The sequence below is a fragment of the Pteronotus mesoamericanus genome, unplaced genomic scaffold, assembly GCF_021234165.1.
Source record: "Pteronotus mesoamericanus isolate MK-2021 breed Mesoamerican mustached bat unplaced genomic scaffold, CSHL_Meso_final scaffold_651, whole genome shotgun sequence".
In the NCBI taxonomy this organism is placed as follows: Eukaryota; Metazoa; Chordata; class Mammalia; order Chiroptera; family Mormoopidae; genus Pteronotus; species Pteronotus mesoamericanus.
The window spans coordinates 27,710,101-27,840,224 of NW_026555325.1; the positions used below are offsets into that span (position 1 = coordinate 27,710,101).

The 130,124-nt window shown below is 36.6% G+C and overlaps 1 protein-coding gene across 1 annotated transcript; it reads right to left on the bottom strand.

The window, feature by feature from the left end:
• Positions 1-46,338: 46,338 nt before the first annotated feature.
• TTC21B (tetratricopeptide repeat domain 21B) lies at positions 46,339-121,189 on the bottom strand. The gene is made up of 29 exons (XM_054562785.1): positions 121,042-121,189; positions 117,977-118,106; positions 117,779-117,889; positions 114,409-114,575; positions 112,179-112,301; positions 107,992-108,149; positions 105,430-105,514; positions 104,282-104,380; positions 102,592-102,784; positions 102,070-102,167; positions 101,545-101,745; positions 97,085-97,214; positions 94,952-95,109; positions 93,343-93,567; positions 91,629-91,867; positions 89,307-89,379; positions 88,615-88,725; positions 87,773-87,911; positions 80,523-80,629; positions 71,974-72,162; positions 70,768-70,878; positions 69,681-69,762; positions 61,051-61,201; positions 60,704-60,865; positions 57,775-57,970; positions 55,331-55,555; positions 51,847-51,967; positions 47,948-48,015; positions 46,339-46,725 (listed from the first exon to the last, which is right to left on the bottom strand). The coding sequence occupies exons 1-29, from the start codon at positions 121,060-121,062 to the stop codon at positions 46,648-46,650; spliced, it is 3,951 nt and encodes a 1,316-aa protein (XP_054418760.1). The 5' UTR covers positions 121,063-121,189; the 3' UTR covers positions 46,339-46,647.
• Positions 121,190-130,124: the final 8,935 nt, after the last annotated feature.

The window sequence follows — 130,124 nt, forward strand, 5'->3', positions numbered from 1 at the left end:
ACAAGTATTGAAGTATTGAGTAGGCAAGCACCATGTGTGAGACATTCACTCAACCAATATTTTCAACTTCTACTATGTATCATGCATGAGAGACTCATTTCAAAAAAAAAAAGAAGAGGAGGAGGAAGACGGCAAAGAAGAAGAAATTATCCCTGCTCCCAAGGAACTTTACATATTCATGGGAAGAAGATATGTAAACATAATGACAATAAAATTCATAGGTTGCCTCCATGGACTGAGAGAGTGAGGGAGTAGATCCTTGAAGAAATAACAGTGTGCTGTTAATAAAAGGGGAAATGGATTCTGAGTGGGCAAAATTTTCTGTTGAAAAATACAAACGGAGACTTGAGTCGTGCCCTAGGGAGAGGTAGGACTTTTGTTTGCATTGAAGCATAGGCAGTGGAAAATATACGGCTTTGGGTTAAACATAATTTTGAACCTGCCTTTACCAATGAGCCGTTCGACCTTGAACAAGTTATTTTGCCACTCTGAATCCTGTCTCTGAATAGAAATTGCGGTGCCTATACCTAAGTAGTAATGTAAACATCTGCTCAAGCCTCTTGTCAGTCTGACATATTATGGGTCTCGCCAGGGTCCAATGTCAACACTTAGCTATTAAACTCTGGCAAGTTACTGAACCTATTGGTGCTTCAGTTTCTACATCTCAAAATGTGAATGATAATAATAACAAATCTACCTCACATGGTTGTGAGAATCCAATAAGTTAATTATGAAAAGTACTTTAAAAAGTGCCTACACCTGGTAAGCCCTGTAATTATTTGTTATTATTACCAAGTGTCTCATGATGCAATAATATAAGCCATCAAATAGTGTGCTGACTGGATAGCAGAGCCCAGTAAGTTTTTTTAAAATTAAAAAGAAGGTAAAATATAATGCAGTGTGCTAAACATAGTGAGAAATGTAAACCTATATTTTTAAGGAGGAAAATGAAAGAAATTATAGCCTAGTCATAAGTAATATTTAGAAGCAACCATAATAAAGACAGGAAGAAAGAACAGATATGTCCTATTGATAGTTCAGAAGAATAAGAAGTCAGGAAGAAAAATTAAAACTGTAATGAAGACATCCTTTACAGGCATGGGAGTCAAGGGGAAAGAGTAGGTGTATCCTTTCGAGTTCAAAGAAAAATAATGATCCCTGAGTCAGCAATGCAAAGATAAATAGGCTGTTGTTGGGCGGACCAATATAAGACATTCCCGGCAAATCCAACAATGTGATGTGTTCAAAGGCATAGAAACTTGAGAAGGCTATGTGTGTTGCAGAAGAAAGCAAATTATTCAGGGACATGGGTCACAAGGTGTGAACTTGGGGCCATCATGTAACTGATGGAGATACAAAGATGAGTAAGACATGTAAAAAACCTTTTTGGATGCTGATGCTGGAGGCTGTTTTTGTTCGTTTTTATTTCTTTGCCTTCCTCCCATCAGATTACTTCTCACATGGTATAACTTGATATAAAGGTTTTTCCAAGTTACAATGAAGCCCCCAAATAGGACTCGTTCATTAAATACCTTGTTTGTGCAGCTGTCTCCTCTCACTCCCATGTCCCTGGAGGGCATGGACAGTATAGAATTCTTTTCAGAGTCCATGTGGGCTTGGTTAAGGGCAGGTAGTCAGTAAATAATTGCAGAATTGGACTGAATTGCTTTGAGACCTTAAATGATCTAGAAGGGATTCTTTTCACAACTGGGTGGCAAATTCTTTCAGGAACTGAATGTTGGGTGCTTTTTTGTTTTGTTTTTGTTTTTAAGGGTGAATAAATTAGTTTGTGACTATCCTTTTTCTCTAGCTTAACGGCATCTCCATGCTAATTTTTTAGTCACTGAACATTCAAAAATTAGTGTTTTTTTAAACCTTAAATCAATGTCCATTTTTGTTTCTATTTTATATATATAACATTAAAAAATGAGTGCTTTTTTTTTACCTTAATCAATGCCCATTACTGTTTCTGTTACCTGGTTTTTCATATTCTCACTGTGGAACTATTCAGGTGAAAAGACAAAATTTTGTCAAATCTATTAAACAGGGAGATTTTAAAATGAGGTAGAGACTTTGACCTAGCAATTCTACTTCTAGAGCTTTGTCCCACTTACACATGTGTTCAAAGATATGTGTGTGTGTGTGTGTGTGTGTGTGTGTGTGTATGAATGAATGTTAATTGTTTACCGAAGCATTGTTTGTAGGGGGAAAAAAAGAAGCAGGTAACAACCCGGCTATCCTTCAATAGAGAATTGATTAAATAAATTATCATATACATCTAACTAAACATTATGCAGTCATTTGAAAGAATAACGTAGATATCTATGAGGTTATTTGAAATGTGTTCCAGGACATATTTTTAAATTAAAAAAATAGATTTAAAAAGAAAAAGAAAATCACAGAATAGGTATAAGAAAGAAATTCCCATTGATGAGATATATAAATATGTACCAGTGTGTGCATTTAATGTATTTATTCATTACATATGAATGCTGTTGAAGGGGTTCAGAACAGGCCTCTCCAAAATGTGCTGCTTTGGCATGTGGATTATGTTGAGTAACCAAGACTCAACAGACTCAAGGAAAAACTTTACCTCTCCCTTAATTACCTTAAAGAATTTAGTTAGCAGGCATGGCCCACATAAATTTTTATCTGAATGACCTGTCTGAATGGCAGGACAAACATCTAATTACTAAACATCTGCTCTTCTTATTGTCCTGTGGATTACCCTCCTCTTCTTTGAAGCCTCAGGCCCCTATCCCATTCCTTAGCTCTGGGTAGTTTGTGAGCCTCAACTGCCAACTTGTCCTTGGGTTTTATTGTCTCTGTGAGGCCTCCTATGAATGCAATTAAATTTGGTTTCCTCTTCTTTATTTTTCTTATGTTAAACTGAGTATTACACCAGCCAAAGAACCTAGAAGGGTAGAAGTAAAATTTTTCCTTCCCTACACCGTGTATGCACAAAAAACTTCTGAAAAGATAAGCAAGAAAGTATGTAGTGTTTACTTGTGAATGGGTTAAGCATACTTTCCATTGCATGTTTTTTGTAATCTGAGTTTTTTATTATGCTGAGGTATTTTTATTACAAATTCTTTAATTAAAGAAAGAAACCTAATGGAAAGAAGCCATTTTGGTCAATAGTGGCTTGTTGCAGACTAAGTAATACACAGTCTAAACATAAATGCTCATATTAATTAACCAATAGTTCCCAGCCCTGATTTGATTACAAGGGCATTTTCAAACAGTTCAAGTATGTATAAGATTGTTTTAAAGATCTAAAAAAAATGGTAATTCACTTTACTTGAAAAAAGAAATGTATTTTATGCGTTTTAGGAAAGAGAGAGGAATTGTTTTCAAAAAGCAAGCATTGCCTTAATGAACAATCCATTGCATTCCTGTGTATATTTAAACTGAACACAAACTAAGAAAAATTGTTCTTATGGACTACACAGTAAAATTGCTTTACTTTTCCTATACTCAAAGGTCAAAAGCACCAGAGAGCCTATTGCTCTTAACTTTAGGTCATTTGAGTAACATTTCTCTTTGCTCTGGAACACAGTTAGCTCTTAGGGGAAAGGGCCAACTTTTTAGTTTTTGCTTCTCATAGTTTTTGTCTTCCCCTGGGCTTCACTCAGGTCAGTCACACAGATAAGCATTATGCCCAGAATAAAACTGGCTTTGTCTATCTGGACTAACAAATGAATGGAACCAGTTATTTTCATTGGTTTGGTCTGGAAGGAAACCAATCTAACTTCCACAGGCCTTAAACTGGACCTATACCAAGCTCCTTGTCCTCATTAGTAATAAGAGTAATAACGATAACCTCAAGTATAAAAGTAAAAATTTTTACAGACGTAATACATGTTTACTTCTGGGAAAGGAAATCTGGCAGAAACTAGGAACTGACATTGGGGGCTCTGAAAGCTCTGAGACCTGCTTCATTTCCACTTCAGTTGGTTTGAGGTTTGCAGGTCAATGGAACCTTTCTTTATGTTCTAGAGGCTCCAGTTTCTCTGTGGGTCAATTATCCTAGTCAAGTTTTTCTGCTTTATGCTGATGAACAGAATACTTGTGTGGTATCATCAAAACTTTTGCATAAATTGGTTTTACTCTGGAAACTTTTACAACTCACAATTGGATTTCTAGGGTTCCTGACAAGTTAGCATATTTTATTTCTCAATTCATTAATGAAGCAGTGAAATTTTGACTTTCGTCGTTATACACAGGTAATAGATGTCTTTATCAGTGATCTTCACTCAGCTTAGGAAAGCAGTCACTGCTTCTGTTCAAAGGGCATTGTGTTCCTTATTCCAGATTCATGGTTAGCCTTTTAATTATATACCCAACACTGCCCCTAAATACATTCCCATGGAGAAGAGATAATAGTCTTTAACTTAATTGTTATCTTGCTCAAAGATAGGGACAAGGTTTTGGAGTTGCTTCAATGGCTATTGTTTTATGATTCAAAAGTAATTTAGCTATGTTCCAATAGTTAATTTGGATATTTATCAAGAACGAAATAAACTCTTTAGTGGAAGGAGGAAGGATTTGACTAAGAAGTTAAAGAGTAATTGTTCATAGTATGTATTTTTAAATGAAAATCTTTATGGTCTGTGGTTAAAAGTAATGGCCATTTGTGGAAATACAAAATCAGACAAACAATAAAATATAAAAAAGAAAAGAGGGAAGGAAGGAAGGAGGAAGAAAGGAAGGGGAAATCCACCCACATTCCTAAGCACTGAAAGAAAACCACTATGTTAACATTTTCATGTATGTCCTTCCAAACATGTATATGGATAGACATTAGGTACACACAAACATTTTTTAGGACAAAAAACGGGGTCATACCATACTCCTTCAATTAACAATACACCCCTGATCCCTTTAAAACATATAAAGATAAATAATTAGATAGTTATGAAGATAGATTAATCTCTACCTCACTGTTTATAATCCTGTGGGACTTCTGTTGTATGTCTTTCATCAGTCTACTCTTAATGAACATTTAAGCAATTTCAGTTCAATTTTAAATAATGGAAATATCCATGTGGGATTGTTTGATTATCTCTTTTGGCTTTTCTTCCTATAGATATTTACAATGTTTGAAATGTATTCTTAACTTACTCTCCACAGGATTGTTTTAATACCTGTAAAAGGTAGTTTCTACTTCACAGGAAAGTTGTTTGGAAAAGAGTCTTTGGGTGAAAGGAAGTGGTGAGGAGGAATGAAGGGCTAAGAGATGAAGACAATATTAGATGTAGTTCTTAAAGTAAGAAAAATCATCTGTGAGAAGGTAGAACAATGAGTATAGCTCAGAGATTTTAAAAAACAGTAATAATGGAAAAAGTTTGTGTTACATGAAGTCAGGCACCAATTCTGCGACGTTACTGAGAGACACTCCTGTGATCCAAGGAGTAACCCAAAAGTTTTAGCTTGAATGAGCTAGAATGTTACTGTTTTGCTCAAGAGACAAAGACAGCAAGAGAGCTTCCTTAAATCTATTTTCAAATATAATTTCAATGGGTTGTTAAAAGCAAGCCCTCCTTTTCCCACTACTGAAAAAAAAGTACTGTTTTCTTTTCCCTCACTCATCTTCAGTTTGGACCAGAACCTACTGGGTTAGATCTAGTTCGCAAACATCCTTCAGGACAAAATACATTTAGAAATAGAAGCTATTATTCTGAGAATATTCTAAAGTGAATTAAGATAATTCTTACACTTCTACAAATATTTACTATACTCTGTGTTTATTAAAAGGCTAAAATTACAGAGGTTATTAGTGTTGCAAAACAAGCTTTGGCAAACCTTTTAAATAGGAAAATGTACCCTCCTGGATATTATTGTTTAAATTTTTTTGCATTTTCTCAAGTGCCCAATCTCACCAATTGCCACCACTTCACCCCTGCAAGCCTTTCCTTCTCCAGTCCAGCTCTGTTCCTTCAAGCAGGACATTTAGGAAGGGCCCCAAAGGATCGTTATTTATCTGCTGCTACACTCAGGAACACTTCAGTCTTTGACTTCATTCATTTCCTCAGGGCATTCCTAAATGGTGCTCTCTTATCTGATGAACTCTTCCAAAAATTAATGACTAATGGTAGTTCAGTGTGTCACTACTCCAGGTAAGTAAGCATTTAAAAGTGGCTTTTAATGCCTCAGTGGAAAGAAATCTGTTTTTATATATAAAGGGAATTCAGGCTTTTTATAACAGGTTGTTTTAGGGAAATCCACAATCACACCAAGTAAGGCAACCGCTCTCAGTTTAGAGTCAATTATAGAAATGATAACGAGATACTGACATATATTATTCTAGTAGAGCTTTAATTGTGTTTAATTTTTAATTTTATCAAAGTAATAGGTATATGTATACTGTAAAAAAATAAAGTAGCACTTTAAAGCTTTTTTAAAAAAATTGCTTGTTCCTGCTCATCTTACCTCAAAAGCAAGACTTTCAACTCTAGAATTGTTTACAATATGTATCCCCAAATTTCTAAAGTACCTGCTCACTTATATTGAATTTTCAATATTAGGTATCATTATTGATTGATTTCTCTGTTTGAAAAGTGGAAGTTAAGAAATCTGACGCATGTTTCCCACCACACACACAAATACATGCCCTTCTACCTATCTTCCCGCTGTATTTATAGCAAGCTGTAGGGTTAAGTCAGTGTTTAATAGTTATACTCATAACTGAACCATATCTTGTTTTATAGCTTCCACATCTTTCCCTGTATTAATTTTGTTTTTTTCTGGGCTTTAAAATACCCCTGTGCTGTTTTGCCTCTTTTGTCTCCTATGTACCTATCATTCACACACCCTCAAATTTTCTGACACTGCTGTTAAACTCTTAGTAGCTGCGACACATTAGTTGAGCTATTCATACTACTTTTTTCACGGAGGCAGCCTGCCCAGGCTCTTTGCCCTTGGCACTCCAGGCCTGCCACACTGCTGTAGTCCTGGAAGTTTCCTCTGGCTTTGCCCTGATTATTCCCACTCTCTCTCATTTGAAATTTATCCCATTGTAGTTAGTATTTCCTGCTTTTCTTCTTTATTTACTCTCTCGTTTTGAAGAAGCAAATGATTCAGTGGCCTATTAAGAAAGAAGACTTTGGAGAGGAATTGGGAGGGGTGAGTGGGTGAAAAGGGTAAAAGGGATTAAGAAGTACAAATTGTCTGTTATAAAAATAGTCATGGAATGTTTACACAGTATAGCATAGCGAAAATAGTCAATATTGTAATAACTATGCATGGTATCAGCTGGGTACTAGAATTCTTGGCCAGATCACTTGGTAAAGTATATAAATGTCTAATCACTATGTTGTACAGCTAAAATTAATATAATATCCTATGTCAACTATAATTAGAAAATAGATTTTTGAAAAATAACAAAGCATCTTCCACAAAAAATAAAAATAAAATGGGGACTTGATAGGTGAATGTACTGAGGTATCACAAGTCAGAAAATATCTTTATTGTATCCTCAAGTTTGACAGTGGTTTGGCACAGCACAGAATTCAAGATTGGAAATCATTTTCCCTCAGAATGCTGAAGGCAATGCTCCAGCTGGAACAGGCCCCATCTTGGCTATTGGGAAGTTCAATGAAATCTGCTCTTGGTTCTAAATCCTTGTCACAAGAAATGATCTTTCTCTCAAGAAAACGTTTAAGGTCTTTTCTTGATCTCTGGCTTTCTGATGATGAACCTTGATGTTGGTCTTTCTTTATTCATTGAGCATCAGCCTTGCTAAATTTCTTTAATCTGCAAATGTGTCCTTCAGCTCCAAATATTTTTCTTCTGTTATTTCTTTGATAATGTTGTCACCTCTATTTTTTTCTCTTCCTTGTTTCTGGAACTCATTAATTGGATATGAACCCTCTGCTTTTCTTGTTTTTTTCTACCCTATTTTCTCTCTCTTTGTTTTTTCATTTGTTTCCGAACAATTAAAAAATTTTTTTGTTTCAATACCTCTGTTTTTTACTTGTACTGTTACATATTCTCTTTAATTGTGAAGAACTCTATTTTTTTAATATTCCTTTTAAATAGCATTCTTTTTGTTTGTTTGTTTTATGGGTGTAGAATCTACTTTGTCTTTGAAAATATTTTCCCAGCTCCATGATTGGTTTCTAATGTACAGTAAATAGGAGTTTAGAGTCTGCAGTCAGTTTGAATGCCAGTGCTGCCATTGAGTAAGGCAAATGAACTAGGGCACATTATCTCACCTGTGTTTACCAGTTTTCTTAGTAAAACAGAAATAGTAAGAGTACCCATGAATAGAATTGTTGGGAGATATAAGTGAGATTAATATGAATCAAGCACTTAGAACATAAATATCCTCTGGGTTCCTTTTTTTCTGTTTTGTTTTGCTTTAGTCTTAATTTTTTTGTATTAGATACTTCCCAATGCCTGGGGATCCTTGGCTGTGTGTTCATATTTAAGAATGAGGAATGAAATAGCTGATTTGGAAGCTCTTGGTGTGCCTTTCAACCCCTGAACTGCCAACCATGTTGGAAATCTAACTCCCTTAAGCAGTTGTACTGGAGATACCACATAATGATTGAGAGCAGGGCTTAAGGAGCGTCTGTTGTTGGCATCACTTGCAACCATGTGAGACACCCCAAGGGACAACCACCCTCACTGAGTCCAGTCAACCTCCCAAACCATCAAAAACCACGATAATAATGGACTGCTGTTGAGTTATGCCACTAAGTTGTGCAACAATATATAAATAACACAGAGGAGAACAGGCTCCAGAATAAGCAAAGTCCCCACTGACTATCGGATTTGGTGACTTGTGAGTCTCAACTAGTCATCCAGAAACACCCAATCTCTATTTCTTTAGGGTCTACTTGACAATGCCCTTGTTTGATTCTCTACAGACATTAAAAACATTTCTCTTTTCATTTCAAAATATGTCACAGAATCACAGCTGGGGATATAAGGGGAGATGCCCCTTGAGGCACAGTAATCACTTGTTTTCTAAGTATTAGTTGTTACCTGGATTGATAGCACTGTGTTTCCTCTCTGCCTCTCATCAGTTCTCTCACTCATCTAAATTATCTAAATTCATTCCTAGGCCAGAAATGGAATTTCAGGAAAGAGATTCCTCTGTAAAGCCAAAGGGTGCTTCAAATTAAGGGCAGGGCAGGGCAGGGGAGACTGTCAGAAGAAGCATCGTAGAAGCTGAAACAATCTTTTGAAAAGAAATTCCCACAAATATTGAGATTTGACTCTTGAAGCAGATAATTCAGCATTAAATGATTTGCAACATAATTGCAAAGAGTGTATTTGTTTAAACTGGGGAGCAGCTATTACACTGTGAGGGGGGATTTTGGACTTTGAACATCTTTACAGAGACCTTGTGTCTAAAACATTTCTATTTCATGTCAATAGACATTGCTTACATTTCACTGCTAATTTTATTTCCACCACTGAAGATGAGATTAGACTTCCCCTAAAGAAGTCATTGCTTCTTTAAAGCAGAAAGTAGTCAAGGCGCTCTCACAGGGGAGAAGCTAACTAAGCATCCAAATTGAAATGCTTAAATTGAAACAGCTGTAAACCATGAAATCAGCCATTTAAAACGTAACTGTCAAACTCAGCCACACTTACTGAAAAGTTTACTCTGAGTTTATTTGAAATATTTCAAAACTCTAAGATGAATATCATATTAAGTTAGCACTGGAAATTTTACCTCTTCTAATTTTATTCAGTTACGGTGAACTAGGGAGAGCTAGTGTGTAGGTTGCCGGGAAGATATTTGCTGAAACTACTGTCATCACCATTCAGAGGTTGAACCTGAACCCTACGCAATTAAGTGCTGTGTCTAAGAACATGCCGAGGATGAAAATCTATCCTATAAGTGATTTATGTTCAAAGAAGAAAAATGGATATCTTTCAAAATCTTACCAGCCTCAGAAATAATTCAGTCACTGTTTTAATAGAGCGCCTCTTTGTGAAGTGGGCCTCATGGTCTAGGCGGCTGTGCACAACGGTACAGAGCAGTGGTTTCAAACTTGAACGTGCACTAGAGTCACCTGCAGGGCTGGGTGAGCCGCAGATTTCCAAGCCCCATTCCCACAGCTTTTGATTCAGTAAGTCTGGAGTAGAGCCTGAGAATTTACATTTCAGACAAGTTCCCAGGTGATGCTGCTGCTTCTAGTCCTCAGACCACAGTTTGAGAACCACTGAAACAGAACAATCAGAATCATTGTGATGAGGACCCCTAAATGATGTGCATTTGCATATTATCAAACACACATTCACAGCAAAACCAGCAATTTTAGGAGGAACCACTTGCATTCGCTGATAGTTTACATGTTCCTGTGAAAAATAAGATAAAGCAAAATAAAATAAAAGTTAGCACAAGCTCACCCAGAGATAATAAAACCAAAAACTGGATTGGTGGTCTTGATAATAATCACCTTCATAGTAAGGTCAATTTTGTTAAGCATTCCATTTACGTTACCAACTTTGGACCTTATAATAGTATTGCAATTAATGTGTCTGCATCCCTCCCTTTACATATGAGAAAGCAAAACTGATCCTTAAAGAGATTAAGAAATAGGATGAACACCCCTCCTGGTTTGCCTTGAATGTCCCAGTTTGTGGGACATTCACCACTAAAGCCAGGAGGCTCCCTGGCAAATCAGGACAGTTGCTTGACCAAGGTGCCATTTAACTTGATTTCTATAAATCACCTTGAAAGTAAAAGGAATAGGTCATTTATCTTCTAAATTAGAAATCCTTAATACCTTAACTAGGTTCAAGGAGTAAACTGTCAAGAATATAAGATCACAGTTCTCTTTAGGGAAGAAAGAAATCGTATTTAAAATTGATGGTAATAAATTAAAAATACATAATCTATAATATATGTTTGCTATCTTGTTTTGTAACAATTAGGCTATAGAAGACAAGAACACAAGAGGATAGGTAAAATCCAGAAGATTTATTAAGCACAGGTTAAGTACATAGTAACCTATGTGACATGTTCAATATAGATAGGATAAGCAGAACATATATAAGTTCTGTGTGGAAAAAGTCCAGCCATTATTGTTAATATAAGAGAATGGTTTGCATGACATCGATGTAACCTGGCAGCCAAGGAGAGTGGAGAGGAATGTTCATCCATGAACAATGACAACTTCACTGTACTAGTCAGTGGACGGGGTAGACACTCATTGAGTGAGCATGTGTACGGCGTGGCCGTTGCATTCAAAATGACTTAGTGAGTAGAGCGATGAATCTGCACCAAATTTTTCATTAAATTTGAACATTCCTCATTGGAAATTATTCAGAAGATTCAGAAGGCTACAGCTATGGGCAGCTGGTGATTGGCAGCTTCATGAAAACAATGCATCTGCTCATGCATCATGTCTCGTGCAGAGCTTTCTGGTGAAACATCAAATCACCCAGGTGACACAGCCCCACTAAAGCCCAGATTTGGTGCCCTGCAACTTCCAGCTTTTCCCAAAACTAAAATCACCTTTCAAAGGTAACAGATTTCAGACCATCGATGAGATTCAGGAAAATACAATGGGGCAGCTGGTGACAATTAGGAGAACTGTGTGAGGTCCCAAGGTGCCTACTTTGAAAGGGACCGAGGTGTCATTGTCCTATGTACACTGTTTCTTGTATCTTCTTCAATAAATAACTCTATTTTTTTCATATTGCATGGCTGGAGACCTTGTGGACAGACCTTGTATGTGTGTGGATACAGATAGAAAGGGATAGAAAAACCAAGTGACATTAACTATTTATCACAAACTAAACAGACATGAATTGTATGAGATATCAAATAGTCATGTTACACAAAGCATACAATGTAATGTGGTAAGCACTCACAAGAGGAGCTCTTAAGCCAGATGTTAAAGAGTGGGTTCCTAGAAGGAGTGACACCTAAACTGAATTCTGAGGGCTCAGAGGAGGTAAGGGTGAGGTGAAGAGAGACATTCAGATAGGTTTGGTTTATAGACCCAGGGCAAGGAATCACTCTTCCTTAGTTGATTTTATGAAACTGGTCAATGTCAAGAAGAAAACACAGGCTAGACCAGTACTCAGGGTGGAACTCAAGGTGCTCACAAACTGGCTAAGGCAATAAGACAATATGTAATCTATGACTTGCTTGTATTGAAAGGATCTCAAAACATGTATGAATGTCATCAGTAATATTACATCCAGGCTGTGCCTTATAAATATGTAGAGATTTGGACTTATTAAAGCAAGTTAAAAGAAATTAAATTTCAAATATAATAGATGTCTGCTGAGGAATCTAACGGGTTCTCTTTTAATTCAAATAGAATGACCAAAAAGGGTAAAGTCTTGACTGGTATTTCTCAAAGAGAAAATGTTATCATAATTATTGCCATCGTAGTCATTATCATCTCTGTATTATTTAAATGAATCTGCATTGTGCTAAGTAATTAGCATACATTACCATTCTTAATATGCAGCATTGTAAAGGAGGTCTACTTAAACCCATTTTAACTGAAAATAAGGTTCTGAGAGTTGAGGTTATACAGCTAACAAGTAGCAGAGGTGGTATATGAACCTTAATGTTTCTGATTCTAAAACCTTATTGTGAAATGCATTCTGATAATGGATGTTTAAACAGACTTAATTTACATAATTCAAATCAGTAAAAAGTTCAACAAAATTTGATAGTACCAGGTGTTATTCCAAGTGATTTTCATGATTATATAACATCTTATATTCCTTACTAGCCATATGCAAGAGGCAAAAAATAAAGTCTTAGTGCTGATTCTTCTCACAGTGTTCAATAGGCAAATGTTTTCCTCCATTCTCCAAATTGCCTGTTACAGCCTTATCTACCACCAATGCCACATAAAGATTTATTTAGCATCTTCATGGTCTTTGCATTCTTCCCTATCAATATAAAGGCTAAGATGATAAGGTTAAATCTTCAACTTCTCTCCAGAGAAATCTATTTATCATTAAGTGATAACACATCATATCAAAGGAATATATGCCTCTGATGGTGGAATTTTAATCACTGACAAGTATTTTTAGGAGAGCTTTTGTGTTTTTCTCCTTTTTACAGCAGGGAAAGGAGCTACTGGATAGGATGGCAGATGTGTGGGAGAGAGTAGCTTGGACAAATGAAAATCCTCTCTTGCCATAAGCCCCTCACTTTACTTGTAATGATTCTACTTCTGGATCAAGAGTATTGCAAAAAAAAATTATTGAAGAGCATGGACTTTTGTGAATGATAAAATACAAAGTTATTCATCTTAGTCTTTACGCACCTACCACATCGTTATGTGTGTGTTATGAATTCACCACTGTAAACATTGTGCATGTTATAAATTTACCACTCAAACATTAAGCAGTGATGGAGGTGGTTATGTGTATCACGAGGTAAGATGGATCTGTCAAAGCAAAGGGCCCGGCGTGCTGCAAATTGGAGTGGGGTGGTTTCACGGCACACCAGAATGTGGGAACTCTCATGATCGATGAAGGACCTTAAGCTGAGTCACTTCCCATCACACAATCACATTTAACTAAAAGGTTAAAGCCTTCAAGTATGCCATCCAAAACTGAGCAGCTTTAAGGGTCAGTTCCACTTCGAATGCCAAGAAGAATGCCTCTATAGTTCCTGCACCTGCGCAAAGCCCGAGGGCCGCTCTCAATCAAAAGACACCTTTGTTTCCAACCTGAAAAGAGCCAGCTAAGAGTGAGCCAGTCATCCTCGCTACATTTTGTTTTCTCTCTTATTTCCTGATCAGAAGTAGTGGGAAAATTCCAGAAGCACTGAAGACGTTTTTTTCTCCTAGTCTCGGGATAAAATGATCTGCCATGGGGGAATGGTAATGACAATGAGGAAAGGCTTTAGAGTGAAACCCAACATGTGGAGCCATTGGAGCACCCCTGTGTCACACCAGCTGGCTATTCTTTCTGAGACTGACCAGAAATTAAATCAACCCTTGAAGAAAAAACTTTCATGTGATTTCCAGGATGAGAAACTCTGTGCTCATTCATTCATTCATTTTTTAACAAGTATTTCCTGACTGACTTAGAACATTCACGCATCTTCCTGTTGGATAGTAAAGCAGAAAATGAGAGCCTACCTCTGACAATCCGATGCCCAACACTGAGAAACGAGAAAGTTGAAAGGAAAATGGAGCTTGGTTTGGTTTTCTCCTTATGTTTTTAGAAGCCGCTGTCCCTAATGAAGGTATAGAAAGTTTATTGTGCAATGACCAGTGAATTCCTGCGTCCTAGGACATCTTTTAGAAGGGATCAAGGCCATGGTCACGAGGCAGAGGTCGGGGGAGAGAGGGCAGGGTTGCCAAATCCTTGTAGTAAAGAACTTGAACTGAAATGTTAGGGAGACATTCAATCTCTGAGCTTGTTTTCTCAGCTTCCAATTGGACATTAAAACAAAACAAAGACTACTTCATAGAGAGAGATAACTTCCACAAAGAACCTGATCATCACATGTGAGATAACACCTTCAAAATCGCTGTCAAGATCCTGAACCAGGGACTGTCAAACTCAATTTGCAAGGGATCTAAAATGTTGTGTGAGAGCCTCAGAAAAAAATGCTTCACCAGATCAGAGTAGGGAATGATTTTTTTCTCCCTGGAGTCCCCCACTGCTCAGGAGCTATGGCACATGTTTTGAGAAATGGTGTCATAGAAGGAAAATCCGATGGCATTGGGCCAGGCTTGGCCTGCTGTCTTGAGTCCTGACCTAGAGAGCCCCTTTGTGTTTTTGATGGGAAGAAAGAAAAAACAGAAGTTCATGGAGAATTAAAGCCTTACTCTCCTCATTTGAGAAAGATATTTGGCAAGAATCACTATATAGCTTCACAAGCATTAGTCACTGAGGAATCTAAATCACTGAAAACAGGAAAACCTGTTGATACAAGTTCTCATCAGGATGACTTGGACTGACCAGGCTGGCTCTGCCACCCAATCTGGCCACTGGTTATCAAAGATGTAAACTTTTAGAGGGGGTTAGGGCATGTGTAGCTTTCTGTATAATGAAAAGACATATCATTATGACAAAATAGAAGATATGATTTGCGTGCGTTTGTCTGTTTTACCTAGTAGTAGAGAGGCAGCAAGCTCTGTGAGAGTAAGAATTGTGTTGTGCCTTGGCACTGCTCAATAAATGAATGAATGAATATCAGCAAAAACCTGTGAAAAGATTTATGTGAATATATTTGGAAACAATTTTTGATGATGAAGAATATGATAAGTATTAAACAGAAGAAGAAGAAGAAACACAGGCATTATTATAATATTATTAAATTATTTGAAGATAGAACCAACACACCCAGGAAGGCGGAGTCTGAGAAACCTTCAGAGAAACGGAGCAGAAGCCTGATCACTCAGAGCCTGCCTCATCTCTGGCCTCAGTGTGAAAACAATATTTCCTTATTGTTCAACTAGTTTTTGTATTATTTGCTAAAAGCATCATATTGATTCAACATCAATGCACTTACTTTCACTAAAGTGTATTTTTCCAATAACCAGAAATGCATTTATCTCCTACTAGACAGACACTCCTTCCCCTGTTAGAAGATCTAGAAAACCAAATTAGGTATCGGATGCTGATCTCTTTCTCTCTTTGTCTCTCTGACTCTGTCTCTATCTGTCTCTCTCTCTCTTACACACACACACCTCTCTCCACGTCTCTCTCTTTCTCTCTCTCTCTGTTTCTCTTTATTCTCCCCAGGGGTGGGGTTCTTTAAAAGGGAATCTGAAAGTTAGTGGGTAGTTGCAGGGAGAAATTTAACTGCCTTTAGAAACCCTGTTGAAACGTTGCTACCCAGGAACAAGGCCCTCTCTATCACTAGGAAATTCAGTGCACTATGGAGGAAGATTTTTTTCCCTCTTGAACAGTGGTCGAGAACATCTGCTCATGTCTTCTTTTCTTCTGTCTGGATAACCCATCACTGTCTAAAAGAATAAAACATAAGCCTCAAATGCAAGCAGTGAAATTTTACAGTAGTCATGTGTTCAAAAGTAAAAACAAAACAGGTGAAATTAAATTAATGATATATTTTATTTAATCCAAATACCTAACATATCACACAAAATTATTAGTGAGTTATTTCACATTCTTATATTTGTACTAAGCTGTCAAAACTTTGTGTGTATTTTACACTTACAGCACTTCTTAATTTGGACTAGCCATATTTCAAATGCCCAATAGACACTGTAGTTGTAGCTGCAGATAAATCTTCTTTATTTTTGTTACAGCCTAAGACATACCAGATAGGCAAAAGTAGGTTTACAGTTGCTCATATGGAAAAAGATACGCAGATTACGGCTGTTACAATAGTTTTATTAACTCTGTGTTTTGGGTACTCACAACTGTAAACCTACATTTGCCCACCCCTGAATAGACACATAACATTTGATTAGGTAATTGCATTGCCTCGTTATTCCATCCCTTCAGCTGATTTAATGCAATCTTTTATATGTCACAGTGTATAATATTCAGGTGCAAGCCCATTTTCTGGATAGGTATAGGGAAGGCCATTTCTCTTTATCCAAGAATTTCCTTGCTTACTGAATGCCACTTTTACAGCTATTAGATGGAACTGCTGTAATTCATCCTAGGAACTCTTACTTTGAAACTATGTATTTTACCAGAAGTAAATACCTGAAGTTTCTGTTTGTTCCTGGTAAGCTGAGGAACTAATGCAGCAAAGACATACTCAAGCAAAAGCAAAACTTTGCTAGTTGGCCTTTTAAAAGAAAAAAGACTCAAGGACACAGACAACGATGTGGTGATTGCAGGGGGTGGGGGTGGGTAGTGAGTGGAGGTGAAGAGGCTAAACAGGATCAGCGGTAATGGGAAAAAATGCAATAAAATTAAATGGAAAAAATGTGTTTTTATCTGGTTAGTTGAATTCCATCTTGAAAAATAGATTAAATGAGTACAAGAGACAGCGCATCGTGCTGGAAAGAGCATGGGCATCAGAGTCCAACGAACTTGACTCTATCGCTTCCTAGCTGTGTAACATTGGACATTTCTGTTAACTTCTCTGTACTTCAGTTTCCTTACTTGTAGAATGAGAATGATAACATACTATGAGTGAGACTGTTAGTTTTATCCCGATACCATTCTTCTCTTGTTTATCATTAATGACACTCCCAAAGTTAGCTAGACACCAGGATGCCCCAAACAAAGTCCATGTTTCTAGCCTTCCTTTCAACTAAATGTGTTCACGCGGTTAATTTCTGACCAAAGGAGTAGTACATTCAGGGGTTTCCTTAACAGAAAAGGAAGAATGCCCCTTTGCCCCTTTTCCTTTCCTGCAGGCCAGAATTCAGAGCTGATAAGTGGATTGGAGCAGTCATCCCGAACCATGAGGGGTAAGCTGTGTACTGAGGATGGCCGAGCAAGGGCAGGAGCCTCGGTCCCTTTTGATCATGGACCCTCCACAAGTGCCCTAGATCATTTTCCCAGGCTTTTAGAAAAGAAAGAAAAGCATTTCTCTTTTGATTGAGTGATCGTTCTCATTGGTTTCCTGTAATTTGTCGATGAATCTAACACATGCCTAATCCTTAGGTTTGTTTTGAGGATTAAATGTGATAGTATAAGCCAAATAGTTTGTGTAGTGCCTAGCACAGGGGAATGCTTGTAATACTCAGTACGTGACCGCTATTATTATTAGGATAAAATAGGTCCGTAAAAGAATTAAGCTATTCCTGGCTGGTGTGGCTCACTGGGTTGAACTCCAGACCGCAAACCAAGAGGCTGCCTATTCTGTTCTGGGTCAGGACACATGCCTGGGTTCAGGGCTAAGTCCCCAGTTGGGAGCATTTGGGAAACAACTGACTGATGTTCCTCTCCCTTTCTTTCTCCTTCCTTTCCCCTACTCTAAAAATGAAATAAAATATTTTTTTAAAAAAAGAGTCAAGGGTCAAATGAAAAATAAATCAGCATTTAAAATGCATTTTAATCTGTAAATGTAAAAATCACTGTATAAATGTTGGCCATGATTCTCATCATCATTATTAAATTACTACAAGAAACTACCAAACTGCCAGCAAACTCTACTTGCATCAATCTATTTAAGCCATTGAAAATAGATACAGACTTCTTTGTTAGGTTTACTTAGCATTAGTTAATTGTGAATGTCTACAGGCTTGTCATTGTATTAATGTTTTAAAACTTAAATGAAATACTCATTTGGATAGTATAAAGAAAATGTTTAGATTCTACTTAGACAATGACATCATTGATTAATTTACTTTTACCTTTAAAAAGTTCTCTATTACAAAAATCAATGTAGCATTTGTAGTTAAAATAAACTACCATTATAAAGACTTAAATAAAAGAGAGCCCATCCCATTCCTTTTTCTTCCCCATCTCATTCTTTAGAATCAACTGCATTAACAATTCCTTGTAAGTAAATATGTTTTTTTTGTACAATGATATAGATACACATTTTCCCTTTACAAAAAAGATGGAATCATTTTTGCAAAAAAGTTCAAAACTTCAGTAAAGAAATTTTTGTGACAAGTTTTGGTTTTGTTGTTTTCCAGTTTAAAATATCTCTTAAGCATCTTTCCATGTCAATATATATCCATCTGTTCCATTTTAAAACACCTAGGAAATCATTTAAGCATTTTATAATTAATTGTTTAAAATAGTGAAACAAAGGAGACTGCCCTTAAAATAACAGTAGTTATCAACTTCTTAACATTGTAAGGATTTCATTAGATAATTAAGGAAAGTGCTTAGCAAAACATCTGGCACATAGTGAATAACTAATAAATGGAAATATGGGCTATTATGATATTGATAATAATAATAAAGTTGACCATGTCTTTGAACTCAGTCTCAATAAATTGCTACTGTCAGAGAAGTGGTTTCTTATCATATATATATATATATAAACATTATCATATATATGTAATATTACTCAAAATATATCCTATTTCTTATCTTACACTTTCATTTTAAAAGCCGTATTTGGGTTCTGTTGTAGTTGGAGGTGCGGGTCATGTTCTGGGAGACTGTCAACTCAGGTTAGTTCTCTTTAGAAACTGCTCCACCTGTGCCTTCCCAGCTCAGTGCCAAAACTGAACCAAAAAAATACAATTCATCCATCTGCCAGCTAGTGATGTGGCAAGGAAGGCATTTAGCTTCTAGGACATTTTGAGGACCTAAATGAACACTAGTTGGAAGGAGAGTCTGCTGGGTGGAGCTCATCGGCCTTTGGGAGAAGTAAGGGATTTAAATTAACTTAATAGACTTCTGAATAGTTGCCAGGCAACCTGTGAGGCAGCCTACCCTGAGGAAATGAATCACACTGTGCGGCCAGTCCCGGGGAGGAGGTGGGGGAGTAGGGGGGCGGTGTCTGAGGACCAAGGAAGGGGAGTGACTGATGCTGACTAACAGCTCTGCAGCAGGAGGAGGGCTGTGACAGGAGGTGTCACCGAAAGGGGCAAATGGTTAACCTACCTTGATAGATGGTGGCCTTCACCTTGTAAATCTGATAATTTTGCCATTCCCCAAGTGTCTTAAATTTAATTATACCAGAGCCTGATAAAGACTGGGTGAGGGAAAAATAAATACACTTTTTTAATACCCACACACATAATTCTGCCTTCAAAATGTTTCTTGCCCAGGTAAATAATGTTAAAAATAAACCCAAGAGCAGCTCATTCCCCAAACTGGAGTGTTCAGGAATTTACATGTAACTGCAGTCAGTGGTAACAGTGGACAAATCACTGCCTAATCCTCTTCCTTAACATTTCTTGACTTCTTGTGAAGCTGGAGCCTTAAGTGGTCATAACTGGATAAGAAATGACACTGGACTTAGTACCATCATATACATTTTTGCTCTGTACAAAGGAACCCAAGGCCCTGAAATCCATCCCTCATTGCTCTTGAAAACCTCTGTGCCTTAAGAAAGGGATACCTTTCTATAATGCTTCCACTGGGAAAGCCTTTTGATAATCCACACAAAGCCTGGGCTAGTGGAAGTCTTGCCTTGGCTAGGTTTAGATCTTAGCTGAAGGGTTCTTTAGGCCATCATTCCTGTTGATATTCTCAATGCTATAGACTCATAAAATCATGGAATTTAGAACGAGTTAAATACGTCAGAAATTACCAATTCCAATTCATTTTATAGATGAGAGAACTGAGCCCTAGAGAAATAGTGTTGCCCAAGTTTACATAGCTAATGATAATATTTATTCAATGACATTATGATATAATTTTTATGAGTTTGTTCATAGACCTATTTTTGCTAATGCAGCACTAAAACTTTATTATATACTTATTGAGGTTTAAGCTATAATTTCAAGCAGACAGGAGAAAATAAAAGCAATTCTGTTTAATGTTTAGATCATAAAAAATATTTGGCCCTCAGTACAGACTTTCACATTCTAGTATTTTACTACTGTTCTGGATTTATAATGAAAATGTTGTGGTCAGCTTCCTCTAAGAAATCTTCCCTTTCCTCTCCAGAATGTGTTGGGTGCCCTCCCATGTTCCTGTCCATCGCCTTTGGCTTTGTCACTCATACCATTTGTGACATTATATTGTAGTTGTCACTTATCATTTTTGTCCCCATAACAAGTGAGCTTATGAAAATAAAAACTTACTGGTTATTTCTTTACACCACTTACCCCCAGTACTTAAAATAGCATTTGAAACTATAAAAGGAGGTAAATAAACATTTGCCAAAGAAAATAGGAACAGTGAGAGGAACTCATGTAGAAATAGAGATGAAAAAATGAAATTAAAAAATGCATTACGAAAAACGAGTTAGAAGTTGAAATAAATGTGAAGAATCAAATAGTTCCCGAAGTTACAAAATTTTAAGATTTCTAGTATGTAGGTATGACAGAGCCTGACATAGTTAACAGTATTCTCTGTATTTGCCTTAATGTGTCTACTTACATGTGGGGGTGTTGAGGTATGTGGCAGACATACTCTGTCCCTGAAGGCACAGAGCTTTGTGTAATTCCCTTGCATGCAGCCAGGACCTGCTCCTAACCCATGAGCATGGCAAAGGTAATGAAGTGTCACTCTGGTGACCATATTACCTTTATAAAAGGCCCCTAAAGACTCCCCTTGCTGGCTTGGTGAAGTAAGTCCAGGGAAATCCCATGTGGCAAGGAGCTGCAGGTGCCCTCTGGGTTCTAAGGGTGGCCACTAAGAGCTGAGGGCAGTGGCCAACAACCTCAAAAAAGAAACCGGGGCCCTTAGTTCTATGACTGAGAAGAAGTGAATTCTGTCAACAAAAAGAATGGACTCAGAAGCACATTCCTCCCAGTTCAGCCTCCTGATGAGAACACAGCTCAGCTGACACCTTGACTACAGCCTTCTGAGACATATCCAGAAGAACCCAACTGAGCCATACCCAGAACTTGGACTCACAGAAACTGTGAGAAAAATAAATAAGTGTTGTTTTAAGACACTAAGTTTGTGGTAATTCATTATATAGCAAGAGATCACTTATATAAGGTATTAGGTTATAACAAAGCTATGTAAGTAAGTTGTCTCCCACTGGGAGGAGGGAAAGAAGGAAGGGAGGAAAGGTGGAAGGAATGGAGGGAAGGAGGAATATAGCCTCAGTTAAAGTTTCTCAATTTTATGTTTAAGCTTAATTTGGTGATTTTAAAGTCAGTACAGAAAACACCCAAAGAAATTATAAAAATTTAAAAAACAAATATCAAATATTTATCTGACCTAGGAGGGAATGGAAGAAATTTAGGCAAATTTATTTGGGTGAATTTTATGAACACAAAAGACTGAAAAAGTTCTTAAGAGGTTAGGTGATCTATATTCATCTTCAAGCAAGTCTTTTTCCTTTTTAAAGATCCTATTTATTTATTTCTAGAGAGAGGGGAAGAGAGGGAGCAAAAAAGGGAGAGACACATTGATGTGAAAGAGAAACATCTATTGGTTGCCTCTCACATACACCTCAACCAGGAAAGGACCTGCAACCCAGGCATGTGCCCTTTTTGGGAGCTGAATCAGAGATCTTTCACTTTGTGGGATGATGGTCAACCAAGTGAGTCACACTAGTCAGGACAAGCAAGGCTTTTTTAAAACCCTCCTAAATATCCAATGATAATGATGATGATGACATGAATACTATGTCTATTTATTGAGTTCCTAATATATATCAGGCAGAATAGGAAGAAACTGATTTCTATAGAGCACATACAATTGTCCATAATAGTGTACTGCAAACTATATAAGTAATCTTACATTAAATAACAATAAGCCTTTCACAACAAGCTATAAATATTATTTCCCCCATTTTAGGCATGCAGGCACTCACAAACACACATGCAATAGAGATACATAGAGAGAAAGCACCTTGCCCAAGGCAGCCAGCAATTAAGTTGAGAAACTAATTCAAACCCATATTTAACAATTCTCGCTATCTGTAGATTTCCTTAAACAATCTGATTTCCAACTATCATGCCATATTTTAAGCCCAAGAATGTTATAACCTGATTCACTCCAATCATTTTATACTAGAAAAACATTAAATGTGCTATACAATGAAACAAATTTAAATATTAGGAAAAGATGTGAAAAGGAGATTCAAAGAAGAGAACTTCAAACGGCTAACAGGTATGTGGTGGAACGGCATCTTCACTAGTAATCAGAGAATTGCAAATCAAAATGAGTCATCCCTTTACACTCATCAGGTTGGTAAACATTAGAATATTCAGAAATACCGAGTGTTGGTGAGACTTAGGAACTTTTGTACAAGGTTAGTGGCCATTTAGAGTTGATGAAATCAGTCTGCAATATTCGAAGACCCAGCACTAGAGTCAGCTACCTAGTTTGTAGAAGCTGGAAGCTGGCGTCCGCCTAGACCTACAATTAGGGGAATGGATAATTAAAATGTGTGAGATGCATACTGTGGAAAACTCTGCAGTGGTTACAATGAATTAGTACATATAATACCATCTTAGATATAGCATTGAGTAAATAAAAAGTATGACAGAGGAGGAGATCTATCGTACAATACCAATTATGTAAATTAAAACATGCATACACCACATGAGTTTATGTTTGTTTCCAAGATATTTATGCTCAAAAACATAGATCAGACTCATCAAAATAGTTGCCTCTAGGGGAGAGGAAAAATGGGTTGGGGGTGGGGGGAACGATCAGAAACAAATTGAGGGAAAAAAAAACTCATGAAGGGAAACAAGAAAGGGGCCTTGACCAGACTGATGATTGTTCATTATGAACAGAAAGGTATGATTCACTCATCTCTCAGCACTTGAGAGAGTACTTGTGTCCTTTCCACCCAAAAGACTACTAAACATGCTGTGTAATAAAGCTCTATTGTTATTGGCTAAAGAGCTATGCTGACCTGGGATATTGGAATTAGAAAATACGGGTAGCCAACTTGTTATTGAGAAGGGAGCCACATCAGGACCTTGCACTCTCAAGTGCTGAGAGGAATAGAGGAAATGTTTTCTAAAAATATAATGGGTAATTTCTTAGATTTGTACTTGGAGGAAACATGACAAGTCTTTTGGCAAGATGTTAGAATTTGTCCATCAGTCTTGTCTTAATGGAAAAGAACCCGTTTGATGAAATCATTCTGTTTGAGCAGAGCAATCTTGTGGTTGATTGTTACCCCGTATAAACTGCCCAAAGAGCCTTTCAGTCCGGATTTCATGGCACATTCCACTCATCCCTCCATCCAAGGTCCATGTGGATACCCAACTCGACAGGCAGAACACACCGGTGGAAGGGTTTGCTTTTTTCCTCTCAGTCAATATGATTTCACAAGGAAGTACTCACTTAGAAAGTTTGAAATTTTAAATGAATGAAGTCAAAAGAAACAGAAAACACAGGATACATGTCCCTGCCTTATATATAATTACCATCCTTAGCTAAAATTTGAGAAAGTATTTCCCACAATAAATGTTATATTTGGTTGAAAATGATTTTGCCTATTTTGATAAGTAGTGCATAGATGGGGGAGAAATAAAAATAAGGTGAATGAGAAATTACCTCATTTATCTACGCTTCTGGGAACTGGTGATAGCCCTGAACTGGTGATAATTTTGAGCAGAAAGAATTCCCTACTCTGGATATAAGCCAAACACAGTGCCCTCTTCATAGTAGATACTTTGTAAATAGTAGAGCATTCTTTCCCTTCCCTTAATCTTCAAACTATTCTTAACTAGTGAACATTTTTACCTCGTTTTTAAGAATGAAAGAAAAAATAATAATAATCACTTGGCCCTACTTGATCACTGTGAAAGACGTACCTGACTACCCAGGCTGGTTACAGAAGCTCAGTGCTAGAGCTGCTTCTGAGCTGGTCTGCATTTTCCCAACTTAGAGGCCCTCTTAGGCATCAACCACCTCTTTGCAGATGTGCAGTTGTTAAGAGTTGAGGAGGGTTGGGAGGTCTGGGTTTCATTCTATGTCATGGGCTTCCTGTTCAATCAAATGACCGTCAGAACGGTATGAGGACAACCGAATGCTTACATGAGAAATTCTCAATATGTAAGTACAGAGGGTACACAAAAAGAGGAAACACTTGTAAGTTTGAAAAAGCATAAACTGCAGTATGCTGGACTCTGGCCACCATACTCTAATCCAGTAATGTCTTAAACCCATATTAATGGAAGATCCTTTTTCAAGGGTTCACAGGTTATTTTCCTGAAAAGAATGAAAAATACTAGGATATTATCTTCTAATTTCTATCTTAATTTCTTTAATAGCATTAAATAATAATGTGATTCAACTCTCATGTAATACTGAGACAGTATTTCTGTGTAAATCTATCATAATTGCAGTCTCAAGCTGCAAATATAATTACACTACAAATTTACATGTAATGGATAGTCCCCAAAGAAAGAGCCCCATTCCTTAAAAAGTGCCAAAGAATTTAAGCATATTTCTGAGCAGTAACATTCAGACCAGGATTACCAACAAGTGACAGGTGACAATTTTCAATGAAGAAAACTAGCAAACATGAGCTAATCAGTCCATATGTCACAGAAATAAAATCTATACTTGATGCATTCTATGATACTATAAAAACTTTGCAACAGGAAAAATGCAAAAAGAAATGTATGTATAACTAAATTTTTCTTCTGATATATATGTACATATAAATTACAAAAGATATAATGGCAATTAAAATGCAATGTAATTTTAAAATTTGACTTGGGTGTCCAGTAGAAAACCAATTTTCAAGCATAATATGACAATAATTAAAATATCTGCAGTTCATTAAAGTCAAGAAGAGCATCCTTACATTTTCTGACTTAAATGTCCACAATTAATCGATATTATCATAATTCATTTTGTAAATTATCTCAATTTCAAGATTAAACTGTCTGCAACTTCCCTTTAATTTTCTAGGACCCAAAGTTCTTCCAAGCTTCCTGAAAATATTGGTATTTTCTCCCCCTTAATGTATAGGAGGAATTGCTCTTTTAAATAAATACATGTAAAATGTGACTGGGCATTCGGTTATACACTATCTTGGTTTAAGGTGGGAAGCAATAGAGGGTAAAAAACTCACAAAAAGGCAATTGTTCAATTAGTTAATTTCATATTTTTTTTCTTTTTTCTCCTTAATGAACATGAGGAAAATAAATCTTTAGTATTCCAAGGGAGTGATCCTGAAGGGTAACCTCCCTGAGATCGTCTAGATGAAGAACTGTCTGACAACATTATAATGAAGACCATAAATAAGATTGTTCCAAAGACCAGCTGAAAAGCCCAAGTGGCCATGACTGAGGCGCATCGTGTTTTGGACACTGCAGCTGAAACCTCAACGGCTTCTGCAGTGAGCAACGATGAAGATACCGTATAAACAACTAGGATTACGATGAAAGAAAAAAAACACACACGAAGTGCTTTCAGATCATAAAATAAATGATTGTCAAGAGGAAAGAGAAGTGGCTGTTAGATCTAAAATGCAATCAGAGACAAATAAAACAAGTAAATACAGCATATTACCACCCTACGCCAAAAAATGTTAAAACCACAAAGAAACATTTCCAAAGAAAATATAATAATAAGCTCAATAAGAAAAGGCATATACACAATCCTTTTTAGGACATACACTTTGCTAAATGATCTGCAAAATTGGAAGAAGAAACTGATTCATTTTAGAAGTGCATTACTGAAGAGTACACAGTGTCCAGAAATTCTGTTGCTTCTTTCATCAGAATCAATGTGAGGTTTGCATTAGTGAGGATGATGAAGCTATTTTTTTTAGAAAAAAGAAGTAGAGGTAGGGAGGAGGAGGAAGCTACAGAACTAGTATCAAGCCCAGAAGAAAAGGAAGTATATCAGTAGAGTTCATTTCCCAGTGTGGAGAGGCTTATTGAAATACAATAAAATACTTCTTTTTCCTTCAGCTAATATATAAAGTCAAAAATCTTCAGTGCTCCTGAAACAAAGATAGTTTCTACAAATGATGCACTTGTTAAATATCATTCAATAGCTGTTGTTGAAATCTGACTCATATAAATGCTAATTATATTTTTCATGTGGCAAAAATGTCACTATGCATTTTAGCTGGGCAGTGCCTTGCCAATGTGTTGTTTCATGTGTATGTGTGTCCATAATTTCAAGAACAGTGGTTATTGTCCTTTTATGTCTCAACACAACTAATGTAAATGTTACTCTCCCATCAGTAACGTGATCCCGCCGAACCTCACTCCAGTGGGAAGTTGAGAGGAGCTGCAGATCAAACCCCTTTATCAGTGGATTCTGCTATGACCTCCAGCGGCTGTGAGCCTTTCCCTTTTAAGAATCACTTCTCCTAGTGGTTGTAAACTGTCCATTTTTGAGAATCATTGATCTTTGAATGAAGACAAAGAATTTATATATATTTTTCTATGCCAGGTTTTAGAAAACAGTATATGTATCATGAGATTCACCAAGGGCATTCACTAACCCACATTTGGTAGGGCTTGCACTTTGTTTTTTATATTTATATATATACATAACATTTTCCTGTAACTATTCAAGATTTATGCTAACCCACTGCTTGGTTGTGATCATTAGCATGAGAAGTTTAGGGTTAAGGGTCTAGACAAGCCATGGGATAGAATGAAGTTTGCCTTTGGCTTATTTGCCCAGCAGTTCTAACAAAAGCTAATAAACCATAGATCAAAGCCATATGTTGACAGTAGTATTGATGGCAGCCTCAGGTCTAAGTAAATTATCTGGACCTTTTGGTCAGATATTTGGCTGTCAGGAAGACTAAATAAAGGCAGAGTTCAGGCCATGGCTCGGCTGTGATTATGCTCACTGACACCAGAAAGCATTACCTTTAGTAGCCAGCCACACAAGTCTTGAAGTGTTTCATGATGATTTTGTTATCCCAGTGAGTAAAAAACTATATGGCAAAATCCACACTTTATAAGGAGGCATTGTCTTTCTGCCAGTAGATGCTGGGGTCAGCCCTGACTCCCCATTCATGATCAAGGTGTTCCTCCCCCAAGATGCCAGGAATGTTGGCTGCTGATGGCTGACAGCTAAGCCTTCTCCAAGAACTATCCTTGGCTTAAGATTATATTCCTTTCTGAGGAGAGTGAAGGGGCAGCCCACATACAACATAGGGCCAGTAGGCAAGTGAAGTAAGTGTGAAATTGGCATTGGCACTAAATTGAAAGGGGTAGTAAAAAACTCAGTAATCCAGAAAATAATATTTTATGGGTCTTCTTAAAAATAAAAAATGTAAAGAATCCATGATCATCAGCATATTGCAGTTTTAAATAAAGAAAACATCAGAAATTACTAATTCCTCCTTTTCCTGAAGCTCCAATATGGCTCCTCACAGCTCTCTTACTGATCCCATCTTTACTTAAAACATTCAGTGTTTTGTTCATTGTGGGTTTTTGCATTAATTCGGGTTTTTAAAAATAGTGCATTAAAATATTTATCTTGGTTACTGAGTTTATTGGGGCCCTAAATTTTGTTCTTGAATTGAGTGCTAACTCCACTCCTACCCCGGCCAGATGGTACCCATGCCTGTCTCATTTGCCCTACAGGGGGGCAATACTGAAGAGTCTTCACAGCAACAGAGTCTCTGTAAGGTCACCTGAAGACTTTCTTGTGTCTTCTTCACAGTTCAATCCCACATCCCCCACTCGCTTTCCAGCGGTGTTCCCAAGAGCACTCCCGCAGGCAAGTCGCCATCTCTGAGCCTGTTTCCTCCAGGGGCGTCCGCCTTCTGGTGTCTCTGCGCCACACTGGAAGAAGAGTTGTCTTGGGCCACACATTAAATGCATTGTAACATGTAATCACAAAAAGTCTCATAATGTTTTAAGTAAATTTACAATTTTGAGTTGGGCTGCATTCACAGCTACCTGGGGCTGCATGCAGCCTGCGGGCCATGGGTTGGACACCCCTGAGTCTCTGTAGAAGAGAGGTGAAAATTGAAGCTCAGAGAAGTTGAGTGACCAGCCCCAGTTCTCGTAGTTTCTAAGTGGCAGAGACGGGAATCTAAGTTAGTCTAATTTAAAGCTGGTGCTCCTCATCCTACAACCTTGTAGAGTAGTGCCAGAATTTTGGACTATAGCCAAGTGGCAAGTGGTCAGACTGAGATACTAAGGATCCCCATGCACCCTCCTGATTAAAATTCCTAATTGTTGACTGGAAATCAGGCTCTCTGATTTCTGATTTCCAGGAAGTAAGCCTCTGATTATGCCAGACCCTGTGGCAGACAGGATAATGGCTCCCCAAAGCTATCTATGTCCTAATCCCCAGAACCTATGATTATGATAACTTACGTGGCAAAAAAGGACTTCGCAGATGTGATTAAGTTAAAGACCTTGAGATAGGGAGATTATATTGCATTTCCAGGTGAGAACAATGTAATCACAGGGGCCCTCGTATTAGGAAAGAGGGAGACAGGAAAGTCTGAGAAGATGTGAAGATGGAAGCAGAGGTTAGAGTCATGTGCCCATGATCCAGAGGGCAGGAGCTGCTGGAAAGTGGAAACGTTGAGGAATGGATTTGCCCTAGAGCCTCCAGAAGGAATGCAACTATGCAGCCACCTTGATTTTGCCCTATAACCCTATTTAGGGCTTTTGACCTCCAGAAGTGTAAGAAAATAAATTTGGAGAATATAGTCAATAATGTCAAGGTAACAAGGTATGGGGCCAGGTGGGCGCTTGAAGCAGTAGGGGGACCACTCTATAGAGTGCATTGTTTTCCAGCCACTTCGCTGTACATCTGAAACCGGTGCAGAGTGGTGTTAAATGCACATTGTGGTTGAAAATAAATACATACATACACACAAACACATGTACACATATACATATATTTGTGTTGTTTTAAGCCACTCCATTTGGGGTGATTGGTAACCAGGGCAATAGGAAACTAATGCAGAGCCCAATGGCAGAGCTTTTGCCCTGACCCATGGCACCATTCACATCACTCTGAGTTGTAACGCAGCCCTAATGGAAATCAGACAGAACCATCAGAGGAATTTAACAATGACTTCTCGGTTGTATTGTATGTTTAAAAAAAAAAAAAATGTAAAGGATCTTTGGGTATGTGGAAGGATTGATGATCTGTTCTGACTCCAGATGGTAGTGTTCTCCTGATGACAGATGGAAGTCCAGGATAGGCGGGCCCATCTACATGAAAAAGGAGAGAAATGATTGATACAGAAAGGCCGGCAAGATCCAGTAACTCTTCAAAGCCCACTTTTTACTTTTCTGATTCTTTAGCAATACCCTTTGAATTATGGATATTGCATTCCCATTAATATGGAACCAACTGTTCTGTTTTTCTTCTCTTTCCTTCCTGTACTTGAAGAGCTTGGAGCATAGGCTCTTCCTTCATTTGAACAAAAATAGTTTTTTTTATGTTGTTGTTCTTATTGACTAGACATTTGGCTCTGATGGGCCATCAGGTTTAATATTTAAAAAAAAAAACTGAATATTTGAGTTTTTTAAAAGATTAGTCAAAAGAAAAAAGGACAAGATATTTTGGGTAGAGGCCAGAATAAGAGAATTGGGGGCATCAAGAAAATATCTTGAATAGCAACAGAGAGGAGTATGGCTTCACACCAGATGACAAAGGCTTTCTGATGGGGGACAGATGATACAAAGAGAGAGGAAAGTACCTGCCTTGATCAAGGGAACACCCCCAAAAGGAGTCACATACATGTTTGTGTCTTTCCACAATGCTAAAAAATTAAGCCAATAAGCCAATAGAGTTACACATAGGTTACACACAGAGCGGGGAGATTACACGCTAGAAGCAAGCAGAGTGTTTGGCATGGAGTCTTAGTCGCCGGCAGTGTCTGCAGGTGGAGAAGCAGGCATAGGTCTCAAGCCAGGTGGCTGTAGTGGCAGCAGGTGTCCAGTGGAGTAGAAGTTCAGCAAGGCTTGGAATGTGACCCCTGGTCCAGCTAAGCTTGAGCACTGGGTGGCTCAACTCTGAGTTGTTATAGCCTCTCAGGGGTGGAGGCCCTACTCATCTCAGTGTGCACATGGAGATCTTATTCAAGTGTCCAGACCTGTGATTTTAGGTGTTCTGGGCCCTTTCTAAAGATGCTTTCATTACACCCATTACCTCAGTCTTGACATAGCACTTGACTTAACCGTCATGGCTGAAAGTGACTTTATTCTGGACTGCTAAAGGTATCTAAAAAGTCAGCTCTCCTCTTGCTCTCTATAGCACTGTGTGTATAGAGTAGGTGGGTGGGGGAAAAGGGGCAAGAGGAGGTGGTTATAGCTAACCAGATGAAACCTTGAGCAACTTTACAATGATATTCTGGCCTCAAGGGTGTATCAGAAAGATATGGTTCTACCGCCAGTGACCTCATAGGAGTGGAGTCATCTTTGGGAAGCCTTAGCTTTTATCTGAATGAGCATCTCCTGCCCCCAGGGCCTCAGTTAGCTATACTTTCTTCTGATTCTTCTGAGGATTCCACTCCATCAACTAGCATCTCATTTGGGGCCTCCCCGAGGGAAAACCGCCTATGCATTTCCTTAAATTTTGCTTGGTTCTTGTCTGGCTTACTCTCACTTTACAATGCCTTAGGACATATGTGAGCTCAGAAAAAGGGGGTGGAGTTCTGCACACTTAATGGGTTGGCATAACAAAGAATCCTTTGAAGTTAGATGGCAGTGACCTGATTTGTTCTCCTCCCAGGATCTCCCAGTCTTTCACAGGAGCTGGGATAATGGTTAATGGCTTCTTTGACATGACAATAAAATAATGTGTAAATATAAAAGCCATCTTGCACAAAGGAAGGAATATGAAGGTCAAAGGTCTTGTCAACTATCAACATACCCTTTGAAATAGCTTACTAATCAACATGGAAAAGCACCGATCTCTAGGGCGGCCCCTTTCCTGATTTGGAAAAGTGCAGGCCCGGGCAACTGTCAGGCTGTTGAGACTCTGAGCAATATGGGCCCCACTAAACTCTTAATTAATACTAAAGGGGTGTATTCCTTGGTATGTCCTGGTTTGGGTTTTTAAGAAACCTGGCAGAAAAAAAACAGAAGAAATATAATTTTGAACAAATAATTCACTGTGTTGAAAATTATTTTATCAATGAAAGTAGGGTAACTTTCTCCATTATTTAACTGAAATTTGTGGGGAGGTTTTTTTAATGTAGTTGGTCAGTTATACTAGTGCTTGAGTGCCTTTTTTTTTATACTACTGGATTAAGTAGTGAGGAGAGAGAGGTGCAAAAGGCTCAGATGGCATGATTGTAGTAGAGTTTGGGGCTGTCCGCTCAGCAAGCTTCTGATCTGCAGAAGTTGGGTACCCTGTTTCACTGGGTGGCCTCCCTCCAAGACAGAATGGGCAGGGGAGTTGGACTAAGGGGCTGCCCATAGGTCTTTGCATGAGGCTAAACCTGTAACACAGGAGAAGTGAAATGTCTGTGAGGTCTGGAGATGAGCATGTCTGCCCAGTGGGAGGGTTCTCCCTTCACCTGGCACAGAATAGGTCTTCAGTGGGTACTTGTTGAGTGACTTGAACTAGTAAATGGGTAGATAGATGACTACAGACATGCAGAAGGCAGCAGAGGAAAGGAGTAGAGTCCCGTCTACATTTGAGCCCCTGGTTCCAGTTGCTTCCTGCCTTTTATCTCTAGTGCTGACCTTAGTAGGCTCCACAACATCCTTGGAACCTGACATATAACCCAGGCCATCCTATGCTGGTTTCTGTTACTTGTAAATTATAATCGCTAATAATAATGGGAAACTTGGAGTCTTCTTTGACACAAATATTAAAAAAAAAACTATGGAGCTCTCTTTTCTATATATGTATGTTTACATGTATATACATATATGTTCATGTGTATGTGTATATATAGTACCATGGATATATAAATGAATATAATCAAATGAACTGGGTAAATTAATTCACATCCCTGAACTCCTTTCTTTATGCTGTACCTAAAAGGAAGGAGTTAGACAAAATGATCTGAATATTTAAGAGGTAATGCTTTCTAGGAATTATATCAATGATTTGTTAGGAAATCACCAGAGGTATACTGTTGCCAGCAAAGAGAGCCCAGGATAGGCACTTGGGGAATTCATAGACTTTCCATGTCATACCATTGAAGAAAACAGTTTGGCAGCTTGTAGAAAGTGCATTCAGAGGTGGTAGCGCATTATTTTAACTCCACCAGTGGAAGCAGCTCTCCAGTCTGAGAAATAGGGTCACTAAGGGTGCTACAAGTTTGGGAGGAAAAGCAAAACTTAGCTGTAAAATAGCAATGAGACTTTGTCCTATGAATTAGCCCTTGAGGCAGACCCACAAGGAGGGCCATGTCACTATGGATGGAATATTGGTGAGAAGAACATACAAAACTGAAATGTCTAAAAGGTAAATAACCCGCGGTAGGCATCGCCAAACTTGGCTACCCGCTTTGGGCATGGAACCTCAATATCCCTCCCTCAACAAGCACAATGCTGGGCACATCCCAGGCATTCAACGAGCAGTGGGTGATTGATTAAACCAAATTCATAATAACAGCTTCAGTGTTTGAACCCTTATTAGTGACCGGTGCTTCACATATATTTTTCACTGTCGATGCTCTTCTTTTCAGTCCCATTTTAAATTTAGGAAACTGGGGCTTAGAGAGATTAAGAAACTTTCCCTAAATTACACCGCAAATAAACGGCAGAGGACGCAGAGCCAGACTGTCTGACCCCACAGCCTATTATACTGAACCACTTCTCTCCTCTCAACCGTAAATAGAGGCCAGTGTGGCACAGTTTTGCCCTCTACCTGACATAACTACCAATTATAAAGACTCTTCAAAAAGTATTGATCTGAATCATAATGTTCTCCTTGAGAGCACGAGCTACCTAGAAAATAAGGTTAAGGGATCACAAATGGTTCAAAAAATTATATGTAAGTACTGTATTTTTTTTTTAGGTGAAAAAGAAAAAAATTATTTTTTTCTTATTTTTAAATTATATTTTACTGATTATGCTATTATAGTTGTCCCAGTTTTTCCCTGTCTGTCCCCCTTCTCCCAGCTCCCCCCACTCCCTCAGGCATCCCCCCCACCATTGTTCATGTCCACGGGTCCTGTGTATAAGTCCTTTGGCTGCTCCATTTCCTACACTGTACTTTACATCCCCGTGGCTATTCTGTAACTACCTATTTGTACTTCTTAATCCCCTCACCTTCTCACCCATTCCCTCCGTACATCCCTCCCATTTGGCAAACATCAAAATGCTCTCTGTATCCATGATTCTGTCTTTGTTCTCCCTGTTTTCTTAGTTTGTTTTTTAAGATTCAGCTGTTGATAGATATGTGTTTATTGCCATTTTATTGTTCATAGTTTTGATCTTCTTCTTTGTCTTCGATAAGTCACTTTAACATTTCATATAATAATGATTTAGTGATGATGAACTCCTTTAGTTTTTTCTTGCCCAGGAAGCTCTTTGTCTGCCCTTTGATTCTAAATGATATCTTTGCTGGGTAGAGTAACTTTGGCTGTAGGTCCCTGCTCTTCATGACTTTGAATATAGCTAGCCAATCCCTTCTAACCTTCAAAATCTTTTGAGAAATCAGCTGACAGTCTTATGGGAACTTCCCTATAGGTAATTAACTGCTTTTTTTCTTGCCGCTTTTAAGATTCTCCTTCTCTCTTTAACTTTCAGCATTTTAATTATGATGTGTCTTGGAGTGGGCCTCTTTGGATCCATTTTGTTTGGGACTCTCTGTGCTTCTTGGACTTGCGTGTATTTTTCTTCACCAAATTAGGGAATTTTTCTTTCATTATTATTTCAAATAAACTTCCGATTTCCTGTTCTTACTCTTCTCCTTCTGGAACCCCTGTGGCGTGTATGTTGGAGCACTTGAAGTTGTCCCAGAGGCTGCTTACACTATCCTTGTTTTTTTAGGATTCTTTTTTTTTCTCTCATTGTTCTGATTGATTGTTTTTTGCTTCCTTCTATTCCAAATCATTGATTTGAATCTTGGCTTCATCCACTGTATTGTTGTTTCCCTTTAAATTGTTCTTTATTTAAATTAGTGTACCCTTTGTTTCTGACTGGATCTTTTATATGCTGTTGAGGTCCTCGCCCAGTTCCTTGACCATCCTTACAACCAATATTTTGAACTCTACTTCTGATAGATTGCTTTACATCACTTTTGTTTAGTTCTTTTTCTGGAGTTTTTAGCTGTTCTTTCATTTGGGCCGTGTTTCTTTGTCTCCTAATTTTGGCAGCCTCCTTGTGTTTGTTTCCATGTATTAGGTAGAACTGCTATGACTCCATGTCTTGGTAGAATGGCCTAATTTAGTAGCTGTCCTGCTGGTTCCAGTGGCACAGCCTCCACTATTACCCAAGCTGGGTATTCAAGGTGTGCCTTTCATGTGAACTGAGTACACCCTCCTCTTGTAGTTGAGCCTTGGTTGCTGTTGACAGAACAATGGGAGGAATTTACCCAGGCCAGTCAGCTGCAAGGACTGGCTGTGATTACTTACCACCAATCTCAGGCCTCTGTGGAGGAAGAGTTGTGCCGGGGCAGGGTGGTGGTGCTCCATGGTGGTCTGTAGCTGTCCACTGTGTGCGCTGGCCATGGGGTTTCCCGTGTGGTGCAGGCCAATGTCAGCCCCCACCTGTGTTTTGCCTGGGGCTGCCCCTCCTAGCTAGAAGGCAACATGAGAAGGCTGCTACTTGCGCTGGGCTCGGAGATTCCCAGTCAAAGCCAAGCTGTGAATCTAGGTTAATTGCTGCTAGTGCCAGACGTGGGGCTACTTAGCAAGAAGCACAGGGCCTGGGGACTCACTGAGACTTGCTGTTGCTTTTTTGAGAGGATTTAGGAGTTGTGAAGCATGAGCCAAGACCCGACATTTCTATAGAAAAGCAGCTTGGGTGGGCCCGTATGGGTGGGGCAGTCTCTGGGGATCTCGAAGACAGGGTAATCAGTGTTAGCCAGGCTCACATGGCACCACTCTGGCTCTGTGGGTAGAGGGTTCAGACAAGGGACAATGGCCTCTTTTGCCTTTCTGTCTGGGAGAAGGCTGTCTCCCAGCTCTCACCTTGATGCCAGGCACTTCAGTTTCTCCCATAAGCCAGTGGTGGCTTTCAAGCTGCTAGAGCTTAGAGAGAGTGGCCTTTGTAAGTCTGTGTGTGGGTTCTTTAAGGGGAGCTGCTTAGGACTCCAGAGGTTTCTTCTACCAACTCAATCCCTACTGGTTTTTGCAGACAGAAGTTTTGGGGACTCATCTTCCTGGCATTGGAACCTTGGGCTGGTCAGCCTGGTATAGGGCTGGGACTCCTCACTCCTGAACTGTCCCTCCCAAATTATTACCCACAACACATGGATGTGGGCCCAGCCTATTCCATGTCTCCACCCCTCCTACCAGTCTGGATGGATGTGGTTTCTTTTATTCTACAATTGTCAGACTTCCATTCAACATGATTTCTGACAGTTCTGAGTGATGGTTGTTCTATATGTTAGTTGTGATTTTGATGTGGTTGTGCGAGGAGGCAAGCTGTATTTACTTATGGCACCATTTTGACCAGAAGTCCCTAAGTGCTTTTACAATGTGGAAATACATTTCTAGCTGTTATTTTCACTTTATATTTTCAGAATGTCCAAAAGGGCAGCATATTTTTTATAGCATTCTTCTCTCCACTTCTCAAGTGTTCATGCAGGCTTTACTGGCATGTACCATTGTTCTCCCTGTGCCTATATGCACAAAGGGAGGGCACTTCTACCACCCAAGGGGTTCATTACTAAAAAGCTAATTGCTTTGGAGGAATAGCAGAGGGGTTAGTTATTTTTTCAAGTTAATGTAGAGAAGGAAATAGAGTAGGTCCTTCCCAGATGCCTGATTTCTAGTCAGCATGCTACTTGAGTCTCTGGTTGAACACATTTTAGCCATCCTGTGACTATTGAGAAGAACACCACTCCTGCCTCATGTTGCTATGGTAACTGATGCTCAGCAGGCAGTTGTAGTTTCATTTAACATAACTGGCTTTTAGAACTTCAGGGGATCATAAGTGCCTTCTGACCCAGAGATTCCACTTCTGGGAATACTTTTATATCTGAAGAAGCCTGAAAAACTAATTCAAAAGCATATATGCACCCCTATGTTCATTTCAGTGTAATTTGCAATAGCTAAGATTTGGAAGCAGCCCAAGTGTCCATTAGTAGGTGAGTGGATGAAAAAGCTGTGGTACATTTACACAATGGAATACCATGCAACCGTAAAAAAAGAAGAAAATACTACCCTATGCATGGATGGCCCTAGAGAGTATTATGCTAAGTGAAATAAGCCAGTGAGAGAAAGACAAATATCATAAGATCTCACTTATATGTATAATCTAATGAACAAAATAAACTAACAAACAAAATAGAAACAGACTCATAGATACATAAAACAGACTGACAGCTGTCAGAGGGGAGGAGGCTTGGGGGCTGGATGAAAAAGGTGAAGGGATTAAACAAAGAGGAAAATACAGGCACAGACAATGTTATGATGAGAGCTAGAGGAATAGGAAGGAGGGGAAGGTGGAAGAGGTCAAAGCGGGGTTAAATTGTGGTGGAAAGAGACTCAATTTTGGATGGCAAATGCATGATGCAGTATGCAGATGATGCATTACAGAGTTATAACTTGAAAACTGTATGCTTTTATTAACGAATGCCACCCCAATAAATTCAATAAAATAGAACTTGAGGGGAAAGTATACTTTCATGTAGGAAAAGAGAAATATGAGTAGTTTAATTAATGTGTCTCAATTTAAAATAGGGATACAGGTCACTTCTACTATTTGACCTTAGTGTGTGTAGATCCATTTTGTATCTGTGTCAGATCTAAGGCATCAAAGGATGACATATTTCTCTCATCATGTGTGAAATGCACAAAGTGGGCAGGAAAGGAGAGACGGGGTTATGGTGGACCCTTTGCAAAAGGTTTTTCACTTTATAAAACCATCTCAGCTTGAAAATGTATAGAATTGCCTCCTCTTCTCCCATCCACAAAGGAAGCCTGAGAGATGGGTTGCTAGGCAACCTCACATGAAGACTGGGGCGCTTTGAAATTAACATAGCTGACCTCCCCATCATCTCTGCAGCTCTGCTATTCAAAACCATTTTGTAAGGCCGTAGGACTCAAGAAAATAGATATAAAGTGTAAATACAAAGATAAAGAATAGGGGAAATAAATCTAACTTTTTCAAGCAAAGACCAGGATTCACTCAATAAAAAAGGCAGCAGTTTGAAAAAGCACATTAAGAGAAAAATGGTTAGTTGCTATAAACCAGAAACTTGTATTTTAAATAATCTAGGAAGAAATACAATTTTCATATGTTTTTAGAAACATTTATAACTGCCATGTAATCTGTCACAGCAAGGGTCTGAAAATACTTAAGGGCAAACAAAAAAATAAACCTGTTTATGATACTATAGATCGCCCACATATTTTTAACAAGAAGCTCAACTGTGACTCCTCAGCACATGATGTTTTCCCTGAGTTCCAGTTTCCCACGATCTTTCCTGCTCTACATCGTTAATATAACTGGTTGATATGGAAGGGATGGCATTTATTTTGCAAGAAGATGAATATTTGGGAGGAAACTGCAAAGCTGGTCTATGAAGCAGAGCATACACTCTTGTCAGCAATAAATTATTTAGTTTGATTTATAAAATACCTCATACCACTGGAAAATGCTTATAGTAACAATTTAAGATGGATTGCTAGATTTATCAACCTTAAAATTAATCAGAATTGGTGGTGCTTAGGGAGATGGACAGCAAACAAATCCTGAGCTCTCTTAAGTAGGTTTGTTTTTTGTTATGGGTGTTTGGGTGAAGCAACTCTGAAACCATTGTAGATGGATTCCAGGATTGAAGAATTGAACAAATATGTTGAGGTTGTTGGGACTCAGACTCTCACTGTGGAAGAGGGGATAAATGAAAACTGGGGGAAAGCAAGAAAGAACACTACGATGATAAATTGGAATAAGCGTAAATTTTTGATTTCTAAAATGTATCAGTATGTGTGTATTTATATGTGTGTATTATGCGTCTGTGCATACATAACTGTGTATGTGTATATATATGTATGCAAGTCTATATATACATACATGTTTTCTATCTTCTCAGAGGGTTTAGAAGCAATTGACACTAGTAGCAATCAGCATACTTTGCACTAAGGTCTTGATCTTGGATACCATTCCCCCACTAAAGGGAACCAGGGCTCTTCGGAGAAGGCAGATTCCCGGGCTGGAACAGGGTGTTAGGACCTGGACCTGGGACATTTCCTCATGCTAGAAAGTAGAAAAGTGCTAAAAAAAAATGATGGGGGCAGTCGTAAGGACACCAGGAGCCAGCATGAAGCATCTCCTGTTGGCCAATTCTAAAATAACTTGAGCACCAAAATAATTAAGGACATTAGTGATCTATGCGCCACTGAAGAAAATAGAAATTCATGAACACATATATTAAATAATAAATAAGTGAAATATAAAAAGTAAATAATTATAAGTAAGCAAGGGAAGGGCTCTTGCTTACAGTAAAATGCTGAGGGCCTGGCTGGTTGGTACATGTGGAGAAAATGTTGACAATAGAACATCATCCTTTATAACCATCATGGTAAAGATTAGAGCAGGTAAGAATCATGCTAACCTACTGGCAATTTTTGAAGAGGAGCAGAATATTTGTATGATCTAAAATTGTCTCCTCACAGATTGGTTTTCACTTGCAAGGGGAAAAATAAGAACTGTATCGTGGAAAAATCGACAGAGTAATTAAAATTAATGTCACCAGTGAGATCAGATGGACACCGTGTGCTTCCAGATGTGACACCCTGAGGATACAACATCCCTTATACAATGTCATGGCCAGGAATGCTCAACGCAAATCAAACCATGAGGAAATATCAGACAAACCCAAAATGGAGAAACGTCTAATAAAAAAAAAGGTGGGGATGGAAAACTGCAATTTTTAAAAATAGCTATGTTATAAAAGGCAGAGACAGGCTCCAGATTAAACAAGATGAAAGAGACATCACAAATAAATGTAATACTTGATCCTAGAGTGGAACCTAACTGGAGGAAAAGTTGCTATGAAGGACATTATTGGATCACTTGGAGGTAAAGAGTGGGAGATTAAAATATTGTATTTATGGTAAATTTACTGAAGTTCATAACTGTACTGTGATTATATTGGAGAATATCCCTATTCTTAGGATATACACACTGAAGTACTCAGGAGGACAGAGACATGTATGGTGTATGCAACTTAAATGTTCAGAAAAATATTTTACATATAGGCATTTGTGTATATATCTGTGTGTGTATGAGTATATTCCGAAATTTATTTACACACACACACACACACACATACACACAAAGGGAGAAGGCACAATCATAAAACAAATGGGGTAAAGTATTAGCAATAGTTTAGTTAGTATGTATCTGGATAAAAGATAAAAGGTATGTGGGTGCTCTTTGTACTTTTCCTGCTTAAGCAACTTCTGTAATGATTTCCAAATGAAACTTCTAAAAAAATCAACCAAAAGAGATTTTTTTCTTTGTAGGAAAAAAATTTAATTGGAACTAGAATAATGAATGTTTACATTTTAACAAACCTATGAAAACAGCAATAACCAACACATACAAAAAGATATTACAGTTCATAAGGGATGGTAGAATTATTTGCCTAGTAGAGACAAGTGACAGCAGGATCTAGATACAGCTCAGTCCCATTAATTCCCTTTGCTTCTTTGTGTGGTATGTTTTCAATCATTTTAACTTTGCTCTTGGGTGTTCTCAATATCCTGAATTTTCTTGTATCCCCACATCCTCCTCAAAACATCCTCTGCAGTTTGTGACTTAAGTCAATGTGAGAAACTGGCCAGAAATTTTTCAAAAATTATATATCCGGGAGAAGTTTTCATTCATTGACTAGTGCCACTTCAAGCATTTAACTTAAAATGTTTGAAAAGAGCATTTATATAACTGCTTAGCAGTTTAGCATATATATATATATATATATATATTTTCTTTCAGTGTTCTTAATCTTAGTGTGTCTGTCTGTGAAACAAGACCTGTTACCCCCCCCCAACCCATATAAGTGAGGATACTACAGAGTACTTCACAGCTCTGCTTTTCCTGTTTCATGTATTATTTTTAAGGTTCTTACATCATTTACTCATTAAAAATAAGACCAGCCTGCCTTTGGTAGAAACTGAAATAGTAATTACCTTCTTAAAATACCCTTCTGTTTGTTTAAAACAGAGTTTCTTTTACATTGCCAAAAGAATTTGAAGAAAGATAAAAATAACATACACACTATTTAAAAACAGCCTGGTGTAAAGGTTGCCATAGAGTCTAAGGTTATACCACTCGGAAGGAAGACATTTAGAACCTGCTCATTACTCAGCTTTCCTCATTTATGGGATCAAATTGCTTTTTTGGGCATTGTGCCAGATTCATTTATGTGCACTGTAAGGCAGATTGTAGAGTGAAGCATTTGTCTAGAAAACATCTGGTTCTTAAGAAGAGTATTAAAAGGTGGGTAGCACTTTTTTTTTTTTTTTGCTCATAACTATGATTTATTATGTTACAGTAACCCCCCTCTAATCTGGCAGGCAGACTTCCAGCGACCACAACCAGGAACCTGGAAGGTAAGTGAAAAATACTGCAGAGACCAAGGCAAACACAGGCCATGAAATTCCATGCATATGAAGGAGTGGTACTTCCCTCAGGTCAGAGTCCGTTTTATTGGTTGTAAAACTATTGGAGCCTATTAGCATAAGGGCTCCTGAGGCTACCTTTATATGTAATACCTCTTTCTGCAGTTCTGTTCCTTGACTCTTGACACAAAACACACATCCCTCAGAACTCTAATTCTTTTAAATACCATCTGGATCCCACCCCTTTCCTACCCAGATTTTCTTCTTGTCTCTTTCTTATACCTTCAGTTTCTATTGGGCTTTTCCCATAAATATTGCAAGATGCTCAAGTAGCCTCTATCTTAAAAAAAATAAAACAAACTTCTTAAATCTTCCTGCAGCCATCACTCTATTGTCCCCTTACCCTCAGCCCTGGTTCTAACTATAAACACTTTCCTACACTACTCATTTCCTACTCTGGTTCCGCACCTTTCATTTACAGGGCTCTCACTAACCTACAAGGAAACTGTTCAAATCAGAGAAGGGGGTCCTCTTCCTCCAGGGGAGGGAGGCACTTGCAGGATGCAGGAACTGGAGTGTTGGATTTCGTCCTCGTCCTCCTCCTCAGCAGGGTTGCTGTGTTCAAGACACACGCTATACAGTCACACACGGCAGCCTTGTGTGATTTGTTATTTCCACTGGGCTCGTACTAATTAAATTTGATAGGATCATCATTAAAACTGTTACTAGAATAAGGGACTAAAAGTGGAGGCAACCGGTTTTGCGCTTTTTATTTCTGTAGTTGTGGGACTACACCTTTCACGCCTTTTGACAAAAGGTACCAGTATCTCTCCTTGGCAATCATATCTTCTCATGTTACCACGGCTATTAGGACTCCTATTCCCATTTTCTGACAGAGTCAATCTTTATTTTCTGAATCTTTTTGTCTGACAATTGAAATGAATGAGATTAAATTTTGTTTAAATAGTAAAGCATGAGTGTTAGGAGTTGAAAGAATGTTACCCTTTGCTTAGGTTTTTTTTTTTCCTTACTCATTTTGCTCAGCAAAACAGATTTAAAGTCAGCAAAAAGCAAGTTAGAGAAGCCTATTCTATAAAGAGGAAAAAACACTTTTAGTGTATATTTTCATTGCAGTTAACTTGCAAAATGGCAAAGAAATAAGTCTCTGATATTTCATCACTCAGATATAACTACTATTAAAAATCAGGTTAATTTCATGCAGTTTTTTTTTTGTGTCTGGATGCATCTATTAATTTTTTTGCAAATATAGGAAGTAATGTTTCCTGTTTTCTCACTTATTTTATGAGAATTTTAGCAGTTAAACATCTTTGAAAAGTTTAAAAAAGTTTTTCATGACCAAATAGTACTCCACTGAGTAAACGTTAGTATATTTGACTTCACTTATGTTGAATACTTTGATAATAACCAAGAAACCAAGCTTTTTGCTGTTCGTTTTTAAATTAAAACACTGAAAAAATATCTGATTATCTCCTATGATACATTTTGTTAACTGGGGTTTCTTAATGAAAGGACAAGCTCTGAATTCATACTGCCAAACTGCCCCTTAGGCCGCACTACACTATCCCAGCAGTGCAGGAATGTGGCCGTTTCCATGCACCATTGCCAATCTTTCATTAAACACACACACACACACGCTACTTCATCACCTCAACCAATGGTCAGTGGTCATTGGCACCAATTCAATGCCAACAGGAATCTCTAATTTTGGGTGCAGTGAAGAAGGAAACTTTATTCAGTGCAAGCAGCTTAACAACTGCTACAGCGTGGCCGTGAAACAGCATGGATCTGGAACACCTCTGGGGATGGGAAGTCTTGGGGCCAGACACCTCCCAGTGAGGCAAGTCTGCTCTGCTCCACTCCCTGATGGTCTGTACTAACTTGCTCCGGTGAGATGTCTTCAGTGCTTCGGCCCTCACTCAGGGAAATGCAGGCTTCAGCCTTGGGTAGAAAATGTACTTGTGGAGTCAGAAAGGTGCCAGCTTATGTGGACAGGTCTCTGCCTCTGGTCCTTCATTGGTCCGTCCTCATGCAAATATGAGCTCTGAATCCTCGTTTGATTGGTCCACAGACACTGTCCTGATTGGTCAGCATAGAGCTGGTCTCCTTGGTCAGCGCTGTGAAGCTCCAACAGGGTCAATCCTGTGGGGAAAGTCTCAATCCTATTGGTGGAAATAGGACTTTAGGAACTCCTTTTTAAGGCAGGTTTAGATGGTAGAACACAGCATAGGCAGGCGTTTTCAGTGCAGAGGCAGGCAGTTTGTGTGAGGCCCCTGTGCAGAAATGGCTCCTAGGCACCCCCCCACCCCCCCTTTTTTTTTTGAGCCCACTTACCTACCAGGAGCCCTTTTTATTAGGTATCTTTTTTTTTCCTTCCAGGGTTCACCATCAGCACTAACACTGCTATCTAATCCTGTCTTAAGGCTATTTACTTGTGGTTTCTAATCCCAAACTAGGATATAGTTCTTACCAATCTTAATTGGACTTTTGGTTTCCATAGTGATTCCATTATCTACTTGTTCAACCTAGTTTCCTCAGCTCTCCATGCATAAAACCCAGAATCCCTCTAGGTCCTTGACTTCTGGGGGGAAAAGTTATTTAAGACCCTGTTCACCCACCCTAAGGTCAAATTACGTTAAACTTTTAACTGCTTCTTTAGCATGAGCAGGATGGTAGTCAGATACTACATACACAGAAAATTCTTTCATTCATATTGTGCCCCTCCCTCTCCATCATTAGCATAGGTCCCAAAGTCTCAATTAACTTCATTTCTTCAAGTAGCAGTTCAGGGCAATGTGAGTTCCAGCTTTCCTGGATGTGCAATATGCGCACGCCACATAAGGCATGGTCATAAACCAAGCCTTAGTGAACAAGAAAAACATCAGAGATTAGTAAGTGCTGAAGAGCAAGTTTAAAAGGGGTGATATGACACACAATGAGCCTGGATATAAAGGTGGCCTCTGAAGAGGTGATAAACTGATGCCTGAATGGGAGAGAGAATAAGCCTAGAGAGGGAAGCTTAGAGACAGGAAGTCTCCAAGCGGGTAATGGAGAGCAGTGGATAAATCCAAAGAGGATAGGCCAGTACTTTTGAGATGGTCAAAATGAGATTAGGCACATAAAATGTGCAGCATAATGTTTGGTGGAGGGAAAGAGGAGTGAGGGAGAGAGTGAGGGAAGTACATAGAGAGGAAAGAAAGAAGGTGTGGGGAAAGAGGGAGAGAATGAATGAAAATCCTGAATCCTTGTAGGTAGGCTGTGCTCTCTAGGGGAACTTGTCCTTTTCATCTCACCTTGGACTGCATTTTCTTTTTTCTTCCCGAACGTTCGTCTTAGTTGCAATTACTACATACTTGGTCCTGTTCTACTTATAATAAATAAGTAGAGCTACTATTTATTAAGAGCTTAAGTGAGTCAGATTCATTAGAGGTTTTATGTATGTTCTCTCATTTAATCCCTACAACAACCAGAGGCAGGTCATTATCCTTATATGCTTCTTTATGGATCAGAAAACCTAGGCTCAGACAAGCTATGTAACTTGAGCAAGATGAAACCTCTAGCAGTTGTAGAGCCAATATTCAAACCTAGGCTTGTCTGACTTCAAATCATGTTCTTAACAGCTATAATACACTGCTCTGCACTTACACTTCTCTTTGATACTTTCTTCAATTGTAAGAACTGTTCATTCCACTCAGTTCATCTTACTCCTCGTTTCTTAGCTATCGCTATAATAGAACACTTAGTTTCATCTGCTAGCCAGATGTAGGCAATTTTTTTTTCTTACAGACACAGTCTCTCTTAGTTATGAAAAATATCTTAATATAGGAAATAGAGCGTGGGCTTTGAAGCTGTCTTAGCCCGTATTGAATCCAGGTTCAGACACTTTCTCCATGACCTTGGGCAAATCATTTAGTTCTAGCCTCATCTTCCACATCTGAAACTAAGAATATTATTTCTCTGGAGAGTTTAGTGAGAATTAAAATACATAACGTAAGGAAAGTTCCTAGAATAGTATGTAACAAATGGCAGGTGCAAAATAAGTGGTTGCTTAAGAAACAGAAACAAACTCTTCATTTTACAGATAGGAAAACTGATTTGGAAATGTCTTGCTGGGAGAACAGATGTTCTATTTTCTCTATCCAATTTCTATGATTCTAGTATTCCATGATGCAAGTTTACTGGAACTGCTAAAGCTATTCTGTTATGTGATGTCCTTAACAATGTCTACTTAGGCAGAAAGATAATTTCCCCCTGTATTACAGAGATAGTCTGTCACAGTTCAAGAACTGCAAACAGAGACAATAATGCCTACACTACAGGGTTGTGAAGATCAAATGTAATAAAACACATAAACGTGTTTTGATACAAAATGCTTCATAAATATTAAACATTTTCACAAAATGTCGTACACAACTGAAATTAAAAGGTCTTTGTAAAATTGGCAAAGATAAGATATAAGAGAATGCAGCAAAAGAAATAAACATAGGACATTTAAAGAAAAGCAGCGACTTTTAAAATATACTGTGCTTACTAAAAATGCAAATGAAGTTGAAGATTGTGTTTATTGTATTTTAAAGACACATGAAAAAAGATGTAGACAACAAATTTTTCAAAGTGATAAGAAATGAGTTACTAAGCTTAGGTTAAATTGATCTAAAAAGGGTAAGAACTGCTCTGCCTGAGCGGTGTCAGGGCAGCAGGGTAAGCTGCCGCTTTATGCTGTGTGCTTCGTGAGTCCCTGCTGACCAAGAATATTCTGTCATCCTTCTCTTCTCCACCGGATGTAACAGTGTCTGAAATTTCACCAAAAGGCCTAGTCTTTGGACTACGGTTAACTATTGCTATAAAGGTTTACCTACTTAAACTGATTTCAGGTACTGATTATTTCTTAAGAACACATTGGTAGTAAGAGCAGAAAGAATGAGTTCAATTAAGGGAAGGGCAACTCACAATCTTTATATTTTTCCAGAAAGATTTTTTCCTAGGAAAGTCATGTTTTCTGCAATACTACTCATTAACATTCCAGACTGCCTGAGAAGCTCACCCTAATTTTGCAAATATGTCTTTTAAGTTCCAAGAAGAATAGAACCATACATTTCTAAAATCTTTATTAAAATATCTATTTTCCTTTTCATAAATTATATACAAGGAACTTTGTTCAGATTTTTGAAACAATGTTATAAAAAATTTTAAGAAAACAATTGCATTTTAAATATATTTCCTGAAATAAAGAACTTAAATTCCTTAGAAAAGATATAGGATAATTAATTACTTAGATTTTAACAAAATATTCTTTATATAAATGGATTATAATCTTTAGCACAGAAGCATCAAATCTGCATGCATCTAATCAAGTAAAAGAGCTCTCATTCACCTTCTAAATCAGAAAACATCCACTGACAGAGCATTTCTCTTTATATACAACAGCAGCCTCTGCTGGAGAAAGAAAAGTATGCTCCTATTACAAAGTAGTAGCTTGAACCTGTTTTTAACTGGAAAAACTCAGATTCATTTCCTGCTTAAAACAACAAACTAAGTTAAAATAATTTTCAAGGTCGTAAAGATGTGCGAGCCTTATCAAGTATATCCTTCCTGATTTTTGGGTAAGTTGGATGTGCTCCAAGGACCTGCAAAAACAGAGAGCAAAAAATAAAAAAAAAACAGGAAGCACAAGAACTTGTAATTATTAAGAACTGGAGAACTACAAAACTTACATGTAATGAATATCATAGTGGAGATTTCATGGTATCAATACCACGAATATAACCACAATTTTTAAAAGTGACATCTGAGATGTGTGACATGATGACTCATTCATATTACTAGTCACTAGATGAAAACAGTAGTATATGAATACCGCATGTGGAAAATATAACAAATACATTACTTCTTTAATAGGTCAATTGCAGAAAACAATTATGTATCAATAATGGAAAATATTTTTAAATTTAGCTCCTTGTATGTGATGTTTAATGAACCTTTAGAGAGTTATTTTTAACCAGGAGCACACAGATTTACCTGGAGTGATTTTGAGACATAGAATTTTCCAGAACTATTGTGTCTGTAAGTGGGGAGATATTCATTAAAAAAGGCAAAACTCCACAAATGATTCTAATGTATAACCTTACATTAATGTACAACCTTAACGTGAAATACTGGTTTACAGAGAGACTCAGTAATCAACAGCAATCACCAAGTATTTACTCTAAGGATGCTGACACAGCTATCTGGGAAAAGGGACATTAAACAACTCTTTTCTAGGGAGCTTTCCTCAAAGCTTCTAACAAATACTTAAGATAAAGCTTTATATGGAGTATCAATGGGACAATGTACAATATAGAAATTGCAAATTCTAAAACTGAAACTTATTTGTCATTTTGGTAAGGGATCATTTAGTAGGACATTAATCACAAAAATATAATCAAATGACTTCCACATTACAGACATTATCTTTTATATCTCTTTTGCAAGTCTGAATTCTCTAAGCACCAGGCTTAGACACATGCACAGAACTTCTATTCAAAACAATGAAATGACCTGGAGAATCTACAACAATGCTCAAGTATCTTCCGACTTATTAAAAACTATGTTTTATTTCACTTGCTTCTCCTCTAACTTGTCTTTAAATGGACATAAGTATCTTATTATTTGAGGTCTAACTAAATTCATGTTTGATGTAAGTAAACTTTATTATTTTCTAAACTTTGAAAACTGATAGTCTCTCCTGAATGTCTTTGATGAGTATTTAACTCAAATACTATATCCTCTACCTTTATTCATATATATCTTGAAATTAACCAACAGTAGGAAATTGTACATCTGAAAATTTTAAGAAATCTAAATTGTTACCTGATGACATACATCAATTGCATCCACATATCTTTTTGCTTTTAAGTAATTAAATGCAAGTTTGTACCCTGTGAAGACAAAAAACAAAAAAACAAAAACCCATAATGATATAGTATTATTTATCGAGCATACTACTAGTATTACCCTTTTTTGTCTCCTCCTTCACTTGCTTATCAGAGACTTCTAAACAGAGGTTGTTGACTGTACTGTGATAGAAGTGATGAGGTAACAGAAGGCGAGTGACATGAAAGGAGAATAGGCAGGAAAGAAAATGGACTTGGAAGAAAGGACCACAGCGCATATACTGTTGGGTTAGAAGACTGCCATTCTGTCAGTGTGGTTCTATAACTTGCAGAGTACAGTGAAAACTCATCCTAGGGAGGTAATCAATAACACAAGCTGTTCCATTTATACAGCACTTATACACCAGGCAAACTGGTTCCTATAGTCATGAGGTTTACATACTATTCAGAAAGGAAGTACATTATTTAAATAATTATGTAAGTAAATGAATAATTTCAAAACTGAGATAAATGCCATGAAATAACAGTATAGGCCAAATGAGCCAGAATAAAAAACTGGTAGGGGAGGAGGTGGTGTCAGGCAACGTTTGAAATCTGAAGGAGGCATAAAGTAAGCCAAGAGGGCCTGAAGCAAGAACACTTTCAGGCAGAGGGAATTGTATGTGTAAAGGACATAGAAGAACCAAGTGGACCTACAGGACATGGTGAGAGAGCAGAGCAGGTGGGAGGGTGGCCCAGAATAGAGGGGATTAGTCATCAGATACCCCACATCGGTGATGAGTAACGATGATCACAATTACTGATACTGAAATGTCATGTTTCACATGGTGACAATTTAGAAAAAAGCATTAAAGACACTTTATTTAAAAGACATTCTTAAAGGACTTGTTTTGGAAGAATGATATAAAAGTGAACACACTAAGGGGAAGAAAAAAGAGAAATAGTGGCAGTGCATGCAATAAATAAGATATGATGTAACATGATGTAAAAGAATATGTAATTAATAAATTAAATACTTCACTTGACCACTTAGCAACACAAGAAGGGGAATCTGAATACTATTCTTGGGCTCTAATTAAAGTACCAAAACACATTTTAGAATTTCAAACAAATGTTTGAAAAGATCTACTGGCTAACGTAGTCATATGGAAGCACACACATGCACACACACACACACACGCGACTGTCCTACATGAAAACAGTATGTTTCAGAGACGTAACCTTGATCTCATTATGAAGAAATTCTAAAATGGACTAATGAATAAGAGTTTGTGACATTTAAAAAGGAAAACAACTTAACATGTCATGCCTAACATACCTTACTTGGAAACCAGAGCCAGAAAAACTAGATTTAAGTTCTAGTTCTGACTTCTGACTAGCTTTGAGTCCTTAGGCAAGTTATCTGAGTCATCAATTTCAAGCTTCCTTGTCTAAAAAATGGGGATAAGCTCTTCTCTCTCTTAGTATAATTTTAAAGATCAAATACTTGTGAAAAGCTTTTAAAATTTTTAGAGCCCCATACAAATACTAGCAATTTTTTTTCCTGTGAAAATAATGAAATAGAAATATGAAGTTTTAATGGTAAAAGAGACTTGATAGGTCATCTTGTTATAACAATTTGAGAAAGGAAATAAAGAACTAGAAATGGCAAAACAAAACAAAACAAAACAATGACAGCTGCATTACACCTGCCAAGCTTATAAGAATTCAACCTTATGTAATCAGGGAAAAAAAATGGAAGAGAGAGGGAGGGATGGAAGGGAGGAGGGAAGAAGGAAAAGAGGGAGGGAGGGGACCACAAACAATGTGAACAGTGTAGTGTCTGTCATGTAACCGGAGAATGGGTGGGAAGGGAAAAACATGAATGTGCTTTTCCCTCATTAGATCTGTTATGAGTGCCCTTCACAATGACAATACTGAAGCCTGAATCCTATGGAAAGGGCAGGATCCTATTAAGGATATCCTGCCAAGTGAGAACGGGGAATGTATTATTGACTGGTCAGGCAGGTTGGGGGTGTCAGATGCAATGACATTGTTAAGGAAGAAGCAAAAGAATTAACTGACAGCCTCAGAGAAATGCTTACTCAAGAAGTCAAAAGAAGTGATAAAATCATCTACAAAATAGAAAAACGACACAATGAAAGAGCTACTAAGTTGGAATTTCTGTATTTGTTGAAGTCTTTCAAGGAAGGGAATATTTAAATAATTTAGCTTCTAGATTCATCCTTTTTCCAGAATAAAGGGTCAAAATTACATATAGTTTAAAGATTTTATGGAATTTTCATTTTACAAGGTAACTTGATTCTGTAGGATGTAGAGTACCTAAAAAGGAAAGGTGCTATCAGCAAATGTTAGTTCCTGTGCTCTGTATGAGTCTAATACAGCGATTTTCAACCGCAAGAATTTTTAAAACATGCAATACCTGACTACTTAGGCAGGGACACTGACGTCTTTTCTCTGAGATTGTCAAATAAAAAATGACAACAGCCAACACAAGAGCCATCTGGTGGGAACAATTTTTTGCCCATATTTTTTCTCAGGTCAGCAAAAAATATGTATTTTGGGGGCGCAGCAAAATTTTAGTAATTAGTTTATGTGTGCCACAAGATGAAAAAGGGTGAAAATTGCTGGTTTAGTAAAATAACAGACCTCAGAAAAATATACGATAGGGTAAGTCCTGAACTGATAGCTGTAAAGATGACCTATCTGCAAATGAAATGAATACATACTGTGATAGGGCTGCTAAAAAGACCGATGTCATCTTAGACTGAATTAACAACTAATATGCCTAATTTAAAAATAGCTTCATTATAAATACAACTTGATCTTAAATCAAATTTAATACCTAGTTCATTTCTGGTACAACAGATCACAAGGAACGTGGACATATAAAACACCCTTTAATAAACTTAAGTGGCCATGGAATCGAATCGAATCTCCCACTTCTCTCTCTCTCTCTTTTAATAACTACAAATACCTCACCAAGTATTCCAAAGCACCGTTGGGAAAGCACTATTTTAGAGTTTCTAGGAGACAGCAACAAGGAGGGTTAAGGACCTGGAAGCACACTGCAGGAGCAATGGACAGGTGAGTGAGGATGGTCTGAAGAGAAACCTTCGGAGGGCCATGACGGAAGTTTGGAGCTGGACGGCCGTTATGTGCAGAGGAGAAGGACTCTGAGGGTTGCTCTGGGACACAGAGCGGCGCAGTTTCAAAGAAGCATGCATCGGCTCCGTGTGAAGGCGAAGAGGAAGCACGGGGGGCGGGGAACAAGCGCGCTCACAACGTGCGGAGATGGGAGTCCCTAAGTGTTATTTCAGATGCCACTCATTTGTTGTTAGGGTAGTTGGACATCAGCAGTCCTCGAACTGGACTACCACTGGAACAAGGTGATGTTTCTAGATGCTCAGGGCAAAAAATGTATGCTTCATGTTCAAATTATTATGGGAAACATGTCTCTTCCCTGACTGCTGCTGCAACATACATTGGGGTGCAAAGGCTTTGAGAAGTTACACAGTAAAGAAATCTGTAGAAGCTGATTTAATGTAATGTTTTCCTAACTTCCTTGACAATGGAACACTTTTGCCCACAGGATTACCATTCTGGAAATAGCAGAGTGTGAAGGGGGAGAAAGAGGCAGAATTAGATTAGATGTTCTCTAAGGTGACTGGACAAGTCTGCATCTCAGGAAATGATAGCTAATAAATATTACTAACTAATAATTTATTGTGAATATAAAATTTATTTTTCAGAAGGACTAACAAAGGAAGTGACCTCTTAATATGTATTTTGTTCCTAAAGGAAGTGAAATCACTTAAATGAAGACTTGCCAATAAAACCCAAGATTCCTGGGAAACCTTAACTTGTTAAACTCACCCACTGCTGGATTGGTCTGATTGCCATGTTTCCATGCCATCTCATAGTTTAAGGCAGCATCTGTATACGTTTGCTCTTTTTCCATAATGTAGCCCATATATTCATAAGCTTTGCAGCAAGACTGAAGAAAAACAGAAGATGTATCAATAGATTAAACTCAATACCACTAAGGTTTTATGGGGTGCTTATGATTATACAGTCCGACCATATCAACTAATTTAAATGGCATTTAAATGGCACGTAAGACAATGGTTTTCAGCCTTGGCTATGCAATCGAATCATCTAAAGGACTTAAAATATTCTGAGGCCAATGCCCCATGCCAAACCTACAGAATTAGAATCTTTGCATGACAAGAAAGGGAATTTGTATTTTGCACATATATATAAGTACATTTTATTATAATTTCAACACACACATATATAGAAATGACAGTGTAATGAACCCTCTGAACCATATCTTCAACAATCAACTCATAGCTAATACTGTTTTACCTGTCTTCCCCTACTTGTCCTTCTGTATTATCAGATAAAAACACTCAAATATTGCAATTTCATCCATAATTATTTTGTTATGCTTCTCTCTTTAAAAATAAGAACTTTTTTTAAACATAACCACAAACCACAATTTGTCGTACCTAAATGTAACAACTCTTTGATATTACCAAATATCCAGTTACTACTGAAATTTCAATCACTCTCAATATAATTTTTTTTGTTTGTTAGGATGATAATCAAATTAAGGCCCACTCATTGTGAATCACTGTCTCTCAACTTTTTTTGATCTGGAGGTTCCCCTCCTTCTCTCTGTCTCTTTCATTGCAATTCAATGTAGCAGAAAAAAGAATGTTTGTCCTAGAGTTTCTCACATCCCATACTGAGTTGAGTTCATCCTTGTGGTGCTTATGTAATATATTTCTATGTCAGTGCTATTTTCTAGAAATTGGAATTACACCTAGAGGTTTGGATTTGATTTTGATTTGGGGTGGGGAAGAAGCGAAAATCCTTAATAGAACAGTGCCCTGACAAGCAATTTTGAAGCCTGATGTAAAAGGAAAAATGCATAACACAATGTATATGGGTTTTTTTTGTATTTTATAATTAATTTTTTCCTAGAATGTTTAATTTTTAAAAATTGGAAAACTGACAAGTATATATACTAAAACTCACACTATTTTAAGTTTGAATATTTTATTTATATTCAAAGTTTATTATAATTTTACTTTCTTGACCTCAATACTAGAAAATATATCAATAATATTTTCATTAAAACCATTACCCATCAAAAATACATATAGCATGGGATGTGTATGATCTCTTTTGCTTCAGGCTTCAATGTAGCTCAGCATAGCACTATCAGATCCTATCTTTTGAACATGTTAATATTTTTAAACATAATATTGCACTCCAAATTCATATGTTAAAATCCTACCCTCCAATGTGATGGTATTAGGAGGTGCATCTCTAGGAGGTAATTAGGTCCTGAGGGTGTAGCTCTCATGAGTGGGATTATGGCCCGTATAAAAGAGACCCTAGAGAGTTCACTTGCTCTCTTTCCACCATGTGAGGATGCAACAAGAAGCTGGCAGCCTGCAACCTGGCAAAGGGCCCTCACCAAATTCAACCAGGCCGCATCCTAATCTTAGACTTATGACTTCCAGAAGTATGAATAATAAATTTCTGTTGTTGATAAGCCACCCAACTTATGGTACTTTGTTATAGCAGCATCAATTGCCTAAGACAATTACTGAGATTTTAAGAGCCCCTTTACAGTTTGGACCCAGAGTAAGTGTTTCACTTGTTTCGCGCCAGGGCAGCTCTGTCACAGGTGCTGTGTTCTTCCAGCGGGGGCGCATACGCCTGCTTCTCTTTTTGCAACGTCATATCCATTTGTTAATCAATTCATCAGGTTTGAGAAATATTTTACATTCTTTCTTCTTTTATTAGCTGGAAAACACCTATAATGAGAAATGTCTCCTTTGCTACTATTTGGTTACCCAGTAGTGTAGTTTATACAGAAAAGGTGGGATAAATGCTTAATTCTTTGCCTTTTCTTGCCAGCTTTAGAGGTAGCTCATAAGCATACTTCAGTAGTGATCAATTCTTTTTTTTCTTTTTTTGATCTCTGTAAACTCATGGATTTAAACTTATTTAGTGTGCTTCAGTGTACTGCACTTTTTTGTTCTTACTAATATTTCAAGTGTCTCAACTTCAGCTGGGGGGAGCGTCTTCAAGCTGGCTCCTGCGTCCTGACATGACTCTAATCATCTATGATAGCTTCCTTGCCATCTGGTATGACAAGATGGGCTAGTGTCATTTTGTACATTTCCTGTCCCAGATCTGGATGATCTCCATTTTTTAAATTACCTAATTAAAAGATTTCTAAGCTCTACTTCTTGAATCCTATGCTTCCAATATAGACAAGTCTAATCAGCAGGACTGACGCCTCTAAAGTAGCCATCCTGTTCAAACATGTAATGTACCGAAGTCAGCATTATGGCAAACTGAAATTCTATCTGCATTAAAACCTTAATTCCATGCAACCCTGCTTAATCCTAGACTTGGCATGAAAGGGTCAACTATTTGGCAATTTTGATTTTTCAAAGCTTCTCAATGAGTACTCTGTTTTTCAAGGCCAATTTAACTTACAATTTGATGTACAAACTATAAATTGATAAATGGCTTGACTGTTTTAAGTTTTCTGAAGTTCCCTAAAAAAAGTAACTTAATAGTATCAGATTATGTCTTTAAAAAACAAATGATCCATTTTGTAATCTGATTTGCTTGAAGAGAATAAAACATCGATTTTCTGTGATTAAGATTTGAAATAACTGATATGAATCTATAAAGATAAATATGCTCAACTTTCTACATGAAGTACAATTATGTCTTAACAAATAGTAACAAATTCTTAACTTTAAAAAATGTTTTATTTAATAAGACATCCTTTTTTTGCATGTGTGCCAAACACCTAAATACACTCTTATGCAAAGAGCCTTCAATTCTAAAGACTAACGTTTTCAACTTCATACTTAAAGATAAGAACTTACTAAACATGTCAAATTAAATGCACAGTGGATTCTAAACTGTGGAAATGGCATGCAGCTGCAGTAAAGTCATCGAGAGTATTTCTTAACAGGAGGGACAGACGTCCGCAATTAATGTTCTGCAATTTTCATTAGTTCTCAGATGAGATGGGTAATCACAGGCAAATACTTGACATTCCAAAAACACTTCCTGTAAGTAGGGCATACCACAGATGAAACCTGACACTGCATAAAGCTCTACTTTTTAAAATTTTCAAGGGCAAATGGTTTCTTATTATTAATGTTTATTTCCTGGTTGTGGTAAGAATAAACATTTAATTTTCAAAACACACACACACACAGGAATCCTTAGAAATGGACCAACATTCTATAATAACCTATTATAGAAAGCTTACACAATGAAGGTTAACAATTATTTTTTTTCCTTCTTAATCGCCTACCCTATTATGACGCAGGCACCGTTTTAACAGTTCCTCTGCCATGTCGTATTTGGCTGACTGGATGTAAATATCAGCAAGTAGCAGCCAACTCCTCTCAAAGTCCTCAGCATCAATGGGATTCCAGTTCATTTTTGCAATCCGCTTCAACTGGTTTCTGGCTCTCGGGGTCTGTTTCAAGATCATATAAGCTGTTGCCATTCCTAAAAGTGCTGGAATATGATCCTTCTGTAAGAAAACAAAAAAACTTTAGGCCCTCAGATACACAAACATAACTAAATGTCCTATGTTTAAAAGGAAAACACATGGAAAGTAGCCATTGCGACATAAGAACTCCCGTGGATGCTATTTGTGGCTCCACACAGATACCTGAGATATGGTCGTTATTTAACACGTCAAGTAAGCTCAGGCTGCCATGCAGAAATTTGGTGGGGGGCTGTGTGGTTAAGGTAACTCAGTAAATATACAGATACCACAACCACACAGCCTAGGACAGTTAGAGTAACTCCATCTTTAATGGAATTGACTGGCTGTTTTGGTTTTGTACAGACACGGAAAAATAAATGAAATTCTATTTCAGTGTAATCCTAATGGAACATTTGCATTTTGACTCCATTCTTTCATCTGTAAAAAGGAATAACAATGATTTACCTGCAATGATATTCCTTATCTATGCTGACTCTATTGCCCCTTTTTTCTCCCTTCTCATTTTCATTTAATAGCCTCTTCTCTCAATATAGACCAATAAAATGTTATAAATAAGGCATGCAATGAACTCATGTCTCAAAATATGCTTTTAGAGTTGGAGTCTGCAGCTTCTTGATAGTGTCTATAAAACATGATGTTCTTTTACACAGAGTTCACAGTCAGAAAATGTCACTCTGAAACCAACAAGCTAATAAGAATTGGTATAAAGTGGAAGCTATTAGCAATCTCTCCAGAAAACCAACTTATCTAAGCAATAATGTGTATGTCCCTGATAAAGCTAGAGTGCTTCTTAAATTTCAGCAGAGGGCTTGTGATCCTTTAATAAAGAGGAAGGCTACAGTTTAAAATACAAATAAAAGATGAGAAATTGTGATTTAGAAATCATAATATCATGACTATAATAAAGATGCACTGCAAGATAGGGAGTTTAGGCAAATAAGAAGGAATGGAAAGACAACAGAAGGCTATGTTTAAAAGTAAACCCTCTGGCCCTGGCTGGGTAGCTCAGAAGGTTGTAAGTTGGATTCCCAGTCAGGGCACATACTTCGGCTGTGAATTTGAACCCCAGGAGCAGCGCTAATGGGGTCGATGCCTCTCTCTCTAAAATCAGCGAACATATTCTCCGGTGAGAATAAAAAAAACAAAGCAAGCCTCTTATTTAAAATCACACACCTCAAGTTCGATTAGAATGAATCAATTCCTCACAGCCTGACCACTCCCGAGTGGACCCCAGAAGTTTCTAATATTGCAAAGCTGAGTTCTAACCCCTGCATTAGGTCCATGATGTCTCTTCCAGTGTAGACATCATAAGGTGTTCGTTCAGCCAGCTTTCCTCTCTCACGCTCAGTCATGCTAAGCTGATGCTATCCTGTTTTGTTCCAAGGGTGGCTTACAGTGGCAAGAGAGTGCCATCTAGGATGCTTGTACCCAAATGGCAAAGGGGACTGTAGTTTCCCCCAAATCCCTCAGGGTCTGATGGGGGGAGCAGGGGTCACAGTAGGGGTTTTAGGCAGTTTATTGCTACGCCTGTGATCTCTGAACCACAAGAAAACACAGCAAAACTCTGTAAATCTTCTGAGAGACACAAAATTAGGCTTTCTCGGTGGCCTACAACATTGTTAGGTGGAAGAACATGAAATGAGTATGCTTATAACTAGCTGTTACCAAATGCTTAACGAGTGGGTGCCTAGAATTCCTTCCTTAAAATCAAGTGGATTTGAGTGGGGCAAAGAGAAAGCCTTAAATCTAATAATAATAATAGTAATTATGATTATATTGCAGGGGTTATTTCAGTATTGCTAAAGAACAATATCATTAATTGCATAACTGAATTATAGGTTGTCAGTATTGAACTTAGCCTTAGAGTAGGAAAAATTTCAAAGTCATGTTAAGTGAAAAGGTGAGCGACGAAGGAAGGCTGCCAAGGTTTATTTTTCCTAATAAGTCACCCTAGGCTTCATCTATAACACAGAACTTCTCCAGAGGATAAAGCTACTCCCTTAAAAATTTAAGCCCTTTTGAAGCATTTCCTCTCTCCAGAGTTCACTATCCTAATAGTGGCCAATAACACATAAAAACAGTAACAGCGTCTCTCTGGAAACGAAAGTACACTGTAAAATTATGTCAAATTAGACACCTAATTTTTAATACTAGTATTTTAAGTAAATTCTCAGAAAATAAACTAATTGAAATACCTATTTCTGTACTACCAAAACATATGAAATTAGAAATCTACGCACCTCAGATGTCGCTATTTCAGTGAAGGTATTCAATGCTTGCTCTACATTAGACTTTTGTTTGGTAGCCATTAGGCAGTAGTTTTCCAGTACACGAAGCTGGACGTGACCCTCACCAGTCTGGGGTTTCAGTTCTTTAAGGAGCTTTTCTGCCGTCCTCACGGCTAATTGCACAGACTCTTGCTTCTCAGTTGAATTGCTGTATTCAATTACAAAAAATAAATCTCATTTCTATTACTCATAAAGTCAAATTCATTGACGGTAGGATGAGCTCAAGGGTACATGGGTTTCTCTCTTTCTTTTTCATCACCAATTTAGACCAATCCTTCTGAACAATGTCACTCATTCTCTTCTAGTATAAAGCAATGTTATAATGTGTTTTTTAAACAAACTTTATATAACTTCAATAAAACACCATTAACATTTATTTACTCTAGACTGAAGGCAAAATCTGGACAATATCTACATTTGGTGTCTCCATTTTAGCTAATATAAAACTAGAATTCAGAAGAAGTAGAATCATCCAATCATCAGTGGTGTCCCTATTCAAAAAATGGAAAAAAAAATAAAAGAGCAAGCAAAAAGTAACTAACATGGATGATTGCACCTACTGGATTGCCAAGCACTGGATTATTTCATTCAATGTATGTTGAATCCATTTTATGTATGAGAAAACTAAGGCTCAAACAAGTGACACAATCTGCCAAAGGTCACACAGCTAATAAATGGTAAACCTGTGATTTGAACCTAAGTTTGTGAGACATATAAAGAATGTTTTGCTTTCCTCACCCAGTTGCCTATCAGATGCTCAGAAGTTATATATCTGTTAAAAGGTTATAAAATCCAAGTACAATAACAGTTTAAATATGTACTACCATTTTCTTATTTTTTAAACACACACCCAGATATAAAGGGTCTGTCTGGAAAAAGCCCAGCCATTGTTAATATAATGTAAATGGTTTGCGCTACACCATGTAACCTGGCAGCCAAGAGGGTGCACGGGAGTGTGCAGGCATGAACGATGATGACTTCCCTCTACTGGTCAGTGGGGGCGGTAGATGCCCATTGAGTGAGCATGTGTACTGTGCAGCCGTCACATTTAAAATGACTGAGTGAGTATAGCAATGAACCTGCATCGAATTTTGCGTTAGGCTTGAACATTCCTCTGTGGAAACTATTCAGATAATTCAGAAGGTCACAGCTATAGGCAACTGGTGATTGGCAGCTTCATCATGACAACGCTCCTGCTTATGCATCATGTATAATGCAGAGTTTTTTTGTGAAACATCAAATCGTCCAGGTGACTCAGTCTCCCTACAGCCCAGATTTGGTGCCCTGCCACTTCTGGTTTTTCCTAAAACTAAAATCACCTTTGAAAGGGGAGATATTTCAGACCATCAATGAGATCTGGTAAAATACACCAGGGCTGGTGATGGCGACTGGGAGAACTGTGTGAGGTCCCAGGGTGCCTACTTTGAAGGGGACTGAGGTGTCATTGCCCTATGTACAAGGTTTCTTGTATTTTGTATCTTCAACAAATGTCTCTATTTTTCATAGTACATGGCAGGATACTTATCGGACAAACCTCATATATGTATTATATATTTTATATATAAATTAATAAAATAAAATTAAATTCTCAAGGCCCAATCACTAAAGTCATTGGTCTTTTTCTCAGGCCTTAGGCTTTTATCTTCTCTAAAACATTTTACACTGCTGGGTACCTTCTTCAAAGTTCCTCTCCTTTCTCCTCTGTAACATTACACATTTTTGGCTCTCTTTCCGGTACACTGATTGCTTTTTTCTGACTTCCCTTCTTCCTCTGGTTCCCTTAAATGTTAGCATACCCAAAGTTTAGTTCTCAGGCTTCTCTTACTGCATTCTACTTGCAAAGGGTCCATTCATGGGGTTCCACTACCCACCCTTGCACATGTCTACCAAATCTGTATCTCCAGCTGCCACCTCCTCTGAGTTCTAGTTTTGTACTTTCAACTACATGCTGCTGAAGTCCATGGAAGCAGCCTGTAGATACATAACAGTAGGTTACCTTAACCTATCTAAAACAAACATAAAACAAACATGTGTTTCCCTGCTCTAAAACTTGCAACGGCTCTAGAATCTAAGCCTTCAGATCTGTCACTGAAACGTCTCAGCTGTCTGGTTCTAATTTATTCCTGTTCCTTTATACCTTTCCCCTGACCGCTTTGCACTGCTGTGATTTCTAAGAATTCCTGTAACACTTAAGATCTGTTTTGCTGGAAATTGAATGGCTTCAGATACTGTCTTGTATCCTAGGTAAACTGTATGTTCCTGAAGGCAGACACTTATAGATTATACCTTATACATTTGCACACTTATGCAGCCTACACCATACCTTGCCCAGTTTGAAGAGAGGACAAGCAACAAACCCATGTTCATGGAGATATAACGACCTATTAGCAGTACACCAGAGTGGCTTTGAAGTCAGGTAGCACTCAGTCCAAATCTTGCCCCCATCACTTACTAACTCTACCACATTAGACAAGTTAACTCTGAGCTTACTTCATAATACTATTGTAGGAAATAAATAAGATAATGCATATAAAGTATATAGCACAAGATATACCATATTAACACCATTTGTTAAAGGATTACTATTACTGTGTGAAAAATTTTGCAAAAGTACTCAAATTCTACAATGTATCCTTATTTACAGAGCAGTAAGGGAGTGTTTTCATAACATGTTTATTCTGATGTAGACAATATGCTAAAAAGGATTTCATGCTTGTTATAGAGAACAGTTATTCTAGCTATGATTTTTTTCATCTGACCTTTCATTAGTGCTATCCTAGAATTTAGTTCTTTTTTATAAGGTCTCCTTGCTTGTTACCCTTAAGAAGTGTTTTGTTGTTTTTTGTTGTTTTTAAAGGGTAATTTGTCAAACACTACTCACCCCAGGTCTCCATCCAGATTTTCAAATACTTCACCTCCAACAGTTTCATTATCTGGATTCAAACATATTTCTATCATATTATAAAGGGCATTTTGGCCCCATTCACTGTCTTTCCGAGCTTTATTAAAATGTCGAAGGGCATCATTTGGTTCTCCAGTATACCTTGTTAGATGTTTAAAAAATTAGTTATTTCAATCACTGACTACAAGCTTTAAGTCATTTATAATTTGTTTTGTAAATATAACTATTAACATATTTTAAAATGTAAATTTTTTAAAACAAAGAAATGCCTATTATACTTTATTCACAATGAGAAAAAAACTACTATTTATTTGCCAATAGATTACCAAAGATATAGTCCTTTACAGTATTGATATCCTGGCTCCAATTTTGCTCTGGAGTTACGTTTTTCAGCCATTAAGAAAAATCTTGGAACATCCTCAAGTTTTCCACATCTTCTCAGGAAATCAATTAAACGAGATAATGTCATATAATTATCTAGAAACAAAAAATATTTCAGATATAGACAATGTTTTATGTTTGCTTTGATGGTTATAATTCTATGTATTCAAGTATAGTTTTCTTCAAATGAAATACAATTTAAATATAAGCAAAGGAATGCCTAAGGAGTTGTAAGTCCCTAAAGAGACTGTGGTAAATTGGATAGTCTATCTAATGGTAAAGGCTGGGTTGGTCTGATCACAGTGAGATAGGTTCTATATAGGCAAATATATAAAAATGTGTATTTGCTGTAATTCACTTTGCAATCATTCCTAGGACCAAATTCTTCTAGAAACAGTCCCTACATGGATAATCTAAACTCTAAATGTAAAATTTAGGAGGACTGATTTGATTACACAGAGCAAATCTATCTGTGACGCTTCCTTTTCCACCTACCGCAGCAAGCAAGGGGGTAAGAACAGTACATTCTGATGACAGTGTTTAGAGTGGGAAATTAGGAGTTTCACTCCAGCCTTTCCTTAATAGGTGATGTAAATAACATATTAGGCACTAGCTTATCATACTATAACCTTAACATATTTATCCCAATGTTTTAATCCTATTTTACCTTCTTCTAAGGAAAAATAATTAATTTGGTTCTTTGGTCTCAGGTATAATTTCCTAGCACATTCCTAGAAGGAGCTTCTTCTCCCAATTCTATGCAGTTCTTTCTTATCACTGAAATACTCAGTTTTGAGAATAATTTAATAAACATTTTTGTAAGATTCTAAAAATACTGCATGGTATGGATACTTTAGAAAATTTGGAAAAATACAGAAAAGTATAAAGAAAAAAATCACTCATTCCTACAAGTTAGAGATTACCACATTTCATTTCTTTTCATATATTTATGAGTAAAAATCGATCTATAAATGTTTAAATGTAAGCAAATTAATATGTTTCTTCACTTACATACATACAAAGTTGAAGTCACACTTGGGATTTTGATTCAACATTAGACAATAAACATTTCTCAAATGTCACTGAATGCTTTTCAAAAACAACTTTAATATGGATTCATAATTATTGATGGTTCACATTTTATTTCTTTGTAGTTGTTTTTTAGGTGTTTGAACTCTCAAGTTTCAGTTGGCACAGGACTCATAGTGGGGGATTTGTAAAAACCTTTACCATGCAAGCTGTTCTGATCATTTTCACAGGCTGAGTTGGAAATAAAATAAACAAAAACTTTTAAAGAAAATTTATCCTTGACTGCATGTTCCAAGAAAAGAGAAGATACAATACGATCCAGCAATTCTACTTCTGGGTATATACTCAAAAGAACTGAAAGAGGGACTCAAGTCAATATTTGTATACCAGTGTTTACAGCAGCATTATTCACAAAAGCCAAAAGTGAAAACAATCCAAATCTCCAACAATAAATGAATGGATAAACAGTGTGTGGTATCTACATGCAATGGAACACTCTTTAACCTTGAAATTGAAAGGCAATTCTGATATATGCCAGTATATGGATGAACCTTGAAGATATTATACTACCTGAAATAAGCCAGTCACAAAAGGACAAACTGTATGATTCCACTTATATAAGGTACCTAGACGAGCCAAATTCATAGACAGAAGGTAGATGGTGGCTGCCAGGAGATAGGGGGAAGGAAAAGTGGGAAGCTGGTGCCTAGAAGGTACAGAATTTCAGTTTGGAATGATTAAAATGTTCTGGAGAAGGATTATGATGATGGTTACAACAATATGAATGTACTTAATGCCACTGAACCATACACTTATAATATGGCTGAAGTGGTAAATTTTATGTTGTGTATGTTTGATCACAATGAAAAAAACTATTAAAAAACACTCTGTTGGCTTTGCATCTACTCTATTACATGATGACAAAATAATCCAGATTAACAATATCATTTGCCTTCCATGACCCATAATCGCAGGTCTCAAGATTTATTTCCTCCTGCCTTTTGGCATCACTAAAAAGCAGAGCATGATAAGAATATGGGTTCAGAAAAAGAGGATCTGAATCTTTCAGCTATGTGAATTCAAGAAAATTACTCAAATTCTTAGTCTAAAATTACTTATTTTCTTAAAATAGCATTATGTTATTTACCCTCAGAGTGCGATGGAAATAAAACGAAGGCACAAGAGATCTTTAAAACTACAAATATATTTACAAGTCCCACAAGCTTTGATAGGAACTAGGATGCCTACTCTACAATAAAGCCATTGATCTAGAAACTGTATTGGATCAAGCAGGAATTAAGGTTAACATTTCTGGCCCAAAATTCTTTTATGATATTACTAATATGTGTGATGTATTTTATTGCTAATGTTATCTAAAGTCAATCTTGGGAGGCAAGTTTCTTGAATAATTATCACCTTACAACATTACTGATATGTATTCATTATTAGTTCAAGTTTAAAATTACCACTGATAGATTAAATTACATTAATTTGTTTTTTGGTTAAACATGAAATATGACAGAAAGCAAATTTCTGCACAGAAGGAATCTACTGAAAACTGAAATGTATTACATTCAGAAAAAAACATAGTCCATATTTATTGATGGATAGTGAGAAGATACCAAAATAATTATGGTATGATGTGACAAGGCATGAAGTGTTACAGAATTAAAATGCACAGAGTTCCTAACATTGCCTGGGGGAAGCTGGAGAGGTTTCACATAGAGCTGGACCTATGAGCAACATGAAGGATAAGGGGACCTTACCAGACAACAGAGCAGAGCATGAAGGGTGTTGATAAGTTTGATATTATAAGATATTAAAATGGAAGAAGGATAAGAAATATGAATGAATTCAAAAGAACTATGCACCCCAGTGTTCATAGCAGTGCAATTTACAATAGCCAAATGCTGGAAGCAACCTAAGTGCCCATCAGTAAATGAGTGGATCAAAAAACTATGGTACATTTACACAATGGAATACTACGCAGCAGAAAGAAAGAGCGAGCTACTACCCTTTGAGACAGCATGGATGGAACTGGAGAGCATTATGCTAAGTGAAATAAGCCAGGGGGTTAAAGATAAATACCATATGATCTCACCTACAAGTGGAACCTAATGAACAAAACAAACAAGCAAGGAAAGTATAACCAGCAACATTGAAAGAAAAAAGAAACCAACAGAAACAAGAGGAAAGGAGGGAGGAGAGGGCAGGGAAAGGGAAGGGAAAGGTCAAATCAAGGGACATGTATGAAGGACCCATGGACAAAGCCAAAGTGGGAAAGGATTGAGGGAGGGAGGTGGGAGGGGGGACAGGGGAAAGTGATGGCGGGAAAATGGAGACAAATGTATTTGAACAATAAAAATAAAAAAAATAAAAAAATAGAAAGAAATATGAATGAAAGGATAATCTAGGCCGTATTATCAAAATAATGCTTATGATATTAGGCTTGAGCCTAGAGAGCCATCCTAAATTTTAAGCAGAGGAATAGGTTCTGATTTTTAGAATTAATATAGCCGTCCTATGATGGTTTAGAGGTGCAGCAACCAAGAGGCTAGCAGATTGGTGGGGAAACTGTACTAGTCCCGGTGAGAAGTGATAAAGGTCTTAATAGAGCTGTGGGCTAGGAGAAGACAGACTGGATGTGATTGTTAGCTATTAAACAGACACAACTCAGGGGTCTTGTTAACCAACTGGTGTCAGGGCAGGATTTGCAGATTTTGAAAGCAAAAAGATGTAATCTGTCAAGAGAGCGGAAATTAGATCTATAAAGAGAATTTTGAACCAGTTAGGTTAAGTCGAATTGGACAGTTCATTTCTGAAGTAAGCTAAGACACAGCCTTAATTTAAAGTATAAAATGTGCTACTGAGCACGAGCAAGAATGTGGATCATAGGCTTTAGAATAATTCTGACAAAACAGTTCAGGGGATAAGTTTGTGAAGTCCCATTAGAAATAAAAGATAGAACACAAGGTAAAAAACAAACTATCACACAGAAAATAAAAACTTGAAGTTTTGTATTTTTAAAAGACTTAGTATTTCACAGCCATTCACTGATCCATTCAACCAATAAACACTGACTTTGCCCCATGGGCATGCCTTTCACCATCACTGTGCACGACGGTGGGGACAGAAGAGGAGTATGAGGGGACCTCTGCACACCTGAGGAGCCTGCAGTTTAACAGTGATGACAAGAGCATCAGGCGTCATGCTTCAGCAAAGTAACAGATTTGGGTAATAAGGGGGTGTGGATGAAGTGATTTATTCTTTATTATTAGGGTGACCGACTCATCCCAATGTGCTGAGATTTTCTTAGCTTTAGCTCTGAAAGCCCTCCCTTCTGGGAGACCCTTCAGTTTCAGGCAAACCAAGGTAGATGGTAACTCTACGCAGCATCACATAATGTATTTTCTGAGGAAGCTGGCGGCAGTGGGGGTCAGTTTTAGATTTTAGTGAAGGGTGGATATTTTCGATTATTTTTAGGGAGAGACAGAGTGGACGAAGAAAGAAGGCCAAGTGCATTATGGGCAAAGGAGAACAACCATGCAGAGACTTGGAGGTGTGGTTGTGTGTCATTTGGTATTTTTGGAGAACAAGGCTCCTATACTAAATTTACAAATAATTCATTTTATATTTGTTTATGAACAGTCCAAAGTCACCAGTCTAATAAGCCAATTTTTCTGTTATCTATTTGGAAAAGATGCTAGTGCCAAATAACCTGGGTGAGATAAAATTAATCTGACAGATGAGAGCCTCTTCAAATTTCTTACGTGAGGGCAACACTGTCATCAGTGGCTTAAAATGGTTTCCTTAAAGAAACCATGCTGGACTATTTGCTCAAAGGCAAATGCTACAATATGGGAACTGCCTGAGAGAGACAGAATGAAAATACTATGTGTACCACCTTAAGCAGTAGTTCGGATAAGGAGAAAGGGACAAAAGAGAGTCTAGAACCCACGGTAGAAATGGCAGGAAACAAATGACTTAGGCCTAAAGAAAGTAAGAGCACGATTTGGGCAACAGATATGGAAATGGCCCCATATTTTGGACTCAAGAGTGAAAAGAAGACGTAAGACAGTAAAATAATTAACAGTACTCTTTTAAAGAACACCTAAGTACAAAATGGAACAGACAAGGTAAGAAACAGAAATGTGGCCTGAGACACTCCAAAAGTGGGAAGAAATTTAAAAAGATAATAAAAAATAATAGAAAGAAATTAAAATGTTGATATTATCATAAAAACAGGTAATTTTTTCCTTTCAATCTTTGCCCTAACTAGGGGTATTAAATTTGTAAGTAGAAAGTGTTGTTCTATAAATTCAAACTTTTAAAATTAAAAGCATTAGTAAATACAACATGTAGTGTGTATCTGGTTCTCTGAGTTGCCCCAACTTGACATATAGCCACCTCTGTGTCCACGCTGCCCTAACCAGGCAGCTCTGCCTGCCTGTGGCATCAAGAACTGAGTGACTGCTCTAGAACTTTCTCTGAGATTTCAAACTCTTTAGTAATACATAAAAGGGGGACTCCCCCCCAAAACAGAATTTATTTATAAAAACTTGTGTATTTATTTTTACATGTTTAAACTTTAGTCACCTTCCAAGTACTCTGCATTTGATGCAATACACCTATCAAGATGTTTTCCCACTGCTCACAACAGTTTTTGACTTCATTGATTTTTATGCCTTTTAGTGCTACTGCCATTTCTCACTTCACCTCTTCCACAACAGCAAAATGTTTTCCTTTGAGGATTTTTTTCATCCAAGGAGACAAAAAAAGTCACTTGGGGTGAGATCAGGTGAATAGGGAAGGTGGGTCATAAGGGTCATGCCATTTTTGGTAAAAAACTGCTGAACACTCAGTGCAGTGTGGGCAGGTGCGCTCATAAATCACCCATCATGAAATGGGTAAACGGGCTGAAAAAATCTTAAAAAAAAATTCCCTGAAGCCAAACACAGCCTCTCACAACAATGCCAGCTGGTACACTGATGCAGACGGGTTCCTAGAACACTCACCTAGCAGGGGAAGCCTGTACTGCAAGGGGCCCACCCTCCAGAAGATAATTCCAGTTTTTACTTATACAAGGTCTCCCCTTGTATAAATAACACGCATTACTGTTTCAACCCAGTCTTTCTCTTTTCCCTTTCCTTCACCTCACTCCCCCTCTCTTCTTTCCTTTTCTCCTCCTACTCTTCTTTCCTTCCAGTATTCAACTTGGCAGATATAGTCCTAAGTCCTGGAAACACAACAATGAAGATGAAGTTCCTGGCCATTTGTTGTTTATGTTCTGTAACTTACAATTTGTTTTGTTTTACAAGAGTGATATAAAAAATAGGATAAAAGGATGGAGCCCACAGTAAGAGGTGTTTTTGATACAGGATAGACAGGGAAGGGTGCTCTCTGGAAGAGGCAACAGGAGCAGAGTCCTGAATAAAATGGAGTAGCTACTACATGACTATTTGGGAGCAGCATATTCTAGGAAAAGGGAGCAGCAACTGCAAAGTCCGAGGGCACGGTGCTACTGGGCTATTGCCTCCCTGATATCCACTATCCCTTTCTTCCTCACTATTGGAATCCTGATTTGTTTTCATGAGGCACCGTGTTTAGCTAAAAGATGACATTTCCCACCCTCTTTTGCAGCCATGGAGGTGTTTCTAGAAAGGGTTTTTTAGAGAAATTAAAAACAAGATGGTTCACTGGTCCTTTAACCCACCTCCGCCCTCCCCGTCCCCATCAAGGCCCTGGAACATCACGGCCCAGAGCCACAGTGGCTATTTTGGACCGTAAGGTGATATACAGAACAGAAGTTAGGCTCATGGTGGTAGAAGAAAAAGACCTTAAGTTTCCTGATGATACTATGCCATTCCCTGCATGGTTCATTTTTAACTTGCTTTTACATAAGAGAAAAATAAAAGCTACAGTTACTTAGGCCACTAGAAGTTCTTTTGCGGGGAGGGGTGGGGTCTCTGCTACTTTCAGCTGAAAAGTATTTTGAAACTATTTGGAGGCAAGATCTAGAAACAAAGATGAGTTATAAGAATGTTGCAATAACGTATGTGAGAGACAAGGAGAGCTGAGACCAGGGGGGTAGCCGTGGGGGTGGAAAAAAGTGGTGGGACACTAACTGAGTGCTGACAGAATGGACAAGGTGTATGGAAGAAAAATGAGCCAACAGAAGCTAAGGTTTGGGGCCTGGTGCAGACGGAAATGGTGGTGCCATTTACTGAGATGAGCAATGGAGGAGGAGCAGACTGGGACGGAAGCCGAAGATCAAGTACTCTATACTGGACATGTTAAATTGGAGCTCCTCCTAGACAGCTGAGTGGGAATGCAAACAGGCAGCAGTGTACAGGGGTGGGCAAACGTAGGTTAATAATAATGATAAGTAAGAGATATAGGAATAACATGAGAATAAACTCTGTTTCATATACTCACAACTGTAAACCTGCTGTTACCCACCCCCGTATGAGTCAGCACCGGAGAGACACATTTGGGAGACACCAGCACATGCACAGGACAAAAAGCCACGGGTCAGGATGAAGTCACCCAGGAGAGTGAATATATTAAAAAATAAATAAAAGGTTCGAAAACCGAGGGCTGAAACATTCTGATATTTAAAGATCTTAAAGAAAAGACAGACCTAACAAAGGACAGTAAAATAGAGTGGACAGCTAGGAGACGAAAAACCACATGAGCCTCACATCTCAGAAGACAGTCTTTCATGATGGCGGGCAGGGGGCCATGATGACAGGCCAAGCTGAGAGCTCAGAAGTAAACCCTAGGCCTGGCCGCACGGCCACCCTGCAGAAGCAGCTTCACTGGAGCTCAAGAGTGAAGAAGACAGAGACAGCACTTACAGAAATTGTTTTGAGAGGAAATTTACTATAAAGGAAAATGGGGAAATGGAGTAGTATTTAGAAGGAAAGATTAAGTGGAGAGTTGAGAGTCAGTTGTTATTTATCTCTGTGTTTGAACTGGGGAGCTCTCTCAGCACATGTGTGTGCTGACTGGGAAAGAAATGATGGTGCAGGAGAGAGGGAAGAGCAGGAGGGAAGCCCGGCAGGTGTGCGGGGTGGGGGGCGGGGTCCAGCGCGCCCGGAGAGAAGCCTGGCTGCAGACGGGACCGCGGACCCGGGAAGGACAGTGACGGGAGGACGGAGGTGGTCTCTTTTAGGGGCCCCCATTTTCTCAGGGAAATAGGAGGCAAGGTTCTTAGTTGAGGACAAGGAAGGGCATAGGACGTTGGAGGTTTGAGGAGAGAAGAGAAGGTATAAAATGTAGTTGGCATGAGTGTTCATTAGAGAAACATAGTAGGATAGCTAGGTAGCACCTGAGGGCCCATCTGGGGTCTGTGGACATAATTTAAAGTGAGACCAGTCAATGGTGTTGCATTTTCCTTACAGCCATGTCAGATGCTCCAGAGCAGGTGTGGAGTAAGCACAGACTTGGATTCAACCAGGACTGGGGTTTTTCCAAGAAGCATAACAGCAAGAAAGAGGAGAAGGGAGTTGATTGCATTAGAAAAATATAATCAGTGAATATTTACCTGGCTTGCGTTCTAAAAGTTGTTGTAAATGAAACACTGCTTGTTCATAGTTCTGTTTCCTGAACATGATATCTGCCATCATCTATAAAGGTAAAAGTTGGTTCTAAAAATATTGCCATACATTTTACAAAGCATATACCTCCTATCAAGATTTAGCACTATGAAAACACATTTGAAAAACACGAAGTGGGAAGTTTAATAAAAAGGAGCCGTTTAAAATTCAAGTTCACCTTATGCAGCTTAGCACTGATATCAAGGTAACAGACGACGGTAAAGTACGTGAAACAGAACACCATGTTCACAAACTGTATTTTTATCAGAAAATGTTTCAGATGGTTATTTTAAAACAGAAATTTGTAGTAAACTGCAGATTATATGTGCTATCATAGAAAGATGCCTTGCTGGTATTGGCTAAAATGACACAGAGAAGATTAAAAAAAAACAACAAACAAAAAAACCCCTTAAATTCTAAATATTTCAAAGGAATTCCAAATAAGTAAGACCTAATGAGATTTTCTTTTATAAGTTTTAAAAGAGAGACTTGTATTTCTTTTTAGTTACAGTAATAACTTTGAATAAATCTTGTGAACTGTCAGCTATAGAGCTGTTTGAAAAGCTAACATACAGCCCAACCCCAGTAAAAATGAGAAAGAAAAACAAAATTCCATTTAAAGCACACCATCTTAGGACAATAAATGCAGTTTTCTTCTGTAACTCCAGAAGACCCACTGAGACTTATAAATTAGTCCAGCATGTCTAAGTACTTAAAAAGTTAGTCTTTAGCAAGTTATGGCTTTACCACATGAATTTCTCCTGTCCAAGCATCCTCTTAGCATAAAGAAAAATTAACTAGGCCCAAAAAGGCAAGTCAGGCCTTATGTAGAAAAACAGGTTTACCACTCATAAAATAAAGATTCTTTGCTTTACTTGATAAAAATGTACTAACAATGTTAAAAATGTTATTTCTTCCTAAAGTCAATGTGAGCCAGGCCTCCCAGCTAGTGTGTTTTATGGGGTAAAACGTGAAACTCCCCGATGGAATGTAAAACTCAGCCACCTTCACAGCACTGAAGTCTCCCAGACTAACCGTGGTGGCAGCTTCATTGTCCTGGTCACTCTGGAGAAGTAGAGCACAGTGACGCAGGCAGGAGTCAGGGTCATCATGTGCCAGGTATAATCGTGCCAGCTCCAGCATTATCTATAGACAAAAAGAGCAAGATTAGGTAGAAACTGGATAAACAGTGACTGAGGAAAGTGGACACAGGTTAAACTTTAGTTGATCAAAAGTTATCCGAAGAAAAATGCCATGCATGATAGGTCGGAAAACTATAGGCATGTGCATCTTTATTTTCTCTTATACCAGCAGCCGGCGGCAGCGGGGGGGTGGGGGGGACAGGTGGTAACTTACCTGAAATGTAGAGAGACACAAAGCACTATGAAAAGAACAGTGGTCTTAAATCAGGAGGACAGATTCTAGTCCAAGCTTTTCCATGATGGGACCAAGTCCCTCTTACCTCTCAAAACCTGTTTTCTCATTTGTAAAAATAAAAAGCTCAAAGCAGCTAATTCCTAAAGAACGCTTTATATTTAAAACTAGACTTACAGGTCCTGTAGCCATCACTGAATGAGGTTATCTGTTTGTTTATACCCTAATAAAGGTTATTTTTGCCTTACACCTGAAAGAGTTGTACTAACTTCAAAATGCTCAATCCTAAACTTTAAATTCTAGAATACAATTGCCTTTTCTTCTACATCACTTAAGTATTTTGCTATTTATTAGAGATCTTTAAGGAAAACTGTATTCATCTATCAATTATCTACCTGAGAGATAACATTTCAGTTTACCTAACCAGTCGTTTACTGTCACACTGTGCCATTTGCGGTAAGAGATTCTATCTAGTCATTTTTGCATACCCAACACCAAATAGCAATTGAAACACAGGGGCATACAATAGTTGTTTAGTAAGCTAAATTGATTATCTACAACCAGGGATTTATTTGAGACTGAGAAATTGTTTTAAAGTAATTATTAAAACACAAATGAATATTAAAAATCAAAGAGCTTGCAGATTTATTTTATATCCCTTATTTCATAATAATTTTTAGATTCTAACAATTTAAGGCATCACACAAGTATTCTGAAGAACTTATAGACACAATATTAATTTTTAACTTACATTTTTGTTAAATTTCTTTTCAAATCTTTATTAATAAGCTGGTAAGTCTTTTACATTTGGGGAAATTAGTTGACATCTGGAATAAAAGGTGCTTAAAATTTCATAAAGGTACTGACCTTATTATCTGTTTCACAATGAACAAGCGCTTCCCTGTAAAACTTAATTGCTTTTTCATAGTCTCGCTGAGCAACAGAATGTTTTGCAATCTCTGCACAAATTTCAGCTGCTAAATGTTTCTGTGCAGGAACTGCATCCGGTTGTTCCATCTGAACACGTTTGAGTACCCGAGCTTGTAACTCTCGAGCCTAGAAAAAAATAAGGACAAAAAGCAATTAAAAAAAAAGATTAAACAATTCTCAATAATGAACACATAGCATAAATTTTACAGATTTATTTAAGCATTACTAGCCCTCCAGCTAACAAAGCCTAATCCATAAAAAGTCTTAACTGAGGCCTTAAAATGCACTTGTTTGCAAATGAGCCTGCATCGGCATGCCCATACTTTCCAAATGAAGTACTAAAAATTACTGAGTCTTTCCCCACTATTATAAGGATATGTACAGAGGCTCACTAAGGATGAAATGCAACCATGAAAAAAATATTTGGAAAAAACATTGTTCCACTCTTTGGAAAGTACTAAGGAAATTACTTAGAAAAAATAAGAAACATGTTATTTGTTACAAAAAGAACACATTCTGCTTTATGTTGTAAAAACAAAGAAACAACAAAAACAAAAAAAATCTGAAAACCCAAATATCTAATAATGGAAAATGGCTGATCAATTGATGGTGTGTGTCTACATGGTCCTATGTTACTCACAGACACCCGCAAAGAGCGCAGGGGCCTTCTTCAGGGTAAGAATATAGAGGAGGTTGCTACATTAGAAGAACATCAGGCTTTCCACCCACACATCTGTTTTCTGACACACTGAGACCTTCCTTTAATAAGTGACAGAGAACTACTATACTTTAAGCCTGAACAACAAAATTTAACTTTGAGCTAATCATTCACTAACGCATTCATGCATTCATGTAACAAACAGTAAATGTTCACCATCTGTCACACATTATGTTATACATAGGGAGCTCTTTTTGAGACCCTTGTCAAAATGTTGGTTGACAACTGGTATTTAATGAAGATGGTTTAAAGCTGAGTGTTTTTTGGAACCACAGGTCATAATATTAACTTAGGGCATCATAATATGCATTCTTCTGGAAATGAAAAAGGGTTAGAAAATATTAGTGTATGCAGCATGTGGTAAATGTTAATACTGTTTCATGAAATTTTTATTTTGGTTCTGTTACTGTGTTTATAAAGTATATATATACAAACACACATATTGGTAAATGTGGTGTTTTATGTATGTATGTATATTATCAGTATGCATGGTTTTGCATGTAGGCACATGTACTTGAACACAAAGTCAAAAAAACTCTAAAACAATTAGTATAAATAGGGTAATCATACTTCTCCACCTGGCAATACCATTTTATACCTGTTGTGCCAACTTAATTACTAATTTTGCCTTCTTTTCCTCTCAAAAGTATTCTGGCTTGAATGATAAATTATATGGTTACCCTCAGTCAAAAAGATGAGCAATTCTATCCCTACATGGTCTGAGTTTTATCTATGTATCAACTAAATCTCTACAGATATAAATATGTGGGCCTCATTAGCTTAACTTCATAGAGAAATGCATTTTTACTTAGAGTTAGTGATGCTCTGCAACTTAAAGGTAAATAAACAGGAACAATTTTTTAAAAAAGATTTTAATCTATTTTTAGAGAGAGGGGAAGAGAGAGAGAAAGAGAAGGAGAAAAACATCAATGTGTAGTTGCCTCTCACACACCCTCTACTGGGAGCCTGGCCCACAACCAAGGCATGTGCCCTGACTGGGAATCAAACTGGCGACCCTTTTGTTTGTAGGCCAGCCCTCAATCCACTGAGCCACACCAGCCAGGGTAGAAACAATTTTTTGAGCAAAACATTTTTGCATTTTCTTTTAAAGACATTTCATAAAAGAATGTTCCATTTCTGTAAGTACATATATGCAATGATCATTAAAAACCATTTTCATACAGAATAAAATGTTCTTCAAGAATTGATACCATTCCCTATGTTCTTCCTTGGTTTCCAGAAAGATCAGACCTAAATTTAATTATGTGTTAAAATAACTATATCAGTCTAGTTTGTCAATGAATTTACTTCCCCCTCCCTATTTTATAATATATATTCTTGTGAATTACCTGAAGACCTTGGGTAGAATGAAGTTTATATACACACAATTTCTTAATAGATTTCTTAATTTTACCTTTGTATCTGAACAGGCTTATTATATACATACCTTACTAAAGACTACATCAAAATAAAATATATCAATAAAACCAGAATATAACATTACTTTTTATATGATGAAGATGGAGCTACATAGACATGCTGGAAAAATCCACTCAAAGGAATACTAAGTTTCAGGAAATCAAGACAGATCAACTTAAGAAGCAGAAGCAAAACAGAAGAGTCTCACAAATAATGGGAAGACAAAGAATACGCCTCACTCGAAGGGAAAGGAGGAATTCCCACAAAGATAACTAAATGAAATAGAGGCAAGTAAATGATCAGATATTGAGCTCCAAGCATTGGTTCTAAGGAAGCTCAATGAGTTCAGGGATCTCAGTGAGAATTACCAAAAACTACAGAGATACTACGAGGAACTTAGTGCAAACTATATCAGCATGAAAAAGGACATAGAAACTATCAATAAGAGACAAGAGGAAATGAAGAATACAATTTCTGAATTGAAGGACACAGTAGAAGGAATCATAAGCAGGCTTGATGAAACTGAGGACCGAATCAGCGAGCTGGAGGATAAGGTAGAAAAAAGCTCCCAGAAAGAGAAAGAAAATGAAAAAAGACTCAAAAAGAATGAAGAGGCATTTAGAGAAGTGCAGGACAACCTGGAACGTAATCATATCTGTATAGTAGGGATACCAGAAAGAGAAGAGGAGGAGGAAGGGATAGAGAAGCTGTTTGAAAAAGTAATGATGGAAAACTTCCCTCATTGGAAGAGAGAAAAAAGTCACACCAGTCCAGGAAGCACTGAGGGTCCCATTCAAGAGGAACCCAATGAGGCCCACTCCAAGACACATCACCATTAACATGGCAAATATCAAAGATAAACAGAGAATCCTAAAGCAAGCAAGGGAGAAAGAGGTAGTAACATAGAGAGCTCCGATACAGCCAGCAGCTGACTTCTCAACAGAAACACTGCAAACCAGAAGGGACTGGTAAGAAATATTCCAAATTATGAAAAAGAAAGGCCTGCAACCAAGACTGCTCTACCCAGCAAGCCTCTCAATTAAAATGGAAGGCAAAATAAGGACTTTCCCAGACAAAAGAAGGCTAAAAGAATACACCTCCACCAAACCAGCACTACAAAATATGCTAAAGGGACTACTTTAAGATGAAGAAAAAGTTTCTATGAATACCCAGTTCCTTTCCGAGTTGCCAATACTTGATATTACCAATATTTTTAATACTCATTAATCTGATTGTGACAGTGATGTTATTTTAATTGTTCCTTTACTATTTGTTGAAACTAAACCTGTTTTAGTATATTTCTTGCCTATTTCTATTATTTTTTTTAAAAAAGCTTTATATGACTTTCTTTATCCATTTATTGATTAAAGGTTTGTAGAACTTTTTTCCCTAAAAAAAAAACAACAAGCAAGAAACAAAAAACCTATTAACCATGTTTTAGGTGTGCTGCAAATATTTTTCTATTCTATTCTTTGTCCTTTAACTTTTTTATATGTATATTAATATATAGTTAAATGTTTAATATAGTCATATGTCAATATTTACTTTATAGCTTCTGGGGTTGAATATTTTACTTCAGGTCATGAAAAATATTAGTTCTATTTTCTTCTAAAACTCCTTAGCTTCTACATATTGATTTTTAACTCACCTGAATATTTCTTGTATAATGTGTGAAATAGGGCTCTATTTTGTTTTATTTCAAGTAATAGTGGTCCATGCACCTTCTTTGTGGAATAAGCCTCATTTTCCCCATTGATTTGAAATATCAACTTAATCATACATATATTCATCAGATATATACATTTATCTCTAGAATGTTCATTATATTTCATTGATCTACTTGATTATTTCTGTGCTGGTGTCATGTTAGTTTAATTGCTGAGACTTTATAATGGCTTTAACATTTTAAAAAATATTTTATAATTAACTTTGACATTTAAAAAATAAATAAAATCAATCTACATTTAAGAAAGAAAGAGAGAGAGATGTAACTCCTACTTTTTGCGACAACATGGATGGAACTGGAGAATATTAAGCTAAATGAAATAAGCCAGTTGATGAAAGACAATTACCATATGATCTCACCTATAAGTGGACTCTATTCAACAAAATAAACTAATGAACAAAATAAACCACAGGCACGGAAACATGGAGCAGACTGAAAGTGACCAGAGGGAAGGAGGAAAGAGGACCATGGTGGAAAGAAGGGGAAGGGACTAGACAAAGAACATGTATGAATGACCCATGGACATGCACAACAGAGTGGGAATTGACTGTGGGAGCGGGGGATGGGGGTGAGGTGGGTGGAGGGAGGTAAAGGGGGAAAATTGAGACAACTGTAATAGAATTAACATGATTTATAAATAAAAATAAAAATATCAGCTAAAAAACTGAATAGATTGATATTCCTAAGGAAAAAAATAAAAAGGAATACCAAGTGAAAAATAAAAACAAATATAGTCTGTACTCATCAATTATAACTTTACAAAGTTATAAAATTGTTAAATGTTTTATGATGTATAAGTTCTTTAATTTAGATTTTTTTCACAGAAAAGATAACTTACTAAAAAGTAATTTATCCTGCAATTAAAAAATTAGAATAATCTATGATTTCATTTGTCATTCAACAAAAATTTTGAGTACCTATCGTGGTCAACAGATTTTAATATGGATCCCCCTTGGTGTTCATTCTCTGTATAATTATCTCTCTTTGTCTGAGGTGGAACCTGTAACTTGCTTGTAATCAAAAGAACATGGTGAATCTGAAGAAATGTTACTCTCATGAGTACAATATATAAGACTGTCTTGCTAGCAGACAAAGAGCTGAGGAACCTCTCAGAGCTAAGAGTGGCTTTCAGCCAACAAGAAGCAAACAAGAAGCTGGAGCCCTAAATCTTACAACCTTGAGGAAATGAATTCAATTCTACAAACAACCTATGTGAGCTTGAAAGTCTCCAGATGAGAATCCAGCCTAGGCCATAGTTTTACTGTCTTGACACCTTGTACAGGACTCAGCTAAATCATGCTCCAATTCCTGGCCCACAGAAACTAGAAAATAAATGTGTATTATTACCATCAACTAAATTTGTGGTAATTTGTTACACAGCATAGAAAACTAATAGGACCTACTGAGAGGCAAACATTTGCTAGGGACTTTGCCTACACTCATGGAAATTTGAATTTTAGTAGACAGATGAAATAATTCTGGCAAATTATGAGGAGTTTTATGGCTTAAAAATACTGGTTGCCATGGTAGTACACAACAGGAAGAAAAGCCCACTCTTGGAAGTCAGGTGAGATTTGAAGAATGACTGGTTTACACCCTTGTGAATGTAGGAGAAAGAATGATGGGATGTGGCACAGGCATTAGGAATTACATGTGAAGGAGAGAGAGTAAGGGATACGATCAAAGAATTAGAAGGAAAATAGCTGGAAAGATGGTTAAATAATTTATGTTTTGTCCTAGATGCAACGAAGCTACTACTACCGGTCTATAAGCAAAGGAGTGACAGATCCGGCCTCCCTTTTAGAAGGATCACCATGGTGTTGTGGAGAACGGCCTGAAATAAAACAACATTGAAAGAGGATGGGGAGCAGGTAGGAGGCTAGCAAGGAACCTACACAAAAGTGCCTGACGGAGAAGGCGGGAATGATGGCAGAGAGGGATGAAGAAATGTGAAGTTATTTCAGAAGTCTGATATTCTGAGAAAAGTAAAATTAATAAGACTAGGATTTCCCTAAATCTACTGTGTTCTGTCACTGCCTAAAAGTTTAGTAACTACACAAAAATACTACGATGGAACTCCTAAATTCTATGTTGTGGAAAATTAAGCTCAATAAATAGTTGCTGAGTAAATGAATTTAAAATGTCAAAACTTTGATTATATTTGTAAGTTTCTATTTGAATTATATTTCAAGATATGTCTTTCTGGAGCTCAGAATACTTAGAATGTTATGGCTGGGAAAATTGGATAGCTCTTCAAATTTGATTAAAGATGAATAATCCCCGTATTATAATGTATAAGCTTGTAACTAATTAGACCTTGGTTTGTTGGCATTGTCTAGCCCTTATATACTGTTTGTTTTCTTCATGTAGCTTGATGTGTCTGCTGATATGACACAGAGGCTCGTGAAACTAGGGCAGCTGGACTATTATTTATAAAGGTATAGAGTAAGATAAATTTACTCCTAAATGTTTTAAATGTCTAAATTTACCAAAATTATACTTCCCTTGTAGCTAACAGGAGCTAATCTAGGGTTGGGTGCAATTCTCTCTAATGTGATTTAAAATACAGGGATAAAACATACTAACAATTAAGGATAAGATATTAGCACTGTTGAAGATTACATATTTCAATGAAATCTTAAACTTAAATGGGTATCACAGAAATATAACAGTCCAAGTTCAATTCATTTACAACTAGAACAAAAATGTTATTGAACATTGCCATTGAAACACAGGTCATTATACATACACACACACACAAAATACATTATATATACACATATATATAAAATATTATTATAATAAACACCTGGTAGAATGGAGCATTAATAATAGAAGGAAAATAAAGTTACTAATATTAGGACTATAAAAGAGGATATTTCTATAGCATTTCCATACATTCAAAAGATAAGATATAATGAACAAATATAGCAATAGATTTGACAATTTAATGAAATGAATAATTACTTTAAAAATATAGCTATGTATATATGTAAATACACACACACATATATAAATGAACTTCTGTTAGCTAAAGCTCAAAACTAAAATATTTGATAAATTAGTTGCAGAATGCAGAACTCTTCTGGGTACAGGAAAATGAGCACAAAAGATGGCAAGTAGTGTGGTATTCTGAAAAGCAATAATAGTGAGATGCTCTATGTTCTACTTCAAGCTCAAGAAAGATGTGGGTCAAATCAATGAACAAACTTGACCTACAAGATATGTGTTGAACTCGGCAATGCCAAAAACACATTTATTTCAAACCCACATGGAACCTTTACCAAAATTGATCATAATATAGGGCATAAAGCAAGCTTTAACAAATTTCAAAGAACTGAATCATTCAAAGTATGTCTTTGACCACAGTGGAATTAAACTACAAATCAGTATCAAAAAGGTAGCAAGAAAATTGGAACTGCCTGGAAATTGGACACTAAACTTTGAAATAACCCATGGGTCAAAGAAGTGATCAAAGTAGAAATGAAGAAATATTATAAACTGAATAATAATAAGTTTGTGGGATGTAGCTAAAGCAGTGCTTAGAGAGAAATTTAACACCTTAAATGAATATGAAAAGAACAAAAGAAACCAGCCCATTTATTACGTAAAATATTATTTCAATATTCTAGAAAAAGATCAGCAGACCAGATCAAAAGAAAGTAGAAAAAAACTAATAAATGAAGTAAAAAGCAAACATTTAATGAAGCATAAAAGGCAAAACTTGGTTCTTTGAAAATATTACAATATTTTCAAAGCCTCTGGTATAATTGATCATTAATAAGGGAAGGAAAATAAATTATCAATAGTAAGACTACAAAAGAGGATATTTCTGCAGCATTTTCAGACATTCAAAAGATAAGAGATAATGAACAAATATATCAATAAATTTGATAATTTAATGAAATGAATAAGTACTTTAAAAAGCCTTCAGGTCCCAATGGTTTTAAAACTAGCATCAGTTTATAGACCAATTTCTCTCGTGAACATAGGAGTACAAATCTTGAATATTAGCTAATATCTTTAAAATCTAGTAATATTGTTTTGAAAAATTACAAAACAGTCACATATATTTCAGGAATATAAGGGTGACTTAACACTTGAAAAATCAATCAATTTAATACACCACATTAACAGAAATAAAAAGAGAAGTCATCATGATGGATGCAGGAAGTGAATTAAAATTTAATTTATTAAAAAACATTAGCAAACTAGAAATTAAAAAATCATCTAAAAACATCAGCTACTTAGGGAATACCTCAAAGGGCAAATGGGTAAAACCTCTACAATGAAAACCACAAAATATTATGAGAAATTGAAGAAAATACAAATAAAGAAAAAAAAACTGCATTCAAATCATACCCGTGATACCTCATACAAGCTTTTAAAACAAGCTTCCTCAGCTGTAAAACAGAATTAAAAATGCCAACTTCCCTATTTGTTATAATAATTAGCAATGATACTTAAACACTACAATCCATAAGCATTCAATCCTTATTTCTGTTTTGACTTATTTTCTGTGACTGATGGGTCAAAAGAGATTGTTTTACTCTCACATGTGGCCTGTTTCCCTCTGCACCTATCTCTCACCCCACAGCCACACTCATGAACAAATGCATTTACCTGTTGTAACGAAGTGATTGCATCACCAGGTCTTTCCATTTTACTATAAACTTTTGCTAGAAGAACTTGAGAACGTCCATCTTCCATGAGGGCTGACAGTTCATTTACTATGAGAGAATTGAATACATTGGGGAAAAATATTAATTTTAAATAAAAGTTTACATTTTTTCTACCAGTTTTAAAATTGGTCTTCAGAAAATGATTTTGAAACATAGTGAATAAAGTCAAAAATTTTTCAGTCACTTAACTGAAGAATGGCCAAATTAAAAAACAAGAGGATTAAAAACGACTAGAAGAAAAGTTAGAGAGCTGGATAACAACTGGAGGTTTTTCTTAGACATATATTTAGAAATAACAATGTAACATCTCAGCTAATAATTTAAATTTTCATTCTTCAGTATATAAAATTTCTTTTTATTGAAGTCATTAAAAAGGTAAGAATAGTTGCTGCATGCAATGAAGAAGTAACTGCTGTTTTTTTAAATAATAAATATTTTATAAGTAATAAAGCACAGTCATTAAGACACTGACTTTGATGTCAACGAGTATGGTCTCAAATTCAGGTTTCACCATTTACTAGCTATTTAACCTGAACAAGGCACTAATGATTCAGTGCCTCCCTTCCATCTGAGAAGCGGGAAGATAACAGTACCTATCTCATAGGGTTGTTGTAAAACCTTTAAAGATAGTAAGTAAGAAATAAGTTAATATATGCAAAGCAATTAAAATAAAGTCTAGTATGTGGTAGGTGCAATTTAAATATTTAGTGTTATAACTTTTTGATCTCATAGTAGTAAAAGAACCCTAGGCAATTAACAGAAATGTTTCACTATTTATCAAGAGCACGGTTTGTGTCACAACATGTTGGAAGTGGTTTATATAAATTATTTCTTTGAAATCTCAGCCAGAGAGTCAGGTTTTGCCATTTCTCATTTATAGGTAAGAAAGACTCTCAGGTGGCCCAGGGAACGAAGAGGCTCTAACCCCAGTGAGAGCAGGGGAGAAGGAGAGGTCAGAGGAGCAACGCAGCACATGTGAAGGGCCGTGTAACCCACTGTGAAGTCTTTGGCTAAACTGAGGGAAATGGGACACACAGGAGCTTGAACAGACATAACCGGACTTACATGGTTTAAAAAGCTTACGGACGTGGCTGAGCTGAGAAAGGTTGTGTCAAGGGGTGTGGGGTGTGGGGGGTGGGGATGAAAACAGGGAGACCAGCCGGGAGGCTATTGTTCTAATCCACTTAAAGGATGATGGCGGCTTGGACAAGGGTGAAAGCAGTGGAAGTAGTGAGACACAGTAAGAATCAGAATGCATTTGGAAGGTAGAGTCAAGGAGATTTCAAGGACAGGGTGGAGGCGAGGATTCTGGCTATCATCAACTACAGTGAAGGGTGAAGTTACTGAGATGAAGAAGGCTGCGTGTAGAACAGATGCGGGGAAGCTGATTAAGAATTTGGTTTTAGACGTGCTAATTCCAGGAGGTTTATCAGAAGCCAGGTGCTGCTATTTATCAGCTAGGTGACCCTCGGCAAGTCAAAGAAACTCACTCTTAGATTGATAATTTAAAAATGGGGAAAATTATCTTTGCCTCAAAAACTAGGATGAACATTAATGAAATAATATATAATGAAACACACACAAAGGCATTAAATATACCACAGGGTATGTTTAGCAAACACTTACTAAATCAAAGTATATTACATAAGTACGATATACTTAACTCCCATATAGATAAAACATGCTAATTGAATCTCTCCTCCTCTACAGCCTTTTCAAAAATCCACATTTAAGGCCATCTGTAGTGTTTTAAGCAAAGCCTGACAGACCTATGCAAGTATTTTTATGGAACCAATAACACTTTATATAGTAAATGCATTCAAAATTAGGAGAATTTAAGCACCAACTTCATCCAAGTTAAATTAAAAGATAATTTTGGAAATGTCAAAGAACTTAGAGAATGCTTGCCTTATCATGTATCCAAACATTTTAAAGCTACAGTGAACACGGTATTGGCAAAAGAAAGAAAATTACTCAGTGCAACAATGCAAAGATTCCAAGAATCAGAGTCATATATAAAAAAAATTTTGTTATGTGATAAAGATGATATTTCAATAAATGGCACTGAAATGATTGGCTATCCATTCGGAAAACTATATAACTTCTAAGAATTGTTATGTGGATTCAAGTTCTCCATTATAAAAATTTAAAATATGTACAAAAATTCCAAAAAATATAAGGGAATGTTTTTATAATGTTAGGATCAGCAAAGCTTTTCTGAGCATGACAAAGAATTCAGAAGGCAAAAAAAGAAAAGACTGGTGGGTATTATATATGATAATTAAATATTCTATTTGACAAAGGAAGTGATAAATATGATAAAGGACAGCATGGAAGAAAAACATTGGCAACATGAATAATAGGTAATAAAGCAATAAATAGGTAAAGGATTAATGACAAAGGATATGAATAGACAATTCCTAGAATAAAACATAATCTATAGATATAAAATGATACCTAAACTTATCAATAAAGATATGCAAACTAAGTTTTTTTCTCTAATTAACTTTACATTATGTTATGACAGTTATACCCTTAAGAAAGAATGATGTGGCAAGATTCAATTCCAGGAAGTACATATTAGTATATAAACAAGAATTTTGTCTCAGTGTTATTTCCAACTTTTCTTCAATTTATTGATTTTTTTTATTTTTTTACTTTTTATTTGTTTTACCCTTACCTGAGGACATGCTTATTGATTTTAGAGACAAGGGAAGGGAAAGAGAGAGAGAGAAACATTGATGTGAGAAAGACACATTGATGGGTTGCCTTTCGTATGCACCCCAACTGGGAACAGAACTCACAACCTAGGCATGTGCCATGTCTGAGTACTGAACTTGCAACCTTTCAGTTTGTGGGAGGACACCCAACCAACTAAGTCACACTGGACAGGACCAACTTTTCTTCAGTTTAAATATCTATCAATAGTAGATTCACCAAATAAATTATGTCAATGTACAATATCTATGCTAAAAAAATAAAGAGCTATATTTGCCAAAATGGATACAGGTTATTAAATGAAAAATGCATGCTACAGACCTATAGGTGTAATGTGACCCCATATTAGTAGAACCTAAGTGGTATGTAATTGTGTGTGAGAAAGATAAGGAGAGAGAGGGGCAGGGAGACTGATCAGAATGATACCCAAGTTGTTAAGTGTAGTTTTCTCTGGAGATGGAAGAGGATACAACTTCCATTCACTTCTCTAATCCCTAAATTTTGACAATAAGCAAATACCAGATTTTAGTAAAAATAACGATCTTTAAAAAGTAAACTTGTACTAACTTGTAATAAGGCAATTTGATAGTATCCAATTAAATTTTAAATGCATATACCCATTGTCTTAGCATCTTGCTCTTAAGAAATATAAGGAAGTGTACATCAACAAATGAAATACAAAAACATTCATTGTAAGATGGTTTATAATATCAAAGAATTGAAAACAAATTTATGTGCAATAACGGGGAATGCTAAAAAATTTATGAAGTTATATAATACTATGCCAATAGATAGAATGATATAAATGTCTTTATATCAAACTACCTCTGGGACATACTGTACATGAACTTATTGCAGAATAAGAACGATATATTCTGAAAAGGAAAATTACGCATATTACATTTGTATATTTACATACAGATAAAATATACATTTAAACACAAAAATGGTTACTTCTAGCGAGACAGTTTGAGAACAAGGCAAGTGGAATTCATAGGAGAAACGAGAGCCTTACGTATTATATTCTTTCATAGTGAATTTAAAAAAAAGTAACTTATAGGGGAAAATCAAGATGGCAGAACAGTGAATGGAAGTCACTCTGACCTCCTCCCAGGACCAATCTGGAATTACAACTAAACTGCGCAGAAATCACCTGGAACAAACAATGGAACAATAGCAAGAGAGGAGCCTTACAACCTTGGACAGACAGAAGAATCAGCTTTAGCACAACCTAACTGGTAAGGAGTGTGTTGGAGACGTGAGAAGGTGGGCAAGTTGCCCACAAGCAGCAGCACCAAAAGGATATCAAAATGGCCAGTTGGATCCCCCTGAGAGGAGAGGAGTCTAAACCGTAAGAGGGGGATCTCCAGCCTACAGCACCAGAGGCCAAAAAGTACACAGAAAACAATCAGCTGCGAAAAGTGGCAGGGTTGCTCTCTGCCAGAGACAGGCGGCTAGAGACACAAAGAGCTGCTTAAAGGGTGAATGAATACATTTTATTTGCAGCCATTTACCCTGGTCATCGGCAAAGGTAGGGGTAGAGTGGGCTAGAAATACCTAAAGAGAGACTGAGTGGGAGGCTTTGGAAAGAGAACTGAGAGAGTAGCTGGCTGGATCCCGGTGCTAACTCCTCCTCCATACGGCAGCAGTCATCTTTCTCAGGCAGATCACTCCTCTGAGTGGCAGCAGCATGAAAGGACACAATAGCTCTGCCCCCAGGAGGGACTCGGCCCCACCCTGTGGTGTCTAAGCCTGACTGCTAAGGCAGAATGACTAGATTAATTACTGAGACAGCCACAGACAGTAAATTCCTGGAAGTCTCAAACAGACTGCCTAAGGTCAGACAGGGTCAACACCTGACATCAGAGGCAGATCCAGAAAGCCAAAAACAGCAGTCTTCTACCACAGAAGTTCACACCACAAAGTCAGGAAATCAAGACAGATCAATTTAAGAAACAGAAGTAAAAAGAAGAGTCCTACAAATAATGGGAAGACAAAGAAACACCACCTAGTTTAAGGGAAAGAGGAATCCCCACAAAGAGAACTAAATGAAATAGAGGAAGTAAAATATCAGATATTGAGTTCCAAACAACTTTTCTAAGGAAGCTCAATGAGTTCAGTGATCTCAGTGAGAATTACCAAAAAACTACAAGGAACTATGAGGAACTTAGTGCAAACTATATCAGCATGAAAAAGGACATAGAAACTATCAATAAGAGACAAGAGGAAATGAAGAATACAATTTCTGAATTGAAGGACCCAGTAGAAGGAATCATAAGCAGGCTTGATGAAACTGAGGACCGAATCAGAGAGCTGGAGGATAAGGTAGAAAAAAGCTCCCAGAAAGAGCAAGAAAATGAAAAAAGACTCAAAAAGGATGAAGAGGCATTTAGAGAAATGCAGGACAACCTGGAACGTAATCATATCTGTATAGTAGGGATACCAGAAAGAGAAGAGGAGGAGGAAGGGATAGAGAAGCTGTTTGAAAAAGTAATGATGGAAAACTTCCCTCATTGGAAGAGAGAAAAAAGTCACACAAGTCCAGGAAGCACTGAGGGTCCCATTCAAGAGAAACGCAATGAGGCCCACTCCAAGACACATCACCATTAAAATGGCAAATATCAAAGACAAACAGAGAATTCTAAAGGAAGCAAGGAAGAAAGAGGAAGTAACATAAGGGACCCCCGGTACAGCTAGCAGCTGACTTCTCAACAGAAACACTGCAAGCCAGAAGGAACTGGTAAGAAATATTCCAAGTTATGAAAAGCAAAGGCCTGCAACCAAGACTGCTCTACCCAGCAAGCCTCTCAATTCAATGGAAGGCGAATTAAGCACTTTCCCAGACAAAAGAAGGCTAAAAATAATACACCTCCACGAAACCAGCATTGCAAGATATGCTAAAGGGACTGCTTCAGAAGAAAAAGAGTCTATGAATACACAGTTCCTGTCACAGTCACCGATACTTGATATTAGCAATATTTTTAATACTCATTAATCTGATTGTGACAATGATGTGCTATTTTAGGTATTACTTTATTATTTGTTGAAACTAAACCTGTTTTTATATATTTCTTGCATATTTCTATTATTTTTAAAAAGCTTTAAATGAATTTTGGGTATTCTTTATCCATTTTTGATTAAATGTTTGTAGAATTTTTTCCCAGAAAAAAAACCCAAAAAACTATTAATCCTTCTTTAGATGTGTTGCAAATACTTTCCTATTCTATCACTTGTCCTTTAACTTTTTTTATATGTATTTTACTGGATAGTCTTAAATGTTTAACATAGTCATATTGTCAATATTTACTTTATAGCCTCTGGGTTTGAATATTTTACTTCAGGGTAAGAAAAATATTATTTTGTATTTTATCCTAAAACTCAGATTTTACATATTGATTTTTAACTCACCTGAATATTTTTTGTATAATGTGTGAAAGAGGGCTCTATACTTGTTTTATTTCAAGTAATAGTAGGCCATGCACATTATTTGGTAAGTCTTATTTTCCCCATTGATTTGAAATATCAATTTAATCATATATTACACTGTTAGACAGATATATACATTTTTTTCTAGAATGCTCATTTTATTTCTTTGATCTACTTGATTATTTCTGTGCTGGTGTCATATTGATTTAATTGCTGAGGCTTCAAAATGGATTTAAATTTTTTAATATTTTATAATGGATCTTAACATTTAAGAAAATAAAATCGATCTGCATTTAGAAAGAAAGAATGAGAAAGAGAGAGAGAGAGAGAGAGGAAGGAAAGAAGGAAGGAAGGGAGGAAGAGGGAAATCCTCCCTTTGTGACAACATGGATGGAACTGGAGAATATTATGCTAAGTGAAATAAGCCAGTCGGTGAGAGACAAATACTATATGATCTCACCTAATAGTGGAATCTATTCAACAAAATAAACTAATGAACAAAATAAACCACAGGCACGGAAACATGGAGCAGACTGAAAGTGACCAGAGGGGATGGGGAAGGAGGGCAATGGTGGAAAGAAGAGGAAGGGACTAGACAAAGAACGTGTATGAATGACCCACGGACATGGACAGCAGAGTGGGAATGGACTGTGGGAGCGGGGGTGGGGGTGGAATGGGTGGAGGGGGGTAAAGGGGGAAAAACTGAGACACCTGTAATAGAATAAACATGATTTAAAAAAATAAATTTTAAAAATACTTATAAAAGTGTTCACTTGTTTAAACAGCAGGTATAGCATAGTTGTAATTAAAAGAACTTTCCATCATTTTGGAAAGTAAAGTATCTTTCTATAACACAATTAACTATTTCATAAATTTGTTATAGATTATTCAAACATCTTATTTTGCTAGAGTGACATTCTGGTCAATAAAATAACCAACTTCATATATAAAATACTGGGAACACAAATACACACTAAGTAATATAAAAATAAAATAAATCAGGTATATCAGGTATAGACTGTTTTTAAATCAGGAAGACTTTCATACCTGGTTCATGAGCCAGAGCATGTTGAAGAACTTTTTCTGCTTTGTCATACCATTTCAATTTTAATAAAAGTTCGGCCAGGTCATAGCAAAGATAATTTTGTTGTCCACTTTTCATTGCGGCTTCATAGTAAGTGATTGCCTAAACAAAATCCCATTTTAGTTAGGATAAAAGGAAAATGAGAATAGAATTCAAGCATAAGTACCTTACACACGAATTTAAAACATACATGTAATTGAAAATATCCAAGGAGAAGCTTAGGCATGTACCTACACTATTGATTAAGTATTCCATTTTCCTTATAGAATCAAACATCACAAGGCAATTAGTATTTCTTGAATGAGTAGCTAAAAAAAGGTGATTGGCAATATTTTTTTTCCTGGATTTAGTCCAGAAACCAGTGAACTTTATCAAATGCAAATACTTCGCTAGCTATTGTATGTACATTCCATAATTACCAGGAATAGAGCAAAATCTCTCTCCTAGGGAAAAAAAGTACCCTCCAAGCACATGGCTTACCAAAACTCATTCAACAGAAAGGACATCTATTATGCTTTCTCATATAATGAAAGAGATGTTAATAACAAGTTTATCATAATTGATTTAATGATTAAAATTTAGGTGCAACATGAAGCCTGAAGTAAATTTTAGTTCAGTCTTTGCAAAATGCAGGGAATAATAATGTGAGACATAAGAAATCTTTTAGCACAAACTACAGTTTGTGGGCACAAATTTGGAGATTTACAACCATCGAGATACAAACGATGCTTGCTGAAGTCTTCTCATAGAGCAAAGTGTGAAAAACTTGATCCAATACATAGATTTTAAACTACAAAGTACTTACCTTTGTATAGTTATGAGTTTTCACAAGAGCTTTCCCAATTTTGCTTGCCAGTGTTCCATCTTTTGGGTTTTGATTTAATGCTTGCTCATACGCTACTATGGCTTCTTCAGGCTAATGTTGACCGATATGAAAAATAGGCAATGAATAAACAGCTTGGCTGGATCCCACTGATGGCAACATTTTATTTCTGTAATTTTTTCATTTGGAATACTTAACAAGACTAATAAAGCACCTATTTAAGTCCAGAAACCTTAATAATTCTAGAGAGCTCATAGTCACTAGAATAGGTATAACTAAGCAGTATAATACCACCCATTTTAACCATTCCCTTCATAAACAGTGAGAACTAAAAGACAGCTTCTTGACTCTTCATTTCTGGCAGCCATCATAAAAGCCAGATAAAGTCAGAAGATTGCTTTCCTTTAAAGAAAACACCGTCATATAGTCAATACTTCTCTTCATCCTTCTGTTTAAAAGAGACTCTTAACTGGCTTCTGGTATCATCTTAATTTTAAATAATGACAGTGTTACATTATTGGATCTCAATTTGAAAAGAAAAACACTTTTTTATTGTAATAGTTGTCTCCTTTCATTAAGTAAGCATTCTTTAAAAAAAGTCCTTTTAATAGAATGTTATACTAATCACAAAGAATTTTTTTAAAATCTCAATTCAGTGGCATCAGAAACTTTACCTCTTGAATATTCATGTATGCATCTCCAAGGAGAAGAAACGAACGAGGGCTGGGCATTCTTTCCGCAATTTCTCTGGAAATCAGGCCAACTCTATTTAGTATATCGAATACAAATTTCTTCTTCTTAACCAATAAAGGGTAAGCTCATTTATTTCAATTAACTAATAGCCTTCAGAGTACCTTCAACATATTCAAAACATAATATTGTGGGGAAAAACCCTGCCCATACCCACATCCTGACTGTTTATGCTAGATCAATAATTTCCTCATTAAACGTTTGCATTTTCTGAAATTCAGGAATCAGAGTGCATACAGGTGGATAAATTCTATCCAGAAATATGAGATCTGTCCAGAAAAAGTCCAACCATTGTTAATGTAACAAGAACGGTTTGCACATTGATGTAACCTGGCAGCCAAGGAAAGTGGACTGGAATGCACGTGTGTGAAAAATGATGACATCACTGTACAAGTCAGTGAGGGCAGCAGATGCTGTTAGGTGAGCATGTGTACTGTGTGGCTGTTGCATTCAAAATGACTGAGAGAGTAGACTAACGAATCTGCATTAAATTATGCATTAAGCTTGAATGTTCCTCTGTGGAAACTATTTGAATGATTCAGAAGGCCGCAGCTACGAGCAACTGGTGATTGGCAGCTTCATCATGACAATGCACCTGCTTATATATCACATCTTGTGCAGTTTTTTTGGCCAAATATCAAATCATCTCCCAGGTGACTCAGCCCTGCTACAGCCGATTTGGTGCCCTGCTACTTCTGGCTTTTCCCAAAACTAAAATCACCTTTAAAAGGGAAGAGATTTCAGACTGTCAATGAGATTCAGGGAAATATGATGGCAATTGGGAGAACTGTGTGAGGCCCCAACATGCCTTCTTTGAAGGACACTGAGGCCTCATTGTCCTATGTACATGTTTCTTGTATCTTCTTTAATAAATGTCTATTTTTTATAGTGCACTGCTGGATACTTTCTGGACAGACCGCATATATGTCCTATTATATTTAATTTTGAAATGATGTGAAAATAAAGGTGCCAAAATGATAGGTAGGGGAGAACCACTTACTGTCTTATGTATCATGAACTCTGATATTCATGGCATTAATCATGTGCTGAAATGAGTTACCTTAAAAAATTATACAGCCTTTTACTTCAGTATTTGCTATTTTTTTACCTGCAAAATTGATCTACTAAACGTCAAAATACCAAAGTTACTCCAATAATAATGGGATGATAAATCTTTAACATAGAATACGTCATTTAGTTGGTCAAAAACTCCACAAAAAAGGTAATTATTATTCTGATTTTACAGATGATCTTGAGTTTAGGTCTACGAATAATGTGTCAGATCTGCCCAAAACAAAAAACTTATGCTTTTTTATAATATAACTGCTATATTATACTGTATTCAAACAAAGCAACCCTACTTGAAAATACTTTTATCATTAGAGATGACAGTTAGTGCTGATCTTTAGGAAACATCCTAGAAAATATGATGTAGGAATTCCAGTTGATCCATCTATACAGGCATGCTGCTCAGTTTCTTTGAATCACTCAGCAGCTACAAAGAATCTGAGTGGCTTTCTGAGCTTTGATATTTACATAACATAGATGAACCAACTTGGCTTGGTTTGATGACTTAATTCATCAGCCTTTGACTATGTTCTCAAGAGATAAAAACTTTAATTTTCTCTTATGTGGAGCTTGTGCTCATATGTTTATTTTTTTGTTCAGGGAGAAGAGTAAGAGCAACCTGTGCTTGTGTGTCTGTGTGTGTATGTATGTTGTGTATTCCAATAATTCCTAAGAGCATCAGAATATGACATAACTTTTAAAACCACTGTCCTTTCACCAAGAAAATCTGTAACCCATGCCTTAGTGTGGTGTATACTAAGCTATAGTTTCCTTTTGCTATAACTATTGCACTGATAATTAAACATGACCATCCAGCCCCTGAATAGAGGTTACATTACATAATTTTCTTAAGTTATTAAAATATATATAACTTATTTTTTCCCTCCCCACATAGGAAGATTCAGTGTCTAAAAATAACATCTTATGAGGAAGAGAGCTGAGAAATTAGAGTTAGCCACAGGTTGAAATAATCATAATAATTATGTTTTATGTTTTGGGGACAGTGAATAACTTGACTAGAGCGACTGCTTTGGTGGCAGGAGATGAAAGGGAGCACCCGAAGGCAAGGACCTATAAAGTATCCATAAAGCAGTTAAAAGAAAGGTAAAACATAAATTTGGGAATCAATTTTAGGAGGTAAGTGTATCAAAATATAATGGGCTGAAGTAATCATTTACCTATAACAAGTGATATATAACATTTTCTCTTTTCTATGCTTCAAGTAAATATCTGCCATCTTTTCTTTGACTTCTATGAAATAAGGCTGTTCGGATGTCACATTCCGAAGCATGCTCAAGGCCCGCTCAACGTCTCCTTGGGCCAGAGCTAGGTCTGCATTAGCAATAGTAACACGCAGTTCTTCAGAGGTCCCAGCAAATTCATGGATGGCATCTTGTAACACTTTTGCAGCCTCATGCTGTCAGAGTGAAATTAGAATAATATTCAAAATATTAACAAATTACACTATAAATGAAGATTTTCTAAAAAGGAATGGACAATAAATGCGAGCACAGTATGACATTCATGCAATACTGATGGATTTTTGAGAAGCACGAAAACTTAAAACTAAACTCAGACACCAAATTCAGATGACATAGAAACATCTGTTAGCTGAAAAGTGTTTTCATAATTGAGACAATAGCAGTTGATACACAGGAGTTACCACTATTGTAACTTAATAAACATTTACTTTGCACCTATTTAATTCTCAAGAAAATAGCAACAACAACAAAAACCCAACCCAGTAAGGTTGTTACTATTATAACCCCTATCTTGCAGTAAGGAAATTGAGATTTAGAGAGTTAAGAAGTTAACAAATCATAGGACCAAAATTCAAACTCAGGCTGCCTTATTCCAAAGCCTAAATTCTTAGCCATGTTCATTACTGCCTCATTGATGGGCTCTAGGATCTAGGCCAGCCACCCCCCTGCACCCAAAAGCTCTTCATTTAGTAGCCAACTACTTTGTTCTCTATGCTAGGACATCATTTTTTGTTATACCTCAGGTGAATATATTACCTCAGTTTCAAAGTTATACCCCGATGAATCTAAAATGTCATTTAAGATTCATCTCAACTTAAGAGATTATAAAACATTCAGACTTCAGAAATGTGAAAAAAATAGTACACTCTCAAATCATCTACTTAAGGTAGAAATGGTTTGTTTTATGCTAATTTATCAATGAAATAGAAATTGAGATTTGGCAAGTATCTAGATAGTGTCTTCCTAATTTCCACAGAAATATGAAAGTTAATCTAAAAAGCAGGTATCAATGACATTAAATTCATTTTCTTAAATTCTCTCAAAATTTCGTGCTATCTATCCATCCACCTGTATTATTATTTTTTAATGTATTTGATTTTATGAGTGTCCTATAGGTTTATCAAAGCTGTTATACATCCAGCAGTTCTTTCATTTTCTCAACTATTAAAATTTCAGTACTCTCATTTCAGTAGTACTTGTGTGTATGTGTGTGTGTTTGTGTGTGTGAATCCTTTTAGGAATTCACAGAATTATAACTATATTATATTATTACCTTTCAGGGTAGCCAAGGTAATCATACATTACATTATTGTTATTATACATTAATACATTTCATAAGCTATATTATATTGTTTACATTATTATATTATGTTATGCTATGTTTTGTTATAACCTTTCATAGTAGCCAACCTAACTACACTGATACTTAATGTCTTCCAAGTGCAAATGATGTTGAACTTCAGGGGTTTGTAAAACATACATGATTTGGTGAAAAATAATGAGATAAATTTTCTAAGTTTTACCACTTTGTCAAAGGTATAATTTCAGTTTTTTTTATTTCCTACTAATATAAATACATATTCGAATAAAAGAGTTCAGATCTGAGCCACTGAATTCAAACATGACCTACCTGTTCCCCATTTAAGCGGTGAACCTCTACCAACTCAAGAAAGATTGATAAACGATGACTTGCATCAACTTCAGTGTTTTTGTATTTTGATTTTGAGGAAGCTCCAATTTTCCTCATTCCTGGTAAACTCATTGCCATGTGCAGAGTTTTAATTGCTTCTGCTATTTCTCCCATTTTCTTTTGTGACTGAGCTTTTATCAAATGATATAAAGGATATTCTCTCACCTGAAAAAACAATATTCAGAAATACTTCCTTGGGAGTGCTTACCCATCAACACAAAATTCACAGTCCATCAAGAAATAAAATAATAGTAGCTTTCAGGATAGCCTGTGATTGTACGTATAAGGTCTGTTTCTGTCCTTTTATTAACATTTTGATCCTTTATTATATTAAATCAAATTCAGGAAACCTGCCATTACCCAGCTTCCCCCAGATGACAAACCAGTTAATTAAGTGCCTCTACCGTGACAGAAGTGAAAATGAAAGCAAAGAGTGTAAGGCCAGCAAATTAGTCTAGGAAATTATTTGAGTTTTCAGGAATTTCTTTATCTGGAACTTCTGATACTGATGTAGTTATTAGACTTCTAGAAACAAAGTTTCCCCCTTTATTTTTTAATTTTAAGATTGAAAATTTTAGGATATTTTAAGCAAACAGTGGTTTTACCCTTTGACACTATTCAGAGGCACAGAACAAAGCTTCTCTGTCTTTATTGAGGCTAGCAACAATGTATACCAAAAAACAGAATGAGGGAGTAAGGAGTCAAAGAGAAGATAATCCAAAGACTGAAACAGTAGCCATATAGCATCTGGGACAGCTACAATCCTCCTTAAGGCTGCTGTTCTAAGCCTTGGTTACATATGAGCTTTGTGTAAACTCTCACGATTATCTCTCCTCTCAGAGGTTCTGATTGATTAGGATGAAGTACCTACACTGGGGCTCTGATTGCTTGCTTGGAACTTGAATACTCCAGCCTACTGATGGATTCTCACATAATAGGGCTCAAGACCCTGTGAACCCAAGTAAAAATTTGAGGTGGTCCTCCATGGCTCCGGGTCGTTCAGGAAGCACCTGAACCCAGAATTTTCCCTAATGCTGAGAAATACGGGATGTATCACAGGTTATCTTGGATAGGAATCTATTCTGTGTATATCCTCAAACCACATACTTTCAAAATGACTAAGCGTTCTTTGACGATGAATATAGAAAAAAGTTATTAAAAATCAAGGTCCAAGAAGGAAACAGGCAATAAAATAAAAATCCTTATACATAAAAATATTTGGCATTCTTTATAGTTTCCAATTATTTTTATATTCTTTCATAATTGCATTTAATGCTCACTGTAACTGAAGGGTATTATTAGTTGCACAGAAAACTGAGATTCAGAGAGAGATGGACCTTTTGCTAAGTCTATAAAGTTTTTCTAAACTATACCATAGTTGCTTCCATTTGTTCTTTTACTTCTTGTGAATCTAAAATCTTTTCCATTAAAAATGCATTTATTAGTAAAATATTAAAGTCTAAAATAAAAAAATAGTTGAATAGGTAAACATCTGCTGAAGATTCAAGGAGGGTAATATGTCTTATCCAGTTGAGCCTGGAATACTTACCTTAAAATTATAGCTCAGACAAAGTTCAAGAGACTGGGAACACAACTGAAATTTTTCCTGAGACAAATAAACCTGAGCCATCAGGAGGTAAGCATCTGCATAAGAAGAATTGTGTTCTAGGCAATGCTGCAGGTTATTATAAGCTGCTTCGATATCACCTAATCAGGGAAACAAAGCATTGCTATAAATCAAATGATTAAGGGCTAGAGATCTGAGAGATAAAAGGGAGAAAAGTAGTTCCAGTGTTTGAACTTGAAGTCCTCTGCTCATAAACCATGGTATAACTTCTTTTTAGTCCACATACAAGAATATACTTGTAAATCAGAGTACAGCTGTAAGACCGTACCGTGGTCATGGGGTGCAAACCATAGAAAGTGTGTAAAAGATCAGAATCAATCACCACCGTTACTGAGACACCTGTAAATGTACATTTATTTTCCTTGTCATAAAAATTTTTATTTATAATTTCATTAAAGTTCTATAAAACAGAAATTTGAATGGGTAGAATGGCATAGTGTGACACTAACAGAGGGCGTTTAGTCTAGTTATCATTCTTGGCTAGAAGTGTTATTACTTGTACACATTAAATTACCAAAAGGCATAAGATATATTCCAGGAATTTAGAAATATGAGTTTTAGATTTAAAATGCCTTTAAATACCAACTGAAATATCAAAGGTTTTGGAAACATACCTACATATGCGGGAGTCTTAAAATAAAAGCAAATGACCAAGACTAAAGTGACTGGAAGAGTGGAATCTGTGTTGGGCTGGTAGGTGGGGTACAGAAGGCTCTTCCGCTGTTTTGCAGAAAGAGTGAATGCCTTCCGTAGACTTGCGACCACCTGCTGATGCCCAAAAGACTGGTTCCATGAGGTGTTAATCTGAGACCAAAGAAACACAGACTCCTCCTTCTGTTCCCTGAAACTCTCCTTCTCTTACTCCCTTGCTGCATAAAAGTCCTTACTTTTTCAGGAAGATAGATTTGAGAGCTCTTACTCATCTGTCCTCTTGCTTTGGCAAAATCAATTAACCTTTCCCTCCCTCCAAGCACCAGCATCTCACTGTTTGGCTTACCTGCACATAAAACACACAAACCTAAATAAATTTTGACAATTTCAGACACACTAACACTGTTTCATATTATTTCAGGCTGCTCTTTTTTAAAAAATGGGTTAATATATGAGACTTTCTTTTCTGGAGAGTCTGTCAATCAAGTGTTACTATAATGAGACGTATTTGTATCAAATTTCAAAATAAATAATGTTTAATAAATTAATCTGATATATCTGATTCAAAGTCCCAGTTTGATTAACTTGTAGGTGCTAACCATTCCAATTGGGAAGAAAATAGAAATAGCATGTGGTTCAATAGTCAAAACTCAATTAGAAAAAAGTGTTATAGAGTCACTTCTCATAACTAGAGTACTTTAGAGGTGAAACAAGCTTTTGAGGTTATCTATCTCTTTTTTTTTTTAAACAGTTAAAACTGTCATCCAAAAAATTAGTGAAGTCAATCTGTTACCTCTTTCCATTATGTAGAGGACATACCTGTTTACGAGAATACCTTCAAGTTGGTTTCTGCCCATTAGGACTTTATAAAGTTAATTTACTTAGCACAGCATTCAGCCAGCAAAGGTATGTAAGTACCATATGATAGTCTATTTTTATGAATATATCATACATATGTTTGTGTCCTAAAAAGCTAAGGTTATAATGGATGTTATTTATTTATTTATTTATGGCTCTGTGTAACCAGTCACAGAAACTAAATAGGAATTAGGAAATTCATTGGGGCCTGAAACCTGGTAAACATCACGTTTTGTTATGCTGATGAGTTAAGAACTATGGATTAAAGACTGTAAATTATCATTGGCAGACCCTAGTACTATGTGATGGACTTTTTAAAAAGTGATAGAGCTCTAGTTTCCCAATTAGTCACTTGAATCATAAAAGTTTACAGTAAATTTTAACGACTTTAGTTAAGCAAATTATGCCATTTTATTTTGGATAAAAATTAGTTATCTGTGCACATGTAAAATGTGCATTTTATGTGACTATGAAAGTCTTAATTTATATTGTTTTTATCAACATCATAATATAAAGATTCTTTGAAGCTTTTACAGTATACCTTACCTGACAAGTACTTTACTTTTGCTATTAGGAAGACAGCGCGCAGAAGACCTGGTACCGTTCTCACCACCGTCTCCAGGACGGAGGCACAACGTCTGAGGAGTGGAGAAAGGGGCTGCCCTGGACTCGCAGGCTAAACAAAACAAATTAGCAGATCATTTTTACAAGTTTACAATGGCATTTAGCTAAAAATACACGCAAATTAATTATAATGTGAATATTGAAACCACGTATTTTTCTAAAATTTTTCTCATTCTATTTATTTTCCTATCTTTGCTATGACTGAACTAATGTTAATTTATTTCCCTGAGACCTATAAACAGATAATATAAATAATGACTTTGTTCAGAAAAATAATTACAAAATTATTATGCAATTAATCATATATGAAAGGAACATCTGTTCAAAGGAAAGAGGTAGAGTTTCTTGCTGAAACTGACAGTCAAGGCAATGTGAGTTCTCACTTTAAAACTGCCTTGTGATCTACTCAATTCAGTCGTCTGCACTAACCCCAAGAGTAATATATATGGTCAGTTTTTAGACAATTCAGAATTTGTTTTCCTCATGGAATCAAAAGGTAGAACACACACATGTGTACTGCACCAGCTGATTCGTATTTTCATATTCCCACATTTCTGCATGTCACAGGAACTCAATTTTTTTATTTTCATTAATAATGAATATAATATTTATACCTCAGGAAGTACTAGACCATTTGTTTATTCTTTTTTTAAACCCATCTTTATTCATTGTTTATCCACTCATAACTTAGAAATGGGATCTCAGAATTTAAATAGTGAACGATCATTCTCCCTACTATGCCCTATTAATGCTGTTTCCTTCACCTGAAGGATGATGCTCCCCACCCGGCCTTACACCCCACACATACATATTCTTAACTGGTGTATGGCCTCTTTACTGATCACCAGAGCCATTGTTACTGACAAAAAGTGTCTCATCTTCTCACTGTATTGAAGCGCAAAGAACGTGTGCTCAAAAAGATTCTCAGAACATGGCCACTGATACTTAGAATACTTCAACTTCTTTTTTATTTTTATTTTATATTTTTCCATCCCCATTTATCCCCCCTACATCCTCTTTGAGCTCTACCTACACCCCTCCCCTCCCTGCAATCACCACCCTGTTGTCTGTGTCCATGAGTTCCTTCTCCCTTTTCTTTGTTTGCTCAATCCCTCCACTCCCTCGATTTTAAAGCCTGTGTTTTTCTTCTAGATTGTTATGGTTTTGAGTCTAACACTTAATTCTTTAATCCATTTTGAATTTATTCTTATGTATAGTATAAGAGAGTAGTCTAATTTCATTTTTTTTTTTGCACGTATCTGTTTGATTTTCCCAAAGGAAACAATAAAGAGCAAAGCAGAAATAAATGAAATAGTCTAAAAAAATTCAAAAGATCAATGAAATCAAGAGCTGGTTCTTTCAAAGATAAACAAGATCAACAAACCTTTAACCAGACACATCAAGAAAAAAAAGAGAGAATTCAAATAAGTAAAATCAGAAATGAAAGAGAAGCGAATACAAAGGAATATAAGAAAATATCATCAACGACTGTATGCCAACAAATTAGGCAATCTGGACAAAACAGATAAATTTCTAGAAACATACAATCTTTCGAAACTAAATTAGGAAGAATCAGAGAATGTGAATAGAAAGACTAAGGCCAGTGAAATTGAAGCAGTAATCAAAAACTTCCAACAAACAAAAGCCCTGGACCACATGGCTTCACAGGTGAATTTACCAAACATTCAGCGTAACATCTATCCTCAAACTGTTCCAAAAGTCAGGAAGAAGGAACACTTCCAAGCTCATTTTATGAGGCCAGAATTATCCTAATTCCAAAGCCAAATAAAAACACTAGAAAGAAAAAAATATATAGGCCAACATCCCTGATGAACATAGATGTTAAAATCCTCAACAAAATATTAACAAACCAAATCCAGCAACACATTAAAAAGATTATGCACCATGATTAAGTGGATTTATTCTGGGGATATAATGCTGGTGCAATATCCACAAATTAATAAATGTGAAACAACACATAAACAAAATGAAGGATAAATACCATACAATCATATCAACAGATGCAGAAAAAACATGATAAATCTAGCACTGATTTATGATGAAAACTCTCAGCAAAGTGGGAATAGAGGGACCATCCATGACAAGGCCATACATGACAAACTCACAACCAACAGAATACTCAACGGGCAAAATCTAAAAGCATTTCCCTTAAGATCAAGAATAAGATAGGGGTGTATGCCTTCCATACTCTTATTCAACAAAGTATGGAAAGTTTTAGCCACAGCAATCAGGGAAGAAATAAAAGCATCCAAATTGGAAAGGAAGAAGCAAAATGGTCATTATTTGCAGATAACATGCTATTGTATACAGAAATCCCTAAAGATTTCACCAAAAAACTACTAGATCTGATAAATAAATTCAGTAAAGTGGTTGACTACAAAATTAATATTCAGAAACTGGTGGCATTTTTTTACACCAATAGTGAACTATTGGAAAGACAAACTAAGAAAGCAGCCCCATTTACAACTGCAACAATAAAAAAATAAGGTACCTAGGAATAAATTTAACCAAGGAGGTGAAAGACCTGTACTCCAGGAAATTATAAGACACTGAAGAAAGAAAATGAGGAAGATACAAATAAGTGAAAGCATATACTGTGTTCACAGACAGGAAGAACTAACATCATTAAAATGTTCATACAACACAAAGCAATCTACAGATTCAATGCAATTCCTATCAAAATACCAATGGCATATTTCACAGAAACAGAACAAAGATTCCAAAAATTTACATGGAATCACAAATGACCCCAAATAGTTTCAGCAATCTGGAGAAACAAAGAATAAAGTTAGAAGTATCACAATACCTGATATTAAAGTATACTACAAGCCACAGTAATCACAACAGCCTCGTACTAGAATAAAAGTAGGTATGTAGATCAATGGAACAGAGTAGAGAGCCTAGATATAAACCCATGTCTTTATGGTCAATTGATATATAACAAAGGAGGCAAGAACATACTATGGATTAAAGACAGTTTATATAATAAACAGTGTTGGAAAAATTGGGCAGTTATATGCAAAAAAACAAAACAAAAAAGAACCAGACTACTTCCTTAGACCATACACAGCAATAAACTCAAACTGGATTTAAGACTTAAAAGTAAGACTCAAAACCGTAAAAATCTTAGAAGAAACGAAGCAGTAAAATCTCAGGCATTACTCATAGCAATATTTTTTCTGATGTATGAGAAATTTCCCCGGGCAAGGGAAACCAAAGAAAAAATAAACAAGTGGGACTACATCAAACTAAAAAATTTTTTCACAGCAAAGGAAACCACCAATAAAATGAAGACAACTCACTGAATGGAAGAACATATTGCTACTGGTAATTTGATTAGGGGTTGATATCCAAAATTTATAAAGAACCCATACAACTCAACACAAAAAAAGCAAGCAATCCAGTTGAAAAATGAGCAAAGGACCTGAATAGACACTTTTCCAAAGACCACATACAGATGGCCAACAGACATAGGAAAAGATATTCAACATTACTCATCAACAGAGAAATGCAAATTAAAACCAAAATGAGATATCACCATGCACCTGTCAGAATGGCTATCATCAATAAATCAACAAATGACAAACGCTGACAAGGATGCACAGAAAAGGGAACCCTAGTACACTGTTGGTAGGAATGTAGACTGGGGCAGCCACTGTGGAAAACAGTATAGAGTTTCCTCAAAAAATTAACAATACAACTGCCTTGTTGTGCAGCGATTTCACTTTTGAGAATATATTCCCAAAAATCTGAAAGAGTGATTCAAAAGAATACATGCACCCCTGTGTTCATTGCTGTGTTATTTACAATAACCAAGATTTGGAAGGAGCCCATCAGTAGATGAATGGGTAAAAAATCTCTGATACAGTTACATGAATGTATCAGCCATAAAATACAAGGAAATCTTAACCCTTGTGACAGATGGATGGCCCTGGAGAATATTATGCTAAGTGAAATAAACCTGTCAGAGAAAGACAAGTACCATATGATATCACTTATATGTGGAATCTAATTAAAAAAAACAAACGAAATAGTAACAGACTCATAAATACAGAGAAGAGACTGACAGCTGTCAAAGGTGGGGAGTTGGGGGTTTGGTGAAATAGGTGAAGAAATTAAACAAAAAAACTCATAGACGGATATCAGTGTGGCGATTACCAAAAGGAAAGGAGGTGGAGCCACGTAGAAGAGAATCAAAGGGTGGATAAATATTGACAGAAGGCGATTTCACTTTGGGTGGTGAACACAACACTACAAGCAGATGATGTTATAGAAATGTACACTTGAAACCTACACAGTTTTATTAACCTGTATAACCCCAATAAATTCAATAACACACCCCCAATCCCAACATTACTTACCTGCATTGGGCAAAAATTCAGATAATCTGTAATAATTTCTAGCAAAAAATCAGGATTTAACTTCTCAAAATACTGTATGCCAAGAGGTAAATCTTGTAATTGTGAAAAATGGGTGTCCAGGACATCATTTAATAAATTAATAATTTCTTCTTGTCGTTTATTTTTCTTCATGGCAAGAATTGCATGTAAATAGGTTAATTCCTGAAAAATTAGTAGTTTTTAGAAATTATTCCATTCAGTTATAAAGCCCTTTATTTCTACTTATATTTTAAATGTATATAAAGTGCTATTCATGTGAAATATTTGTTCAAACTTAAGTATTGGCTTGGATGGACTTTTAGAATATTATGGAAGAATATATAAAGGCTAATTTTGCAAGGAGGTAAATTAATAAATGAAATTATGTATTAAAAATCACTGTACATTAGTCCTCTAAATTTATTACTAAATAGCAAGACAATTTAAAATTTCCCACTTTATAAATAGTAGCTGGGATCTACTATCTAGTAAAATAAAATACTGTACCGCATATTTCCCAAAAGACTGCTGAATTTCACTGAGAAATTCTAGCTGCTGATCTGCATCCTGTAAATGTCCTTCCAGTAATTGACATCGGATAAATCCTAAAACCAAACAGAACAAAATCAGCCAATGTCCACACATTTGGTTTTAGGCATGCAAACTTTAAGCTAACACAAACAACATTAATAAAACAGGATTTCCTTCCCACGTTACATGAAAATTTTAGATAAAAAAAAAAAAACAAAACAAGGGTTAAAAAAAAATGGGTAGATTGGTACCCATATAAAATCTGTTATGATAAAATTCATAATATATATGAACTATCTGATAAAAACATATTCTCTCAAGATAATATTTATAAAGTAAAAATCTATTTTTAAAGATATATATATTTTTCCTATTGTGGACAGTGGAGAATAGTTAAATTTTAGAAAACTACAAAATACATTTCCTTTAAAGGCAGGCAAGAAAAGCAATTATGACTTGCATCTGTATGATGAACATTAACAGAGACAGCAGTCATACCAATCAGTGCAGTGATATTAGTTTCTTCAAGATTTATAGCAAGCTTATACCACTTCAGTGCTTCCTTAACTTTTTCTTGTAAAAGCATTTGGTATCCAAGTTCTGTAGCATATTCTGATTCCTGAGGATTTATACTGAAAGCTTTGTCTAGTAATGTTTGAATTTTTTGAAGAATGAGTTGATTACGTCCACACTAAAAAGAAAAAAATTAAGTTAGACTAGAACACTTCTATTCAGTCAAAAAGATTATTTTTTTAAAATACACAATTATTTAGCAAAATGAAAAGTAAAATTAATAATAATAAATTGTAAATAAAACTTCTCTATTTACTATTTAGACAGTGCAGCAAAAAAGAGTTCATATCCTGTCAGAACTTACATAGCCTCAGTAGTGCTTTTAAAAAATAGCTAAATTGAAAAGCATACTCCTAACAAAGTTGCTTTACAAGCATATTTTGTTAGAACTCTTTTCAAACTGTCTTATGAATGTATGACAAAATAGATAAGAAAGTTATTGTTTCAAGCCTTTGCTGGTGTGGCTCAGCTGGATGGGTGTCAGCTCACAAACCAAGAGGTTGAAGGTTCAATTCCCAGTACACTGTCAGGGCACGTAAAAAAAAGGTGGCCAATGGATATTTCTTTTCCTCTCCTTTTCCCTCCCTTTCCCCCTCTCTTAAAGTAATAAGAATATCCTCAGGTGAGGATTTAAAAAGAAAAGGTAATTGCTTTAAGGTTAAATTTTTTTTTATGAAATCAAAAACACAAGTGCTACCACTGAAACTATTTTTAAAAATTATGCCTTAGAATCTTCTTTTATTAAGCTTCAAAAATATTTCAAGAAATGGCAATGCTGCTAGAGTAAGTATGCAACTTTGGAAGACAGCAATTTTTAAGGGTAAAATACTTAACTGTTTGAATTTTTGTAAACTAGTCAGATGTCTGCCAAGAGGTAAATAAAAAGGGCAAATACACCTTCCTTAACTCAAACTTTCATAATAGCAGAAATTTTCTCTAAACTTCACACAATCTGACAATCTTTGTTTTTAAATGAGAAAATTCAGTTTATTCATGTCTTTTAACAAGCACCATCCTTGATTTTTCTTTCAACTTTATATTTACTAATTATTTTATTTATATGTACCCTTTTCCTTTTTTCCCCCCTAGTTTAATTAACTCTTCAATACACTCATTTCAGGTACTGATTTCCAGATTCTGATTTTTTTTCCTATTTAATTCCCAATTACTTTCTTTTTATTGGGTACTTGTAATGCAAATATTTCTTTAATATTATTTAAAAAGTAGGATACCAACTATTTCCCCCACCAAAATAGTCTATTTTTCACATTATAACTTTTTTCAAAGAGTTTTTAAAAACAAAGACTAAACTATTCAAAAATCCTATGCTCTTATAAAAATAAATCAGTGTCTATTTCCTTTGCCTGGAAGGCACTTCCCTCTCCTTAAAGGTTCAACAAGTGCCACTTCCTCCATGAGAAGCCTCCATGATGGCTTCTCATAGCTGGAAACCATATCTTCTCAGGACTGCCTTTCTTAGAAGCGTATCACATATTTATATACATATCATATTTTCACTCTAGGCCATATACTCTTTGGTGCCTCAACCTTTGTGACTTATTTTCTATTCCCAGCTGTTGAGAGCAGAGCTCTGCTACACAGTGGGCACTCTTACAGTTCTGCTGAAGGCGAGTGTGATCTTATAAAAAAGCTGAGCATTCTGTGGTTCCGTGGCATCCAATGCATTTCCTAGGTTTTCCAGAGTGGTCGCAGCCTAAAACAAAAGTACCCAGTGTAAAATGAAAATAAACTATGAAATAAAGAACATAATATACGACATACACACTAATAAATATTATTTAAAAAGATATTTGCTTTTACTAATTCCTCCTCTTCCAATGAAACCGTATAATGTATTAAAACTTCTTTACAAACATTCAATAATTATTAATAAAGAATGAGTTTTAGAATTTTTTTTAATATATTGTTATTGAATGGAAACCTTTGGGGGGGTAAACATACCCATAATATTCAATTAACTGTACATGCCAAGCTCCTCCTACAATAATGAATCCATGATACAGATGGGATATGAACAACATATTTATAAACATTAATATTGTTTATGTTAATATTAATATTAATATTATATTATATGAGATTACCACTTGGATTACCTATGTAGCCTGGTTTATATTAAAAATATTATATAGAATAGAAAAATCATTAAGATACTGAGCCTAAGTAATTTCAATGCCTGGAAAACTTACTGAAGAGTTGCCCCTACTAATATTCTTTAAACATTTACTGAAGTACCTATTAGGTACTGACACATTATCTAATTTAACAAAGCTACTACGTATTATAATGCCATATGCTTCAGACTAGATTTTGGTATTCCATGATCCAGTATACAGTCAATGTGTTCACTACTAGAAAAACATGTATCTTACTACAAGATCCAATGGGATTTCATCCCAAGCCCATTTAACTTATGCAAACTCACTTAAATTTTAAAAATATATACTATGACTTATATTTTGTATATGTACTCTTCCATACCCACTATCACCAGTTACATTAACCAAACATTACTGCATGGGAATTTTATATAGAAAATCACATACACTGTAATGATCAAAGGAATTTTTAGGCGTAATGTTGACTATATAATGTTTTTACTTTACTAGTTGATTTAAGAAGTTCACCTGTTTGTTAAAGTGTATTTTCAAGAATCAACTATAAATTACCACAACACACATTCTAAAAGAGCACTTCCCATATTTTTAATATAGGAAAGTTAAATAGTACAATACAACTTACCTTCTCTATGTCCCCTTCCCTACACAAATAGTAAAGAGCCAGCATTCTTAGTGCTTCGACATTTTGTTCATCTTGAAGCATTAACCTGAAGAAAAACGTTTCATTGAAATAAACTTACATATTTTATTTTATTTGAGGGCTTGAAAAGTTAGTTTGTTGGTCTGACTATTCCACTATCATTTTACTAAGTAATTTTATACTAAGTAATTGCTAAGTAAGTAATACGAAGTAATTTTACTTAGTAAAATGAGATCTCCTTTATAAAAATTAACCTCATTATTTAAACTAAAAAAAACTGAATCTCAATTTTAATAAGTTTAAAAAAGATATGAATACATTGTATAAGTCTCATAGAATCCCTCTGGCAATCCTAAATAAAGTATTTGCTAACCATATACAAAAGGATGTTACAAGAATACTTCATCCTGATCAGGCAAATTTATTATAAGAATTCCAGGAATGCAAGGATGGGTTGAATATTTTCAAAAATCTGTTAATGTAACCGACATCATTAAAATAGATCCCTAAGTGATAAAAACAAATTAGAAAATATTATGGAAAATATTCTAGTAATAATAGGAACAACCTCCCTTCAACAGAAAAGATATAAAAAGCCTGCAAAAGCTATTCCATATAAACTTTACTCAAGAGCATTTAGAAAAGGAACTAAACAAGGAACACCCTAGGTTTTTCATCATGGATGGTGCAGTACATTGAGTTACTAGCGCCAGTTATTCCGCCCTCCCTGAATACGTGCCTTCTGCCATTGAATTGAGCAGCCCCGCCTACAAAAACTGGAGTGCACTTTGCTGCTCCTTACTATGGACCGGGACATTTTTCTTATATTGCCCAATGGGATATGGGTAAGAGTGGCAGGGTGCCATGCCTAAGTTTCAGGAGCATCACATATTTCTGCTTGTTCTTTCGCATCTCTGCTACCGAGAACAGTGCCCTCTGGGCAACTACTACTCTCTGACTTCAGCCCAGGGGAGAACACACTGAAAGCTGACCAAAGCCCAAACTGTAAGGAGGTGTCACAGCCACCCAGCTGGGTCAGAAATTTGAAGCAGAGTCCCAGCCAAGCCTGTTCTAGATTGGCCAACCCTAGATGACCCACACAAAAGTGAGAAATGATTGCTTATTTTCATATGTCCTGAGATTTGTAGTTGTTTGCTATGTACTAATAGCTGCCTAAAAATACTCATTTGTGGTTGAAAAAATTCTCCCCAAATAATCTATAGATTTAATGTAATTAAAATCAAAATCTTAAAAAAGTTTAATTTTAACTTGTTAATTCTGGCAATGAACTGCAAAGGAAGAACAAGAAAACTACCAAAAAGAAACAACATGATGGAAAACTTACCCTAAAAATATCAAAATCCACTGGAAATTTAGGAAAAAAATAGACCCAGTTAAAAAGAAAAAAAGATCAGCCTGTATACAGAAAAGAGTTTTTAACATAAAATGATAATCTCAACATGATAAAGAAAATGAAAATTTTAAAAAACATACGATTCTTATTCTCCCAGATTGTTTAAAAACAAACCAACTAAACTGATAACAGCCAGAATTGGTGAGGATAGGAAAGAGGGCATTCAGTAGACTATTCATGGGAGTACAAATTAGTATAACTTCTTAGGAGAACAATTTAGCAGTTTCTATCAAAATTTAAGTGTCTATACCTAAGGCGGAGACTAAAATCTTTCTCCTCAAAGCCATTCTTCCCTTATTTGACTGGCCACGTGGCTAACCAACATTTCCCAGCCATCTTTGCAGTTAGATGTAGCCAATGTGTGATGAAGTAATATATGCCATTTGTGGGCCCAGGCTTTTCAGAGAAGTGGAATAACTCCTCCAGAATCTCCCCATCTATCAGCTGGATACCAATGTAATGTGGTTGCAGAAAATGGCGGAGTTGCAAAATGGAAAGAGCCTACCTAAGTCTATGATTGACAGTGTGGAGGAAGGCTGCCTGATCAACCGTAACACCCGCCCAAAAGAGTTACACCTAACAGCAACAACAAAAATTCTACTGTATTAAACCATTACATGTTTTTATCAATTTTTTATGAGAGCTTATCCTACCCTAATAAATACAATACACTTTGGTTCAGTAATCCCTCATTTAAGAAACCATCCTTCAGAAATATCCTGTATCTGTATAAAGATTGTACGTATCAGTGTACAGCCTAAAGGCCTACCAATAGAAAATAATAAAAGAAACTATTTGTATGTTCATTTATTGAACGTTGTTCATTTTTAACAAATAATTAAGTATTTGTGTGTGAATGAATAAAAGGATATCCATGAAACACTAAGCTAAAGAAAAATAAAGGTTAAACACTATAAAAAAGGAAGTCTGTCTCAGAATAGCTAGTCAGATATTTATGTAAACCAATAAATTCAGTTTTAAACAATGTAGTGTTGGGTTTTTCCTCAATTCTATATTTTTAGAAAAGTCAATTTTAAAAAAATCTTATGATAAAAAAATACAGATTTTTCTCTTTGCTTAAAATTACAACCAGATCCAAAGGTACTTGTGCCATCTTTTTTTCACTTAACCTTTGTGCGATCTCCATCGTTTGGTCCCAGTCCTGCAAGGCTAATTGCAGCTTCATTTTCTGTACAAAAGCCGGAAGGAAACTTGGAAAGAGCACGATTATCTGGTTCACAGTCTCCAGAGCACCTAAATAATTCTGGCGCATCTCAAGGCATTGTGCCTAATGGGAGAAAAAAAGTGACATCAAAACTGTGCTCATATACACCAAGGTTCTCACAACAGTTATCCTAAAGTAGCTAAAAAACTAGAATTTAACATTTTCCATATTTTTGTTCTCTGAATTTTCCATAAGGAACAGTGACAACCTTTGCAATGAGATAAAAATAAGTTTTTATTAAAACAAAATTTTAAAACATCACAGAATAATAGTATTTTGTAAAAGCAATTTTGTTTTAAAATCCACTTTTAAATACCTGAGAAATATAATGACAAGATAAAATTGTTCAAAATGTTTTTACAAACACCATAATGTTTCCTTTTAAAATAAAATATTTCCTGTGTATTTACAAGCAGCAACTAAAACTAAGAGATTTTGTATCTTTAAAAAAAATTACTCTCAGGCTAAAGAGATAAGATTTTAAAGAATAAGTAAAATAACCACAAAGGAAACCATCAAAAAAATGAAAAGACAATCTACTGAATGGGAAAACATACTTGCCAAAGGAACATCCGATAAGGGGTTAATAACAAAAATGTATAAAGAATCCATACCACTCAACAACAAAAATCCAATTAAAAAATGGGCAGAGGACCTGAATAGACACTTTTCCGAAGGTGATGTACAGATTGATAAGAAACATGTGAAAAGATGTGCAATGTCACTAATCATCAGAGAAATGCAAATTAAAACCACAAAGAGATGCCACCTCACACCCGTCAGAATGGTTATCATCAACAAATCAACAAATGAGTGCTGGGGAGGATGTGGAGAAAAGGAAACCCTTGTGCACAGTTGGTATGAATGCAAACTGGTGCAGCCACTGTGGAAAACAGTATGAGAGTTCTTCAAAAAATTAAAAATGAAACTGCCTTATGAGCAAGTAATTTTACTTCTGGGTATATACCTGAAAAAACCCAAAATACTAACTCAAAAGAATACACGCGCCCCTATGTTCATTGTAGTGTCATTTATCCAGAGCCAAGATATGGAAGCAACCCAAGTGCCCATCAATAGACAAGAAACAAGTTGTGGCACATACACACAATGGAATACTACTCAGCTATAAAAAAAGAATGAAATCTTACCATTTGAAACAGCATGGATGACCCTAAAGCATATTATGCTAAGTAAAATAAGTCAGTCAGAGAAAGACAAATAGCATTATGATTTCTGTAATATGTGGGATCTAAAGAACAAAATAAACAATCAATTGAAACACACTCACTGATGCAAAGAACAAACTGATAGTTGCCAGAGGGGAGGGAGGTTGGGGGATTGGGTAAAAAGAGTCAAGGGATTAAGAAATACAAACTGGCAGTTACAACATAGCCATAGGGATGCAAAATACAGCAATAGGGAATATAATCAATAATATTGTAGTAACTATGCATGGTGCCACATGGGTACTTGAAATATCGCCAGGAGGGTCACTTTGTAAAGTACAGTGGTACCTCAGTACTCATCATTAATTCATTCCAGAACTCATGATGAGTGCCAAAGCCTACAAGTACTGAATAAGAGACTAGTGGTGAAGCTTGGAGGGCAGCATCATGGCTTATGCAAGTTCTGGCAAATGAAACGAGTCCCCAGCAAGAGCCAAGTGCTGAAACTTTTTTTCTCATCAAAATGTGACAGAGCATAGGGTTTGATTGAGTTCTGAAGCTGACAAGTACCAAGGTATGATTGTATATGTTTGTCTAACCACTATGCTGTATATCTGAAACTAATATAAAACAAATATTGAATGTAAACTCTAATTGAAAAATAAAAATAAAAAAATGAATAAACAAAATAAAGTTCAAACCATTCCCTCTGCCTCATCATTTTCACTACTAGGGACTACCTTAAAGAAATCATTGGATAAGACCACAAAGAAGCATTTAGATTACATCTGTGGTACAATTATTTATAATAGAAAAAAAATAACCCAAAATGTTCATAAGGATAATTATGGCATATCTATTTAATATAATTTTAGGTGACAGTTAAAAGTGATGATGTAGATTTGCAGATCTATATTTACTAACATGAAGAGATGTCATTTATAAAGTTTAACTGATTGTCTACAATGGTAATATTTATTTTTTATCAGATATTACAGTATTCTGAAAAAATTTTTTATAATGCCCATGAATTAATATCAAAGAAAAAATAAATTTATGACTAGAGTTAGTACTTTAGGAACAGATAATAAGGCATATTTATCACATATCAGACTTCTAAAAATTTGCTTCTGCATCTCCTTTAGGAATAAATTTAGTTCTGGGATATTTCAGTTTAAAATGAGTATCAAGTCGCAACAGAAATGTAGTAGAATTATAATATATTCCTGAAATCAGTTTGAGGTTATATTCCCATATAATTAAAATATAAAAAACATATAAAGATGCTGTATGTCAAAATAAATTAAATTTCTCAGTAGTTGATAATAATAGCAAAAATATTAATGTAGATAATTTTAAAAAATTACATATGCCCTTGGAATTTGCCTAAATATCTGGTAATGTAAATTGCAGAATCATGCAAGATCACATCTAATATTCCCATAGACTATACCTCCCATATGCATGCAGAACACCATATTAATTGAAAATAAATTTGCTGTGTATTTGGTTAATATTATTACTCACTGGGATTAGACTAATGCAACCTTCCTGCTGCACTTACACAGCATTGAGGTGTGTAACTGAAACGGGTTAAATCAGCCAAAATAATTAAACTAATCTTAAGTATTGAAGATAAAAGGTAAATCCCTCCTAAGCTGCTTATATATTAACACTATAATAATAGAAGATTATCAACTAACTTTTAAAGGATAGAGAGAGAAATAATCAAGAAAAACTTTAAGAAAAATTTGCTAAGTCCCCAATTCCTCTGGCCTGAGGACGAGTTGTACTGGCGGCCATTATCTGAACAAGCTCACTATCCAAAAACTGAAAAGAGCCAATGTGGGGACTCTAACAATAGCCAAGGCACTAATAATCCTCTTCTCTTTCTCCTTTTTATCACCCCAAATTACTGCTTATCTAAAAAACTGTTTTCCTAATATATAATTTCTTTTTGCAGAATCAAAAACCAAAAAAAAAAAGGTTAAGGTGTCCAGAAAGCATCAATAGAATTGAAGAATGGGTCCAAATTATACATTTCTACCCACCAATGATTTCTAATGACTCTGGCAATTACTCATCCCCGACAATGTAAGTCAGATCCTATTACTGCTCTTCTCATTGGCTGTGTATCTGGTTCAAAGTAAGATACAAAAGCTTTATAGAATCAGTTCCCCCTCTCATCGCCCCCATACCCACCTGGCCCCACGCCCACCTTCTTCCCCTCTAGCCTTCACTGCTACTCTCCTCCTCATTCATTCCCTTTAGTCTCCTGGCCTCCTAGCAAAGCTGTGAACATGCCTTAAGGTATTTGAACTTATTATTGCCCCTATTGGTAAAGTTTTCCCCCAGGAGTCCACAGAGCTTTCACCCTCCCCTCCTACAAGCCTTTGCTCAAACGCCACTTTGTCTAACCACGTAATTTAAAATCACAAATTCATACTATACCTTTATTTCTCCCCCTTTTTCTGATTTATTTTTCCATTGCACTGATTGTCTTCTAACATACTATATAATTCACTTCCTTATTTTGTTTATTATGTCTCCACCAGGAGATTATAAGCTCCATAGAAGCAAAGAGGCTTTATTTTCCTCAGGGTATCCCCAGTATCTAGAGTGATGTCTTATGTATATAAGACACACTATATACGTTTGGTGAATAAATAACTCAGGAACCATGGACAACAAAAATAATAAAAACAACTAAAACTGATATAGGATTCAGCAATTTGGTTGGGAATACATTTCTCTCCTAAATATCTTTACTATTCATTGTCCTATATAAATCTAAGTCCCTCCTACAACTGAGAACTGATCAAAGTAATATGAAAATTATCTTTCTGAGCTACTTAGTTTTGTTGCGTACCAACTATATTATGAGTAAGTTTTAAAACATGATTTATTTACCTTAACTCCAACTCACCTTACCCAGCAGAGCAAAGATATCATTTCCATTTTGTAATACCTCTTCAAATGACCTTAGTGCTTTTTTAGTGTAAGGTTCTTTTCCTTTTGTAATGTCAAGCCATGCTCTCAAAATCTGCCCCTGTAAAATGAAAAGATCTAATCATACTTCCATTTCTTTGGGGCAAAAAAAAATGGATAAAAAAGGTAAACCTAATGTCATTTTTTGTAATTAGTAATAAAAATCCCTTATGAAATAATATTATGAATAAAACTGTGCAGTAAAATCACTTTCCAACTCTTGCCAGACTAAAGTGTGGGGAAAGTATGAATTTCAGCCTTACTATTCTGCTTAATATTAATATGAAGAAACTTGGCAAGTATTCCATTAATGTAAAATAATATTCCTATCTGGGTTTTGCTCATAAATGATCACCAATAACAGCTAAACATGTAATTAGAGACATAAATAAGAATTTGTGACCTCTCTTTGGGCAAACAGACTAAATGAACTGAAATGGAAAAACAAGTGCCTTACTTCACATATATTAAAAATTAAGATAATTTGGAAACAACTTCCATAATTTCTGTGACTAATACAGTGAGTTTCATATGGAAGACTAAGTGGCCTAACAAATGAAACACTGATGAAGTCATAGACGTTTGCCTCCAGAGCTTTTAGTGAGCCAATGGGTTGCAAGATTTATAGTGTTAGCACAAAGATGGATACGGGTCAAATAGTTTTCTTTTTAATGTCAAGTATAAATTATGAAATCTGCTTTATATTAAAAAATTTGTAGGTTAACTTACAAATCTTTAACTGAGATTATGTTTACTTCCCCGTATTTCACCTGAAAAAATAGCATATACTACTAGAACAGTGCTATTTCCACTGACTAAATCACTGTCCTTATTTGAATTGTATCAACTACTGTCTCTCAGTGGGTGATTCCCAAGCTTTATTTGTAGTTCTGTACCTCTTCTACACTTTTCTCTCCTTTTGCCAATAGCTCATGTTCTATCTCTTTCTCTTCTCCAGAGCCTGAAATATAGCATATTTTCAGCCAAATACATCACATGTCTCTTTAAGATTACCTTTCCATCTCAAAGTAGTTTCCATTCATGTTAACTGGTCTCTGAATTGGCCAGGCTTAAAACCTCTGTGAGACATCCTCAATACCATTCCCCCATTATTTACAATCAATTGACAAATCTTGTGGGTATTCGATGATTCTCAAATTTGAACCCAGTGTACAGTATTTTAGTGTAGGCCTTCAAAACATTCCACCTGAAAGCAGTACTTTTCTTTTTGGCTGCATTCTAGTTTTTCCCCAGGCCAGTTCATCCTATAAACCTTTGTTACATTAGTCCCCTGAATATATAATAATATCACTGCAATGATTAAAAACCTTCAATGGTCTTTCAATGCCTATCAAATTAGATACAAATATTACATCTAGCCATCAAGGTCTTCCGATCTGCCCCAACCCACCTCTTCGAGCTTTTCTTCCACCCTCTTCATCTTTGTACCCCAGATCCTATCAAAATGAGAGTCTAACTGTACCCCAAACCAACATGTCTCCTTGCTTTTCTCATGTCCATCTACAACTTCTCACCTTGGATGTACCTCTTTCCCTTTCCCATAATCTTTGCAAAGGAAACTATCCATCTTTCAGGTTTTAGTTCACATGCTATTTCATTCAAGAAATCCTTCTTTCTCCTAACACAGAGGTGGTTTCTCCTTAAGCACTTAAAATAGTGCCCAGCACAAAGTAGGCAAGCAATAAATGTCAACTATTAGTTTTCTGTGCACTTTAATGACACTTCCTTCATAATATTAGCTGGGTTATATTAGTAGGTCTACAACACTACTACATGATCCACTCATCAAAGTAAAGTTTATGCATTCCTTATCTTTGTATTACTGACAGTGCAAATAATGGTGCCTTGTATCTGGAGCAGCTCAATGAGAGTGGGAGGGAAGGAGAGAAAGAAAGAAAGGAGGAAAGGGGAGGAAGGGAGGAAGGGAACCAAGAAGAGGTCTTTTTAAGAGTTAATAAACAGCATAAAAATAAACAATCCTTGAGAACCACAATTTTACAAAGTAATAAACTATTAAAACATAGCCATTAATGTATAAAGTGAGAAGAGAGGGGACAAGAACAAATAATTAAATAGCAGATATTACTGGCTATATAAATATCATGTGTCCTTGAGTGTTACCATTTCAAAATAAGAAAACCGGCTACCTCTTTACTACCATTTGACATTTTGATCATTCTGTCAATATATTCTCTCCCCTTATCATGACGACCAATGTGCCATAAAAATAAGCCTGCGTGGTACAAAGCTTTTGGATCTGTTGCTTTACGCAGCTCCTTCACTTTGGCATCTGATTCCAGCATAGCTTCTCTATCTGGGAGACAAAAAAAAAAATGATAAGTAAAAATTACATTCTAGCTCAAGTATTTATAATAGGTCAGATGATTAACAGGACAGAGAATTAAGCTCTCTCTCTACCGCAGAATTGTCTAACAGAAATAAAATGCAAGCCACATACGTAACTTAAAATTTTCTAGTAGCCACATTAAAGAGGTAAAAAAAAAATTAATTTTAATATTTTATTTAGTCCAGTACATCTAAATTATCATTTTACACATATTTGTTAAGAAAACCATTGAGATACTTTACATTTTCTTCTTATTAAATCTTTAAAATCTGGTGTGTATTTTACATACCACATCTCATTAAGCTATTAAAATTTTATTCAGAAACACTTAATTTGTACTCAGATTTCATGAAATTTATAAAAAAGGAGACTCATTTACTCACTGTTCTAAAAGTAACTTTTCTAATAACTGAATCAAGTATCAGTTTTAAATTTAAAAGTACTCAGAATTCAATGAAAAATTTGGTTCCTTAAAATAAACCCAAGTGCTCAATAGTCACATGTGGTTAATGGCCACTGTAAGGCACAGTTCTATAGTTTATGTCATTCCCAAGCTATAAAGGCTATATATGCAATTTTTAAAAATAATTGAGAATTGAAAAAATTAGCTATGATTTCCAAATGATGTAATTATTAGAGGCAAACAAGAACTAGTACTTACATTACCCAATTCCCTGATCCATTTCTAAAATATATAAACATGGCAGGCTACTGTCACAGACCAGTGAAAGGCAGTATAGTTACTGTTACTTACATAGTTTAATACTGACTGCTCCCTTAACTAAATGTCTTACTTCTAATAACTAATCATTACTATCAAATCTATTATATATGAGTATGTGCTTAGGATACAAACGTCAATCAGATCCACATCCTGTTCAAATCAGAATATGGATCAATTATGCAATAAGAAAGCTGAAATGTCCAAGTTGAGGGCAGTGATTCTGACTGACTTCCTTTCTGAAAATGGCTCCCAAGGGGAGATAAGAGACCCTTTTTTTTAACTGCAATGACACAAACTTAAATTTAAGTGCGGCATTACCAATGTATCACTTAGTGACTTTGGGAAATGAAATTATTTCTGTGGGCTCCAGCTCACTTGGCAAGAAGACTCCTTCTGCCCTGCAACTCCCACACTCACTTGAACACCTTCCGAAATGCTCACTAAGGAACCGCAATACAGAGACAGAAAAGAACTCATCAGGGCAGGAGCAGGAACTGCAGTTTTCTGCCCAGATTTCTATCAGGTCCCTGATGAGGCATCAGTTTGCTGTGACACCATCTGCACAGTTAGCCTTGCCAGATCTCAGCTTAAGTTCTTATGGCATCATAGCCCTCTTATGGTCAGGACTTACATTAGAATTCAGGAAGAGTGTACATGAACAACCTAGGCCTTCCGCAGGCAACAATGACCAACGTCTGGGCCCCACCTCGGCCCAAGCCTACCTGGCGTCCTGTGTGGTGGAAAGTAGAGTCAGTACTCAAGTGTCTCTAGGTAATATGTGTGCCTTCATCTTTGTGTCCCAGAAATCACATTTCCCAATACTGTTGAGAACAACCAATTAAATGAAAACTTGATTCTAGAAAGAAAATATTTTGTACTAATTTTTTAAAGACTTATTAACTTATAGCTATCCTATGAAAATTCTCGGCTTCGGCTTAACGTACTCCTACAGGGGACAGAGAAAGGGAAGCCACACAGGAGCCTAATCCTGAACCACATCCATGTGTTTGCTCATGGATTTCTCCTGAAAAATGTACTTTATATTGATACTGCCAGTCTTTCAAAGATCAGATTAAGTTCCTTCTTCACAAAGCTTTCCCAGGATACTCCTATGAATTAATAGACTATTTTCAACTAATTATGGGCTCATTTGTTTTTATCATTTTACTTCATTGTAACATTAGAATTTCATCTTTGTGGCTTTTACATTTTCTTTTTTCAACTAGATCATATGCTTGATGTCATGGATCACTTTTATAATTATTTTCTATCTTCTAACTATATTTAGCACAGTCCCTTGCAGAATGTAAGCATCTGGTTGTTAGATTTTTTTAATTGCTCAACATATTAATGTCTTAAATAACTTGTTACTGATTTGTGCAAGTGTGTGGGGGGCAAAGGAGGTATGTGATACTGCTTTAAAAATGTGTTTTCTGGTACTTAAAAAGCTATTCTAGGACATTTGGTTGTAGTCTAATTAATTCAACAAGAACTATATTCATGATTCTATTTGCTGTTATTGGATACATACAGAATATAATGCTATTTTTTTCCTTTTTACCTATAATTCTGGTATTTTCTTGCCACAGCAATTAAGATACACGATATATTGACAGTTCACACAATTTTTATGAAGTAATAGTTTGGGAAATATAACTACATTATAGAAAGAACTTTATGCCAAACCAGGGGACTGGGCAAACGGGAAGGGAGGATTCCACAACTCCATGTCTGGTGTGGGCGGCAGGGCAAATGGAAGGATGAATCTGGAACTTAGATGAGAGGTCTTGGCTGGACACAGTTTTTTATAGCATCAGCATATAGGGTTAGGAGGAATATTTTTTCAGACTAGGATTTTTACAGTATGATATCCTAATTAACTCTCACAATGACCTGTAAACAACTGATGGCATAAAGTTATTTCTATAATGTAGTCATATTTCCCAAACTATTACTTCATAAAAATTTATTAAATATCTCCCAAGAGGGTAGCTCTCTTGAGGTCTTGAGGGATGTATGGGCCTTTGAGAAGCTTAAGTACAGTAGAAGAAATAAACTGCATACAGCTATATATTTGAATATAATTAGTTATAAAATTGGCTGCTGCCGAGCAATTTATGTACCACCTGTTTTTGGTTATTCTTTTTTGTTTGGTTGTTTAACAACTGCTAATATACATTCACCTTTACATTAACTCAAACGATTCTTATGTACAAATGAAAATTCTGCCATAGGATGTAAGGAAGATGAAAGTAACATAACATATGTATTTCTTGTGCTTGATGACCTTATAACCTTGTCAGGAAGACAAAACATATATAATATAAAAAGTACATATAGACAATATATAATACACTAGATCAGATTGAATGCTATGGGAACTGAGGAAAGTCAAAATAAACTGAATAGGAAAAATTGTCCTAAGCATTGTACCTAAGTACTTTACCTGGATTAGGACTCATTTTATGGGTGTATATAAGCGCAAGTAGAGAACAAAGTGATACATCTGGTTTATTTTTTATAGCCTCAAATTCTCGAAGAGCTTCTTGAGTGTTACCTGAAAATCAAAATTATGTGAAAAATTATTCTTAGTGCAAAATGAGAACTTAAAACTTACGCAGCATGGTTAATAATTTGCACATACCTTCCATTAATGTACCATAGGCATGGTAAAACCTGAAGACTGGGTCACTACCATACTTCTTCATTCCTTCACTGGCAACAAGTAACACGTGGTGGAAATACCTCTCTTGACAATAGTAATTAATCAAAGTCTAAAAGAAATAAGAATTAAACATTACAAGGAGATTTTAGTGTTCTGAAATACCTAAGTAGATATTTATCTAAAATCTTGAATAATCTACAACTTGTTAAAGCAGCCCTCAATACTAAGGAATACACTACAAAATCAAACATCTGTGTTTTCTTTTTTTTAGTCTTTTTTTTTGGTTGTTTTTTTTTTTGCTGTTCAAGTACAGTTGTCTCCATTTTCCCACCATCCCTTTCCCCTGCCCCACTCACCCCCATCTCCCACCCTCAATCCCTTCCCCCTTTGGCTTTGTCCATGGGTCCTTTTTAATAATTTCAGTATTTTCTATAAAACTGTTAAGCAATGTTGTCTGTAACTTTTACTTTGCTTCCCTCCTGCTCTCTAGTCTCCTTTATGGCTATATTTCTTGAAAATGACCCATACTCCATCTCCAAGACCCCCAGAGTGCATCTCAATAAAATGCAGTTTTCCTACAGTGTCCCCTCCCTAAGGTCTTAAATGACCTCTTAGTTTCCCAACACTAAGGACATTTCTAATATGATTTTACTTGACTTCTGTCCAACATTTAGTATCACTAAGAATCTATAACTCTCTGGAAAGGTAGCGTCACGGAACTATAAAAAGGACATGGCTTACAGAGCAAAAGACCTGGTTTCAAATCTCTGGTTCATTTTATAGCTCCAGAGTCTGTGCACTTGTACAATGCCACCAGTCATTTACAGGTCATTGTGAGAGTCAATTAGGATATCATACTGTAAAAATCCTAGTCTGAAAAAATATTCCTCCTAACCCTATATGCTGATGCTATAAAAAACTGTGTCCAGCCAAGACCTCTCATCTAAGTTCCAGATTCACCCTTCCATTTGCCCTGCCGCCCACACCAGACATGGAGTTGTGGAATCCTCCCTTCCCGTTTGCCCAGTCCCCTAAGTAAGCTGTCAGTAATAGGTTCTTCTGTTTCTCTAGTCTACTTCCCACTCTCTGTACCCGCTACCACTGTCTTGGTTCAGGTTAGGTCATTCTGTCCGACAAACATTTACTGACCACCTACTTGTGTCAGGCACTGGGCCAGGCACTGTAAATAAGTGCCTGATGATGAATAAGACTTGGTGGCTCCTGTGCAGAAAAGCTTAAGTTTTTCAAATGAGACTAGAATCTAAGAAAACGGAAGTACAATGTAGTAAATACAAGAAAAAGGCTTACAAGTTGCTTTGAGAATATAGGAGAATGAGTGTTAGGTGTGGGAAGGAATGAAGAGTAAAATTAAGGGAAATATTCTTGGGGAGGACTTAGGACTGATTCTTGATTTGCAAGCTCCTACTCCCCTCCACGCACACACACAACTCTATTCCCTTTCATGATCTTTGAGGAAGGTACAGAAGTTAGCCAGGCAGAGGAACTGCAACAACACCGAGATAAAAATCAGCAGTGAAAGGTAGGGAGGGGGTGGGAGGCAGAGGACTAAAAGCCATTCTGTATCGTAGAGCAAGGATTGGCAGGCTATGGCGCATGGCCATATCTACTCTATGTCTGCTTTTCTATGGCCAGCAAGTTAAGAAGGGTTTGTATGTTTTCAAGTTAAGAAAAAGAAAAAAAGAAGAAAAATATTTCATAGCACATGAAAATTATATGAAATTCAAATTTCAGCATCCATAAATAAGGTTTGATTGCAACAAAGCCACAGTACTTTTTAGAGACAATTTGCTGTTCCCTGTTCTAGAGCTGTGAGGCAGGGATGACTGGAACACTAAGTTGAAGAGGCAAGGCAGGATCAAGAAGTGTCTCACAATACATTGATCCTCCAGTCTAACTGATAAGAAGCCACATAGCAGTTTTTAACATGAAAGTGTTTTTATTAAAGAGTTCATCTGGGTGGTAGTACAAAGGATAAATTTCAGGTGATGACCAAAATTTAAGGGAATGGGAGAAGGCTTCACAGGAAGATAATGGAAAAATTCTGGCAAAATATCAAGACATTCCAGCATTCCTATCACTGCCAAAATGTCCTCCATCCACTTTTCACCATCTAACATGGCACACATTTTACTTACTTGTTTACTGTCTGATGCCTTTTAGCCAAATGTAAGCTCCAAGACAGGGAGGGTTTTAATTTTATTACTACAGGGCTTATTATCTTCAGGGCTTAGAATAACGCCAGACACACTGGAGGCATTCAATATTCAATGCATTAATTTAATTAAGGTTTTCTCCAGCCTTAGCCTGTAAAATGTGTGAAGGCAGGGACTGCTCGGTTCTGTTCATCACCATCTGCAGTGTCTAGTGGACACACTGTGAGCCCTCCACCACTATCTGCTAGACGAATGAATTAGTACACAAATGGAGAGGACCATCATCCTAAAAAGAATCTTCTTTTATTTGCAAATCTCATGTTAGATCATCATTTAAGTGGACTGTCATTAAATATTTGCTCAGCGGAAGAATGAGTTATAGAGAAGACATCATACTAAAATAAAGACTCCTCCATTTTCCAAACTATGTCTTGAATTTCATGTACTTTTTCCACGCTCCATTTACTGCCCAACGGGGGAGCAGGAGAGATGACACTCGTTAGCCCTAAGTTACTAGAAATCGCATGGGGGCGGGTGCAGTAGCTGTCATCTGTTGACCAAGCTTTCCGAGCAAACAGGGCACAAAAGTAAAAGTTATACATAACAAAAAGGCCGAAACAAGCACACTAACGGCAATTCGCAAAGCAGCGTGCTGGGGGGGAGGCTAACCGACCTCAAGGTTCCAAAGCAGCGCCCATCGAGTGCGATAGGCCAACCAGGTGATGGAGGCTACCGGGCGCCCCGCCAGGTTGGGGGCACCAGGCACAGCAGGGCAATAATGCCCTCGTGCCATCTGCCCACGCCCGCCCCACGCCCCCCTGCTCCCCATGAACCCCAAAGGCAACCCAAGTTCAGGCTCCTCCCCCTCACCTTCAGCCCCTGCGAATCCATGGCTCTCCCGAGACTAGGCCGCGGGCTCTTCGGAGACTGGGCCGCGGGCCTCCGGGTGTGTGCTCGCTACAGGCCCGCAGAGGAGGCAGGGGTCCCGGCGCTGCTGCGGAGGCCCAGACCCAGCTGGCGCTCCAGAGTCGGTGGGAGGGGCAAGGCGAGGCGGAATCTCGCCGCCATTGGCCGCTGGAGGGAGGGGCGGGCCCTCGCTGCAGGGATTGCGGGAGGAGGGGGAGGACCAGGGGCTGAGACTCGCCGGAAAAACTGCGGGTGGAGAAAGGGGCGTGACCAGATGGTGGGGAAGACAAAGGAGGTCAAACAGAGAAACGGCTCTAGGAGGACCCTAGAGGGGCGGGCCAGAGAATATGGAATTAAGAAATAAATAAAATAGGGAAGGAAGTAGGAAAACAGGCGAGTCTGTGTCTCATTCCTGGTTACAAGGAAAGACATTACTTTTGGCGCATTTGTGTTGAGGCCCATTCCCGCACTGCGGCTGTTTGACCAGCCTAGAGAAATCCTTTTTCACTCGTGGTAGTTGCCTTATGGCCACAAGGTGGCGAAGAAAAATCAAATTTGTAAAAGAAAAGGGAATGCGCTTCTTGGGCTCATTTTTGCAGGCATTGCTGCAATCCCATGATTGTTGTTAGAATGCATATTAAATTAATTTTTTTGCAGCCCTGATAATAAGAGAACATTTTTTTCAGGTTTAAAAAAATGGTACTGCTGATTTTTAAGATAAGAATAAAATTAATCTCTGTGCAAACTTTTACGTTTGTACCCATCAGGCAATTCTGTTAGGTGCTCATAGATCTTTTCAGTTGTTCAGAACATTAAATTGAAATATAATAGACTAAGAGATTTCCTATTTCTGCTTAAAGGTATTTTTTTAAATAGCAGTTAAGATTTGAGTTGTGGTAAGTGGCCTTTTGGAATCATAACATGGATTCCAAATTTTGACCCTACTGTTACTAATTTAGTTGATACCTGAATCTGATTTTAAATTCGTTGAGGAGTCAATGAACATTGACCCTTTTTCCATGCCAGTAGGTTGGGTAATGACAATCCTGAGGGAATGGGGTGGCTACTTACTCTCCCAGGCTTCAAGGCTAGGCAGCATCTTTCAATGACTTCCTTTAAAGGAATATTCCTCCCAGAGAAGCACATATTATTTTCATGAGGATTTTTTTTTGTTTGTTTCCAACATTTATAGTCACTCTAAAGGTTTGTGGTAATGGATATTTGGTAATAGCTGCTGGTCTGATGTTGCGAGCAGTGAATTAATCTGCACTTGGTATGCAGCAGAGAATACCACAAACCAAGGAGCACATTGAAGACTCTCTACCTCATTGTTTTTTCAAGACCTATGTCCTATTTCTCCCTTCATGGAGCCTTTATTCCAGGCAAACAGGACAGCTATACCTGCTGGGAATGCTGCCCCAACTTTGCTTTGAATTCTTTGTTCTATCGAGAAAATCTACTATTTCCTTGGTGTTCATATGAAATTTCATTCTTTATGAAGCCCTTAGGAATCACCATAACTAAAGGGTGTGTGAGCTTGCATGGTACAGTGGCAAAAATATGGTCTCCTACACCTGAGGTGGAGGTTCTGCTATGCTTTTACTTTTGTGACTTGGGGAAGTAATTTTCTGAGCCCGATTTTCTTTATTTAGTAAGGAAATTAAACAACAACATATGAACTGTTTCTGAAACATAATCACTCTATAGCCAATAATTTCCATTGTATACATAGTGCCCCGTAAGACTTAACGATTTGTGTATTCTTTGTATTATAGTTTGGTTTGTTTAATCTTCTCTACTAAATGGTGAGCACCTTAATGCCTCACAATAAAATATAGTAGGTAACAGTTTTGTCCCTGGAGATAGGCCATCTGTGATCAAATCCTAATAAAACTGTTCACTAGTTGTTAACTTGGAAATATTACTTTACCTCTCTGCACTTCAGCTGTAAAATGAGACTAATATCTCAGAAAGAAGATTAAATGAGTTAATATTTAATGGACAGAACAGAATTAGGAGTATGGTAAGACCTGAATTAACCTGTAATTATTTGTATTCCCAACTACTCCAAATACAGAGTACAGTATTGATCCCATAAGTATTTAGTAAACCTTATAGAACTGTTGGGGTGCTTCAATTCTTTGGTTTTCTTCTCCTTAATTCTTACACTGATCCACTTGTATCTCTATTATTTTATCATATATTTAAGAAGTTAAAGGAAAACCCTTAGGAAAAATAGGTGGTCCTGGTGAAGATAAAGTAAAAGTAAGTAGACAAAAAATGAAACAGAGATAAATACCCTATTTTGCCATGTATAAGGCGCACCCATGTTTTTGTGTGCATAATACACAGGATTATTATACCCATGGTACATATTCATTATACCCACGTATAGTGAGCATCCTTATTTTTCTCTCAAAAATTTGGACAAAAAGTGCACACTTTACATGGCAAAATACATATATATTATCATTAAATTTGGGGGCTGGAAAGAAGTTTAAAGACTATTGTCCTTTATTTTACAAAGGAGTAGAATAAAGCCCAAAGTTATTAAATAATCTACCCAAGCTTTCTACTCTCAATTTAGCCCTCAAGAGAGGTATGAATAATAATAAGATGAAGTGTTTGTCTTTTCTTTTTAAGGCTGTTTTACTCTGAAGTTGAAACAGGAGATATAGAGAGTAAAAATGTATGAAATTCAAATAAAGCAGCATATAGTAAATATATGTTACTATATGTTTACTATATGTTTAAATATGTTTACTATATGCTGCTTATAGTTTAGTCTCAGATGTGACATCACGGAACAATTAGAGGTTAACTGGAATCAGAATTGCTGAATTTGAGTTAAGGCTCTTTAATAACTTTCTAACTTTGGGCAAGTAACTAACTTTTTTCTAGTTTATCCATTTATAGTGGGGATTGCAAATAGGATTGTAATATTTGCGTTGTCAATGTATAGGCTAAGTGAGATTATGTGAAAGTATTTCAAAAATTGAAAAGCACTGTTTGAAAGATCATAGCACATTTACAAGAAAAGTTCACAGCAGGGTTATAAGCCAGTTCCTTAGAGCTGCTGGTCTATAGGGCAAGTGATTTTATCCCTCTGAGATTAGGATTCATCCTTCCATACGCTACCCAGTACTCTTGTCTTTTCCAAATAACACAATACAAAAATACCATACTTTGAGTCATGTATCAGGATGATGTAAAAAATAAGATGATTATCATAACTCATCCCTTTAAAATTCTACAATTTTATTAATTTAAGTTAGGGACAAGACAATAATGGTAGTCACTTGCTTTTACATTTCTTTTGCTAAATGACACTATGGGGAAAGTTGAGGAAGTGAACTAAGTTCTAACAATTTAACATTTAATTATTCCTTCATTCAGTCACCAAAGGTTACTGGAGCCTGTGGCAAACAAAGTTCTTGTCCCTATCCTTCTAGAGTTTAAAGTCTAGTAAAGGTAGATAAATATTGAATAAATATTCACAAAAGGAAATAAATAAAGTACAAGTAGTGACAGCTTTAAAGGCTGTTTTAGTTGCAATTAAATGAGACTGAATTGAGTGGTCTCTGCCCAGGTTCAGGAATGATACATTCACATCACTTGTTGTATATGGTCCAGGGTTCTTCTACTCAATTCCTGCAACTGACTTCTTTTAGAGTACTATATGATACTTTGTTTTTCTTTAAAAATGCCTGAGCGGTTCAAATATCTGGCTAAGAACTTCTGATAACAGCGAATTTGCTTCTTCCTCATCTGAGCTATCAGATGTAATGAATATTTCTACCTCAAATATCATGATGGAAACTTACCAGGAAAGTTATTTTTTATTGGTTTTCTTAGCAATATCTTGACATTTCATCTTTGCAAAAGTAGGAGAGAGAAGACAGAAAAATACATTAAAAAACAACAAACCTGGTCATTTGAAATAGAAATAATTATTAAATGTTTCTAACTATGATATACAGCACATCTTGATAAAATGCCATCTGCTTTTCCTCCTACTCCTTTAAAGAATCTTTTCTAGTTGACAGAAAATTAACAAAAAATAGTGCTAACTACCCCTTTGTCTGGTTTTACTTTAAGGCAGACAGTATATCATTTTTTATTTCATTCACTTAGGTCCAAGTTCATGTTTGAAAAATCTTACCCGTTATAAATTCACATGGCACATCTATTATTTCTGGATGTGAGATAACCAGAGCTCTGTTCTCATTTCTATTTTAAGGTTGAGACATATCAGGCCCCAGCTTTCTAGGTGTCTGCCTCGTGATAACTTTGTTTATGGTGGTATATCCATAACATAAACTGTTGAGTTTTCAAATACAAAGAAGGGAAGGGGGACTTCATGCCCAGTAGACTTGAGGTCATGCAGGAAGCTATGCTTTAGTATGATCTTCCTTGGGTAAAATTTTTCTCACTGATCTTACTTTCTCTGCCTTTTCCATTCCTCTCTCCCTTCCCTGTAACCCTTTCAGCATCTCTGTGTCAATTGCCTCTGCTCCACTCAATTGCCTCTTCCCAGCTTGTCATATCGAAATGCTTACCCTAAATACCACTCATGCCCCCAGCTTGATTTCTTTACTTATGAGAAATTAGGCCAGGAGCTCATTGGACAATCACTTCACACTAACTTACCTGCATTCCCTCCACCTTGAAGGCACCCCACTCCATGTCTCTCGGGAAGAGAAGCTTTCCCATTCAGAGTAATGTCTGGAGGCAGAGTTTATGTTTCCCTCTGACAGGCGAGGAAATTTTTTTTTTCCTCACCACAAAGCATCCAGGTTTTCTCCCTTCACATTGAACTCCTGGTTTCTCATTCATTAGCCCTACCTCTTGTTTGAGTTGGCTCAATTAAAGCAGCTGGAGCTTACACCTGCGATCCCTGTTCATAAATCCATTTATAACTCGCGTTTAATTTGTGGCAGTACATTTTTTCCCCCAAATTTTTATTTGGAAAAAATTTTAAATGGAGAGAGAAGTTGAAGAGTACAATGAATACTCCAGTATTCACCAGCAGAGAACATTTTTGAGCTACTATTTTGTATTGCCCTCTGTGTTGCAGCCTGTCCAGGCCAGGCAGATCCACTGGAGACTCAGGTAGATGGAAGAAAATGTGTGGAACCGTGGGGGTGCTTGACATGCCTTTATTCAAGGGCGGGCAAGCTATGCAGGCCACAAGCCTATGTCTATGCCTGTGCACCTACTGAGAAGCTCCTCCCTTCTTAAGTACTATAATGAACAGAGGCAGCTACAGGCCCAACTGTTAGGTAAAAGAGCATCATTCTGCCCATGTGGGCCCACTTCATGTTATGGACACCGTTTATTGAACCCAGTATCACGGCTATAAGATCCAGACTCAAGTCTCTAAGACCACTCCTTCATTAGACCCCTTCAAAGTTGTGAGAAACTGCTTTCCTTACTTACCCAGACACCTGGGTGAGAAAGCCAAATTGCCTCCATTTACCCTACACTCCTCATATTTTCTGTTGTCCTTGACGTGTGTCAATCGCTGGACCATTAGTATTTTTGCAGCAGGATTGAAGCAAACATCTTTAAAACTGGGCTACCCAGTAAGGTAGACACTAGCCACATAAGGTTGTTTAAATTTACATTGCAATTAATTAAAATTAAAAATGAATTCATCAGTTGCAGTTAAGAAATGCTTTAGTGCAATGGTTCTCAAACTTTAAGATACATCAGGATCACCCGGCATGCCTAATTTCTAACACTTTCTCAAGTGTTAGATGCTGTCAGTCTGGAACCATGCTATGAAAACCACTGCTTTAGTAAAAACTTTAAAACCTGATGTTAAAATACTTATTGACTACACTTGCTTCACCATTAGGATATCATCCAGAACACAGAGGACAGTCTGGGTGCTGTAATAACATCTGGCCTGAAAATAGGGTCAATAGAGATGGTGAAGGTCAAGAATAGCAGGATTGAGTGGAAAATCAAAAGCTCAGGTGGGGACTTAAGTTTAAAATACATGTTATACCTTCAATTGGAGTTATTGAAGAGGCAGTTAGATACTGGGACATGGATAACACTCCGGAGAGAATATACAAGTTTGGGAACTGTTAGATTATAGATGATCTTTAAAAGCATGACAGAGCATGAGACTGTGAAAGTATTAAGTGTAATTACAGTACTATGATCAACTAATGATGAGTCCCTGAAGGCCTTGGATGTTACCAGGCTACCTACCGCTCAGCCAGGGTTTCCCAGACTTGTTGATCATAATATTGTCCTGAGGAGCTTGTTACAGCTTTCTTCCATCCCATTCCAACTCAGTATAACTCTGATGCTTTCAGGCCTGTTTCTGGGGATTCTTGATTTAATATAAGGTGAGGCTTAGAACTCTATTTTCAGTTATTGGCCTGGATAGGTTTTTTGAATTAGAAGAGGTTTTTTTTTTTTGATTGTTCTAAAATTGTTGAAAACTAAGAAGTTATATAATAGGCCCAGAGACTTGGAGCCCACCATACTGAAGTTACCCTTGGATTGATTTGGATATTTAATTGATGGCCATAGAGAATGCCATGGAAATACTTAGGTTTTGGCATGGGGGGAAAGCAGGGTGTAGGGAAAACGGAGTCAGTCAGGCTCCCTCACCCGGATGTCCGGGCAACAATGATTAAGCAATATTCACGCAGCCTTGAATATGGATTCGCATGCACAGAATCACGCTCTGTTATATAATATCTTGGCACCCTGCTAGCTTTGTGTGCATGCCGTAAATAAGAGAGTATGGACTTCCTGTGGTGCTACACACAGCTTGTGTTGTGTGTGGATCGCCCAACCCCTGAATAAAGGCATGTCAGGCATCCCCATGGCTCCACAAGTTTTCTTCCTTCTGCCCGAATCCTGAGTGAAACTGCCTGGCCTAGACTGGCTGCAAGACACAGAATCTCATAAAACCCCAAGATGTACCTGGAGAGTTTCATATTATATTTCATGCAATAAACTGCCAAATGAGTTTCATTTTAGCAAAGCATAATATATGACAAACAGGACAACCTTTGCTTTTTTGAATGAATTACTTCCTCATCTTTTCTCTGAGTGAAATACGTCTAGGTATTCTAATCATTCTCCATAAATCCTACTACCTACTGTCTTACATATCATTTAGTTCACAATTTTATAGTTACTATATTTTGCTCTAGCATTGCACCTGTTTCAGGTTATCAATCAGTGTAACTTGAAAGACATTTTCCCTAAGGTAAGGCAAAAGGCTGCACTTACCGCTGAGGTTGATTGAAGGTACAATCTGTTTGCTTTTAGAAATTTGTGCTTTTTATGACTTCAAGAGATATTGCTGACCAAGACATTTCTTCACCATCCTCAGTGAAAGATGAACATTAATAATGCAGATTAGAATCAGGCCAAGTGATGCTGAAGAGAAAACAAGATCCATAAGCCCTAATCCCTTTTAGAGGAATAAATTAAAAATGGTAAGTTCAATAGCTATACCATAGAAATAGCTCTCCATGGCAAAGAGGTATTATATAACCCTTAAAATCTGAAGGGTTAAAAATTGATTTATAGACTTTTATACCTTGGAAATATTTATGTATATATCTATGTATACCCATACTTAACTTACACCTATATTTATTTCTTACAGGTAATAGAGAAAAAGTATTTGTGCTCTTATGGATGTAATATATGTTCATTTAAATATTTATTATATATATGAGGTCTGTCCAGAAGGTATCCAGCCATGTAATATGAAAATAGAGACATTTATTGAAGAAGATACAAGATATAAGAAACATTGTACATAGGACAGTGATGCCTCAGTCCCTTCAAAGTAGGCATCTCAGGACCTCACACAGTTCTCCCAGTCACCATCAAACAGCCGCGTCATATTTCCCTGAATCTCATTGATGGTCTGAGGTCTCTTCCCTTTCAAAGGTGATTTAGTTTTGGAAAAAGCCAGAAGTTGCAGGGCGCCAAATCTCAGCTGTAAGGGGGCTGAGTCATCTGGATGATTTGAATTTTGCCAAAAAACTCTTCATGAGACATGATGCATGGGCAGGCGTGTTGTTGTAATGAAGCTACCAGTCACCAGATGCCCATGGCTGCAGCCTTCTGAGTCATGGAAATAGTTTCCACAGAGGAATGTTGAAACTTAATGCAATATGTGATGCAGAGTTGTTGCTCTACTTGCTCTTTCTTTTTGAATGTGAAGGCTGCACAGTACACACACACACTCAACAGCATCTACCAGCCCCACTGACTAGTACAGTGAAGTCATCAATGTTCATGCATGTGCATTCCAGTCCTCTCTCCTTGGCTGCCAGGTTACATTGATGTTGTGCAAACCATTCTTGTTATATTAACAATAGCTGGACTTTTCCCGGACAGACGATAGATATAGATAATCTATAGATATAGATGATACAGATAGATATCCAATATTACTATAGGCCAAATTTGATCTGTAACTTTTATGATATGTTATTATTTTATATATTTTACATATAATGACAGCCCTCTGTTATAATATACAAGTAAAGAAGAAAAGATCTTAGAGGGGTAAATAAATTTAAAAGAACAATTTAAAGCAATGCTAAAAATTAATTGACTATTTGCTCATTTAGTAACTATCTACCAAGCACCTTCTGTGCACAAAGCACTATAAAGGATACAAAGTATCCTTTAAGGCTAGTTTCTGTTTATAGGACATTATCTGGTATGTGTGGTCCTGTGGCAGAACTAGAGGAGAAGGGTGATAAGAGGAAGAAATCCATAGTCCTGGTTTGCCTACAAGAGTCCTCGCTAATGCCCGCTGTTTTAGCCTAATTTATAGTAATAACAGTTCTATCCTGGTTTGCACGTATGTTTCAAAATCCCATAGAGTTCACAGGAGATGAAATTCTCTTCCAGTGATAAGAAACAAGGAAGCTGTCACTGAATCGTGAGGGACAGTTCTGGTTTCAGGAGGTAGAAAAAGAGATGAGGAAGGTGGTCAAGACTTACGTCTCATCATCGCTTGCTTGTTTTCCCCAGCAGTTTCTTAAATTATG

Coding starts and splice junctions, on each gene's coding strand:
- TTC21B (XM_054562785.1), bottom strand. CDS start 121,062: ATGGATTCGCAGGGGCTGAAG. Junction 105,515..107,991: donor ACGATGGAGATCGCACAAAG/GTTAAGTGAAAA, acceptor GTTTTTCTTCAG/GTTAATGCTTCAAGATGAAC. Junction 80,630..87,772: donor TGCTCTGGCTCATGAACCAG/GTATGAAAGTCT, acceptor ATTCTCTCATAG/TAAATGAACTGTCAGCCCTC.